At 42.3% G+C, this 144,179-nt stretch overlaps 1 protein-coding gene and 2 long non-coding RNA genes across 6 annotated transcripts; all 3 read right to left on the bottom strand.

The window, feature by feature from the left end:
* Window positions 1-29,426: 29,426 nt before the first annotated feature.
* On the bottom strand, window positions 29,427-39,210 carry LOC138847921 (zinc finger protein 717-like). Its single transcript, XM_070067673.1, has 3 exons — window positions 37,309-39,210; window positions 36,975-37,067; window positions 29,427-34,916 (listed from the first exon to the last, which is right to left on the bottom strand). The coding sequence occupies exons 1-3, from the start codon at window positions 37,460-37,462 to the stop codon at window positions 33,031-33,033; spliced, it is 2,133 nt and encodes a 710-aa protein (XP_069923774.1). The 5' UTR covers window positions 37,463-39,210; the 3' UTR covers window positions 29,427-33,030.
* A 20,981-nt stretch (window positions 39,211-60,191) lies between these two features.
* Window positions 60,192-82,234, bottom strand: LOC138847918 (uncharacterized). Its single transcript, XR_011385793.1, has 2 exons — window positions 72,929-82,234; window positions 60,192-68,458 (listed from the first exon to the last, which is right to left on the bottom strand). It is a non-coding gene; the product is annotated as an uncharacterized lncRNA (long non-coding RNA).
* A 3,177-nt stretch (window positions 82,235-85,411) lies between these two features.
* On the bottom strand, window positions 85,412-136,772 carry LOC127489400 (uncharacterized). Of its 4 annotated transcripts, XR_011385791.1 has the most exons (8): window positions 135,727-136,772; window positions 135,007-135,109; window positions 132,681-132,751; window positions 120,119-120,236; window positions 105,364-105,470; window positions 90,033-90,107; window positions 87,595-87,634; window positions 85,412-86,849 (listed from the first exon to the last, which is right to left on the bottom strand). It is a non-coding gene; the product is annotated as an uncharacterized lncRNA (long non-coding RNA). The 4 variants fall into 4 exon arrangements; XR_011385792.1 differs by lacking the exon at window positions 135,007-135,109; XR_011385790.1 differs by lacking the exons at window positions 105,364-105,470; window positions 120,119-120,236; window positions 132,681-132,751; window positions 135,007-135,109; window positions 135,727-136,772 and adding an exon at window positions 90,440-92,309 and having other exon boundaries at window positions 85,412-85,704; window positions 85,952-86,849.
* Window positions 136,773-144,179: the final 7,407 nt, after the last annotated feature.

Raw genomic sequence — 144,179 nt, 5'->3', positions numbered from 1 at the left:
ATTTGCCTTCAGTGAAGAGCATTTCTATGCTTGTCCCCATGCCACCACCTGCTATGGTGAGATTTACTTGCTGCTCCCAGATTGTGACTGCATCTCCCCAATTACTAATGGACTGATTACTGCTTACATATTGAATTACCTTTTATTTGGAGAATTTAGGCTACTTACATTCAAGGTTACCTTGATAAGTAATGACTTGATCATGCCATTTTCTGTAAATATTCCTATTGTTTGCTTTGAATTCCTTAGCACTTTTAGTAGGAGATTTTCTGTCTTCACATTTTTTTTTCATAATGATGACTATCTTTCTGTGTTTCTGTGGGTAGCACATCCCAATTCATCATTTGTAAGAGTGGATGAGTGGTAACAAATTCTCTCAATGTCTGTTATGAAGAGTTCTTATTTTACCTTCAATCATAAATGAGAGCTGTGCAGGGTACAGTATTCTGGGATGATTTTTTAAGACTTGGACTGTCCTTCCACTCTCTCCTAGTCTGCAGGGTTTCTGATGAGAAATCAGCCATGAGTCTAATTGAAGATCTTCTGAAGGTAATTGTATTTCTCTTTGTGCACATTTTAGAATCTTTTCTTTATGTCTTACTTTTGGAAGTTTGATTACAATGTATTATGGTGAATATCTTTTCTGATCATAGGAGTTTTATGTGCTCCCTATACTTGGATATCCTTTTTCTCTAAATTAGGAAAGTTTTCTGTTACTATTTCACTGTATAGGACTTCTAATCCATTCTCTTTCCACACCTTCAGAAAATCCTAAGACCCCCATGTTGGGTTGTTTGATAGCATCCCATAAGTCTCCAACACTGTTTTATTTTTGTAATTTCTTTTTTGTGTGATTTAGATATTTCCAAAGTATTGGTCTTCTAGCTCAGATGTTCTTTCATCTGCCTCCCTAAGACCATTGTTAAGGCATTCCACTGTATTTTTATTTGACATATTGAATTCTTCATTTCTAATATTTCAGATTCTTATTCAAAATCTGTACCTCATGGGAAAATTTTTCATTCATGTCATGTATGGATTTCTTTAACTCATGAATTTCATTGCCTGTGAGTAATTCCATTATCATTCTTTTGAATTCCTTTCTAGGAATTCACCAAACTTTCATCATCACATTCTAATATTGAACTGTGGTTGTGTTTCTTTCAGGAAGTCACACTGTCTTCCTTGTTCTTGCTTCTTGGATTTCTCATTTTTTAGGTATTCATAGAAACACTTGTTGGTTTTCTCCATTGTTGGGTTTTATCTTTTACCTATGCCCCTGTGGCTTAATACAGTGCTCCCTCAGTGAATACGTAGAAGCATATGCTGGGTGGGGCCAAGGAGCTCTGCTCAGTGCTCTAGTGTGTGAAAGTCCATGACACCCACGTTGGGCTTGGTAGATCTCCTCTATTGTCAGCAGCAGGGAGAATATGACCATGCTTCTTGGTGTAATCACACCCTCACCTTCTCTTCCAAGGTGATCAATGCCTGAGGTTAGCCCACAGTGTGCACAACCCTCACCTGCCCTGGTGCATGAACCACACAAAGAATCTGTGAATCTGCACAGATTCACTGTGATCACAGAATCCTCAGCAATGGCCCAGCCTAGGCAGAGGGCTCTGAGCCTCTGACATCAGACATGTGATTTCCCAGAGACCCAACTACACCCTATCATGCAGTCAGAATACCCACAAGCACAGTGTGCGAGGCCCTACAGTCACAGGGTGCATAGGATCCCCTATCCACCCCACAAGCCTGTCTTGTCCATGGAGAGAGCAGTCATCCAGATCCAGCTGCCTGTGGGTGCTACACCTTGGAAGTTTGGGCTCTGGAGCTTGTGATAGGTTGAGAAGGTGGGGACACCTCACAGTCCTAAGTGGGTTCCCAGGCCCCTGTCAGTCCTCCCAGCCAGACTCAAAGTCAGTGGGAAAGGTAGATTTCTCCTTCTGGTAAAATCTCCTGGTCATACATACTAGAGTGCCACAGCTTCTACTGTTGTCAAGATGGTGCCATCTCCCTGCCAGTTACCAGGCACCATTTTTTGGGTGATGGGGAGACATAAATGTGCCTTTCCTTCACTGGATTGGGTTGGTACCCTGCTGCCTAACTAGGTCTCCAGGCCAGACTCAAAGTCAGTGTAGTCCTCAAGGTTCTCACTCATGCAGTATCACCAATGGCATGGGCTGCCACAGTCTGCCCTCAGCTTGCACTCCAAAGCTAATGTCTCCCCCAGCCTCTGGCTACAGGAGTTTTGTGTGATGTTCCTGCTGTTTGAAAGCGTATGGCTTAGGTAAACCTATCTAATAATTACAAAAATGGAAATATGTCTTTTGTCTTTTGCATATGAGATATTGTTACCCGATAGATGAAGACCTAAAAATGTGGCCATGCCTCCAAGAGTTGATTACATTCTTGCAAGAGAGTTTAGATATTAAAATTCTTCCTTTTTTGTGGGGGGTGGCAGAGAGGACAGCCCAGCAGCTTCTGAGCTTTAAGCTGTCCTGTGCCAATTTTTTTTTTATTTTTAAAAAAATTCTTATTTATCAGAAAGGTAGAAGGAGTGGAGAAGATCTTCTACCTCCTGGTCCATTCCTCAAATGCTCACAACAGCTGGGGCTGGGGCTGGGCTGGACCAAAGGCAGGAGCCAGGAACTCAATCCAGGTCTCCTGTGTGGTGGTTAGGATCCCATCACCTTCTTTCTCTTTCCCAAAGTGCACACTGCCAGGAAGCTGATATTGGAAGCAGAGCCAGGACTTGAACTCAGGTACTCTGACATGGGTTGTGGGCATCCCAAGTGACATTTCAACTGCTGTGCCAAATATCCAGCCTTCCTCCCATTTCTTTAAGTGCATAGGATACAAGGCAGAAGAACCTTGGTTCCAGCAGCTAGGAGCCCTGTTCTGGAGTTGCAAGGCTCTATTCAAATCCTCCCCCCCGCCTCACTGGGTTCTTCAATTTCTTTGAGATCACCAGCAACCATATAGTGGTAATACTGCTGTATAGTAGACTTGCTTTCAGGATTAAATTATATAACACAAGTAAGCCATTTAGTACAGGGCTCCATTATCAAGTGCTAGGTAATTTCTAGCTATTTATTATCACCACTGTTATTATCCCAGCACTTGAGTCTCTGTTTTTAAATAAAAATGAATTCCTTGAGAGCAGCGATACCCTTTATCTACATTAAAAATATTTATTACAGCTTCATACACAGGATTAGAAATGCAGCAAATAATACAGTTGCTAAGTTAAAATGGAAGTGGGCTGATGAGTCATAAATTCTGGCCATGTACCTTGCAAAAGATCATATTCCACAGTTTTGATTTGTCAAATGTTAGTATGGCAAATATGTTCCATTTTAAATGAATTTGTGATTTTACATTTAATGCATATATCTGATAGAGTATATAATTCATCTTAATTTTTCTGTAGTGTCTAATTATTTGACTTTTCTTTCTTTTTTTTTTTTTTTGACAGGCAGAGTGGACAGTGAGAGAGAGAGACAGAGAGAAAGGTCTTCCTTTGCCGTTGGTTCACCCTCCAATGGCCGCTGCGGCCAGCGCGCTGCGGCCGGCGCACCACGCCTATCTGAAGGCAGGAGCCAGGTGCTTCTCCTGGTCTCCCATGGGGTGCAGGGCCCAAGCACTTGGGCCATCCTCCACTGCACTCCCTGGACATGGCAGAGAGCTGGCCTGGAAGAAGGGCAACTGGGATAGAATCCAGTGCCCCGACCGGGACTAGAACCCGGTGTGCGAGTGCCACAAGGCAGAGGATTAGCCTATTGAGCCGCAGCGCCAGCCATTATTTGACTTTTCATTGAGATTTTAGACCACTTCCTTTGAAAATTATTGTTTATGTAATTTAACTTATCTGTCATAATATTGCTTTCTTTTAATTCCGTATTTTGTTATACCATTCGGCTTTATTTTAGATGATTATTTTATTTATTTTCATTTATTTGAAAGACAGAGTTACAGAAACAGCCAGAACTCAGCTGATCTGAGTCCAGGAGCCAGGAACTTCTTCTGGGTCTCCCACACAGGTGCAGGAGCCCAAGTACTTGGGCTATCTTCTACTGCTTTCCCAGGCCATCAGCAGGGAGCTGGATCAGAAGTAGAGCAGCTGGGACTTGAACTGATGACCACATGAAATGCCAGTGCTGCAGGTTAGGGCTCTAACCCCCTGAGCCACACCACCAACCTCAATTACTATTTTATGATTTAGTTACATTTCTATTTTAGTAGGAATTATTAATTAAAATCCTTTGTTTTGATACCTTAGTAGCTGCTTTACCAATATTAATATAGATTTCAACTTATCATATTCTACCTGGAAGTAACACCATAGCACATTATATATAATAAAAATACAATATATTCTCCTTTTCCTGTTATACCCTTCCTGCCAGTGTAAGATTATAATTCATTAAATTTAGAAAAAAAATTGCTATTTTCCTTCAGATATTTGTCCTCTCCATTTTGGGGGCTTATATTAGTCACTTGAATTTTTATCATAAATAAGCACTGTCTCAAAGATGCACATATTTTTATGATGTGTAATTTATGTTAATTTCCATCTAGTATAGTGACAATCACTGGCACTGTGATTTATATATTTGCAACTGTAGGTTAGTTTTTTTTTTAAAAAATCATGCTTCCACTTACCTATTTCCAGACTTATTTTTTGATGAAGTTAAGTTCCTTATGAACAGGTTCATCATTTCCAGTCTTGTTTTGTGATTTTTTATGTGGATCACAACCCTGCTTAACCTATGAATAATTTCCTACTCCTAAGGCAAAAACTTTTATTATTGCTCTCTTCACTGTTTCATGATGAAGGAGTTTTCAATCTGGCTGGTAGGAATGGATGATTAAGTACAGCACTACATGGGCACCAGGCATAATTTCCTGTAATGTCCCACCCACAGTATTTGGGTGTTTTCTGATAGGCGTGCACAGTAAATGACTTGGATTAGAATTCAAAGATGGCCTTCCACAGTTCCTGGTTCTTTCTCATTCCTGCCTTTTCCTCCCCCATATTCTGCCATGTGATATGGGACTGCCTTTGTGTTCCCAGATGCCCGGCTTCATCACATCTGCTCAGGGAGTCAGGGAGACACTGCCCCAGTTCCTTCCCCTGTGATTTGGTCTAGAATCTCTCTCTAGAAGGAGATGTGGAATGTGTGAGGCCTACTTCATTTCTTTTCTGGCTTTCAGGTTTTGTCTTCATTTTTGAGGCCCATTATTATGAACATTGTGTATAATGCAGGTATTTTTGATTGTTTTATGTAGGAAGATAAACAGCCCTTACTTTATCTTGGCCACAAGCAAACTGTACTTGAGTTTCAGCATTGTTATAGATTGGCTAGAATAATCTTCTCCCTTTTCTTAACTGCTTTGTGCCTATCTACTTTTCAAGTCTACTTATCCTACCTTCAGGAAAATCTTCCCTGGGTCTGGTGTAGATGTGTAGATTGAATTATCTAATTAAATTTTAATTAATTCTCTAATTCTTATTCTAATTAATTCTCTCATTAAACTCTGTTATCTTAATAAACTACCTAAATTTAGAATTGTAATTTTTTTTTTATTTCTTCTCCACTAGACTCTAACCTGAATAAGAACAGGAATTTTGTCTATCTTCAGAGCCTAGAATAATATCATACACAGTGTGGATTCTCAATATATATTTGTACTCTTATTAATTATTGTACAGTTAATGGGAAAGTTACCATATCTTTATATAAAAGTGTTCATTTATGTTTCTCTTATCTTCATACTGAACAAATATCACCTGGGAATAGAGAATGAGTAAAGCAGCATGAGACAGTTCTGGAAAAGTATATGTGACTATTTCTATAAAACTTAAGAGAATTTTCATTGATTTCATGATGTCATGATGTCATGGAACCTACAAGAAGGATGATTTGAGGTTCTCTGGTAGATAGGCTAACAGGAGGATAAAATTGATATTCTCAAGTAAAAGAACATCTAAACAAAATAATAGTATGCATATGTTACCATGTAAGTTATACATTGATTACCGGAAGTAGCACAAAGCAATAGGTTAAAGAGCAAAAATATGGTGGTAAGCAGATGTGAGGTAATTTGGTGAACTAAAAGGTCTGTTACTTTAAATTTGAGAAAATAATACATTTAGGAAAACCAAGGAAAGTTTATGTCATTTATTATTAAAATCACAAATGAAATGCATAAGCATCTAAATCTATACTTTATAAAATATCAATAACCATAAAGTTACTTACAGTCCTCTAGACCACCAGAAAAGTTAAAGCCTATATCACCTCAAAAAGATAGATTTATTATATTGTTAAAAGGCAGTTCTCATGGGGAGTACATATGGAAGTGACCAAGAAACCTTAGCAAAACTTTTGGTTTGTTCATCCCACAATGAAAAAGCCAAGAAAGATGGACTAAGTTTGTAAGTGCTAGGATTGTCTTACCTAGGTTAATTATGATATATACTGCTGGTAGTAATACATTTAAATACAGAAAATATAATTTACATATTAGTTGCCAGAATTAGTACTGAGCAATATTATATGAGCAATCCTCTAATGACAATACCATGCTCATGCATCTGCTGAATAAGAATTTATTATGGTTGCATTAAAATGGATAATTAAAAACTTAATGAAGATAAACCAAGGAAAGACAATCCATTTATCAAAACATCATGAATGATTGATTATATATCCAGGTGGTAGCTGTAATTTCAGAGATGAACAAATATACAAAAGACATATAGTGCTCATAAATGATATTGCATATCCATAAATAGACTTTATTACTTGGCAGGAACAATGATAATATGAAAAAAAGATAAAAAAGGAGACTTGTTGAAAAATATTATATTACAACTAAAAAAAGAAAAAGCATATGTATTTTTTAAGATTTATTTTATTTATTTGAAAGAGTTAACAGAGAGAGGTAGTGCCAGAGAGAGAGGGAGGTCTTCCATCCACTGGTTCACTTCCCAAATGACCACAACAGCCAGAGCTGTGCTGATCTGAAGCCAGGCACTTCATCTGGGTCTCCCACATGAGTGCAAGGGCCCAAAGACATGGGCCATCTTCTACTGCTTTCCCAGGCCATAGCAGAGAGCTGCATTGGAAGTGGAGCAGCTGGAACTTGAATCAGCACCCAAATGGGATGCCAGTGCTGCAGGCTGGGGCTTTACCCCATTGCCCCATAGCACTGGTCCCATATGTATTTAAAATAAAGATCATGGCAATAATTAGGAAAATTTTCAAGGAAAAGCATTTATATCTAGAGATACTCTTTATTTTTCAAGATTTAGTTATTTATTTTGAAGGAGTTACAGAGGAAGAAAGAGAGAGAGAGAGGATTTATATCTGCTATTCACCCCCTAGATGAACACAATGGCCAGCACTGGCTGTAGCCAAAGCCAGGAGCTTCTTTCAAGTCTCTCACATGGGTGGCAGGGGCCCAGAGAACTGGGCCATCATCTGCTGCTTTCCCAGGCCAATTTCAGGGAACTATATCAGGAATGGAGCACTTGGGTGATGAAGTGGTGCCCCTCTTGTGCCCATGTTCCCCTCTCCTCATCTCTGAGACCTAAGTCAGCTGTACATTCAATCTTTCCAAATGTGTATATATGTACATCGCAACCGTGTGTCCTGTGGTTCCCTGTTCTTCCATTTTTTTAATAAATGGACCTATCGAAATAATGCTCCTTCCACTCCTCTACCTCAAGCTGAGCGAAAATGTATTATTGTAAAGTTTTTTTTTTAATAATGTTGTCTACAGTGGGAACAGATGGCTCCTGGCCCCTCCCCTCCCTCTGTGTGCCTGGCTGCTGTCAGTCTGGCTGGGGCTGGGGCTGGGGCCCCTGGTCCGCATTCATTTTTAATTAAGCAAAAGGCTCCAATAAATGTCCTTGACAGCAAAAAAAAAAGTGAATACAGCAGTTACAATTATATGCTAATTACTGTAAGTAGTACTAAGCAATGACATGGGAGCAATGGTAGAGTAAGAGCCAGTGAAAGCAATTTGTTAAGCAATGTTCCATTACAATTAAATAATAATTAGATAATTACAAAGGGCTAAAATAGTTAAATCACGTAAACATCAGAGCAGTTACCAGGATAATATCTGTGGTATTCTCTTGTGTTGATGGATGCTACCAAAAATCTCAATACCAGTGATAAATTTGGAGTTCTCTAAAACCACAAAATAGTTTAAAAATGTGTGATTCTCATAGCATGAACAAATACTTTGGTGATAAACCATTCAGAGATACTGTGTACATGAAGGAATCCAAGACAACTTACACATTTTTCAGAGGGCTAATAATCTTACAATGAGAAAGCCAATGAATCTGTCTATGGGCTCTTGATGCTAGATTAAGATACATTAAGAAAATGAAATTATAGAAATTAAATGTAGGTAATATCTTTGAATTCAAAGACAAAAATGGATGGGTGTAATTTTTATGATAAAATGGTGTTGTGATAACCATGAGTGCATAAATTATTTTGGCAGAAACAATGAATGCCAAAAAATATGATAAAAATCATATAAAAATTTGCAGGGACTAAAATCCAGAACAGGTCTTGCCCCTTCCAGAGTGATCTTAAAGGAACAACAAGAGCACTATTGAAAATTTCAACATCAATAGGAAGGTAATCCCATAAAAATCCATAAAGGGCAAAAACATCCTTGAAACAGTCAAAGAGTACTCTGGCCCTAGATGTCTCTGAGAAGTTTTGGAAGATAGAAATTGCTTGTTCCAGAATTTTGAATGAATTGACAGCACAATGAAAAAGCTAACAAACATGCTCAAGGTGCTAGCACTGGTATGCACTGTGATTTGATGATGTAATTGGGCAATATTCTTAAACTCAAATACAAAGTTAAGATTAAAAACTTTTTGCTTATTAGAGTATAAATTACATTGTGATTACTGAGGGTAGAATGTTATTTTGTAGGAGTAATAATAAAGTGATGAATACATAACAGAGGATTTGTTTAAAAATAGTTCATTCAATTACCTTTAACGTGGAAAATAGTGGGAAAAGTGAATGGAAATAAAGCAAAGATCTTTGAAATTACCATGAGTATCATAGAAAACAATATTCATATTTACAGCTACACTTTGAGCATTCAATATGGCAGTTTAATTTTTAATCCTTTAGAATTTCAGCCAAACTAAAATAATATATCCCCTGGAAACTAAGAAATATCAAATGGGTTAAGATGACTCTAAGAATCTGGGGACATGAAATAGTTGCAAAGACAATTTAGATTATTTCCATCAAGTCCATGTCACAAAGAGAAAGCCCCCAAGAAGGCCTGGGATTAATAAAGCAGGACTGATTCACAATCAGATATTAATGATAAAAATAGGTCACACAAGTGCATTAAAAACAATGATAAATAAAATAATTCATATTTAATAAGTGTTTTGATAATCAGAATTGCCTGATAATATAGATTAAATAATAGTATGATCAGCAGATATGAAGATATTTGTTGAGTCTCATAAATTATTTTACTCCCAGAAAATGTTTAAAATCACTTATTTTTGAAAATTTAAGTTTTCATGAAATTTATTAAACCACAATAAAAGTTTACCATGATTATCTATAGTTCTATGTACTAGGATTGGCTTACACTACACATCATTGATGTATACATATTATAGAAATAAAAATGACCTTTCTACATCTTACTTGCTAAACATTGTGGTAGTGGTGCATTACACTTGTAATTATACAGTAAACTGAAAGTATTTTATTGCAAAAGTTGAAGAAAAAAAGAAGGAAAAGAGAGCATTAAGGGAGGGAGGCTGAAGTATGGTGGTCTTCTTAGAACCATATCTATGAAATACATTAAATCTATTTTCCTTTTTTAAAGATTTATTTATTTATTTATTTGAAAGTCAGAGTTACACAGAGAAAGGCAAGGCAGAGAGTGAGAGGTCTCCCATCTGACGGTTCACTCCCCAGTTGGCCACAACTGCCAGAGCTGTGCCGATCTGAAGCCAGGAGCCAGGAGCTTCCTCCAGGTCTCCCACATGGGTGCAGGGGCCCAAGGACTTGGGCCATCTTCAACTGCTTTCCCAGGCTATAGCAGAGAGCCAGGTTGGAAGTGAAGCAGCTGGGTCTCGAACCAGAGCCCATATGGGATATCGGCGCTTCAGGCCAGGGAGTTAACCTGCTGCACCACAGCATTAGCCCCTGAAGTCTATTTTCTTATACTAATAAAAAATTAAAAAGGAATATGCATGTGAGTATAGAACCTATATTCTGATGACTGGAAATAGCAGTAAGCACCAGTGTAGGAGCAATAATAGCATGACAAACACAAGAGAATTGGGTGAAGCAATATGTATTAGATGTACACAAAACTTGAGAAATAACAGAAAAAAATCAACACTAAGTAAAGAAAACGCCATACCAGTTACCAAAAAAAAAAAAAAAAGAAGAAAACCTCTTAAATTAAAGATACTGTCATCTATAGCTGTACTTTGTGTTTTTTTTTCTATTTTTTTGACAGGCAGAGTGGACAGTGAGAGAGAGAGACAGAGAGAAAGGTCTTCCTTTTGCCATTGGTTCACCCTCCAATGGCCACCGCGGCTGGCGCGCTGCAGCTGGCGCACCGCACTGATCTGATGGCAGGAGCGAGGTGCTTCATCCTGGTCTCCCATGGGGTGCAGGGCCCAAGTACTTGGGCCATCCTCCACTGCACTCCCTGGCCAAAGCAGATAGCTGGCCTGGAAGAGGGGCAACCGGGACAGAATCTGGCGCCCCGACTGGGACTAGAACCCGGCGTGCCGGTGCTGCAAGGCGGAGGATTAGTCTAGTGAGCTGTGGCGCCGGCCTTATAGCTATACTTTGAAGATATCAACAGGGGCTGGCTCTGTGGCACAGTGATTTAAAGTCCCAGCCTGCAGTGCTAGCATACCATATGGGACTGGTTCAAGTCCTGGCTGCTCCACTTTCTCTCCAGCTCCCTGCTATTGAACTTGAGAAAGCAGCAGATGATGATCCAAGTCCTTGGGCTCCTGCACCCACGTGGGAGACCTGAAGGAGACTCCTGGTTCAGCTCTGGCCATTGTGACCATTTGTGAAGTGAACAGGATGTAAGACCCCTCTCTCTGTCTCTAAATCTCCTGGTAACTCTGTCTTTCAAATAAATAAAAACAAAATTTAAAAACAATCAATAATAAAAAGTTTATTTATACTCATATAAACCACCAGAACAAAAGTCAAAATTATATCACCACGAAAGGGAGAATGATAATATGTGCCCAAAACCCTTCTGATTAATTGTGTACAAAAAAGTGGAAAAAAAATTAACACAATTTTTAGTATGTTGGTAAAGTAGCCATATAAAGCCAAGAAACATGACAACAAGTGTAGTTCTAGGATTGGCTTTTGTTTGATTGCTAATTTTATATGTGTATGTGTGTGTATAAAATTTATTTATCAGAAAAGTATATTTCAGAGTTCCATTATAATACAATTCCTTATCATTACAGCAGTAGGGACTGAACCGCCACATTGTAGCACACACTCTTGTTTGTCCTCTCTGTTAACCTCTAAAATTAAATAAACTAGCAACTAAATATAATTCTGAGATCCAAATTCACATCACATCCTGACACTTGCCAATATAATTGTCAGCACATGTACCATTATCTAGTTCCGCATTAGATAATTTGAATAACCAAAAAAACTAGAATAATCAAGCAATAATTCAGAGCTCTTCAAAATCCAGAATCATATATATATGTATAAATAACTTTGTGTATAATATTTTACATATATATATATATATACACACACACATATATATGTATACACACACTTGTGGAGAATCATTACCCTTGACTAAGATGGCTCAGAGGCACTGTGAAACTGAAAGTATCCAGGACAGCTTACAGAATGTTGGAGCTGATGATGATCTCACAATGAAAATTTATGTCATCATGCCCACAGGTTCACAAGGCTGGAACTGGTCTAAACTAGAATATTTTGAAAAAAAGTGAGCTCAAGGATTTCGAAGACCAAACAAAATCCTACATTTCTACACTAAAATAGTATTTCAATATACATGAATATCCATAAGGTTAAAATACAATCTCCTGCTAATTAGAGATGAAATTGGCCATAGATTGTGCTCAGATATTTGATTGGACACCTACATGTTTAAATGAAAGTGGACAAGAGAAATTAGAGAACTGTAAGATAAGTGACCAAAGAATTAAAATGTGACAAAGATACACTAAGGTTCACAGAAATAGGCTGACAGTAGAATATTTATGATGTAAAACCTATTGGAAATAAATTCAAAATACAAAAGGCCACACTGTTAATACTAATTATATATTGTATACAGCAAGTAATACTCAGTTCATTGATGGAAACAATAAGAAGTGACAACTAGCTATAGTGACTATTTGGTGAAAAACTGTCCATTACATTCACATCAAAATAGAAGACAGGAAAAATACAAATGAGTGAATATAAGATAAAATTATGCTGAATACCCAACAAATCTTAAATGATGATATTTATAATTAAGGCTATATTATGAGTTTCAAAACAATAAGACAATTTATGTAATATTAAAACTAAAAAAACTAACAAATATAGCAACTGTAATATGAGAATAATTACACTGGATAAGATAGTTCTGAGAAACTGTCTATGAAATTGTCAAGAGAAGATATTGTCATTGAGTTAATAATATCATAATGAAAAAGATTACCAGGGTTAATATTGCTATGATTGGTTTTTGCTAGGACATTAATGATTTATACAGGTGATAGAATAAAAAGATATATCTGTAATAATATAGGCCGGTGCCGTGGCTCACTAGGCTAATCCTCTGCCTTGCGGCGCCAGCACACCGGTTCTAGTACCGGTCGGGGCACCAGATTCTGTCCTGGTTGCCTCTCTTCCAGGCCAGCTCTCTGCTATGGCCCGGGAGTGAAGTGGAGGATGGCCCAAGTGCTTGGGTCCTGCACCTGCATGGGAGACCAGGAAAATCACCTGGCTCCTGGCTTCAGATCAGTGCAATGCGCCGGCCATAGTGCGCCGGCCACGGCGGCCATTGGAGGGTGAACCAACGGCAAAAAGGAAGACCTTTCTCTCTGTCTTTCTCTCTCTCTCACTGTCCACTCTGCCTGTCAAAAAAAAAATATAAATCATATATACTAGTTACTAGAAGTAGTATGCAGAAATAATATAGGAGCAATAGCAGGGTAGAGACAGAAAATGGGAATTTGCTGAACAATACTCAGCAAATAATAATTAGATACAAAAATTAGATACTCAATTAAATAATAATTAAATACAAAATAATAATTAGATACAAAAAGGCAAAAGGAAAAATCAGGCCAATTATCAGGATAATATTAAAGATACGCACATCAAGATCTATAGCTATTAATTTCACAATTTTTAAGTTATACTCCCATGCATCTATGGAAAAAGTAAAGAGTACATCATTTTGAAAAAGAGAAGGGTTACATCCACTTAAGAGCATGTGTACAGGGTTTATGCGCTGATGCAGTGGGATAATCTGCTGTTTGCAATGCCTAGATCCCACATCAGTGTACCAATCTGAGTCCTGGGTACACTCCTTTGGATCCATATAATTTCTAATGTGCCTGGGCAGGGAGCACATGATAGTTAAAGTTGTCATATACCTGCCACCACCTATGTGAGAGGGCTGGTGGATTTCATGGCTCCTTGTTTGATCTGACCCAGCCTGGATGGTATAACCACTTGGGGGAGTGAAAGATTAGATGGGGGATTTTCATATTCTCTCTCTCTCTTTCTCTCTCTCTCTCCTTCTTTCTCTGTAACTCTGCAATTCGAATTAAATAAGTAAATAAATAAATAAACCTTTCAAATATTAAAGAACTCACATCTAGAAAAGATAATGCATTCAAAAATGGATACTTATATACATGATACTAAGTGTCTGGATATAGACCATGGGCATTTTCAAAGACAATGGTCAAAACGGTGTTCCATAAAAATCTTTAGATTATAAAAATATATGAGTTTCATAGGATTATTAATCACTACACTGGAACTAGAGACCTCTGATAAACTGGGCTTCTGAGAGATGCTAGAGCAAACCACAGTATTTTCAGTGAGCTCATTATCTCCCATAGGAAAAACCAACCAAATTTTCTACGTATTCAGTGCTAGGATTGGCACAAACTGTGAAACTCATGGCTTACACATGTGATAGTAAATAGGACAAGACAAAATTAAAAATGAAAATGATTTATATATTCATATAAAATATAGATTGTAATCACTGTCAGTAGAATTGAGTAATATGGTAGGAGCCATAATAGGATAACAAACTGGTATAAAGACATTTGATAAGAATGCTCAATTAAAATTACATATATGAATGAATATTTTAAAATTCCAGGAATTGAAATCAAGCAAACACCCCTCCTCAGGTTTAAGGAAAACCTTAAAGCAATGACAATAGTACCTGGAATGATACTGCAGGCTATTTCAGAATTAAAGTTAAATTGAGTTTCACCATAATGCACAAACAGTAAAAGAAAATCAACTTGGATGGGTGAAAGAATAGTCAAGACACAGTCAAGAAAAACTGCCTATGAATATGGCCAGGAAATTTTGGGCATGTAATAAAAAAAATAAACAACAACCCTACTACTTGCTTACATTAGGATACTGATTATACACACTGTTGACAGCAATAAAAATAAAACAAAATAAACAGTGATGTTTATATAACTGTATAAATAGTGACTACTTTGTGTAGAGCTTGCTGGCTTGGTAGGAGTAACTACAAAGTTCCAAGGAAATACATGGCAGTTCATCAAAGATAGGTTTTAAGGAATGTTTAGAAAACACTATATATTAGAGTAGCTTAAATCAAGAAAAGACAATGCCACTTTACAGAAGAATTTCAAGGAAAAGATTCCCTCTGTAGAATAATACTGTGAAAAATTCATCACCGGTGAATGCTTTTCAGTTCCCTAAAACCCCCAAAATTGAAAAAAAAAAAGTATGTGATTCTGGTAGCATAAAGTAGTACATTGGTATTAGACTGTTCAGAGATACACTGTACATGAAAAATTCCAAAAGAACTTTGAAAAATTTCAGGGGACTGATAATCTTACAATAAAAAAACAAGATCTCTATGGACTCATAATATTGGGACAATTATACAAAAAATTGAAATTTTATGTATTTTATAGCATTGAATTCAAAGGCACAAAAGAGTGTAAATATTATAAAAATGATATTGTGTAACTGAGTGACTATTTTGGTAGGAACAATGAGTGCCAAGAAAATATGAGCCAATGTAATGAATAATTACCTATTAGTATTCCATGTAAAAGTATACAAAAATTGTAGCAGCTGAAATCCAGAAAAGATCATGTCCTTCCTTTATGATCTTAAAGGAGCAACACCAACATCTACAACTATACTATTGAAAATTTCAACATCAATAGGAAACATAGTCCCATAAAAATCCATAAATGGTAAAATGTCTCCTTATAAGAATAAGAGGACCCTGGCCCTAGATGGCTGAGAAATTTTAAAGACTAAAATGGTGCAGGTTTCTTACAGAATTTTGAGTAAATTAACAACAAAATGAAAAAGTGAATGCCCCAGTGCTAGCACCGGGACACACTATGATTTGGTGACATAATCAGGTAATATTCACAAATTGAAATACAAAGTAAAGACTAAAATATTTCTCATATTAGGGTATAAATTCTGATTAATGTGATGAAAGCTGTTATTTTGTAGGAGCAATAATAAAATGGTATGCATATATAATGGAATGTGTTTTGTTTACATAGGGAACAATGTTTATAGTTGTGTGTACAGTGAGGGTCTACAACAAGTATATATTTTCAAACAACTTTTTTGATGATTTAACAGTTTTTGTAAATCATTTTCAGGCTTCTAAAGTAGATTTTCACTGTGAATCCCTTGCTTGCTCACGCATAAGTGTATTTGCAAATTTTTGCCTGTTAGTGAGTGTTTCACATGTGTAACATTTGGTTTGAGATGTTAAATGGCAGATGAGTACTGTGGATGTGAATGTGGGAAGTGAATTTAATCATGTGTAATTGGTCACAAGGCCTAATTTGCAGTCATTATTGCTGTTTTATTTAACAATGCCTTGTTTCTTTGTATGCACTAATGTTTGGGTGTAAAGGTTGTGTGTCTATCCAACAAGGAACCACTGTATTTAAATTTACCAACCTAATGTTACAACTAATTTGAGGTGGCCAAATGTAAACTAAAAGCCTTAACTAAAGTGGTGCAATTTTATATAACTTAGCATCAGTAGTTCAATAAATTTGGATTGCCATGAAACGGCTTGCATTATAAAAAAAATACTTAGCAGGGACTATTGGGGGTGCATCTGTAAAGGCAGACACATATATTCTCTAAACTATGTTAAGTTAAACAAGGTGTAGAAGAAACTATTTTCTAATAATTGCATCATTTAACAATCAAAAATCTTAGAAATATGACATTGAATTTTAACTTTAGTACTGCCAACATTGTATATGGATACACATGTACTTAAATACATATTACTCAAATAACTAAATGCAGTTCTACAGGACATTTAAAACTTCTCACACATATCACCAGTAAATTTCATTTTAAATGCAAAGAATTGCTTTTTTCAAGAAAGCAAGAGCATATTACTAATAGAGGTAACTAAATTACATTTTTCTAAGTTGAATTTTCTTAATCTTGTCTCTTCTATCTTATATTGTCTTGAAGTCCTTCTCCACACTTCTCACAAAGGCAATAAACTGAAAGTATGTCATTGTAAAATTTAAAAGAAAGGGTAAGGAAAGAAGGAGGAGGGAAAGTGGAAGTGAGATTAGGGTGAGAATTACTATATGTTCCTAAAACTCTCTACATGAAATACATGAAAATTTTTCACCTAATATAAATAAAACTATAAAATAAAATTTTTAAAGGCACAGTTTTCCACCAACTTCCATCAGATTATGTTTCTGTTCTTGTCTAGGTCAGGTTATTTAACATCAATCATAACCTGAGGGGAAAATGTTAGTACTTTTGAAGCAGTCCCCGTGTCAATAAGGGAATCTGCAGTTTTGAGAAATTAAAAGAAAGGTTATTTTGTGTTATTGAAGTAATAATCTGTCTTCTTACTCTTATTCCTCTGGGAACTCATCTTTTTTTTTTAATTTTTCCTCAAATGTAAGCCAAGATTAAAGTGGAACAGTATGATTTGCATCCAGGAAGGTGTAGCAATTAGAGGACACAGGCATGAAAGGGAAAACACTGAGTAGCCTTTCTATCTTCAACATCATATATCAATGAGTAAGCAGTATGCCTTTGCTGGCTCCATTATTTAGTTACAAAAACTCAAAATCCACCATATTTAGGGCTTCCTTTTAATTGCTTTCACATTCACCTACATTTATTTTCAAATCATCCAAGTCCAAAATTGGCTAATTTTTATTTAAATGTGTACACAGACAGAATTAGTCAATGCAACTAGGGGAATAAAATGATTTATTATACATTGTCCTCATGATTTTTTTCATGCAATGCACATTTCTTAGGGGGAGGTGTGGACTAATCATTTTTGTTGCAATACACACTTATTTGCACCATGTTAAACAATGGCTATACTCCACAAAAGAACACTGTTTGCAAACTACTTTATATTCTCCATGTAACCTGCTTGTTGCAATCAAAAGTGTTTTGTAAATGACATACGTCAAGAATAATCATGAATCTCTCTAAACCTTCAAAATATAATCTCAAGCTCATCTTTGTAGCAGTGAAACCCTTTAAGTAGCCATGTTTTGTAAATTTATTTCACATCTACATTAATTTTCTGGGATAATCCCTTAAGCAAGTTTTGACTTAATAACCCTAGAAGAGGATGTTTGCTAATCTTATGCTTGACAGCATTTATAAGCAACCCTTATAGCCAATTCCACAGTTTCATTTGCAAAAAAATGCATCTATGTCATTTTCAAAAAATCGCCCATTCATTTTGCAAGAGGTAGATTTAATCTCTGTATTATTTACACTCGTGCTTTCACTGAGACCTTCAATCAGAGATTTTTTTAAAAAGACATTTATTTGAAAGAAAAAGTTACAGAGAAGCAGAGGCACAGAAAGAGAGAAATTTTCCATCAGCTCGTTCATTCTCCAGATGACCACAATGGCTGGAGCTGTGCCAATCCGAAGCCAGGGGCCAGGAGCTTCTTCTGAATCTCCCATGTAGGTGCAGAGGCCCAAGGACTTGGGTCATCTTCTGCTTTTCCAGGTCATAGCAGGAAACTAGATAGGAAATGCAGCAGTCTGGTTTCCAACCAGAGCCCATACAGGGACTGCAGGCGGCGGTTTTACCCACTAAGACACAGCACCAGCCCCAGAGATTGAAAAGAATGACCCCTGAGCTAAAAGTTCACATCCACGTGGAGCCGTTTCCTGAGACCCCAGCCTTCATGGCCAGATCCCTTCCATTGTATTCATTGCTTCGCTGGGGCTTCCTCCCTCTCTCCTAACTTGAAAGGAAGGTGACCCGGCCCCTCCAGGGACCAGGCCTGGCTCGCAGAGGGCCCACCGGCGACCCTGAATACCTGGGCTAGTGGGATTTGGCTGGCACCTCGTTCAATGGGCTGGGCAAGACTGGAGTCTGAGGACACACACGTATTCTCTTGTCCAGGGGCCTGGACCAGTGTCAGGAGGTCCCTGAGCGCCGAGTATCTGAGCCCTGCCATGCGGACTGAAGACAGGTGTTCCTTGTAGACACTCAGGGGTCCAGGGTGGCCGAACATGGCCTTGTGCCATGTCTAGGTGGAAGGTGGCGCAGAGAGGCACACCTGGCAGGCACCCATGTACCTGTCATGGTCCCTGGGCAGGAGGAGGAAGCTAGGCAGGGAGGGGCACATGCACCCGCTGCCACCCCACAGCCCCTCTCACCAGCTGTGCAGAGATGTAGAATCTTCCAGGCCACCTCACCTGTCACCCAGCTGTGGGAATGCTCATGCACAGGCGCCCAGTAGCCTGGGCCATCCTGGGAGTCCTTGATTGAAGGCGTCTAGCAGAAGGATGAGGTAACACAAGTCACAGAAGGTGGATCTATTGCATGCCACGTTGGTGTGTTGCCTAGCAACAAGGAGGCCCAGCTTTGGAAGCTCTGCGGCTCTAGCAAGGATTCTGCTGTCTTCCACCCCTGGCCTCCCTAAACTCCCTTCACACAGGAGCTGCCAAACATGTGGATCACCTTGGGCCCTATGAGGGGGTGAAATCTACAAATAACACGCATTTTTACATTTTTTCAGACCTCTCACAGCCATAAATTCCAGTGTTTCACTATTCTCTTTATGAGGACAAGACCATATCTAGGAAGATGGTAGCAGAAGTAGAGACCCTGAGATTAAGCAAACACCCTGACAAGATGCTGAGGAGGACCAAGCTGTTGTTGCATTAGGTGCTCCAGGAGCACCAGCCTCACTCCTTAGTTTCTGAAGACTTCACAGTTAAAATCATGGTGAAAAACTCAGTTCTAAGTGATCTTCCTGAATTGAATGTGCTCGCTCCAAGTTAGGGGACATGAGATATATAGAGACTCGCCGCCCTGAGATGATTTCTGAACCACTTTCCTGGATAATCTTTGACAAATCTACAATTATTCACGTGCAAAATTGTGTCCCAAAACTAGTCCCAGTCATCAAAATCCCTTATAGAAGGTAAGTTCTTAGTTTGATGAATTTGATAAATGTACCATGAGATGATAGACAACTGAGAATGTAAACTCATTAAATCATCCACAATAAGAAATTTCATCTATTTAACCTTGGTAATTTTAGAGTATCCTAGCATTGAGAGTACTGAAAGGCACCTCAATATGAAACCTGTCTCCTGATAGACCTTGCACATGATATCTTTTAAAGAATCCAAGCTTTATTTCAGGTATCTCTATCTTTTAATACAATTCAATTTTCCTTCCTATTGTTTGTGGTAATAAAAATTATTCTCAATACTGTTAAGAAAAGATATTTACAGTGCACACCTGGTTTAGCTACATGCACAACCAGTTATTTTTTAAAATCCTAACATTTATTACATAGTTTTGAATTTGGTATACAAAAGCAGATTTTGCTGAGTAAACACCTGATTGAGAAGAAGAAATTAAATAATAAGTACAGCTTTCAAATCTATATAACTGATACCCTTGGAGGATCTGATGCATTATTTGCTAACTCCTTTGGAAATGAAGGGTGTCCTTTTCCAGTGTTACCTTATTTGTTTTATTTATGTCTTGCAAACATAATACTTTGTTACTAAACTATGAAGCATTATTCTAAACCTTTAGACCAAATTGACTTGATGCTACACAAATTGATATTCTCAATTTTGAAATGTGTGTCAGTTGAAATTAGTTAACATTATTGGAAATAGACTAAACTTCATTCTTTGTGCAACTGTATTCCTTTTTCATGAAATTTTTATGAATAGGTCTCATGACAGTAAAGATTACTCAGGTTTTAGCAGTGCAGAACACCATAAATATTCAAGTTCACCATTGTTTTTCTTTAAACAGTATTTATAATTATAATTTTGCAGATTATTTTCAATGTTATATTTTAACTTCAAAATTTTATAAGAAAATTGATCATTTTTCTAAACATGTTCATAGCTTCCTAAATTATGTTAATTCAATAACATAGCCTTACATCTAATATCATAGTTCTGAAAAAATAAGGATTTAATATTGCCAGACATGATAAATTTGTCTACAAGATTAAAAAAGAATAAGAAGGAGTTTTCCATATAGTTCAGTTACTTAAGATTGTTATCGTCTTCTTTTTTCATATCAAAAAGGTAAAATCTCTTAGTGGTAATACATATCTCTCAATGGGCAAGTCCTTTTTAACTTTTCATAAGTCATACATTTGGATGTAAATGTTATTTGCATTTATTCACTTGATATCTATGTTAAGCACCCACTATTTACTAAGTAGGTGTGGGGATTTGGGATCAGCAAATATAATCCTCATCCTTAATACTTGAAGGAAAAACAACAAAACCAACAACAAAGTCTTCATAAGAGAAAAACAACACTAAATTTACAAAGTAACTTCAACATGACAAGAAATGAAAGTTTTCTTTTCCTATCTTGTATTTGCATTTCATCATTTTTGTCTTCAGCAGTGTAGACTTTTCAGCATTACAAAGGGAAATATTCCAGTCTTTTTCTGAAGGCCTTTTTCTGTTCAGAATGTGTATGCCAATTTCCCACTTGCCTTAATGACAGTCTCTTGTTCCCAAAGCAACCATGTTTCCAGGGAAACTTGAATCCAGTCTGTCAAGGTACACTAATTAATTAGATAAGGCACCATTCCAATGGTTTGCTATACAAGATAAGTGGAACTATACACACCCCAGTGTTTCTTTTGAGAGTGCTAATATTCATATATTTAAAGTAGATCAAAAATAGATTTGGTCAAATGACTATGCAAGCATAAATCTATTTGAAATGTTAATCTGTATGTGAATTCACAATTACTTACAAAATAATGATAAATGTTAATGGCAAGTTTTTAAAATCCTGATGTCAATTGTTGTTTTTAATAGTGATTCTTTTGTTTTTAAGAAATTTTTGTTGCAATCTGTATGAAAATAAGCAATGCCTAAAGCTCTGAAATCAGAGAATAATATCCAAATTAAATTATTAAAGTATTTTCCTATAAAGAGTGATAGGAAAAATACAGAATTTGATTATTTCATAGCTAATTTTTCTTTTAATGGCCTTATTTGGGGTCTGGTGGAACCCATGACCAGAAACCAGTAACCCGTAGTGTTTTGTGTTCATCTCAGAAGACAGTGGATGCTTTCTGTGGTAATATACCCTATCATAAATCAGCAGCCATTTGGGGAGTGAACCAGCAGATGGAAGACCTCTCTCTCTCTCTGTAACTCTGCCTTTCAAATAAATAAATATTTAAAAAATAATCTTCAGAATACAGATCGGAGAGCTGGACAGGCCAATGGGTTAAGAGTTGAAGTTGTTGGCTGAGAGGTGGGTGTTCACTCATGTGCACAGACCTGATTGGTCAGTGGCGCTCATGACCTTCTTTTGATTGGTTGGCGATGCTGCACTATTCCAGGAGTTTTCATGATGGCTGTGTGGGATTCAGCCAGTCTGGGGGCTACACACAGGCTGTAGCTGCCTCCCATCCTAGGCCAGAATTCCCCAGAAGCAAGACCTGGTGAGGTGATTCTCATTACTTGAGAACTTTCCAAGGCCAATTGGTGAATTCCTTTGGATACATGGCTACTCAGCTAACACAACAGTGGGGCAGGGGCACCTTGAGCAAATGTGGGAGGCTTGGTCCTGGGGAGAGCTTACCTCTGCCTTAGGGACCTTCATGTGGGAGTCTGGTTTCAGCTCTGCTTCAGATTGAGGCTTCCTGCTGATGTGCACCTTAGGAGGCAGCAGTGAAGGCTCAAGGACTCAGGGCCCTGACATTTGTGTGGGACACCCACATGGAGTTCCAGGCTCCTGGCTTTGGCCTGGCTCAGTCCTGGCTCTTGAGGGCTTTGGAACAACAGATGGGAGATTCTCCCCCTTTCAAATAAAATGAAAATGAATAAAAACTGAATATAGGCAGGCTCTGGAGTCAGACTGATGTGGGCTTGGGTATGTCAATCTTTCTTCTGGCTCTTATCTCAGCCAAAGACAAGACTTGTGAATGCAGACACGTATAAGGTGCACAAAGTGATAATGAAATTTATGCAAAGGGTGAGAAAGTGAACACACACACATGAGTGTGAGTTGCCCCACACAGAGAAATACCTATTCCAAGTGGGCCAGAGGACTGCCCGAAGGGAGGAGAGGTGTAGGAGGGGATATGGGATCCCTTGCATAGCACGTGCAGCCATGGTCCACAGGGAGGAAGAGGAGGGGAAAGAGCTCGTGTTCCCCACCCTCAGCTGTTTGTTTCTTTTTTGAGGTAAGGGTGTTGCCTCTCCCTGCATGAAGCCACCTGGGAATTTTCAGATAGCTCCACCCTGTCCACATTTAGCCAATACCCATATTTCATGGTGTCTCCTTTGATCCTGGATGGCAGAGACCCAGTCACTGGAGCCACCAGCTGACTCCTGGGGTCTGCATTAGCAGGCAGCTGGAGTCAGGAGCAGGGCAGGGTGTTGACCCCAGCACCAGAGCTGCTTCATCCCAGTCCAGGCTGTGTCCACAGTGGGACTTTGGAGAGACCACCACACCTCTTGGACTTTCATCTCCATTTTCTCACTTGTGTAAGGGTACGTGGACAATGTGTGTGCAGTTTTGTGTGGACCCCTTGAAACAACATTGGAGAAGCAGTCATCATGTCCCAGCTCAGTGGCCAAGCCCAGCTGGAAGGGGCCTCCCCCTCTGTCCATGCGGTGTTGAGTCCTAGCCACTGCTCCCTCCACACTTTCTTGGACAGAGGGTCGTAGTGCTCAGGGCTCCCCCAGAAGAAGCATCTGGCTCCTTGGAAGAGGAATGATCCCACTGGTCTGGGGCCTGAGGCTGTAGGCACTGTGCAGGGCCCCTGAGCACAGCTGGCCTTGGCCACTTCCTGGGGAAGTTAGTGGAGACCTGGGGAGCAGAGGTGAGGCCTGGCTCACACTTGCTCCCTCTTGTGCTGCAGCCAAGCCAACATCCACAAGGATCAGACTTAGGACCAGAGGACTTGGCAGGCAGAGGAGACCTTTGCTGCCACACGCAATGGGCCAGCCAAGGACCCTTGGGCCCCTGCTGCCTGTTCTCCCATTTCTCTCTCAGCTATATTGCAACCCACCCTCCCTGGGACCCAGCAAAAGCTGTTCCTGGCCTGGGAGGAAGTGATCTGATGCAGGGCACTGTGGACCTCCTGGGATGAGAGGGCACCTCAGTCACCCTGAGCAGGAGGATGTGGGGGCCCTGGGGTGGGTGGACCAGGGGAAATCATCCCTGGCCTCAGCCATCATTATGCTGGCAGCTCCCAGCAGGACTGCAGGGATGAGGGCTCCTTCTCCAGCCATCAGCAACATGGACACTGTGATTTCTGCTCCCAGGGACACCGATGCCTTCCTGGCAGCCACGGTGACAGGGCAGGGCCCACGCGTCCTGGATGCAGAGGGTTCTTTGCAGAACAGAAAGGAGCATGGCACCATCCAAAGTCCTCAGAGCTGAGTTCCCAGGGCCCAGCATGGACATAAAGGTCAAGGGTGATGCTGCCCCTCAGGAGCATTTTGTGAGAATTTGACTGTGCAGCCTTGGCTGGGCACGAAGGAAATGTCCAGTGTGAACACAGGAGATCTCTGGAGAGTGAGGGTCTGGGGAACACCTGGGTTTCTGCACAGGTCCTGGACACTGTCCACATAAGCTGGGGACCTGCTGGCTTCCCTAGCACCACTGAATCTACATGAGGCCACATTCATACGTGGGCCCCAGAGGGGCTGCAGGGCATGACCCCTGGGGCCCAGGAGTTGGGGTCCTGGCTCAGTGACTCTCTTTCCTCTTCTTGGACAGCAGGGTGGTTCTGAACTGGAGCTGGTTTGAAGGTCTCTGTGACAAAGATGTCCTATGGGAGCTTGGTGGCACAGTGGGAACAGCCTGTGCTATGGGGCAGCTGTGGCTGGGCACTGTGGGAGTAGACTATACCGTGGGGTGGCTGTGGCTGGGCACAGTGGGAGCAGCCTGTGCCATGGAGTATCTGTGGCTGGGTGTGGTGGGAGCAGCCTGTGCCATGGGGTGGCTGTGGCTGGGCGCAGTGGGAGCAGCCTGTGCCATGGGGTGGCTGTGGCTGGGCGCAGTGGGAGCAGCCTGTGACATGGGGTGTCTGTGGCTGGGCGCAGTGGGAGCAGCCTGTACAATGGGGTGGCTGTGGCCAGGTGCAGCAGCTGAGAAATGTCACAGCAGGACGCCAACAACAAGAGGGCTGCAGGAGCTCCAGGAGGGCGCCCAGTGCCCATGTTCCTCTGGCCGCTCTGCAGTCCCTGTGATGTCCCCCATCCTGGAAAGCCACTCCCATCCCCTGAGAAGATGACCCCAGAGTCACTTATGATCTGAAAGTTATCTTATCTTTGACAAAGGAGCTAAAAAGTTTTCTTGAAAAAGAAAAAAAATCTCTTTAAAAAATGGTTCCAGGAAAATTGGATCTCTATGTGGAAAAGTATGAAGCTACTTTACAACTTACACAAAAATCCATTTAAAATGGATCAAAGACATCAATATACAACCCAATACCTCTAAGTCATTGGGGAATCTCTGTAAAATATTGGAAGAGGCAAACACTTCTTGAGAAAGACACCAAAAACACAGGCAATCAAAATCAAAGTTGACAAATGGAATTACATCAAGCTGAGATGCTTCTGATTGGCAAAAGAAACACTCAGCAAAGTGAAGAGGCAACAGATAGAATGGAAGAAAATATTTTCAAATTATGTAAGTGATAAAGGGTTAATATCTAGAATCTATAAATATATCAAGAAATTCAACAACAATACAAACAATCCAATTAAGAAATGGGCAATGGACTTGAATGGGCATTTTTGAAAAAAAAAATCAAATGTCCCACACACAGTTAAAAAATGTTCAGGACAGGATCACTAAACATTGTGGAAATGCCAATCAAATCCCTAAAGTTAGAATGGCTCACATACAGAAATCAACAAATATCAAATGCTGGCAAGGACACAGAGAAAAAGGTATCCTAATCCATTGTTGGTAGGAATGCAAAAGGTCCAGCCACTATGAAGACAAGAAGATACCTCAGAAATTGAATAAAAACCTAAAATAGGATCCAGCCAACTCACTCCTCAAAAATTAAAAGAAATCAGCATATGAGAGAGTTATGTGTATCCCCATGTTCACTGAAGCTCAATTAACAATAGATAAGATATGGAATCAACCCTGATGTCCATCAGTTGAAAACTGGATAAAGAAATTACGGTATATATACATTATGGAGCACTACCTAGTAGTAAAAAAAAAAATGAAATCCTGTATTTTGTAATAAGATGAATGCAACTGGAAACCATTATACTTAGTGAAATCAGGCAGTCCCAAAAAGACAGGTATCATACATCTTCCATGATCAGTGATAACTACAATAAAATGTATTTGAATAAAATGGACATTTTGAGATTTTTTGATTTGTTAGAGCTCTTGTCTGCTTTGTTAAATAGCAATGTATTTTTCTTCATACGATTTGCTGAGCTTTTATTTAGTGTAGGGTTAAACAATTTAGTATAACAACCTTTATGAGTGAGTATAAAGTAAACTGAAAAATGATCTTTGTAAAAATTAAGTGTGGGAATAGGTGAGGGAGGAGAAGAGTTGGAGCATGAGCAGGAGGGAGGGTAGGATGGAAGTGTCACTATTTTTCTTATTTCTATCTCTCTCTACATATATATGAAATACATGAAACCTGTATAAATTAAATAAAATTTAAAAAATTGTTTGGAAATTAAAAGGGTACAATCAAATGACCCAACTTATGGGTCTTAGGAGTTCCTGAAGGAGTGGAGAGAATGGTTTAGACAGCATTTCCATAAAATAATTACAGAAAAATGCTCCAATTTGGAGAAAGAAAAGAATGTCCTAGTATGGGAAGCACACAGAACTCCTAATAGTCATGAGCAGAAAAGATCTTCACTGCAGTGCATTGCAGTCAAACTTTCAACAATAAAACATAAAGAAAAGTTTCTAAGTTCTGCATGAGAGAAATGCCAGATTATTTTCAGAGACATTCCAACTAGACCCACAGCTGACTTCTCATCAGAATCTCTATTGGCTAAGGAAGAATGCAGATACATAGTCCAATTTTTAAGAGAAAAAAATGAAAACAGAGAATACCAGACTCTGCAAAGCTAACACTTATGAATGAAGGTGAAATAACGACCTTTCATAACAAACAGAAATTGAATTTGTCATCATTCATCCAGCCTTATGAAACATGCTTCAGGATATGCTACACACAGAAATACAGGAAGATACTCATCATTATGAAAAAATGGGAAGACAAAAAATCTCCCAGTAAAGTACAAAAGAAATCTGAAGTAAACAATAGGAGTATGTATGGAAAATCTCGGGGCCATGTCATTACTTATCAATAATAACCTTGAATGAAAGGGCCTCAGTTCTCCAGTTAAAAGATATAGACTGGTTGAAAAGATTAAAAACCAAGACTCACCAAGATGTAGCTTTCAAGAATCACACCTCACCAACAAAGACACACACAGAATGAAACTGAAAGAATGGAAAATGATATTTGATGCTAATGGAAAGCAAATAATAGCAGTTATAAAAATCCTAATATCAGACAAAATAGACTTTAAAAAAAACCTGTTAAGAGCAACTGAGAGGGACACTATATAATGATTAAGGGATCAACTCAACAGGAAACTGTGACTACAGTAAATGAATATAAGTCCAATTATAAGGTACCTGGTACCTTATAATACCTGGTACCTTATAATACCTTAAATACCTGGGTATTTAAAAGAAATATTAATGAGTTCAAAGAGAAGCAAAGACTACAATAGTAATGGAGGACTTTGACAAGCCACTTTCATCAATGGACAGATCTACTTACAGAAAATCAACAAAGAAATGACAGTTAATTGAACCAGGGACCAAATGGATCTAACTAAAATCTGCAAAATTTTTCATTCCATAGTTAAAGAATACTCATTCTTTTCATCAGCCCATGGGACTTTCTCTAGAATAGATCATATGCTAGGCAATAAAGCATATCTCAACAATATACCATGCATCATCTCATACCACAAAGGAATGGGGTTGGAAATCAAGAACTCAAGAAGCTCCAGAACATATGTGAATACATGGAGGATGAACAACATGCTCATGAATGAATAGTAGGTAACAGAAGAAATTTTAAAAATAAAAAAATCCAGTAACAAATGAAGATGATAATATATCAAAACTTATGAGATGTAACAAAAGCAGGGTTAAGAGAGAAATTTATAGCAATTGGTGCCTACATCAATGAATTGGAAACATACCAAATAAATAAGCTATCAATGCATCTCAAGGACCTAGTAAAGCAACAACAAAACAAACTCCAAATCATTAGGAGGAAATAATTAATATTAGGGAAAAATAAACACGATTGAAACCAAAAATACAAAAGATCAGCGAGATGAAATCAAAACAGCCTGGTATTGGTAAAAAGAGAGAGAGAGAGAGAGAGAGAGAGAGAGAGAGATGTAGACCAATGGAAGGAGTAGAAACTTCAGAAATCATCCATGCATCTGCAACTAACTGATCATTGACAAAGGAGCTAAAATAAATCCTTGAATCAAGGGCAGTCTCTTCAACAAATGATGCTGGGAAAACTGGATCTCCACATACAGAAGTATGAAACAAAACCCCTACTTTACACCTTACACAAAAATCCATCCAACATGGATCAAAGACCTAAATCTATGATATGACAAAATACCATCAAATTACTAGAGTATACATTGGAGGAAGTCTGCAACACATTGGCAGAGGAAGAATCTTATTGGAAAAGATCCCCAAAGCACAAGCAATCAAAGCCAAAATTGACAAATGGGATTACACCAAGTGGAGCAGCTTCTGCCCTGCAAAGAAAAAACTCAGCCAAATGAAGAGGCAACTGACAGAATGGGAGAAAACATTTGCAAACTAGTAATCAGAATACACAAAATGTCAAGAAATATAACAAGAAGAAAACAAATAATCTGATTAAAAAGGGGACAAAAGTCTTGAACAGCCTTTTTGTCAAGAGAGGAAATTCAAATGGCAACAAACACATAAAATAATGTTCAGGATCACTAGCCATTAGAGAAATGCAGATCAAACTACAATGATGTTTCACCTCACCACAGTTATAATAGCTCCAATATAGAAATCAGCAAACAACAAATTCTGGCCAGGATGAAGGAAAAAAATCCTTAACTATCCTAATCCATTGTTGATGGGAATGTAAACTGGTGCAGTTACATTAAAAAAAAATCATTATATGAAAAATTTATCTGTACCCCCATGTTCAATTCAACTCAATCTACAAGAGCTAAGATATGAGATCAACCCAGATGTCCATCAGTTGAAGACTAGAAAAAGAAAATGTGGTATATATAACCAAGGAATACTACACATGTTCAAAAAAAGTGATATCCTGTTGTCTGAAAAAAAAGGATGCAACTGGAAATCATTATACTTAGTGAAATAAGCCAGTCACCAAAAAAAAAAATCATATATTATTTCTGATCTGTGGTAAGTAAGAGTACCTAAAAAGTAATCTATAGGAAGGAAGTTGACGTTTTTAATTCAGTGATTTTTCTTAAAGAACTGTTTTATTTATTTGAAAGACAGATTTAGAGATAAGAGCCAGAGAGAGGTGTTCCATTCCACTGGTTCACTCCCAAAATGACTGCAATGGCCAGAACTGAGCTGATCCAAAGTCAGGAGCCAGGAGCCTCTTCCAGTTCTCCCACGCAGGTACAGTGGCCCAAGGACTAGGGCCATCTTCTACTGTTTTTCCAGGCCACCACCAGAGAGCTGGTGGAAAGCAAGACTCCAAGCCAGAAAATGTACAATCACTTGGCATAAGAAATAATGCCATCATCAGTCAACAAACTAACCAATGCCTCTTTCAATAGAACCCATAACTCATGTAGGAAATGAACTCCAAAACAAAAATTCAAGGAATTAGTGGATTTCTGACAATAACTGTTCTCTCCCTGTCCCTGAGGATTGTTTGTAAAGAAAATATATCACAATGAACTTTAGAAGAAAGAAATTTATTGAGGCATCAGTGATTAGAAACATTGGAAAAGCAAAAATGACATAAAACAAATAAACCAAAAGAATCATATTCCATCCATATTTAAGAAATGGCTTCCAGAGGCACATCACATTATTTATATTCCAACAATGATAATTATAAGAAAATAATTTTCATGTATTAATACTTAGATATGGATCAGGGAGCTAATTGATCCATCTGTTGTTGACCCTACTAGCAAGTTTCTGTCAAGTTTCCCAGATATGATCAGTTTTTTTACTTCTACCACCATTTTGTGCTCATGTTTCATGAAATTCCAGTCACCTCCAGGTTGGCAGCAAGAGAATCTGGTTACCTATTGTTACTGTCAAAAATGTTCCAAGCTTAATGACTTAAAAAAAAGGAAACTGTATACTGTTACTATTTGAAGGATAAAAGTGAAATCACTCTCTCTGGCTCAAACTGAAATGCAGGGAGTAAGGTCTGTGCTCCAGCCAGTATCTACAGAATAATCTTTTCATTGCCAACTCCAGCTTCTGGTAGCCTCTGTCTTTATGATTACATCACTTTCATCTTTGCCTTCATGATGACATTGATTTTCATTTTCTTTGAGTATAAACCTCCTTTTGCCTTTGGATTGTGAGCACACATGTGATTCCAGCCAGGACTACATGGAAAACCCCAGTTAACACAATCCAAAGGTCTTTAACACAATCACATATATAAAATATTTGGACATAATACTCCCACCTTCCATAAGAAATGCACCAACTTAGTTGGGGGCCTAGAAAAAGTCCTCAGCCATACAATATTACGGAAAATTAGTTCTGAGTAAGATGGAAGCCAACCCAGACAAAATAGCAGTCCAGCAAATTACTTGACCACACTGAAACTGCCAACAGCCACACCATTCACTTTCTTTTAAATTTCTGATTATACTAAGATTTGATTTGATGAAGACTTGAAAGAAGCTGAAGCACTTGAACAGGGACAATGAGCTTTGCCCAATGGGCAGAAATGGAGGTAGAAGGATGATATACAGGATTGTCCTCCAGATGGGAAATAAAAGAGACATTACAGTTAGATGATATCATAGCATTTGTAGCCCATCTACCATGGAATAGTCACGCAACTTGGGTAGACTGTCCATCCTAAGTGTATCCTGAGGTCTGAACTGAATGTAAATCTGATTAAAATCCAGAAAGGACTGTATAAATTGGGAAAGGAAGAAAACACACATTTTCAATAAAACTGAGGGTCACTTTTAGCAGTAGGGAGTAATACAACTCAAATCCTTGTCTCTGGGAAAGAAATTAAAGGAAGAAAAGAATAAAATAGGGGATCATAAATGAAATATTTCAAAATGGATTGCACACTCAGTAATACAGGAAAATTTAGGAGATAAAGTCTTGCAATTTATAGGATTTGAGATACTCCCATTATAGAATGAGGGTGATGTGTGCAAAAACTTCTACTTGAATATACAAACAGACCACAGGTAGTATAGTCTAATCCAGAAATGCACACATATAACTTGGAAGTTCACATGAGTATATAGGTGACCACATGCTCATTCCCTATACTGGATGAAACACTCATCACCCAGGGCTGGAGTACAGAATTATGGCTGGAACATGTGTCAGTTCATATGCCTATGGTCATATCACTTATTTGTACTACAATACTACAATGATGTGGAGAAAGAATCCTAGGCAGGCAATAACACTGCTATACAACAATAACTTTGCAATTGGTAAAGATATTCCAAGTAACTCTTACAATAACTGTTGAATCAACTGTTGCAACTGTTGAATATTTGTTAGCAAAATTTACACATGGAAGCATGGTTAGCCCATCTCAGTCACAATTCATCATGTGAATTGCCTAACACTTGATGAGGTGTGGTTGTATCTAAGAATTCTTCTAGACACATGACATTTTCAGAGACTTCTCCCTGTAATCTTGCTAAATTTTGCAGAAGCTTGCCTTACAGTTAAGGTTTTTCCAATTGCATTACAGTCAAAGGATTTTCCTTTTGGTGAGCTCTCAGTTAACTATTGAGAGATGACTTATGGTAATCTCATTTCTGAGTCACTTCTTGTGAACTGAAGACTGATTTTTTAAAGCATTCCTTATATTTTTTTTTTCTTTATGGATTCTTTGATATCTATTGATATCTAATTTCTGGCTGAAGGTTTTCTCATATTTACTGCATTTGAAGGTTCCTCTTTTATGAATTCTGTACCAATGTAAGCATGAATCCCAGGAAAATACTTTTCTACACTCATTACACTTGTAAGAAACCCCCTGTGTGAATTCTTTGATTATAACAATTGATTTCTGATGAATGGCTTTTTTCACACTAATAACATTCATTAGCTTTCTCCCTTACATGAGTCCCAATTGTATGGGGGCATGGTTTCTAACAAAAGGCTTTGTCACAAGATTACATTGCTTTTGGGAAAAAGCTCTTCCATGTTCAGTATATTCTTAAACTCTTTCCTTTGTTTGAATTCCATGATGTGTTGTGAGGCATTACTTCTGACAAAAGGATCTCTTACATTTATTACATTCAAAAGTTTCTGTGAATTCTCTGATGTTATAAGGTGTGATTTTGGCAAAGAGCTTTCCAACATTCATTACATTCATAAGGTTTTTCCCCATGTAATGTCTGATGTCTTAAGAGGTATGACTTCCAGATAAAGGCTTTTTCACATACATTACATTCAAGAGGGTTTTCTCCTATATGAATTTGATGATATGCAATTAGGGTTGAATTATAGTTAAAAAGTTTGAGTCATTACATTCATAAGTTTTCTCCCCTGTGTGAATTCTCTGGTGCATTGAGTTCTCACTTATTGCCAAAGGCTTTTCCACATTCATTACATTCATAAGGCTTCTCCCCTGCATGAATTGTCTGGTGTTCAAGGAGGTCTGATTTTTGGCCAAAAGCTTTTCCATTAGTCATTAGCTTAATAAGGTTTCTCACCTGTGTGAATTCTCTGGTGTGTAGGAGTTGTGCTTTTTCATAAAAGGCTTTTTCAGTCATTACACTCATGACAATTCTCTCCTTTGCTAATTCTCTGACACACTGAGTTGTGACATATTTCCAAAGGCTTTTCCTCAGTCATTACATTCATAAGGTTTCTCCCCTGTGTGAGTTTTATGATGTATTACTAGGCTTGCCCTCAGGAAAAAGTATTTTCCAGCCATTACATTAATAGGGTTACTCTCCTGTGAGACTTCTGATGTCTGCCAAGGTTCGGCTGATTGCCAAAGGCTTTTCCACAGTCACTACACTTATAGGGTTTTTCACCTGTGTGAGTTCTCTGATGCGTTATGAGGTTTGACTTCTGGCCAAAGGTTTTTCCACAGTCACTACATTCATAAGGTTTCTCACCTGTGTGAGTTCTCTGATGCATTCTGAGGCTTGACTTCTGGCCAAAGGCTTTGCCACAGTCATTACATTCATAAGGTTTCTCCCCTGTGTGAATTCTCTGATGCATTATTAGGCTTGTCTTCTGGCCAAAGGCTTTTCCACAGTTATTACATTCATAAGGTTTCTCCCCTGTGTGAATTCTCTGATGTCTAATGAGATCTGGCTGATTGCCAAAGGCTTTTCCACAGTCATTACATTCATAAGGTTTCTCTCCTGTGTGACTTCTCTGATGAATCATTAGGTTTGATTTGTGGCCAAAGGCTTTTCCACAGTCATTACATTCATAAGGTTTCTCTCCTGTGTGAATTCTCTGATGCATTATAAGACTTGATTTCTGGCCAAAAGCTTTTCTACAGACATTACATTCATAAGGTTTCTCTCCTGTGTGAATTCTCTGATGAATTATGAGGCTTGACTTCTGGCCAAAGACTTTTCCACAGTCATTACATTCATAAGGTTTCTCTCCTGTGTGAATTCTCTGATGAATTATGAGGCTTGACTTCTGGCCAAAGACTTTTCCACAGTCATTACATCCATAAGGTTTCTCCCCTGTATGAATTCTCTGATGCATTATGAGGTTTGACTTCTGGCCAAAGGCTTTTCCACAGTCAAAACATTTATAAGGTTTCTCCCCTGTGTGAATTCTCTGATGCATTGTGAGGTTTGACTTCTGACCAAAGGCTTTTCCACAGTCATTGCATTCATAAAGCTTCTGCCCTTTGTGAATTCTCTGTTGATTACTGAGGTCAGATTTGTTCAAAAAGTCTTTTCCATAGTCATTATATTCATGAAGTTTCTCCTCTGTGTGAATTCTCTGTTCTGTTATGAGGTATGGTTTTGGGAAAAAGGCTTTTCTACTATCAGTACACTCATGAGGTTTCATCTGTATGTGAATTTTCTGTTGTCTAATGTAATCTGACTCCTGGTGAGTGGTCTCTCCACATTCAATACACATATTGGGGTTTCCCTGTATGTGAGTACTGTGATGGATGCTATGGCAGGAATTACAACTGAATGATTTATTACAGGTTTTACCTGCATGGGGTTTTTTCTCTAAATGTGGTCTCTGATTTATGACAAGATGTGATTGGTAAGTCACAGGCTCCACATCCCTAATATATTCATAAAATTTCTCTCTTGTGTGGGTTTGTTGATGCGTACTGAGGTTAGAGCTTTTGTGGAAAGCATTTACTATTTGAGTTGCCTTTCCAACAGTGATAGTTGACTTATTACAGATTTCTCCCTTACAAACCCTCTCAGATTTATAGGACATCTTCCTTGTGAAGACTTTCCCTTTTCCAATATGCTCAGATGTCTGCTTCACAGTCTGAATCTTGTGACACTGACTAAGAGGCTCATAGAACTGGAGAGAGTTCCCAGGCACCTTAGTGGCATCAAATTTCTCTTCAGCTTGCAGTTGATCAGACCCACTTTGGGGATACACATTGTGACATATATTGCATTCTTTGGGTTTCATTCTTAAATAATTTCTCTTTCTGATAATTAGTTTGGGAATATGGCTTGAAATTAAATTAAATATTTTTCTTAATTCAACTATCTTTGGAGTTGATGTCTTGTTATTTTTCTTGACATTAAGATTCAGACTTTTGTCCTGACATTCCTGGCTGTTGCTAACCAGGTCATCCCTTTTCACAGCAACTGAAATGAGAAAAAAACAAACAACCACTTCACTGAATCACATATAACTTTCTCCTTGCTAACTTATGTAAATGGAAAGTTACTTTGTATTCAAATGGCATAAGATATTAACAAAATTAATACGAGAAACTTAGTTATGGTCATTATATGGTTTTTCTCCTTAATATATTAATATATTGAATTGCATCAATAGGTCTCCCAAAGTTCAATCACGATCTTGTTCACTACCTGAATTCTGTTCAGGTATGGCAGAATGGCTTTTGTGGTAAGATGTATTAACTCTGCTTGGGATGCCTGCACCCAAAAGCAGTGCCGGTTTGAGACCTGACTCCTCTGCCTCCAATACAGCTCTGCTTTGAATACAGCTCTCTGCTTATGTAACCTGGGAGGCTGCAGATGATGGTTCATGTGCTTGGGACCCTGTGATGCACCAGAGAAGACTAGATAGAATTCCAGACTATTGGCTAAAGACTAGTCAGACCTAACTGTTGCAGTCATTTCCGGAGTGAGTTAAAAGATTTCTCTCTCCTCTCATTGTCATTCTGCTTTTCACAGAGATGAAACAACTACACAAGATTTCAATGAGTGGACAAATATTTAGCAAAAATTTTCACCCATTGCCTAGCAACAATTTTTTTCCTTGTGCTTTTGCTACAGTTTATATTTTTAAAAATTGTGTATTTTGTGCTTCTCTAATATTTCAGGCAGAAATATGAGAAAGTTTTACTGGATCATTTACTTTAAGGTGAAGAAGAATGAAATGTGCTTGTATTCTAAACAGGACCACATTTAAGGAGCAGTATTTGAATGTATGATTGCCTCATGTTCAGTCTTCCCCAGGAAATAGCATTTGTAGGATTTTTCAAATGAAAAACTCTTTTGTTTGCACTTTCTGACAGCTTCCCCATATTCCTAAGTAAATCTGACATCTTCAGCGTCTCATATTTGCTACTGGTACAGAAAAGCCACAGTATACTATCTTGGGTATAAACTTCCTACCAATTTAAAGAATATGTTTCTACAACCCAGGGTGTGTTCACGTTTTTGAAGTCTTTGCTAACTCATTCTGAAAACACCAACTGTGGTTATCTCCTCTCAATTCTTTCTATAAACATTCCTCTGTGATAATTTGAGTTTCTGGAGGCTTTTGATTAATTGTCTCCTATTTCCACAGAAAACTTCATTTCCTATGCTGTTTTGTCATTTTCTTGTTTCTCAATAATGACAATGAAAAATAAGAATTCATAATTCAAACTCTTCTCCCAAACAAATCTGAGCCATTCAACATGAATCTATAATGTTAGTTGACCTTGGAATTGAGAAACTCATGAATTTCTTGGTGAGTCTAGGATCACTTATTTTCATGTTCCTATACAAGTTCATGCTTAGCTTTATGATTTTTGATGTCACAGTACAGAGGCTTACTCCTGATCATCTTTTAGCATTTACTCATTTATTTACTTCAAAGCCAAAGAGACAAAGATTGAGGCACAAAGAGAATAAAAGAGAGGGTTGCCAGCCACAGGCTCACTCCTCAAATGTTTCCAACAATCTATCATTTTCTTATTTATTTGAGAGGCCTAGAGAAAGAACAAAAGGAAAAAGAGACAAAGAAAGAGAGCTCACAATTATTGGTGCAGTTATAAGATGCTTAAAATAGCAAGGTCTGTGCCTGGCCAAAACCATGAGCAATAAGTAAGAAAAAAGTTTCTATAACTGTGCAATTAGCAACCACTGAAGGAATTAATAAATGCATGAAGGAAAAGATATGAAAGTGTGGAGAATGACAAGTTAGAATTTATAGAATGAATCTAACCTGGAAAAAAGCCTTAGTAACACCAGAAAAGCATTGGAATTTTTTTTTTTTAATACAAAGAACATCTTCACCAAGAAAAAAAGAGACAGACATTGGTATCCCTAGATATTCTAGAATACCAAATATACAAATCCGGCTTTCATCAGGAGAAAGATTTAAGAAAAATTCATGGAAAGAACACCAGTCAGCATCTGATGCACTGCTTCTACTTTGGCCTCCCTGCCCATTATGTGCAGACTGACCTGAAAGACTCTGATGTAGGCATTCTTCCCCCATCCAGGGCTCTGCTCCTTGCTCCAACTTCAAGATCAAGTCAGGTTTGGTCATGCAGTGCCCTATTAATGGAAACAATGTCAGATTTTGTGAACTCACAATCTTGGGTTATTTAAGACTACAGCTTGGTCCAGGTGCTCTGCAACAAAGGTACCAATTTGAACCCTTTCTTGATGTTAGAAATTCAGATTATTCATGTTCTCAAATTCTACACCTTCCAAACATTATACTTTATAAAGTGCTTATTTATTTGTCAAAGAGCAAAAAAATGTTACCATTGGGAATGTGATGGGTGTCACTCACCCAAGGAGAACAGGATGCTGTAGGTCTCCAGCATCACATCCCTGTACAAGATTTTTTGAGCATTATTCATGTTCTGCCATTCTTTCCAGGTGAAATACACAGCCAGGTCTTCAAATCCTATCATCACCTGCAATGGAACACTTCCAGTCAACATATGAACTCTGTCACAAAACAAACACTGAAAGTTTTATATCTTGTATACAGGTATGAAGGAAGAAGGAAGGATGTGGTTTCATTTTAGATTTGAGCATTTGGACAACCACATTAGAAGCATTAAACAGGGAGTCAAACTATTGTCTGAAAACTGTGAAAAATGCCCAAGCTAGAGGGAAAGAGGACTTTCAGATCAAAAGGGCTACATCTGTCAAGGGGATTACATAACAGGCTGAAAGGGGGATAATACTGACTTTTGAGTGAACAATGTTAAAGTGAAGAATTTAGAAGTATGTAGGGAAAAAGACAAGAGCCTATCAGTGAAGCTTTAATGAGAATGAACACAGAAGAATTTCCAGGAAAACATCATCCACAGTCACTTCAAATATGGCAGAGGAGAAATAATTCAAAGGGAGGGCAGGCATTTAGTTTAGTGTTTATGACGCCAGCTGAGAAACCCTACTTCAGAGTGCCCAGGTTGGATTTCCAGTGCCTGTTCTAGTTTCCAGCTCCCAGCTAATGCAGAACTGGGGAAACAGTAGTGATGCCATCAATGAGGCATGCCTAGACTCCATTCCTAACTCCTGGTTTCAATCCTGCCCACCTCTGCGTGGTATCATTATTTAGGGAGTGAATACATGCATGGGAGCTCTCTCTCTCTTTCTGTCCATTAACTTCTTCTGCTATCAAGTTCATAAATATTTTTAAATAAGAGAGAACATTCATTTAAGACAGACAATAGAAAATAGCTTTTGGCTTTGTCTATGACTATTCTACTGATGAACATCTGAGGAACTGAAATAACATTATGTCAAATTAAAGGAAAAGAATGGAATTATTTGCCCAAAAACAGTACTTGGGGAAGTCCACACTACAATCTGCATTTCTGACTAATTGAGAGAAATGCATAAAGATTTGTTTAAGAAACTGCAGTAGGCACCAGCAATGTGATGTAGCAGGTTAAACCTCCATCTGCAATTCTGTCATCCCTTGTGAGCTTACAATTTGAGTCCTGCCTCTCCATTCCAACCCAGCCCCATTGCTGATATACCTGAAAGAGTACTGAAAGACAGGCTGAGTATTTGGGCCCCATCCCCTAATATGGGTGACCAAGATGGAGTCCCAGGCTATTGGTTTAGCCTGACCCAGTCCCAGCCATTGTGGCCATTTGGAAAATGGAGCAGAAAGATGGAACATATCTTTTTTTCTCTCCCCCCAGTCTCTCCCAATCTATGTAACTTTGCCTTTCAAAAAAATAAATAAATAAATCTTAAAAATACAAAATAACCTGCACTAGACTCTTTTTCCCACATTTTGGATCCTATACCTGAATCAAGTTCATCTCTTCAAAACTATTAAAGACTGCATTACTCTAAAAATTCAGAAACGAACTTAACTGATCTGTGTTTTAGTACTAGGCAATTTTTACCTTTGTAGAATGCTAACTGTTTATTTTCAGAGTAGCACTAAAACACTGACCACTACATCATGTATGTGACAATAAAGACAGTTTTTGACATCATGATCCAAAAAATTTTGGATATTTTGCACTGAGGTTTAACTCAAACATGTAATATATATTTTGTCATGGCAACAGAAAGAAAAGAGACCAAATTGCCCTATCTTAGATGAATGCAATGTTTCATAATCATGCCACATTTGTCATTCATCTTATTTGTGGATATTCTCTGAGAATAAAATTATGTTTATTTTCCTTTTTAATTAATAAACAATTATAGATTTCCTAAAATAAAAACTGACTATAAGCTGAGGAATAATTAAGAAATCCGCTTCCAGGTGATGTATTTTCTTTGCTCTTGGAAATATGTGAAGGTGCCCAGAGTCACACCTGGAAGAGAAAGCACTGTAAACAAATTTTGTAAAATAATGAGATAATAGTAAAAAAAAAAAAACCTGTAAGGGCGACTACTCAAATAAAGGAGGTTATCAAAGAGATAAACATTATGTTGTCACTAAAATTTATTTTTTTAAGATTTTATTTATTTGATGAATGCAATTTTTACATAGATACAACTTTAGGAATACAGTGGTTCTTTCCCTCATGCCCCCTACCCTGCTCCCTTCCCACCTCCCATCGCCTTCATTATGGATAATTTTTAGTATGACTTTATATATAGAGGACCATCTCTATGTTAATCATAGAGTTCAACAATTTGCCCCCACACCCACACACAATATAGAGTACAGTTTGGGGAGAGAATCTGCAGTTGATTCTCATATTGCAATTCATTAGGGACAGATGTCCTACCTGGGGAGCAAGTGCACACTGACTACTATTGTTCCTTTAACAATTAACACTCTTTTTTTTATGATGTCAGTGATCACCCGAGGCTCTTGTTGTGAGCTGCCATGGATATGGAGGCCTTTCGTGACCATAGACCCTGTTGTTATTTGGACACAGCCATTAGCAAAGAGAATGTTCCCCTCTCCCTTCAGAGAAGAGTGTCTCCTTCTTTGATGACTCTTCCTTTCCTCTGTGGTCTCGCAGAGATCCTCCATGTAGGTTTTTTTTTTTTCTTTTTCCACAAAGTCTTGTCTTTCCATGCCTGAGATGCTCTTTCAGGCCTTTCAGCCTTTCACTAAAGTTTACACTAAAGAAGTTATTTTGAATTTACTCTTTTTCTATGATTTCAAAAGTACCATACAGGATTCCATATATGTGTGTACACTAGAAAACTTCTTGTATTTTTAGACCTGAAAGTCTATAGAAAGTATGTAACTTACACTTCATATTTTTGGCCAAAATTGCATTGGAACAACCATACATAATATATATTTAATGTAGTATACTTTTCCAGAAATGATTTCAAATAACATCATTCCCTGTATCCATCCCTTCACAAGACCTTGGATTTCACCATTTCACTTCCTTCACCTATGAGACATCAGGACATGCGAGAAGCACACATTGTAAAGCATTTGCCTTCTCAGGTTTTCCTTTTTGACACAGTTATCTTCTGGAAAACCCTGGGGCCTGCTTGTGGAAGAGGTAAGATCTAGCCAAGATTCACTACAAAGTACCATTTGAGTGACTGCTCCCTTTCCAACTTCCTGCAAAATCACATACTGAAAAACACCTCCCAGGAAGCAATGCCTCAAGTAGGTGAAGGCCTTTGAGCCATATCAGAAATTTGAATTGAGTTATTTTTAAACAAAATTACTTATTTGAAACACACACAGAGAGAGAGAGAGAGAGAGAGAGAGAGAGAGAGAATCTTCCTTATCCCACAAACTTCCAACCTAAATTCACCACAAATGTGCTCAGTTTCAGTAGACATGCTTACTGTGGACATGACATGTAGTGGAAGATGGGATCTATGTGTTCCCTTGACAAATACATAGCCTCCATCATTCAGATAGGACAGGGCACTACCTCTCAGCCACATTCACCCAGAACGTATTCTTGGCAACAGGTAACTGGAGTCAGAACAAATGACGATGCCTTGCCCTTCAGTTGGTGGCAGAGACGAGAGGGTTCCTGATGTTTCTATTTCATTGTGTCACAACAGGGGATAAGAAAGCAGACCAGGTTTCAAACAGCACCAAGTCTCTTTGCTCTTACTTTCTGTGGTATTTCTTTACTTCCCGTATGTCTTTGGGAGTTTACAAGAATAGCTTCTTATTTAGATTTTAAGTAATCCTCATCAATACTAAAAAATGTGTCCCCACTGCTACACACTATCATTTCCAAATTCTATGAATCATTCAATTTTAATGCTTATATGCTTAATTATTAATTATATTTGTAATTGCCACATACTAATGACAAATTAGCTTAAAAGAATTGAACTCAATAAAATGTAAGTCTCATAACTGATCCATGATATTATTTCTATGTTTTGGAGGCTTTGCAGAGGTTGATTACATGTGCCACTAAAATGCAAATTCATGTCTACTAAACTGGTGAAATCCAGTGCATGTTTTGAAAAACACACATAGTGATAAATTTGGAAAAGCTGTAAAGTACTACAAGTGGTTGTCAAAGAGCTGAAAACCCCACAATGACTCACTATGTCATTAATTTAGTATCTAGTGCTGAGAAAATCAGAAGTATTTGTGAAAATTTTGCTACAATGCATTACATTTATGATTTTCATGATCTACCTTTTCTATGTATAATGTAGTCCTGTGCTAGCTTTGAGTAACCAAAATTTAAAATGTGAAGGTTTTTCAATATTTTATAAAGATTTATTTTTTATTTGAGAAGCAGCTATGGACATAAAGAAGGAGAAGCAGAAAGAAGGGTCTTCTATCCACTGGTTCGCTCCCCAAATGGCCACAATGGCTGGAGCTGGGATGATCCAAAGCCAGGAGAGAGGAACATCCTCTAGGTCTGCCACATGGTTGCAGGGGCCCTAGAACTTGGGCCATCTTTCACTGCTTTCTTGGCCATTACCAAGAGCAGAACTGGAAGTGCAGCAGCTGGCACTTGAATTGGCACCCATATGGGATTCTGGTGCTGCAGTTGAAGACCTAACATACTATGCCACAGCATTAACCCAGTGAATGGTTTTGGGAAGACATTCTTCATGTAGCATAGTCTGTAATAATGAAAGGTAAGATTTAGGTTTTATTTTCCACACATCAGTATTTATCTTTTAGCAACTTTTAACTTTGAGGAAAAAAAGGAGAAACAAGAGAAATACCCGTATCCGATACAACCCATACCAGCATCCGATACAAGTCATACAGCAATTTAAGCATCTTGCACACCTGATGCCCAGAAGGGCTCCACCCCCGGGGTCAGCGCTCACACACGGCCAGGCCGTGAGAGAGGCCGAGGACCTCATGCTCACCCCAGAACGACCCGCAGGTGAGAGGAGACCAAAAATCCCCTCGGTGCTGGGACAGCCAGGAAGCGGTCAGTCTTCCTGGCGTCCGGACAGGCCACGCGCAGAGCGGACGCCAGGGGGCAGCAGAGGACGAGCGCGCGCGGCCCCGCGAGGCCGAGTCCCCCGCGGCCGCAGTCCCCGGGCTCTGCCTGCAGAGGACGAAGTTCTCGGGACTGGGACCCTGCCCAGGGCGCAGCGCCTGCGGGTCTGCATGGCGGTTCTGGGGGGCTGGCCGGGCTCAAGCCGTAGACCGAGGAATCCCATACGCTGCATCTGATGCGCGAGCCGAGGCCCACATGGAAGCTGACATCTGGCCCTGGTCCCCCGCGTCCCCGTGTGGGAGAAGAGCAGCGCGCAGCGGCTGCAGGGCGGGCGGGCCACCAACCTGCAGCCCCGCAGGTCGTGCCTGGCCGAGGGCGCGAAGAACACCTCGGCCGCGTCCACCTCGCGCTGCCGGTGCCGCCAGTCGCGCGCTCGCTCGGTGCAGGCTGCAAACTCTGGGATCTGCGCCGGGGCGCTCCTTAATCTGCAGAGGCAGGGGCTGGAGCCGCGGCGGCCGCTCAGGCCGGTGACCCTGGGCCTCGCCGCTCGGGCACAGGCTCGGCGTAGGTGGGTTTGCCGGCAGGAAGGCCGGCTTGGCGGAGCTGATGCTCGGGCAGGGAGGGCAGTAGAAGAGCCGCCGCAGTTCTCCTAGCGAGATGCCCATTCATCCTGGGGCCTGGCATCAGGGCGGCCTGGCGCCTGCCGCTGCAGGACAAGCAGGGCACAGGGCGAGGGGCAGGGGGCGGCCGGAGCGTGCGTGAAGGGCAGTGCAGCCCTCCCAGACTGCATCAGACGGAGGCGCCGTCCCCGATGGTCAGTGCTCTAACTCGGTGCTCTAGGGGCGGTCATTGTGGCCTTGCCGGGAAAGCCGTGGCCTATCACGCGGCAACCCATCGGGGCGCCCGTCTGTGTCCCAGCTGCTCCACTTCCGATTCAGCTCCCGGCTGATGTCCTGGGAAAAGCAGCGGACATGGTCCATGTGCATGGCCCCTGCCACCACGAAGGAGACCCGAATGAAGCTCCCGGCTCCTGGCTGCCTCCAGGCTGGGCCCTGGACATTGCGGCCATCTGGTGAGTGAACCGGTGGATGGAAGATTCTCTCTCTCTCTCTCTCTCTCTCTCTCTCTCTCTCTCTCTCTCTCGCCCCCTCCCACCCTTCGTCATTCTCTCCCTCCCTCCCTCCCTCCCTCCCTCCCTCCCTCCCACCACCCTTTCGCTCTACTTCTCCCTCCTTCCCTCCCTCCCTCATTGTAACTCAGTGTTTCAAATGAGTACTAAAATGTTTGCTTATTCCTCTGGGGATGGAGGCATACATAAGTCTCAACTAGTGTCCTGATTCCCAGTGCTGTCTCTGCCCGTGGCATCTGCTTTCTTTACTCTCATCTACCCAGACTAAGAGGGCTTGTCTGCCTCTGACCAGTGGTTTGCCCTTTGGCCAAACCATGGAGATAGAAAATTCACCATCTTTCGGTTCTCATGGGGTTTTCTCTGGATAACACAAATATTTTTCAACCTGAACACCTGCTTCCGTCACGTTTTTCAGCACGGCGCTGTGTGCGCTCGTCCTCTGCTGACCTCTGGCGTCCGCTCTGCGCGTGGCCTGTCTGGACTCCAGGAAGACTGACTGCTTCCTGGCTGTCCCAGCACCGAGAGGATTTCTGAAGTCTCTCACCTGCTGGTCGTTTGGGGGCGAAGCTGAGGTCATCGGCCTCTCTCTGAGCGCTGACCCCAAGAGTGGAGCCCTTCTGGGGCATCAGATTGTAAAATGCTTAGAATTGCTCTAATACTTGTATTGTTTTGAGAACTTTTATTTAATAGATACAAATTTCGGAAGTACAACTTCTGGATTATAGCGGTTTTTTCCTCCATAACCACCCTCCCGCCCACAAACCATCCCATCTCCTACTTCCTCTCCCATCCCATTCTTCGTTAAGATTCATTTTTAATTATCTTTATACACAGATCAACTTAGTATATATACTAAGTAAAGATTCCAACAGTTTATACCCACATAGACACACAAAGTGTAAAGTACTGGTTGAAGACATTTTTTATCGTTAATTCTCAAAGTACAACACATTAAGGACAGAGATCCTACATGGAGAGTAAGTGCAGAGTGACTCCCGTTGTTGATTGAACAATTGACACTCTTGTTTGTAATGGTTGTGGGTATGGGTTGGGAGTTTCTTTGTCTTGATTTCTCCTGTTTTCCCTCAAAGTTAAAAGCTTTAAAGCACAGTAAGCCTCGGATCGTGGTGCAACTGGACTGTAGTGATTGCTGGATTCCCTACTGTTGTTTTAATGGGTGCACAGGGGCTGGTAATGGAATAAAGAATGCATGGATCAGGAAAAACAAGAATAAAAAGCAGAATATTTGATGGAACACGATGAAAAAGCCAGAAATGGGAAAAACAGGAATTTCAAGTAAAACAATGGGGCATCTTAACATACCGTCAAATCACGAACTGTTTGTGGGACAAGTGAACATTCATTTTAGAAAGTTTATAAATATTACACCATGTTTCAAAATAATGCACGGATCGACTAAAAATCCAATTAAGGGAAATAATATAAAAACTAAAAGTAAAGAAAATGTAAAGGCTGGGCAAATGCAAGAGGCCTGAAGACATTGTTTCTGGACGGCCTGCTTTGATTTCTTAAGATTGACCTAGATGGAACATGTGCCAGTTTCTGAAATCACAGAGCACAACTTTGTCTTCGCATCTGTTACATTCCCACTGCAGCCACCCAGGACTCAGGGGGACGTGGCAGGAGCATAAACTGAGGAGCAGGAGATGTGGAGAGGGATTTAAGGGCGTCTACTCCTGACAAGGTCTTCAGCATCCTGAAACCCCACGCCCCTGAGTCCTGGTCACTGCAGCACGAGTGTTTTATTCCCACAATGACCTCAACACTCGGTCAAGTCCACCAACATCTACTACCTTCTGGAGGTGCGCTTGCGCACTTGTGTTTAAGGGCGTTCCTAGGTTACAGTTATTGTGAGCTGGGTGGCTGGAGGTGCCCTGAGATTCTCTGTTGGGACCTCGAGGGAAACCCGTGTTCATCACAGGACGGCCTTGGGCTTCCGAGGTGAGAGAAGTGGCTGCAAAAGCTTTTGGGAATATAATATATCTAGTGTTTTCATATATATTTATATATAGGTACATACCATTATAAATTTGTTTATTTATATATACATCCATATATATTTTAAATGTTTTGGAAAATATATATATATATCCTTAAAGTGTTTAAATAATATTAAATAGTTATTCATGGAGTAAAAATAGCTAAGTCTTTTTTTGAAAAAATTGAGTTTATTTATTTGAAAGAGTTACACAGAGGAAGACACAGAGACAGAGAGGTACTCCATCCACTAGCTCATTCCCCAGATGGCAACAAACTGACTGGGCCAAAGCCAGGAGCCAGGTTCCCCCATGGGTAGCAGGGGCCCAAGCACTTTGGCCGTTTTCTTCTGTGTTACCCAGGGCATTAGCTGGAAGTTGGGTCAGAAGTGGAGCCACTGGGACACAAACTGGCACCCATATGGAATATTAGGATCACTGGCAGCAGCTTTATCTGCCACACCATTAGTTATCACAAAAATTTGTTTTTTCACCCTAAAAAGGGCAATAGGAATAATTACATTTATCTAAATTTCTCCAACTGTTAATTAACCTAGTTATGAGTATCTTGTTTACCAAACTTAGCATTAAAATAACATGACAAGTTAAAAATACAATCTGTCTTCTGGATATAATGAAAGTGTAAGAATATGTTTTTTAATGAGTGAATATTTTTAAGGGTTTTTAAAGAAACATTCTAATATTCAAAGACAAATATTGATATAATACCTGCCTACCAAGGATTTCCTATTTTAGATTCACAAGCTTTTTGTCCATTTTTGTTCATAAAGTTTCAGGATAGAATGGAATGAAACTAGACTAATTTCATAACAATGATTAGAGTTATGCTGCTTATTTCAGACTTTCATTAGATCAGTGGCTGAGGCATAACTATTTTACGTAAGAGTAATAACAGCAACAACATGTGAAATCTACAAGTAGCTTAGTTCTGGATCTCCATTAAACCTCATGGTTCTCCAGGCAGTGTAGAGTCTTCTGTGGATGAACCTGCTCACCACTTTTCAGTTAGTGACTAAGCATCCTAGGATCCATTATTGCTTTCCCCTTCACCCTGTGCTGCTGTAACCCTCTAAGCCCAGGCCTGCTTAGAGGACAGCAGGAAAACCTACAATTGCTTACTTATTTTTTAAAAATTTATTTATTTTATTTGAAAGTCAGAGTGACACAGAGAGAAGGAGAGGCAGAGAGAGAGAGAGAAAGAGAGAGAGTTGGCTTTCCATCCCTTGGTTCAATCCCCAGATGGCTGCAACGGTCAGAGCTGAGCCACTCCGAAGCCAGGAGCCAGCATCCAGGAGCTTTTTCCGGGTCTCCCACGTGGGTGCAGGGGCCCAAGGACTTGGGACATCTCCTGCTGCTTTCCCAGGCCATAGAAGAGAGCTGGATTGGAAGTGGACAAGCCGGGTCTCGAACCAGCACCCATATGGGATGCCGGCACTGCAGGCGGCAGCTTTACCTTTACCCACTATGCCACAGTGCCAGATCTTAAAGTATTTTTATTTTTGACAGGCAGAGTTAGACAGTGAGAGCGAGATGCAGAGAGAAAGGTCTTCCTTCCATTGGTTCACCTCCCAAATGGCTGCTACGGCCAGTGCGCTGCAGCTGGCACACTGCGCTGTTCCAAAGCCAGGAGCCAGGTGCTTCCTCCTGGTCTCCCATGCAGGTGCAGGGCCCAAGCACTTGGGCCATCCTCCACTGCCTTCCTGGGCCACAGCAGAGTGCTGGACTGGAAGATGAGCAACCAGGACAGAATCCGGTGCCCCAACCAGGACTAGAACCCCAGGTGCCAGTGCCGCAGGTGGAGGATTAGCCTAGTGAGCCATGGCGCCGGCCCAAGTATTTCTTAAAGTTTTATTTGAAAAAGTTACAGGTGGTGTTGGGGGAAGGCAAGAAGATCTTCCATCTTCTGGTTTACTCCTCTGATGGCTGCAAAAGTCAGAGATGGGCCAAACCAAACCACTGGACCATTTTCTATTGCTTTTCTTAGGCCATTATCAGGGAGTTGGATTGAAGTGGAGCCTCTGGGATGCAAACCCTTGTCCATATGAGATACTGGTGTTGCAGGTGGCAGTTGTATTCACCACACCACAATTCTAGCTCCTGGTACCAACCACTTTTGATAAGGGATTTTCAAACTGTCATACAAGGTTTATAACTGATTTAGTCATTTGCCATTTTTGGCTTATACATTTGAAACAAGTGGACATTACAAATACAAATGAAACATGCCCAAATTTCCAGCAAAATCACCATACATTGTGTATGAGGTCTGTTACTATGAAGAAGTTGAATTTGTGGGGTCTTGAGTTTAAAGCAGTTTATCCAAATATATTGTCCAAAGACAGTTGATTCTATGTGGGAGATTAGGGTACTGGGTGATGAGTCTGTTTTCTTTCTAATAAAATGTTCATGCTGAATGGAGACTTGGACCCCATGATTCAGGATCACCCTTCTGACCAAACCCTCTCCCTGGTGTTCTACAGTAGAGGCAAAGGTGTCCTAGAATGGTAAAGGCCCTAACTTTTCATGGCCCAAGCAATTATTGATCCTGTGGTCCAGGGTGACCAAGATTGAGTGATGCTATCTCACCTCATCTGTAAGCTACCAAAGCCTGAGTGATAGTGCAAGTTTTATATAAACTTTGAGAAGGAAGGTGTGAGTAGTTGAGAAAGATAGGCACAGGCCTAAGAAATGATACTTACTGGAGTGATCTTGGAGATGTGACTTTCAGTGAAGGGCTAATTTGCCATATCTGAAATAGCACTCCCTTACACACTCCCATTACTTAATTCTGCCTTTGTTATTCCCAGAATTTGAACTGTTTGAAACCTATCCTCTCTGCATTTTGTATTTGGAGATAATGCTGAATCTCCCTGTATCCTGATAGTTTTTTCTGGTGGCTCAGGAATTGTCAGGATCTCTGTATCATATAAGAAAGATGAAACAAAATCTGCTCTAGGACATTGTCTGTTGACAAATGTCAAACGATTAACAGATGTCAGATACCATGGCATTTTAAGTAGAAGCATTTACTTTACAGAAATTGGAAACCAATGCTCATGATGTTCAAGTAGTTTAAGTGGAAGTGGTCTTGCTGACATCCTTGCTGACATAGTCGGCATGAATCATGCCCTTGGAAATATCTATGTGAAGTTCTCTTGATAGTATTTGGCATACAATTAAATTTTTCCATACTCATCAAAGTGTATCAGCATTTGATGTATTACAAATCAACAGAGGCTTTTTGTTGTAATTTTATTTGTAATTTTTTAAAGTATCTATTTGAAAGGCAGAGCATGAGAGAAGGGGAGAGAAAGATGTTCCCTCTGCTGGTTAATTCACTCGCCAAATGTCCCTAACAGCCAGGGCTATTCCAGGCTGAAGCCAGGAGGCAGGAATCCATCTGGGTCTCATATGAGGGTAGCAGGAATCCAAGTACGTATCCATCATCTCAGACGATGTATTTTAAGTATGTAATAGCAAGCAATAACAATCCAAGAATGTGCATATGGGATGTGGTTGTCCCAAGCAGTAGTCTAGCCTGTATTCGACCTTCTCAAGTCTGGTGGTTTGTGTGGGGAGCAACTCAGACTAGACTAAGTTACTGGAATTAAGACTTATTCTATGCATCTGCTCTCCCACAATATGGCACTGGGAGAGGAGGAAACAGCTTCTACACAGCTGCCTCTCACCAACTTGACAAGCTGCAGGACCTGCTCCTGATTGCAGGAGAGCAGCGTACTCGGCGTGTGGGTAACAGAGTTGGGATTGGTGGAAAAGGACTATAAAGGAGGAGAGAGACAACATGCACCAGGAACATCTATGAGGAACACCTGAGCAGCCCCTGAGAGAGCCGGCCGGCGGTGTGCCACTCCCCGGAGGAAGTGGGGAAAATGGCAGGGGGAACCGCCCTTCCACAGAGGTGGAAGGGACGGCAGCCAACCCGGGAAGAACCAGCAGCCAACCCGGGGAGGGCCGAGCAGACGAAAGAACAGCACAGGGTCCTGTGTCATTCCTCCTCGAAGAGAGGAGCGACATAATGGTGCCGTGACTCGGCTATGAAGCCTAGGCAGGGTTTAGTGTTGTTCCTCCACGAAGAGGGGGAGCGACATAATGGTGCCGTGACTCGGATCGGAAACCTAGGAGGGATAGGAAACCTAGGAGGGAAGAAACGGGAAGAAGTGGAAAATACCGGAGAGAGAGACTAGCAAAGAGCCTAGGGAAAAGCCGGATAGAAAAGGTGCCAGAAGAAGCTATCAAAAGCCTAGGCATAGACTCGGATACGGACTGTGGGAAAGAAGTTAGGATTTAAAGTGAAAGCAAGAAGAAACTTAGACTCAGATACGGACTGCAGGTTGAAAGTGAAAGTGAAACCTATAAGAAACTTAGACTTGGATACGGACTGTGGGGAGAGGCCAGGAGAAATATTGTTGGAAGAAAACTTAGGGAAACATACCGGTTAGAGAAAAATGTTAGGGAGGATGAAGCCGCGAGTGCAGGCTGAAGCGGAGACGTAAGCTATCTTGGGATTCTTCAAGTCAGCCCGGGGAACAAAAGGCGAAAATCTGGAACCAGAGGCAGAGACGTAGGCCGCCAGGTTGGAATCCGTCAGATTAGCCCGGGGAGCAAAAGACGGGAAGACAAACCGAAGGGCGTGGACATGAGCCAGGTTGAATTCACCAGGTTAGCCCAGGGAACTTGGATTGAATACCAGTGGTGGAAATGTAAGCTACGCTGTGTGAATCGTGGAAGCTGCCACGTGCACAGAGAGCAGGGGGCGTGAATAAATAGGGAACGCGGGGCTGGCGCGAAGGCCGTGGTGCGGGCGCGAAGGCCGTGGAGACTGTGGAGCACGCAAAGCTGAGCCACGCAGAGCCGGGAACCCGCCGCAGGGCGGGCGCCAGGAAGCCGTGCAGATGAGAGAAGTGCGGGCTGAAGCAGCGCAGAGCCGGGAAGCTGCCGCGGGGGAGGTGCCAAGAAGCAGCATCAGGGCAGGCGCCGGGAAGCCGCAGGGATAAGAGAAACAGAAGTTTATAAGTAAAATGAGAGAAATAGGAATGCTGGTAGATAGAAGTAAAATAGGAGAAATAGGAATGCCCGGAGATAGAGAAATAGAGAAAAATAAGGCCTCCCCACAACACGGCAATGAGAGAGCTTGGATTCGGTCTGCCTGATTAGGGAGGTGGTGAGCACCTGTGGGCGGCTGCAGGTCACTGAAGACAGGCACGTTATCAACACCAATAAGTCTCCCCACAATACGGCAATGAGAGGGCTTAGATTTGGTTTGCCTGATTGATAGGGCTTGTAAGCACCTGTGGGCAACTCTAGCAAGCAGAGCAGAGTGTGTGCCACAGGGCACCGAAGACAGGCACGTATCAATGCCAAAAAATAAAAAGAAAGGGGGATCTGTGTGGAGCAACTCGGACTAGACTGTTACTGGAATTAAGACTTATTCTATGCATCTGCTCTCCCACAATATGGCGCTGGGAGAGGAGAAACAGCTTCTACACAGCTGCCTCCAGTTCAACCAATAAGCTGTAGGACCTGCTCCTGATTGGAGGAGAGCAGCGTACTCGGCGTGTGGGTAGCAGAGTTGGGATTGGTGGAAGAGGACTATAAAGGAGGAGAGAGACAACATGCACCAGGAACATCTAAGGGGAACGTCTGAAGGAACACCTGTGCAGCCCCCGAGAGAGCCAGCCGGTGGTGTGCCGCTCCCCCGTGGAAGTGGGGAATGTGGCAGGGGGAACTGCCCTTCCACGGAGGTAGAAGGGACGGTAGCCAACCCGGGAAGAACCAGCAGCAAACCCGGGGAGGGCCAAGCAGAGGAAAGAACAGCGCAGGGTCCTGTGTCGTTCCTCCACGAAGACGGGGAGCGACAGTTTGTCATGATTTTTGCCTAGGCCTTGTATCTCCAACAGGCAAGTCCCAGATTTCTTCATAATATAACAATTTAATAAACTCCAGTAGGCAAATACTTTTCAAAGTGTGTTGGTATCATATATATTGATGTTTTCATTAACCTAAGGATAACTAGATTTAATCACTGTCAAATTCCCTGTAGTGTGATGGCTGGATCATATTGTAGATCCATTTTCAGATTTCTGACGAATCTCCATACTGTCTAGCATAATGGTTGTTCTACTTTACATTCCCATCCATAGTGTATTAGGGTACCTTTTCCCCCCATTCTCTCTAGCATTTGTCATTTTTGATTTTTGGATGATCGTCATTCTAACTGGGGTGAGATGCAACCTCATTGTTTTGATTCCATTTCCTTGATGGCTAGTCATCCTGAGCATCTTTTCCTGTGCCCATTGGCCATTTATATTTCATCTTTTGAAAAATGCCTGCTCATATCCTTAGCCCATTTTTTTACATATTTATTTGAAAGGCAAAATAACACAGTGAAAAGGAGACAGAGAGATCTTCCCTTTAGTGGTCCTCTCCCCAGATGGCTGCATTGCAGGGCTGGGCCAGGCTGAAGCCAGGAGCTTCTTCCAGTTCTGCTATGTTGTTGCAGGGGCCCAAGGAATCTCCCAGGCACATTAGCAGGGAGCTGGATCAGAAATGGAGCAGGTATGACTTGAACTGGTGCCCATAAAGGGATACTGGCCTTCAGGTAGTGGTTTACACACTGTGCCCACTTAGCCATTTCTTAACTGGGTTATTGGTTGTGTTGTGGAGTTATCTGACTGGTATCATAAACACTAGGTTAAATGTCTCTCCTCTTTTAAATTTTTTCTCAACAATTTTATTTGATCTACTGAGAATTCTTTTCTGTTTATGTCATGACCTCACTGATTGTTTCTCTTCCGTCTTGAATTCTTCGACTGTTTTCTCACCATCATCCATCCAAACATTATAGGTGCTTTCCCATTTACCCCATCCTGAAATTATTAATCTATCTGGCCCTCTGTGGTCTGATAGTCCTGTTTCCCATACTTACTTCTATCCAGCATTACTATGAGCTGGCTTTGGCCAAATCATCAAGATGGGGCTTTTTTCCAATCTTTTCTATGTTTGCCATGTCTAGCTTCACCTTGGTGTCAAATCCTGCTACTTCTGATTTTTTTTCTCTTAAAATTTTAAGCAAATATTTGAATGCAGTGTTTAAAAAGATGAGGAAAGGGGAAGTATTATATTTTTATTATACCTATAAAGATTTTAGTTTTTTTTAAAGATTTTATTTTTTGAAAGAGTTACAGAGAGAGTAGAGAGAGACAGAGAGAGAGAGAGGCCTTCAATCTGCTGGTTCACTCCCCAAGGGGCTGCAACAGCCAGAGTTGAGCTGATCTGAAGCCAGGAGCCAGGAGTTTCTTCAGGGTCTCCCTCATGGATGCAGGGGCCCAAGGACTTGGGCCATCTTCTACTGCTATCTCAGGCCATAGCAGAGAGCTGGATCAGAAGAGGAGCAGCCGGGACTAGAACCAGTACCCATATGGGATGCCAGAGCTTCAGGTCAGGGCTTTAACCCACTGCACCACAGCGTTGGCCCCAGGTGATAATCTCAATTCAATAAATCTATAGCAGGCTATTTTTTAAATTGATAATTTTGTATGGCCTACAAATAATGCTAAAATATCCAAATGGATTTTGGTAGGACACAGGTTCCCAACTTCTGCTAATGCATGTATTCATCTTATTTCATTTTACTTGAGCATGGAGAACTTCTTTAGCATTTTATAGCATCTGCTGGTGGTTATCTTCATATTTTGTTGTTCAAAAAATGTATTTTTTCCACTACACAGATTAATGTTCATTTTTTTGTTTACTTAAGAGACACAAAGGTCTTCTATCTGATAGTCCACTCCACAAATGCCTGCAAATGCTTGAGCAGGGGCCAGGCCAAAGCCAGGGACCTGGAACTCTATCTTATGTGGGTATCTGGGACCCAACTACTTGAGCTGTTATCTGCTGCCTTCCTGGGTGAGCATTAGCATGAAGCTAAATCAGAAGCAGGGGTAGCTATATTGATATATGAGCATACCAGGAAGCAGCTTATCCCAATGAGCCAAAATGTTCCCCTTATATTTTACAGTATTTACATTACATATAGAATCCGGGTTGGGAGAACATTTTCTCTGAGTACGCTGATGATTTCTTTCCATTGTTTCTGTGGAGAAGTCAGCCATCATTCATGGATGGCTATAACTCAGTATGCCATAGGCTGTTCTTTCATTACATTCAGGATCTTTTCTTTGTATTTGGATTCCTTCAGTTTGTTATTTGCCTAGAATAGTTTTATATCTGTGCTGATTAGGACACATTCTATATTTCACTCATTCTATTTTTACTGAAATTTCAGTTGCAGTTATGAAGGACTTTGAAATAGCAGACAAGGTTATTTTGATGCAAAAATGTTAGTAATCCATGCATACCAGTGGTCTGGAAGAAGTTTATTCAAAATCAATACTATAAACACTACAGCACAATTGTGCATTTAATTTTTCTTTAGCCAAAGTGAACTTGTTTTTTATTTCTCCTTTCTGCAAATCTTTTAATGTTAGATTGCTTTCTAAATCATTCCTGGGCTTCTGAAGCTCTTTTATGAATTAAAATCTTTTGGCTTATTTTCCATTTTAGTCTGTTTTTGTGTCTGATAAAAATGGTACACAATGGGTTATTTAGAAAGAAAAACAGTTTTCAAAATTACTTGCTTGAAAGAGCAACAGAAAGAGGGAGAGAGGGAGGGATTGAAATTGAGTTTATACACAGAATAACCAAATGGCTACAACAATCAGGGTGGGACAAGGCCAAAGCCAGGAGCCAGGAGTTCCATCTGAGTCACCCACATGGGTGGCAGGGACCTAAATGCTTGAACAATCATAGACTGCCTTCTTGGTACATTAGCAGGAAGCTGAATTGGAAGTTGAGCAACAGGACTCAAATCAGACTCTGCTGTGAGATCAAAGATTCACCAGTGGTGGAACAACCTTCTGTGCCACAAGACTAGCCTCAAGAAATCAAATTTATTTCTTAGAGTCTGAGGGTGGGCAGCCTAAAGTCAAGAGGCCCTATCTGGAAAGGTCCATCTCCCTGAATCATGATGTGGCAAGAGTGAAATCAAATGATGAGAAAAAATAAGAGGTAGAACAGAGAGCCTTTGGTCTTTTAAAATTGGAAGATGTTCCTTAGGATAGGGACTGTTACCTTGAGGATTAAGCTTCCAACACTTTATATGGATATATTAAAGTCCTACTATATATCATGCTCCATTGTGCTAATTCTTTCCCATTTCCATTTTCTGAATACAGTAGGCTTTTTTTGACAGGCAGAGTTAGACAGTGAGAGAGAGAGACTGAGAGAAAGGTCTTCCTTCCATTGGTTCACCCCCCAAATGGCCGTCACAGCCTCCATGCTGTGCCAATCCAAAGCCAGGAGCCAGGTGCTTCCTCCTGGTCTCCCATGCAGGTGCAGGGCCCAAGGACTTGGGCCACCCTCCACTGCCTTTCTGGGTCACAGCAGAGAGCTGGACTAGAAGAGGAGCAACTGGGACAGAATCCGGCACCCCAACAGGGACTAGGACCTGAGGTACTGGCGTTGCAGGCGGTGGGTTAGCCTAGTGAGCCATGGTGCCTGCCCACAAATACATTTTCATTATAGTAAATATTTAGTTTATCATTCTTTATCTAACTTTAAATGATTTGTAATACTGGAATATATTTGGAGATTATTAACTAACTTGCCTGCTACTTGCAGCATCTAACTTTTTTTTTTTTTTTTTTGGAGAGAAAGATTTATCTTTTGGTGAATTCTCCAAATGCTCACATGAGTAATTTAACAAGAATGATGTGAGTGTGGGTTATTTATCAGCCTTAAGATGATCACAACCTTTTAAATCAACAAATAAGATTAAAATATTGACTTAAAAATGAAAGCCTAATGGTTTCCAAGTTCACATTTTTTAAAATTTTTATTTAATAAATATTAAATTTCAAAAGTACAACTTTTGGATTTTAACAGTTTCCCCCTATAACCACCCTCCCACCTGCAAACCATCCCACCTCCTACAACCTCTCCCATCCCATTCTTCATTAAGATTCATTTTTAATTATCTTTATATACAGAAAATCAACTTAGTATATACTAAGTAAAGATTTCAACAGTTTGCACCCACACAGAAACACAAAGTATAAAGTACTGTCTGAAGACTAGTTTTGCTGTTAATTTTCATAGTACAACACATTAAGGACAGAGCATACATGGGGAGTAAATGCACAGTGACTCCTGTTGTTGATTTAACAATTGACACCTCTTATTTATGACATCAGTAATCACACAAAGCTATGGAAGCCTCTTGAGTTCACAAACTCCGACCTTATTTAGACAAAGTTCTCTCTTCCCTTCAGAGAAAGGTACCTCATTCTTTGATGGCCCATTCTTTCCACTGGGATCTCACTCACAGAGATTTTTCATTTAGGTCATTTTTTGCCACAGTGTCTGCTTTCCATGCCTGAGAAACTCATGGGCTTTTCAGCCAGATCAGAATGCCTTAGGGGCTGATTCTGAGGCCACAGTGCTGTTTAGGGCATTTGCCATTCTATGCGTCTGCTGTGTATCCCACTTCCCATGTTGGGTCATTCTCTACTTTTTAATTCTATCAATTACTATTAGCAGATACTGGTCTTATTTATGTGATCCCTTTGACACTAATGCTATCTTTATGATCAATTTTGAATTTAAACTGATCATTTTAACTAGTAAGATGGCATTGGTACCTGCCAACTTAATGGGATTTGGAGTTCCATGACACGTTTCTAGCTCTACCATTAAGGGGTAAGTCTGAGTGAGCATGCGCCAAACTGTACCTCTCCTCCATTTCTTATTCCCACTCTTATTTTTAACAGGGATCAATTTTCACTTAAATTTAAACATCTAAGAATAATTGTGTGTTAATTAAAAGAGTTCAACCAATGGTATTAAGTAGAAAAAATACTAAAAAGAATAAAATAGTAAGCTCTTTCTCGACAGTCAGGACAAGGGCTGATCAAGTCATTGTTTCTCATAGTGTCAGTTTCACTTCTACAGGTTTCCTTTTAGGTGCTCAGTTAGTTGTCACAGATAAGGGAGAACATATGATATTTGTCCCTTTGGGATTGGCTTATTTCACTCAGCACGATGTTTTCCAGACTCCCCTTTTTAATGCAAATGACTGAATTTCATTTTTTTACCACTGTGTAGTAATCTATAGAGTACATATCCCATAATATCTTTATCCAGTCTTCTGTTGATGGGCATTTAGGTTGATTCCATGTCTTAGCTATTCTGAATTGAGCTGCAATAAACATTGAGGCACAGACAGCACTTTTATTTGCAAATTGGGATTGCTGGGTCATGTGGTAGGGCTATATTCTGGTTTCTGAGGAATCCCCAAACTGTCTCCATAGTGTCTTTACCAGTTTGCAGTCTCACCAAGAGTAGATTAGTGTGCCTTTTCTGCCACATTCTCACCAGCATCTATTAGTTGATTTCTGTATGTAAGCCATTCTAACCATGGTGAGGTGAAACCTCATTGTGGTTTTGATTTGCATTTTCCTGATGGCTAGTGATCCTGAACATTTTTCATGTGTCTGTTGGCCATTTGGATTTCCTCTTTTGAAAAATGTCTTTTTAGGTTCTTGGCCCATCTCTTAAATACGTTGTTTGTTTTGTTGTTGTGAAATTTCTTCATCTCTTTGTTGATTCTGGTTATTAATCCTTTATCAGTTGTATAATTTGCGAGTAATTTCTCCCATTCTTTCAGTTGTCTCTTCAATTTCCTGACTCATTCTTTTGCAGTACAGAAACTTCTCAATTTGTTGTAATCCCATTTGTTAGTTTTGTCTTTGACTGGTGTTATATCCTTGATCAAATATAAGTTGGCTGTAGATGTTTGGATTGATTTCTGGATTTCTATTCTGTTCCATTGGTCTATCCATCTGTTTCTGTACCAGTACCATGCTGTTTTGATTATAACTGCCCTGTAGTATGTCTTGAAATCTGATATTGTGATGCCTTCGGCTTTGTTTTTGTTGTCCAAGATTGTTTTAGCTGTTTGAGGTCTCCTGTGTTCCATATGAATTTTAGCATCATTTTTTTCAAGATCTGAGAAAGAATGTGTTTGGTATTTTGATTGGTAACACATTGAATCTGTATATTGATTTGGAAGAATAGACATTTTGATGATATTGATTCTACCAATCCATGAGCATGGAAGAATTTTTTCATTTTTTGGTATCCTCTTTTTTCTTTAAAGTTTTGTAATCCTCATCATAGAGATCTTTGACATTCTTGGTTAAGTTTATTCCAAGGTATTTTTTATGGCTATTGTGAATGAGATTGATATTAGAAGTTCTGTCTCAGCTATGGCATTGTCTGTGTATACAAAGGCTGTTGATTTTTGTGCATTGATTTTATATCCTGCTACTTTGCTAAACTCTTCTATGAGTTCCAAAGTCTCTTAGTGGAGTTCTTTGGATCCCCTAAATAAAGAATCATATTGTCTACAAGGAGGGATAATTCGACTTCCTCCTTCCCAATTTGTATCCTTTTAATTTCTTTTTCTTGCCTAATGGCTCTGGCTAAAACTTCTAGTACTATGTTGAATATTCAATGGTGAGTGGGCTTCCCTGTCTGGTAGCAGCTCTCAGTGGGGATGCTTCCAACTTTTCCCCATTCAATATGATGCTGACTGTGGGTTTTTCATAAATTTCCTTGATTGTGTTGAGGAATGTTCCTTCTATCCCCAATTTGCTTAGAGTTTTCATCATGAAAGGGTGTTGTATTTTACCAAGAGCTTTCTCTGCATCTATTGAGATAATCATATGGTTTTTCTTCTGCAGTTTGTTAATATGGTGTATCACATTGATTTGGGAAAGCTGAACCATCCCTGCATAACAAGAATAAATCCCACTTAGTCTGGGTGGATGATCTTTCTGATGTGATGTTGAATTCTATTGGCCAGAATTTTATTGAGCATTTTTGTGTCAATGTTCATCAGAGAAACTGGTCTGTAAGTTTCTTTTTCTGCTGCATCTATTTCAGGTTTAGGAATTAAGGTGACACTGGCTTTGTAGAAAGAATTTGGGAGAATTCCCTCTCTTTCAATTGTTTTGAATAGTTTGAGAAGAATTGGAGTTAGTTCTTTAAATGTCTGGTAGAATTTAGAAGTGAATCCATCCGGTCCTGGGCTTTTTTTCTTGGGAGGGCCTTTATTACTGATTAAATTACTGACTTGGTTATGGGTCTGTTTAGGGTTTTTATGTTTTCATGGTTCAATTTAGGTAGGTTGTATGCGTCCAGGAATCTATGCATTTCTGCTGGATTTCCCAGTTTGTTAGCATACAACTCTTAGTAGTAATTTGTTTTAAAGATTTATTTATTTATTTGAAAGTCAGAGTTACACAGAGTGAAAGAGAGAGAGAGAGAGGTCTTCCATCCACTAGTTCACTCCCCAATTGGCTGCAATGGCCAGAGCTGTGCTGATTTGAAGCCAAGAGACAGGAGCTTCCTCCAGGTCTCCCATGCAGGTGCAGGGGTCCAAGGACTTGGGCCATCTTCTACTGCTTTCCCAGGTCATAGCAGAGAGCTGGATCAGAAGTGGAGCAGCCAGGTCGTCCATATAGGATGCCAGCACTGCAGGCGGTGGCTTTACCTGCTACACCACCATGCCAGCCCCTAGTAGTAATTTCTGATGACTCTTTATTTCTGTGGTGTCTGTTGTTACATTACTTTTTTCATCTTTAATTTTATCGATTTGGGTCTTCTCTCACTTTTTGGTTATTTGGGCCAATTGGTGTGTCATTTTTGTTTTTGTTTTTTCTTTTTAAAATCAACTATTCATTTTGCTGATCTTTTGTAATGTTCTTTTGGGTTCAGTTTTGTTGATTTCTTTTCCAATTTTAATTATTTCTCTTCTCCTACTAGCTTTGGGATTGGTTTTCTGTATTTTTCCTAGATATTTGGGATGCATTGATAGCTCATTTGTTTGGTGCCTTTTCAATTTCTTGATGTAGGCATCTATTGCTATAAACTTTCCTCTTAACACTGCTGTTATTGTGTCCCATAAGTTTTGATGTGTTGTTATCTTCAGTTGCTTCCAGAATGTTTTTTATTTCTCTTTCATGTATGACCCATTGTTCATTCAGGTGCATCTTGTTCAGTATCCATGTGTTTACATATGTTCTAAGGTTTCCTGAGTTCCTAATTTCCAGCTTCATTCCACTGGGGTCTGAGAAGATGCATGGTATGATTTTGATTCTTTTGAATTTGCTGCGACTTGCCTAGTATGTGGTCAATCCTAGAGAAAGTTCCATGCACTGCTGAGAAGAATGTGTATTCTTCAAGTATAGGATGAAAAGTTCTATAGATATGTTAGATGCACTTGGTCTATAGTGTCTATTAAACCTGCTGCTTCCTTGTTAATTTTCTGTCTGGTTGATCTGTCTATTGCTGAAAGTGAGTATTGAAGTCCCCCAATACTACTCTATTGGAGCATAAGTCTCCTTTAAGTCCCTTAACATATCTTTTAAATAGTCTGGTGCCCTGTAATTAGGTGCATATATGTTTATAATAGGTAGATCTTCCTGTTGAATTGATCCCATAATCATTATATAGTGCCCTGCCATTTTCCCAAAAATGTTTCTAATATATAGTTTGAACTTTCTGTGTTCTTTTACTGAGAGATTTTTTTCCTTTACTTTCTTTCATATTGATGACCATGTTTCTGTGTATAACACATCTTTAAGCATCTTTTGCAGGGCTGGATGAATGGTGACAAATTCTTTCAATTTCTGTTTGCTATGAAAGGTCTTTATTTCACCTTCATTCACAAATGAGAGCTTTTCAGGATATAATATTCTGGGATGGCAGTTTTTTTTCTCTTAGTATTTGGACTATGTTTCGCCATTCTCTCCTAGCCTGTAGGGTTTATGATGAGAAGTCTGCTGTGAGTCTAATTGGAGATCCTCTGAGAGTAATCTGGCATTTTTCTCTTGCACATTTTAGAATCTTTTCCTGAAGCTTCATTGTGGGGAGTTTAATTACAATGTGTGGTGGCTCATATCTTTTCTGGTCATGCCTATTGGGAGTTCTGTGTGCTTCCTGTATGTGGACGTCTTTCTCCAAACCCTGGAAGTTTTCTGCAAGTATCTCACTAAAAAGGCCTTCTAATTCTTTTTCTCTCTCCATGCCTTCAGGAATTCCCAGAACCCAAATATTGTTTTTTAATAGTATCCTGTAAATTCCCAACAATATTTTTTAGATGTCTAATTTCTTCTTCTTGTCTTCAGTTTGACTCTACACTTTCCTGTTCTCTTTCAAGTCTGATATTCTCTCTTCTGCCTCACTGATTCTGTTTTTAAGGCCTTCAACTGCATTTTTTATTTTTTCTATTGAATTCTTCATTTAATTTTGTTTTTTCTTCAGTATCTCAATTTCATGTTCTATTGAATTCTTCATTTCATTTTGATTTCTCCTTAAGATTTAGTTTTCATGAGAGAGATTTTTTTTCATATCCTGCATGGATTTCAGTACTCTGTGTGCTTGGTTTTGATTACCTCTAAGTGTTCTTATCATCAATGTATTGAGTTCCATTTCTTGCATTTCTTCTATTTCATTGTCTTCATAATCTTGTATTGAAGTGTCACGTTCTTTTGGGAGCATCATGTTGTCTTCCTTATTCTTGTTTCTTGGATTGTTGCATTTGTTGTTCAGCACTTGTGGAAATTCTCATTGGTTTCTTCTTCTTCTTTTGCTTTTATTTCTGCCATGGTGGCGTTTTTCATTGTACTATGACTCTGTAGATAAGTGGACTATCTGCTCTCAGTGAATCTCTAGAGGCTTGTGGTGGATGTGGCCAGAGAACTCTGTTCAATTCTTCATGCTTAAGGGCGTGCCTAAGGTGACACACCCAGGTTTGATGTGGTAAATCTCTCTCTCTCTCTCTCTCTCTCTCTCTCTCTCTTCTCTCTCTCTCTCTCTCTCTTTTTAATCAGAAGGTAAGTATTTCCACTCAGCTAAGCTCTTCACTTTGATGGTGATCAGTGCCTGAGCGGCAGCCCCAGTGGGTTTATTTGTCTGCCCTGTCACAAGGACCACACAATGGATCTGTGCAGTCTTCAGTGTAAGTTCAGATTCCCCTGCAATGTCTCCCACCATCTAGCCAGGTCCGCCTGAGCTTGTGGTGTCTCCTACCAAGACTACTCAAAGTCTCAGCCACACCGTGACTTCTCCCACACACTCATTTTTTTTTTTTCACAATCCCAGTTCAGAAGTTCCACACAGTCACTAGGTCTTAGCCTCCTGCTATTACTCCCCATCAGAGTCAGGTTTCTCTGCTCGGCTGATTGCTGGTTGCAAACACAAGCTGCCGCTGCTGTTATGTATGTCCAAAATGGAGCCAGCTCTATCGGCTTGTATGCATTTGTAAGGTGATCAGAGAGAAATGTGTCTCTATGGCCCCTTTTATTTTTTCTCTCATCTAGTTAGGTTGGTGTACTTTCCCCCATGGGGCTTCAAGCCTTGTTCCCTCTAGGCTTTTCCTGCTGCTTTTTGCCAGTGTCTCCAGCTACTGCAGTCTCATCTCACTTACTTTCCAATGCTGGAGCTTAGCCTCTCAGATGCTGGCATCTTGAGCTGTGGGTGACCACGCCCTTCAAGTAGGTCCACTGTGTCCTTCTAATTTTGGAAGAGTTTCCTCTGCCATTTTTTTCTCTAACTCTTTCCTGAGACTACACTATCTCCACTTTTTTTTACTACCTTCTCCTGGACTAGATCAATAAGCATTCTCCCTATTCCACGATCTTCTCTATGCTTCTTTATGGAAAACCCTTGTTTTAATCATTACAAAATGTCCATATTTGACCCTATGGCCTTATACTAAGAACTGATTACATTAAGAAATGAAAGCTATTTCTGCTTCTAATGTCAATTCAGTCCTTGGTGGAGTACCCTACAATATTCCTGCTGAATTTCCCAGTTGAAATTGGTTCTAGATTTCTTCATAAGGCATTTCCAAGGAAACAATTCAAGGTCATTGTTTGAAGTCTATATAAATACCAAAGGAAATAAAGGATGCTGTGGTGAGGTTCAGAGAATAGGATGCAGGTCTCCACTTCTCTGCTGCAGGAGGACAGTACATGCCTCAGCAGAAATAAATTTCAGGTATAGGCCAGATACAGAGAGGATTCCAGGTCTGATCTTTTGGGGCCTGAACAGGGAACAAGATTTTGTAAGTTGCCATATAATTATTGTCCACACAGAAAGAGGAAAACTAGAGGGGCCACCACATCTCAGGGCCATCACAGCTAAAGCACACTGCAGTAATAGGAGAGGTGGGGAGGGGCATAGGCTCCAGCATAGTACACGCTCAGCGCAATGATAGGGTCCATGCACCCTTGCTGCTTCTTTGTATGATCCAAAGACTTCTGTGGCTTAGCAGCACTGGAAATTCTTAGAGTTCCCAGGGCCAAAGTCCATCTGTGTTTTCCCATTCTTGTGTACAGGAAGCCTAGCCTGGGCTGGTTGGTCATCTGCAGACATTGCCATCCCACAGCCTGGCTCTTGGCTGTCCTCCTAGGGTCTCATAGGCAAATGAGGAATATATCCCTGGTCTGGGATCTAGCATAGGGCTGGAAAGGTCTACTCCTCACTGTGCACACCCTGTTGGATCACACACCAGGCCGATTACCAGCCCGGGCTCTGAATCAAGTCAGGAACAATCAGCACGAGCTCCTGAAGAAAGTACTCTTCCTGCACAATTAGTTCCAGCTACTCACAGAATGTTCTCTCTCTCAGCCTGGGACAGGTCCATTCTCCAGCTCATCCATCTACGAGCATGCACATCAGAGCTGGGATTTGGGGTTTTCAGATGCAGGCTGGAGGCAGCCTCATTCATTGTTTTAGGAAAAGTGAGATGTTGAGAGGTAGTGTTTTCAGCTCCACTCTTTCACTGGAAGGCTTGAAGCTGTGGTCAATGTCTGTCTGAAGGTCCACAGAGCCAAGGAAGGGTCTGAGAGCACAGAGGAGGGAGCAGGGTCATGTTGGGCAATCCAAGATGGGATCAGGCTGAGGGGAGGAATAGGCGAGACTCTCTGTGAACACATGTTGTCTGTGTTTGTGTCTCTCAAGATTGGGTCTTGCAGAGCATTTCCAAGTCCAACAGTGAGGATGAAGCCCCTCAGGTATGAGCAATACCCACAAAGACTGGAGAGTCAAATTAGGGGAAGGCTTGGATTATCTGCTGCTTTGGACTTTGGAGAGGACACATTAACTCAGGAGGAAAAAAATATATTGCATGTAGACGTCTGTTTTATTCTTTTTTACATTAATTATAGAGTAGGAAGAGGTTATATACCCATGGGATTGGAGCAAACTGAATTTTTACTGATCATTTCTTGCTTTAGTATTTAAAACTTTACATTTTCTCTGCTGTTGACCATCCCTGGCTTTGCCATTGTAAAGATCAAGTCCACTGCATTGTGATAGGATAGCACTGCCTGCATATTCAGGACAAGAGATGTTTGAGTTTTCTGTTGATCATTATCTTAGTCCACTTTTCACTGCAACATAATACCTGAGACTCTGTAATTAATAAGGAAGAGAAATTTCTTTCTTCTCACGGTTGGCAGGTCAAAGATCAAGATGGTGCCATTGTGTCTGAGGAAGGGCTCTTTGTTGCATCCTCGATTCACTTGGCAGAAGGCAGAAGGGCATGGGATACAGTGGGACACCGTCTCTCACACACACTGGCTGGAACCCACACAGTCCTGTAGCAAGTGCCAGGTGACAGTGAGTAGTGGACCCTGCCCCTCTGCACAGCCAGTACATGTACCAGTGCTTTTGTGCTCTATCTTCACTGTCTACTCCCAGCTTACAACACAAACTTCTCACCCCCAGGTTTGGCCAAGTTAAAGAATACTTCCTCTGAGCTGACAGGGGAGGCCCCAACATCCTAGAATTGTGATGGCCAAGCATTACTTTGAGTTCCTCTTGGCATCCCCATCTCACCCAAGTCTGGAATAGGCTTTGTGACAGGCTGTTATCCAGTTGCTACTGGAGATACTGCATAGCTGCACAGGCTTCCCAGAGGATCTGTGTTAGGGCATTCTGGGCTGGAAACACACACTGGCCCTCACGGTCCTGCTGACCTCATCCCTTGGAACGTACTGGGCTCAGTGGAGTGCCTCTGGGCAGCAAGGCTGTGTGTCGCTGTTCCCCTCAGATGTACATCTCCAAACACACAGTACTGAACTGTTCCCTCCTCTAGGCAGACCCAGAAGATTCCCTGTCCTCAGGCCTGCCTGGTGTCCTTCTTCCCAGTCTTTTCACTGCTCTCTGAAAACTCTAGCAAGTCCCATTTATCATATGGCCAAAAATAAACCTGCTGTGGACTCCCTGTTGCCTCCTTGGCACACTACCAGAATTTGAACAAATTAAATTTCCTCTCCTTTTTGGGGCATCTTTTCAAATGGGTCAGGAAACCTGGGATTGCTATGATGATTAAATATTTCCAAACTCCACAAGGTTAACCCAGATATACGGATGTGGTCCTTGTTATCTTCTTACCTTCTCAGGCCCCAACAGGAGACCAGGACATTTGCTCCCCACATTTAGAATTGATCTCCAGATATATTGCTGTGCATGAAAATATATTTTAAAAGATTTATATACTTATTTGAAAGGCAAAGTTATGACTTGGAGCAAAAAAAATAAAAAATAAAAAGAGATCTTCCATCCAATGTTTCAGTCTCTACATAACCTCAATGACAAGGTTGGGCCAGGCCGAACCAGGATCCTAAAACTCCATCTGTCTCCCAAATGTCTGGCAGGGACCCAAGCATGAGCCATCTTACACTGCTTTCCAAGGCACATTAACAGGGAACTGGATCAGAAGGGGTGAACCAGGGACACCAATCAGTGATCCTATGGGGTGGTCGCCACACAGGGCGCTTTCATCTGCTGCACCACAATGCCAGCTCCAGGTGGCAGTATAGCATTATCTTGGGCTCCAATGCTCCCATAGCAGACAATAATATGATTGGTGGAGGTCGACAAGGACAAAGGAAATGGACAATATTTATGAGTCAAAATAGAGGCAGGGACACATGAGGGATGAAAAACAATGTGTTGCACACATCGACAAATGGACAGTGGCTACACAAGGAGGAACAAGGTGACATTCCTAGTGAGTATTATGGGATACTGAGGGCTCAAGGAAGAGGTCAAAGTTCAGAGATCCTCTAACTCATTACAAAGGTGAAGCCATCCAATCCCAGGAACAGGGGTATAGAGATGGAACCCCAAGAGGGGCCCAAGGTTGGCCTACATCATCCAACCAGCAGCAGGGGTCCGAGTCCTCACCTCAAGTCTAACTCTTCCCTTTTCTTTTCTCTGGCAACCTCATCACTCCCTGCTCCTGTGCACATGGAAGGCTACGTGGTAGTCTCTGAACTTTCCATTGGAAGTGGTGATCTGGGGTTAAGTGTTTCCTTTTTCATATCTTTCTGATTCTCTGGCTTTTTGTTCAGAAGCTCCTATTCCTTTGTCTCCCTCATTCCCTCCTCACCAGAGTTGATGATTCTCATTGTGAAGAACCTGGTATGATCTAGGCACTTGATATACGTGCACTATGGATGCTGATACAATCTATCTACAGCCCTCCTTTCTCAGTTGATCAAACTTGCCTTCACTCCTGACCCCCAGACTACACTATGAAATGGTGCTGAGCAATCTGGCTGGCCTACAAGGGAACTGGCCTGGGGACAGGCAAGCTGGGTCCCAATCTCGGTGGAAGGGAGGACTCCAGAGAAGTCTGAATCTGTCCTTATTGTCCACCAAGACAGGTCAGACAGGTCTTCTCCTGCAATGCCTGCCTCAAGAAACTCATTCTGGTCTCCTTCCAGCTGTTCACATGTTCCCTTGATGTGAATTACACTCAAAGCATTCAGGACATTGAGGATCTTGACCAAGAAGAACAGGAAATGTGAGTTTGCAGCAGGTAGATGGGGGTCAGGGAAATAAGTCACATGGACTCCATTGCTCCACATTCTTTGTGACACCTCAGGGATCCAACTAAATGTAGACCAGAAGTGGAGAGGCTGCCAATGAGCCTGACCTTGAGAGTGGAGATGAATGGATGTTCAGGATCCACACAGGTGAGTGAAGGATGTGCCCTGAGGTGGTCCCATGGAGCACATCCCCATTCCATGGAAGCTCCTAGAGCTGCTAGGAGGAATTTTGCTTTCATCTGAAGGGAAGGCTGTAGGTGCTAGCAGGATTGGCAGGCAAATGACTCTGGAGAGGGCTGTTAGTTGTGTTGTGTCTAGGGAGAGCCACCACAGCTGTTGAATATCTCCCTCTACAAGGTGAGTCCCTGCCAACCCAACCTGAAGTCAACAGGGAGCCTTACAGGTGTGGGGAGACACTGGGGGTTGTCCCTGACCACCTCCAACTCAGGAAGATTAGGAAGAGGGTGAGACAGAGAGAGGCACCTTTGGGTGCCTTTTCACACCAGGAAGACAGCCCACTGTACACATCTTTATATCCTTGTAGCTACCCATCCCAACCTGACATCACATAAGAGCCAGCACAGAACACAAGAGCTGTGGGGATTTACCCAGGCCTTTTGGGGCCCTCAGCCTCCATTCTCAGAGGTTGATAGATGCGTTTTCACATGTTGATTGTTTATTTTTGTGCATATAAACTTTTCTATGTGCCTGTTAAACTTAATTGTCAGCAATTAAGGCAAAACTCACTTTGAAGAGTGACTGGAGCAGGGTGTCAAGAACATAGTGTTCTCATTTGTGCACTAATTTTATACTTCAATCACAAATACACACTGGCTGCATGGCCCTCTCAAAAGAAATGTCTTCCATCACATTTTCCATGCTCAAATATAGTAAAGCAATAATGGTTGGGTTAATGTCACAGAATAATTCTTGCCAATAAAATCCCTGAAATGACTTCTACATGGAGGATAGAAAGAACTTCTACATGATTAGGGAAGGAAACCAAAGAGCTCTGTGCAGTTGTCCATAATTAACATGCAGGTCACAGGCCCCAGGCCTGTGGGGTAAGGACTGAGTAGGCAGCTTCAGGACTCCCATTATGTGTCATCAAACCTCCTTCTCATAAGACCCAGGGGAGTGGGCCTTGGATTTTTTTTTTACAGGCAGAGTGGACAGTGAGAGAGAGAGAGAGACAGAGAGAAAGGTCTTCCTTTGCTGTTGGTTCGCCCTCCAATGGCCACCATGGCTGGCGCACTGCGCTGAACTGAAGCCAGGAGCCAGGTGCTTATCCTGGTCTCCCATGGGGTGCAGGGCCCAAGCACTTGGGCCATCCTCCACTGCACTCCCAGGCCATAGCAGAGAGCTGGCCTGGAAGAGAGGCAACCGGGACAGAATCCGGCGTCCCGACCAGGATTAGAACCCAGTGGAATAGGTGGAGGATTAGTCTATTGAGCTGCAGCGCCAGCCTGGCCTTGGATTTTTAAACCCAGGGGCCAAGAGATCTCCCCTTTCCTGTACATCAGGTTCAATGCCATGTGAAATGTCCCCTGAAGGCTGCTCAAGTGAATGCCTAATGGAATTCACAATTGTAGGACGTCCATGCCCCACACAAATGGGCCTCAGTGACCCATGGCCCTGATTTCTGTGGAGGTCAGGACTTAGGGTTACCCTCCAGAGCACAGGAGCCTTCTGAGTGCTGCACACCCATCCCATGGTCCCTACCCCTACAGCATCCTTGTCCTGCCCCACTGATCCCTGTACCTGTTTCATCTTTGCAGAAACTTTTAGCAACTTAGGAGACTGCAGTGTGGAGTCCTGGGATGCAGAGGAGCTGGAGTTTCCCAAGCCATCAGAAACTTGAACCATACAGGAGGAGACACAACTTCAGCCACATGCGCCTCATCAGTCTTCTGGTAGCTTTGACATTACATTCTTGTCACCCAGTACTAGTTGATTTTCACATGCTTTTCTGTCAAAGAAAATACATGGAAAGAAAACACCTTTAGCAAATGTAGGACTTAAAATGATCAGAGAGCAGTCACCCTAGTGAGTACCACCACCATTCTCTCCCTCAAGAGGAATCTCGTTTGGTCTTCACTTGAAGAAAGTCACTGCCAAGTTGGCTCCTTCAATCTGTCCTTACAGGAATGACTTTCTAGGGATTTTGTCTCACGTCTGTTCCTTCCTCTGGAAGGGATCATGGGGTCCATCTCACCCAAGATCTTTCTCAAAGACTTGGATGCCATTGCATTTTTTAACTAATGTCAGCTTGCACAGCAAGCAGTTCCTGGCTTAACCTTTTCTTCTTGAGCATCTTAAATATATTCTTTTCCCTCCTAACCCAGATAAGCTGGATCCTTTTCCTTCCCTTCTATGTTACTCATCCGTGTATTCTAGATGCCTGAGTACTTTTTATTTAATTCCCAGATTTTACTAGAATAGAAATGACTTCAATCACTCTAAGTACGACCAAGTTTTCTGTGAAGATGGACTTTGAGAGCATATTGCCATTTTCTGAAATAGTTTGAATTAAAATTATTAGCTTTAGATCATTGCATTGGTATTCCTCTTCCAGGAATCTCATTCATACATATGCTTGTATTCAACTTCTAGTATTTCTCTCTCATTTTCTGAAATCTTTGGTCAAGCACCTATTCTTTATATTTCCCCTTTCACCTTCTGTTTCTTGAAAGGCACCATCTGTCTCTGTGTTACTTCTGGTTTGCATTTCATGAGTGATGTTATTTTTCCCGTTTTCCTTTTTTCCTGAGTTCTGTACATTCATTTCTGAGTTTCCCTGATTCTTAGTATTGATGTCCTTTCATGCTTGGTATCATTGTCTGAGCTATTTTCCCTCATCCTGTAAACTACCCTGCTGAGAACACAAATTACACAAAGATGGAAGTATTTTCATGTATCAGAGAGTCCTTTCTGTCTTTTCATTACTGATTTCTCCCTTTAGTACTTTTGTATGTAGTTGTGCATAATGTCACCAAGATTTTGGTTTTGTTCCTTTTAATAGAAAATTTGGCTTTGGGAATTGTCAATGAATATAGGATTCAGAAATATTTGTCTCAATTGTATTTGCAATGCTGAAAAAAATGACACCTAATTTCTTGGCTCTGTATTTTATCCTTATTTCATGTGAGTTTCCCCTCTGAAAACCCCTCTTTCCACTTAACCTTATTATCAATACTATTTAGGAAGGCCACTTATATAAGAAAACAATAGGCCCCAATTTTGCAAACCTGTATTTATTTTCCTTTATATTGGGGGTATCAGAATCTTGAGATTATGGAGTTACTTTCTATTATGTCTACAAAATTATTTTCTCTGAGTGACTGATTAGCCTGTTTTTATTGGTCACCATTTTATTCATAGGATTATTAAGTTTTCAAATATTTTGGTTTTGAGTCACAAAATCTGGAGCTTTTTTTTCTTATTTACATTTGTGTCATTTAAGTTTAGAACTAAAAATTTTCATTTACTTTAACATCAATCTTATTTCAGAAAAATTTGATTTTAGATACCAAAAATTTTTAAGTTATTTAGTGATTGCTATGCATTTTTAATCCCTTAGATTATCAAAGAGGTACAGAAAAGGTCAGGTCCACCTAGGCCCATAACTCCAGCGGAAATGAGTTTTGCCAAGTTCAAGCATATACATCAGGCTTACCATGGTCTCTTTTGTTGACACAGAGTGGCCAAGGATCATCCTTACTGATTCACCATTGTTGTCCTTACATGCACTATCTTGGAAATATATGGTTAAAGCAAAAATATTCTTTGACATTTCTTTGCTGACATAAAAAACTTAATATGAAAGAAGAAAAAACTCTCATCCATAAAATGTCATGAATCCCATTCCTGAGCAATTAAAGAATTACACACATATACACACTACAGCCTGGAAAATAAAATGATGATCTTACACTCACATACCAGGAGTTCATGAATGAACATCTTTCTGGCTTCTGGTATCCTGGGATGTTCTACTGCTCACTATCCATGGATTCCCATTGGTGGAATGGCTGAACCGCCCCTCCCCCAAGCTGCTTCTTTCTTTTTCAAGATTTAGTTAGTTATTTGAAAGGCAGAGTTAGAGAGAGAAGGAGACACATACATGCATACATACATACACACACACCCACACACACACAGAGAAAGAGAGAGAGAGACAGACAGAGAGAGAGAGAAAGAGAGAGAGAGAATTCCATCCACTGGCGGTTTACTCTCCAAATGTCACAACATCTAGGGCTGAGCCAGGCCAAAGGCTGAAGCCAGTAGCTTCATCCAGATCTCCCGAATGGGTGCAGGGGCCCAGGCACTTGGGCCATCTCCCACTGCTTTCCCAGGTGCATTGGCAAGGTACTGGATCAGAGGTGGAGCAGCCTGGTCATAAACTGGGACCACCATGCTGGCCTTCAGAGCTGTATCACAACTCCACCCCACACACATACACACTCATGGCATCAATTGTGAACAAAAGACAAGATTCATATCATACAAGCTCTTCAAGCCTCTGATACCCTGCAAGCATGTATAGGTGATCTGTCTCCAAACAGTCCAGGCATTCATTGGCAGGATTCATGGATGGCACGGTGCGTGCCTGTGACTTCAGAAACATGTGCATGGCATGCAGTGGATGCATTGGTCTGGCCTCCTGATGCAGTTGTGTATGATGTGGATAGTTCAGAGGCAGTAGGTCCAGAAGTGATGATAACAGTGGATGGCGGGCCAGTGCTGTTGTACAGTGGGTTAAAGCCCAGGCATGAAACCCCAGCATCCCATTTGGGTGCTGGGTCTAGTCCCAGCTGCTCCTCTTCTGATCCAGCTCTCTGCTATGGCCTGGGGGAGCAGTAGAATATGGCCCAAGTCCTTGGCCCCTTGCACCCATGTGGGAGGCCCAGAAGAAGCTCTTGGCTCCTGGCTTTGGATCAGCACAGCTTCTGCTATTGCAGCCATCTGGAAAGTGAGCTAGCAGATGGAAGACCTCTCTCTATGCCTCTCCTTCTGTATCTTTGTAACTCTGACTTTAAGTAAATAAATATTTTAAAAAGTAGATGGAACATGAGCTACAGCCTTAGACACAGTGAGCAGGAGGGCCAGAGAAGTAACTTCCTTGGAAATACCTGGAAACCACTCATGTTAAGCCTCACATATTCTTGGAGGGGCATTATAGACCTGTGGCTTGTTTACTGGCTATTCAAATGGGACATGTGGGAGACAACAAATCCCCACATCAGGGCTGAGAATAAAGCATGAAAAACCACATAGAAGCACAAGAATGAGTCCAATAAAGGACCTTCTGTTGGTGAGTGGGTTATCTCCCTTGTTGGAGGGCACAGGAATGTGAACTGTCTATGCATAATCTAAGATCAGAAGAGAGAGACAGATTGAGCATCTAGATCAGCCATGAGCCCCTGGACCTCATGCTAACTAGATTCCTGGACAACTACCAGTTCATCAATGGGAATTTGAGTGCTGCAAGGGATAGGTATCAAAAGTTATCCTCTTGGGACACATTCTCCCCTTGATGTATTTAAGAAAATGTGTGAAAATGCTGAATGAATGTTTAAAGACACACATATATAACTTTGCAAATACCTTAAATACCTCTATACTTTGAAAAATAATGTTGAGGGACTGTACTGTGGTGTGGTGGGTAAAGTTGTCGCCTGTAGTGCCGGCATCCTATATGGATGCTGGATCAAGTATCCGCTGCTCCAGTTTTTTTTTTTAAGACTTATTTATTCATTTGAAAGGCAGGGTTACAGAGAGGCAGAAGGAGAAGGAGAAGGAGAAGGAGAAGGAGAAGGAGAAGGAGAAGGAAAAGGAGAGGCACAGAGAGAGAGAGAGAGAGAGAGAGAGAGAGAGAGAGAGATTTCCATCTGCCGGTTCACTCCCAAATGGCTACAATGGAGCTGTGCCAATCCAAAGCCAGGAGCCAGGAGCTTCTTCTGGGTCTGCCATGCGGGTGCAGGGTCCCAAGGACTTGGGCCATCTCCCACTACTTTCCCAGGTCATAGCAGGGATCTGGATCAGAAGTGAAGCAGCCAGGTCTTGAATGGGAGCGCATATGGGATGGAGGAACTGCTGGTGGTAGCTGTAACTGCTTTGCCACAGCATTGGTGACTGCTCCACTTCTGATGCATCTCCTGGCTAATGTGCTTGGGAAAGCAGCAGAAGATGGCCCTAGTGCTTGGGCTCCTGCACCCTCATGGGAGACCTGGATGAGACCCCTTGCTCCTGGCTTCTACGTGGCCCTGGCTGTTATGGTCACCTGGGGATTGAAACAGTGGATGAAGATCTCTCTCTCCCCTCCTCCCTCTCTCCCTCTCTCTTCTCTCTCTCTGCCTCTCCCTCTCTGTAGCACTGCCTTTTAAAAAATTATGAAATCTTTTGTAAAAAAAGAAAAAAAGAAAATGTCATTTCTTACTTGTGAAGCTGTATCCTTCCTTCCAGGATGTTTCCCTCTCAAAGGAAGTAGGAAGTCAGGACTACCTTTAATTGACAAATGTGCACACCACAAAACCATGAAAACATATGTATCCTAGAAATAAATACAGATAGAAACCAATCCATAACACCCATGGACATGACATTCACAACACATTGGGCTTACAAAAGTAATATACACAGCCCCCAAAGAGCTCACACAAAATTGGACATACACACTCAAGCTCTTTACATAGGGGCGAATGAGTCCTCCTCTTCTGTGCTGGAAAGCATGGGGGTCAGAAACACCTAGAGAGACCTTTTGCTGATATTTCCATTGACCATGGGATGACACCAATCACCATGGACATGTAAGCGCATCAGCCTTGACACCAGGGACCTCAACATCAGTGGGTTGTTGGCCATTCTTTCCTAAGAAAGAAAACCATGGCCACTCTTTTTCAGAAAGAAAACCCACATTTTGAAATACTCATGGTACTCAAAGACTTAGGGGTTGACAAGGGTAGGTGAAGCCTGGCCTCTCCCCCAAATCTATTCAGAAACTCAGTGTTTTGGGGGAGGTTATTTTGTAGGTACTAAACCTGGGTACCAGGTCATATGGCATGAGGCTGGAGGGATGGTCTTGCCACAACCAAAATGGGGATGTGTGCAGACTCCTCAGGCCCAGAAATTGGAACAGGCCTGAAGGTTACACACTCTGGGGAAGCCAGCTCTGGCCAAAACAGCATGTCCTAGAAAGACCGCCCAGGGGAACTGCAGGGCCAGCTCACTGACTCTCTTGGAAACAACTGGGGTCCACATGCTGTTCACCCTCCCCCCACTTTGGAGAGGCAGACAGGACCCATGGCTGGTTACCACCCCTTTCTGACAACATCCCATGTGAAAGCTATTCTTCACCAGGTAGAGGCTGGATGTCTGGTCTGAAAGCCCAGGAGGATGCATAAGAAGAGTGCTAACTTAGGGACCATCAGTTCTAGGCCAAGACACTTGGCAAAACTGTTGGAGGTGTGTGCATGTGTAAATTGCCCATGCACAGAGCCAGGAGTCAGGACCAAGGCCATGGGTCAGCCCCAGACCCCTGTCCATCAGTCTTTCCAGGAGTCCCCTGCTTCAACATTGACAGATGGAGACTCATATGATGGCCACAACAAAAGTTAAAACTCTTAGACAAATACACATTACACACATCTGTAAATGTATATATGTATTAAACAAACCTCTGAGGAAGTGTATATATTGTATATATACTCGTATTGGTCTACAAAACACAGGTAATGGTTCCTTTAACTGTGGAGCTGTATGCGATAATCTGACATTGCAGAAGGGAGGAATTTACTTCTGCCATTTTTTCTAGAGCTTACACACTCAAAAATACATGCAAACATATATCTCTTCAAAGTGAGTAGCAGAGAAATAATTCCATTAGTATTAAATCCATGTTTCTGAAACAAGACAATGTACATATACAAATAACTACACACAAAATACCAGGGAACACACACATAGACACACATGTAGTGTATCTAGACTATTTGTCCAGGAGGCATGGGGCTCTCCACACCTCACTGGCAAGCTTAGAGCATAACACACCTGGAGGTCCTTCACTGTCCATTCCAGGGGCCCTTAGTGCACACCAATAATCAGGGCCTTTTCACTAAAACAGCCCTGATAACAGGAATCTGAATCTTGGTGGGAATATGGCCACTCTGTCCACCAAAATAAAATACATCCTTTGAATCAGCTATGAGCCTGAGCGACTCAGATGTCAAACGAACTGAAGTTGTGCCTCTTTGTGGAGAATTTTCCCATGAAGAGAGCTATGTTCTAAGGCTGACTTGGAGGTAGTCTATGTAGGCCTGAGTTCTGATGACATAAGGCTGGTGGTACAGGTCTGCCACGTGAGAGTGCCCTGATGATAACTTGGAACTTCCAAGGCTCTCTTTGGTTGTTTATGGCCCCCATGATTTCCAGGACAGGAAGGACAATGGTCAGCCAAAGGCTCATATGACTTCAGTCCAGACAGCATTCCACACTTCTCCTGGCCCATGATTGGCAGGCTCTGCTCTGTATGCTATTCATAGCTATAATAATGCTCTTGGGGAAATCCTGGCAAAAATACACCTTAAAATGTACATAAACATTGAACAAACTCCTAAAGATACATGCTTCACTATCTGACTACTTGTACCACTCTATAAACATAGCAAAAATGGTTCCTTTGCCTGTTGAGTTGTATTCCTGCATCCAGGATGCTTCAACTCCTTAGCAGAAAAGAATACATTAATGCCATCATTTCTACAAATGTATACAAACACAAATGCATACAACATGTATACCACAGGAACAAGTAAAATAGAAAGATATCTTATCCCACATGTATAAGAAATTATACATATACAAATAAGACACACAGCACATTAAAACACACAGTCTGACACACACACACACACACACACATTTACTTCCTTTGTCTACTGTCCATTTGGCCCTTCCCTCCAGTATTGGCAATATTGAGGGTACACACCCAAGGAATCCCTTCACTGCAATGGCCATGGATTCATGGCCACACCAATCACCAGGGACATGTCACTGAACTACCTATTGCAGCAGGTAGCTCATTAGGGAGCTGACCATTCTTTCCAAAGGTGTTCAGTAGAAGGAAAACCACCTTTTGGCTAAGTCAAAGAGCTTAGAATCTCTAGTGCCAATAGGTCTGGCAGGAACTGGACCTCTACTCTAAGAACATTCTCTCACATTGTGTTCTCACTTCACCATGGAGACAGTACACATAGGTATGGTATAGCATGGCACCAGACTAGATGGACAACCCTCCAGGATGAGACTTCAAGGAGGATGTTTCAGACTTACAAAAGCCAGGGAAAGCCCCAGACCCTGAACACTATGTCCTATTACAAAGCTGGCTCTGCCTAATACTCCCTTGCCTAGAGAGGCCAATGTAGCTACATGGAGGACTGGCTCACTGACTGAGAAACAACTAGAAACCATGTGTCTTAGGCCACCCACATTGAAACCCTAGCACTCCCAGCAAGAACAAATCCTGGCATTACAGACTGAAGAGGGGCTTTCAGGCATAAAACAAAGCCCAGAGGACAAAAAAGATAATGATGGATGAACATGACCACATGAAATTTAAACATAACAAACAAGCAACATGAAAACAGCCAATGCTATGAGATCATCTCTGTGAGTGAGTGTGTGCAAAGGATGCTGCCAGCCCATTACACAGTGCCCTAGAAACACATACAATTTCTGTGTTTATTTAAAGAAAGGTTTAAAGGATTCTAGTTTAGTATTATCCATTATAATAAGGAATTCCGAGCAGTGGAGATTTCAGGCATTCTGTGAGAGAAGGTACCTTACATACATTCCAATATGTCCATGCCCACAATACTCTGGATCTGTAGTTCATTTGTGTTTTAATGGGGAAATCACAGGTGATGAAATATTAAATGGAAAAAGCAAGTTACATAACTTCCCCAGTTTAAAAATGGTATGCACATTTTTTAAAATAAAATCAAATGTGGACAAGCAAAGACACTAACTGAAACAATTTCAAACAATGGGAATTAAGTGCCTTCCATGTCAACACTTTTCTGTTAACCAATTAAGCCCATGTAGTATTGTCAGGATAGACACGTTGGTCAATGAAGAACAGACACCCAACCAAATACGACTACACATTTCCACCTATAATCTGCTCACATAACCACAAACCTGTACTGAGGATGGCATATCCCCAAAGTCACACATGATGTACAAGCCCACCAAAATCCAAAATCACTTTCAAAGAACATGGACATGTGGCAAAATACACCTTATTCCACTAGAAAGCACATGAGAATATAAACACTGTATGCCATCTAAGTCATGGCTTCATATTTGACTCAATCAAATACGCCCACACTGTCCAAATTTACAATGTCCAGAGCCCCAGATTTAACATTTCCTCAAGTAAACAATCTGCTTTGTATTATTACTCCCATATTTTCATCACTACTTGTTTTCTCTATAGTAGAAGCTGATATGGGAACAGGATAGACAGTTTAGCCACCTGCAGCCAATAATCTAGCACATATAGGAGCTTTGGTAAATTTACTATCTTTGCACTTCACCTGGCAGGTGTCTCAACAAATTTTAGAGCCACTAATTTCATCACAATAGTTAATATTAAATCACTTACTATATTCAAATACCCAGCACCACCATTTGTATAATAATTATTATTTATAGTTACAATTCTCCTGGGACTGGCATTGTGGCACAGCAGCTTAAAGCCCTGGCTTGCAGCACCGGAATCCCATGTGGGAGCCAGTTTGAGTCCCATATGCTCCACTTCTGATCCAGCTCCCTGCTAATGCACCTGAGAAGGCAGAAGAGGATGGCCCAAATCCTTGGGCCCCTGTACTCAGAAGAAACTCCTGAGTCCTGGATTTGGATCATCTCAGCTTTGGCCACTTCAGCCAATTGTCAATTGAACCAGAGGATAGAAAACCTATCACCCTCTCAGTCACTACTTCTCTCTGTAACTCTGCCTTTCAGATAAATAAAATAAATATTAAAAAAAATAGAGGGAGCCGGCACTGTGGCTCACTTGGTTAATCCTCCACTTGCAGCGCTGGCATCCCATATGGGCACCGGGCTCTAGTCCCAGGTGCTCTTCTTCCAGTCCAGCTCTCTGCTGTGGATAGGAAGGCAGTGGAAAAATGGCTCAAGTGCTTGCACCCCTGCAACCACATGGGAGTCCAGGAGGAAGCGCCGGGCTCCTGGCTTCATATTGGTATAGCTCCGGCCATAGTGGCCATTTGGGGGGTGAACCAATGGAAGGAAGTCCTTTCTCTCTGTCTCCTTCTCTCACTGTCTAACTCTATCTGTAAAATTAAAAAAAAATACATAGGGGCAAGCATTGTGTTGAGCCAGTAAAGCTGCCACCTGCAGTGCCAGCATCCCATATGGGTGCCGATTTGAGTCCCAGCTGCTCCAAATCTGATTCAAGTCACTGCTATGGCCTGGGATGGCAGTGGAAGTTGGCTGAAGTCTTGGATCCTTTCACCTGCACTGGAGACCCAGAAGAGGCTCATGACAAGTGGCTTCGGTCTGGTGCAGCTCCAACTGCTGTGGCCATTTGGGGAGTGAATCAGAGGATGGAAGATGTTTTTCTCTGTCTCTCCCTCTCTCTGTCCATAACTCTGCCTCTCAAATAAATAAAATCTTGTAAAAAATATTTTTTAAAAAGGAATGAATCGAATCCCTTAAAACTCTTCCTTGATAAAAATATAAGTAAAAATATTACATAACTTTGTCAAGGTTAATTTAGTTTAACATTTTTCATATCCTTACGGCATATCTGTGTCAACTAGCATTCCAAGATGCTACATCATCCATTATAGAAAAACTACTATACTTTCATGACTACACCCTAATCTTATTTTTAACTTGCTATTGAATTCTTTACATTATTTCACCTATGCTAACAACCAAATTAACCCATAAAAAGAACTGCAGATCCCCAAGAAACACTATTTATTGTCTTTTATCATTTATTTATTATTACTCAAATCTTATTTGCACATTCATATTTACAAATTATATACATAGGAAAGATGAAATTAACTACCCTTCTTAACCATAAAAGATACATGACACCAAAAATATTGAAGCTCTGAATGCACAGAAATTGGGACTTAAACTTTGGCTCTTATATACTCCCTTAGAAGATTTAAAACCAGAAGGATTATTACTGTACACAGTAGATAATAGATTCCTCATACCTACAGAAATACCAATCCATATATTACTTTTATCTGAAGATGTCTTACACTCACAACCAGATCCACCATTTCATCTAAAAACAAATCCGGGGGCCAGGGCTGTGGCACAGCAGGGAAAGCTGCTACCCACAGTGCCAGCCCCCCATGTAGGCAGCACTGCTGAGTCCCAGCTGCTCCACTTCCAATCCAGCTCTCTGCTATTACCTGGGAAAGCAATAGAAGATGTCCCAAGTACTTGGGCTCCTGCTTCAGTGTGGAAAGACCCAGAAGAAGCTCCTGGATCCTGGCTTTGGATTGGCACATCTCTGGCCATTGCAGTCAATTGGGGAGTGAACCAGTGGATGGAGGACGTCTCTTTCTCTCTGCCTCTCCTTCTCTCTCTGTGGAACTCTGACTTTCAAATAAAAATAATAAATCTTCAAAAAAAATTCCCATCCAAGGATGCTTTCATGAGGCAACCTTCACGTCTACCCTACTTGGTCTATACTATGAAAATGCTCTGACATGTATGGGTCCAACCATATCTCCATGTCTTCAAATCAGTACCACTAAAACACTTTGAAAACTGACAGATATCTGTGTTACATCATTATGAATCTAATACTTCAATATTGAAAGCAAAAATATTTCAGTAATGAAATGCCACAATTAGACACACAAATGTAATTAATTAATATGATCTCAATAAAATTAGCAACATTTATTTCTTCAACTAAAATTTTCTAAATATATTTAACCCTTAAACACACATCAAAATATAGTGGATCACCAATGATGAAATTCCATGAGAAACTGAATGAAAGTGCAGTCACCTTTCTTGTTGCCCTTACAGTAACAGGATTCCACATCGTAATTATCATCTTATCCCTTAACATTTTATTCCCATCTCCCAGCTGCCCAGCCAACAATCAATTCATCTACCTTTAACAGTGATGGGTGCAACTCATTCCTAAATAGTGAATGACAGCACTGAAGTATGAACCAGGTCTCTAACACTAACCTCACTCATATTCTGTGATTCTACAAATGAACTAGGACAGTTACCTTGTACATGCTCACAAACAACCCAAATATCAGTTGTCACAACTAGCTATCATTCTTTGAGCAGAAGCAGTAATTACTGACCTCTGCCATAAAACCAAAGCATTTCATCCACTTCCTCCCTTAAGATGCACCTTTCTCATTTATTCCTTTGACAGTAGTTATTGAAACTACTAGCCTATCTATTAATCCACACCTCTAGCCATCCAATTAACAGCTAGCATTATAGCTCTTCACTTACATTGTATTGGTAGGGCCTCTAATCTTGACATGCATCAGTTCTGCAACTGCTATAATCACATTTATTCTAATTCTAGATGTTCTTGAACTCACTGAAACCCCAATCCAAGCATCCATATTTCCACTCTCATGGTTAATGACCCATCAAACTCATGCCTATCATATAATTAACACCAGCTCCAATCACAAAAGAGGGCATTGCCAGGTCTGTTGCTTTTTTTTTAAAGATTTTATTTATTTATTAATTTGAGAGGTAGAATTACCAATTGGGAGAGACAGAGAAAGTTCTTCCATCTGCTGGTTCACTCCCCAAATGGCAATGGCCAGAGCTGGGCTGAACCAAAGTCAGGAGCCAGGAGCTTCTTCTGGATCTCCCACATGGGTGTAGAAAACAAAGGATTTGGCCCTCCTTCCATTGCTTCCCCATTTCAGAATCAGAGAGCAGGATTGGAAGCAGAGCAGCCAGGACATGAACTGGCACCCGTATGGGATGCCAGCCAGCACTGCAGGTAGAGGATTAGCCCTGCTGCATGACAAAACCAGCCCCTTGTTAGCTCTGTTTCTATCATACAGCTTCATGATAGGTTTCCATTTTAATTCTTCTATTCTACCATTCCTAGCCTAGGAACTAAAATAATAACAATATACCAAGGATGATGATATATAGTCTGAGAGCAACACAATTAAGGGCCATCATAATCCCATTTTCAAAAAAGGATTAAGATATGAAATTTTTCATTCTATCAGCAGTTTTTTGCCCTTACAAGATTATTCTGAGCCTTCTATCCATTATGCCTAGTCCTAAAGCTACAACCTACCAACAAGCATCTGTGCCCTAATCTACTAGAATTATCTTTACTAAACACACTAACCTCAGGAGTACCAATTACCCGAGCTCACTAAAGTTTCATAGAAGAAAACAAAAATAACATACAAACTACACTAACTATAATCAAACTTGGAGCTGATGTTACATCTACAAAATACAGAATATTTCTTTTTTTAAAGATTTATTTATTTATTTGAAAGTCAGAGTTACAGAGAAAGAGAAGAAGAGGCAGAGAGAGAAAGGCCTTCCAAAGGTGGTTCACTCCGCAGTTGGCCGCAATGGCCAGAGATGTGCCAATCAGAAGCCAAGAGAGAGGAGCTTCTTCTGGGACTCCCACGTGGGCACAGGGGCCCAAGAACTTGGGCCATCTTCTACTGATTTCCCAGGCCATAGAAGAGAGCTAGATCAGAAGTGGAGCAGCCAGGATTCAAACTGGTGACCATATGAGATGCCGTCATTGCAGGTGGCAGCTTTACCCACTACACCGCAACACCAGCCCCAAAATATTTCAATATATCTTTTACCATCTCTGAGGTTGTGTATGGATCAACATTCTTTACAACCACAGGATTCCATGGCCTATTTGTAATTTAGATCTTACTTTCTCATAACAATTAAAATTTCATTTTATATGAAACCATCATTTTGACATTGAAACTGATGCCTGATACACTTTGTGGACACAGTCTGATTATTCTTACACATCTCTCTTTACTTATGAGGATCATAAGTATGTTATGTATGTTATTCTTTTAATGTTAACTACTGCTACTGGCTTCCAATGTATTAGCTTCAGTTTTAACCTGAAAAAGAATAATGAAACTTACTCTCTCCCTGACAATCCATATATCTGTAGTGCTATTTCTTGGAACCACCATAATCTGGTCGTAGCAATTAAATATTTACATAAAAATAAAGTCCATACAATATTTAGATTTGATCCTATAGCCTCTGCCCAACTGCCATTATCCATAAAATTCTCTTTTAGGCATTACAGTCTTTCTATTCAGCCTAGATACTACCATCTTACTTCCCCTGCCATGGGTACTACAGAAAAACCTAACACTTGCTCTTACCATAGAACTAATTATAGTTTCCATTTTAGCCCTAGGTCTAGCCTATGAATGAATTCAAAAAAGACTAGAATGAGTGTAATCATTAAAATTAATTATTTCAACACATTAGGTTAAGGTATTCTATTATCACCAATATGCCTTCAAACCTATAGGAATATTATTTTAGCGTATGTTGCATCCTTACAAATACTATTATCAGTATACTGATATATCATCACTTTTGTCTTTTTTTGAAATTTTACTATTATTGGATTCTTTTTTTAAAAAAAACTTTTATTTAATGAATATAAATTTCCAAAGTACGACTTATGGATTACAATGACTTCCCCCCCATACCGTCCCTCCCACCCGCAACCCTCCCCTTTCCCACTCCCTCTCCCCTTCCATTCACATCAAGATTCATTTTTGATTATCTTAATATACAGAAGATCAGCTTAGTATACATTAAGTAAGGATTTCAACAGTTTGCTCCCACACAGAAACATAAAGTGAAAAATAATAGATGATTTTTTTAAATGATGATGAAATCAGAGCAGACCTATTGTCATGTTTAATCCCATTGAGAGTCAAGTTGGGAATTGATAATTTCTTTTTTTTTTTAACAGAAGATCAGTTTAGTATGCATTAAGTAAAGGTTTCAATCGTTTGCACCCCCATAGAAACGCAAAGTGAAATATACTGTTTGAGTACTCGTTATAGCATTAAATCTCAATGTACAGCACATTAAGGATAGAGATCCTACATGAGGGGTAAGTGCACAGTGACTCCTGTTGTTGACTTTACAAATTGACACTCCTGTCTATGGCATCAGTAATCTCCCTATGCTCCAGTCATGAGTTTCCAAGGCTATGGAAGCCCCTTGAGTTCTCCGACTCTTATCTTGATTAGACAAGGTCATAGTCAAAGTGGAGGTTCTCTCCTCCCTTCAGAGAAAGGTACCTCCTTCTTTGAAGACCTGTTCTTTCCACTGGGATCTCACTCACAGAGATCTTTTTGCCAGAGTGTCTTGGCTTTCCATGCCTGAAATACTCTCATGGGCTTTTCAGCCAGATCCGAATGGCTTTAGGGCTGATTCTGAGGCCAGAGTGCTATTTAGGACATCTGCCATTCTATGAGTCTGCTGAGTATCTCGCTTCCCATGTTGGATCACTCTCCCCTTTATTTATTCTATCAGTTAGTGTTAGCAGGTACTAGACTTGTTTATGTGCTCCCTTTGACTCTTAGTCCTTTCATTATGATCAATTGTAAACTGAAATTGATCACTTGGAATAGTGAGATGGCATTGGTACATGCCACCTTGATGGGATTGAATTGGAATCCCCTGGTATGTTTCTAACTCTACCATTTGGGGCAAGTCAGCTTGAGCATGTCCCAAATTATACATCTCTTCCCTCTCTTATTCCCACTCTTATGTTTAACAGGGATCACATTTCAATTAATTTTCAACACTTAAGGATAACTGTGTGATAATTACAGAATTAAACCAGTCATATTAAGTAGAAGAGACAAAAAAAACTACTAAGAGGGATAATGTATTAAGTTGTTCATTAACAGATCACTTTTGTCTTTATAAGGTACAATATTATATGCATTCATTTTAGGAACCCTTGTAATCCTAAATGCTCATTTTATCATATCATGTATAATATACATTGCCTACTAGTATTTGTAGCCTATGAAGCCACTGTGGGCTAAACACAATTAATAATGGCATCCAACACTTATGGTCTAGATAATGTATAAACTTAACCCTTCTCCTAAGATAAAAATTATGTAACTTACTGTGGGGAGCAACTCGGACTAGACTAAGTTACTGGAATTAAGACTTATTCTATGCATCTGCTCTCCCACAATATGGCGCTGGGAGAGGAGTAAACAGCTTCTACGCAGCTGCCTCCAGTTCGACCAATAACCTACAGGAGCTGATCCTGCTCCTGATCGGAGGAGAGCAGCGTACTCGGCGTGTGGGTAGCAGAGTTGGAATTGGTGGAAGAGGACTATAAAGGAGGAGAGAGACAACATGCAACAGGAACATCTGAGCAGCCCCCGAGAGAGCCGGCCGGTGGTGTGCCACTCCCCCGCGGAAGTGGGGACAGTGGCAGGGGGAACCGCCCTTCCACGGAGGTGGAAGGGTTGGCAGCCAACCCTGGAAGAACCAGCAGCAAACCCGGGAAGGGCCGAGCAGACAAAAGAACAGCACAGGGTCCTGTGTCGTTCCTCCACGAAGAGGGGCAGTGACAACTTACAATTACACTTATTCCCATAACAATGTACTCAATACCACAATACTCTGAATCAACATAAACACACACAGCTTATAGACTACTTCATAATCCTATTTATTATAAATAAACCAATTATAAAATAAGCTGTTTCTCATCCACCTTCCTCTCTGATCCTTCCTGATACCACCTCACAATTTCCCTTAAAAATCAGAGTGAGTATCCCCTTTCTAAAGGACAACTTCCGTGAAAGTGATAAAATACTAATCTTTCTATAGATATTCTTAATTATGACATTCACAGGCACAGAAGTAATTATATTCTATATACTTTTTAGTCAACAGTAATTTCAACCCAAGTAATTATTGCCCAATGAGGAAACTAAATAGCATTTAAATGGAAATCCATGCATAATAACATTGATAGTAAGAAGCAAAAATGTCCCTATATGATCTTCAACTATGATTACCAGAATCCCATGGTCTCTATTGCCAGGTCAATATTCCTTGCAGTCATACTGTTAAAACTAGGAGGCCATGGTATAACATGAGTCACTACAATCTTAAATCTCTTAAACAGAATATAGAGCCTATTTACTTCTTAGAGGATCCCTATGAGGAAAATCATAACAAGCTCCATTTCTCTCTGCCAAACACATCTAAATCACTGAGCACTTTTACATTAGTCCCTCTACTGATGTCATATCTATAAAATACTCTTTACAGCTGTCCTAATGTTTGCATGAACAAAAACATTCTTAAATCCCAAAGCATTAAAATTACTTGGACAGAGGCTGCATGTTGGGCCTGCTGACCCAGGTAGATGCACAAGCAGGGAGGCTAATTTAGGTCCCAGCACTTGAGGGTTAAGAGTGTCAGTGCAGCTAAAGGAGGTGGTTGGGGACTGCACTGCCCATGTACAAGGCCAGGACAGGTTACGAACCAGAGCCTTGTTCAGTCCAGCTCCTTTCTGAGGTTTCCAGATGTCTCCTGGATCATCAATAACAGGTCACAACCTGTATGGTGGGGCCAGTGTTGTGATGCAGTGGGCTGAGCTGCCGCCTGCAATGCCCGCATATCATATGGGTGCTGGTTTGAGTCCCAGCTGTTCCACTTCCAATCCAGTTCCCTGCTAATGTGCCTGGGAAAGTAGAAGATGGCCCAAGAATATGGTCCCTGCATCCATGTGGGAGACCCAGATGAAGCTCCTGGCTCCTTGCCCTGGCTGCTGGAGCAATGTCGGGACTGTACCAGCAGATGGTCTCTCTCTCTCTTTCTCTCACTGCCTTTCCATTTTTCTCTGTCTTTTTTTTTCTCTCTCACTCTCACTGCCTTGCAAATAAAATAAGTAAATGTTTAGAAAAAAAACTTTATGTTGCCCCTAGTGAAAACAACCCTCTTGTGGTAATAGTGTGTGTGTTTGTGTAAATGGGCAGAAAAATTGAAAGAACCTCTAAGGTACACACATAACTGCATAAATACTCATATGAGTCTAGAGATAGAGAAAGTTGTCCCTTTACTTGCATGGATATATCCTTGGGTCCAGGATGCTTCAACATCCTAAGAGGAAGGAATTTATTACTACCATAGTTTCTAGAAATGTATACACACAAACTATGTACACACATTATATAATAATATAGCTAGAAATAAACCTACAATTCCTAAATATATGAGTTTATAACAAGAAACTATACACATATACTAAATACACATGAAATGCAAGGAACACACACAATCTCACACTCATCGCACATATACACACACAGTAATCTTTATGTCAGGCAACACTGGGCCCACCACTCACCTGATAGAGATCATGGGGGCATAAACACCCAGAGAGTCCCTCTGCTCCCAGACACAAGGGACCCTGGCAGACACCAATCACCAGGTCCACATCACTGAGACAACTGACACCAGGTTTGTCACTCTCAGTGTGGAACTGGCTACTCTTCCCAAAACTGTCCACTGGAAGGAATGAATCCTCTCAGTAACCTATCAGGTGTTCAGGTTCTCAGGTGCCACAGGGGTGGCTGCAGCTGGGTCCCTCCCTGGAGAACATTCCCTCATTCTGTGTTCTGAGGTGACCATGGCAGCAGTGCATGTAGGCATGAGCTCAGATGTCTAAAGGACAACTCAGCCCAGCTGCCAGTGGAGAGTGGGTGTTTGGGGACTTCACAGAGCCAGGGAAAGGCCCCACTCACTGAAGGCTACACAGGGTGAAAGGCCCTTGGAGTCTGTCAGGATTTTTCCCTGAAACAGTCCTGATTCCATAACAACTTCATAGCCTGACCTGATGTCCACCCATTATACCCTTCATCGATACTTTTGTCAAGTAAATTTGGCTAAAATATGAAGTGAGACAGTGAAGAATCACCCGCCTGAGAACATCCTGGAAAACGAGAGCTTCTCTGCTGCTATTTCCCTCCTCAGGCATCAGCGCCCAGTCAGGAGCCTCAGGTTGCAAGGAAAGGAACCAAGGGTGTGCTCTTCAGGAGGGACGCACGTGCGGCAGGAACAGCACAGCCAAGGGGCTTTTGGGCACCACCTCCAGGCCGCTTGCCCACGGTGCAGGACGCTCACAATTGTTGACTTTTTGCCTGCTGCCCCCTGCTGGACGCCAGATGAATCGCTGCTCATCAGTAGTCACAGATTTCAGGTCCTGACTTCCCAATTACCCAAGGAGTTGGGGAGCAGTGAGTAACCTGTGCATGCATCATTGCAGATGGAGACCAAAAGAAGCAAAAACACTGTTAGTGTGCCAGTGCCTCCTGATGTGCTTTACACCTGCAGAGAACAACTGGAATTTAAATGTTACCAAATGCCATTTACTGGACCACACAAAAACAGTCACAGGTCTAGCAAAATATGTACAAAAGTTATCTCCAAAAAGCTACAAAATACAAGGTAGCTTTTATGATCTGTAAACTGAGTTTGAAAATATCTCTGCTTTTCTCCTCAACCTGATCTGTAGAGCATCCCCAGATTTCTCCAGGACTGTCTGATACTGACACACTTATATACACCTAGAATTCCAGACCTTCTGGGGCCAAGACAGACCAATGTCACTGGGTTAGAGGTCAAGGGTTGGGTCTTCCCAAATGGATGCATGAGGTGTGACTAATGTGAGCTCTTCCACTGTTGGATTGAGGTATGTCCCAACCACTGGAGGAAACTATGGACACAAACTACCCATGCACAAGGCCAAGAGCCAGTTTTACATCTATGGCTGCAGTCAGCCAAAAGTCCCTACAACCTCAGTAGGGCCGTGGTTCACCAATGGGAGGTTAAAGCTTGTATTATGTCCATAGCAAAAATGACAATCTTAGACAAATACTTACCTATATCCACACAGGGAAATGTAAGAAAATATTGAGTGAATCCTTAAAGACATATATTTAACTGCATAAATACTCAGATGTCTATAAAATATAAATAAATTTCCTTTACCTATATAGCTGTAATTTCACATCTGGGAGACTTCGACATTCTAAGAGGGAAGAAATGTTACTGTCATTATTTGCAGAAATGTCTACTTACACACAACATGTATCAATATATTTACTTATATATACAAAGACATATCAAAAATAATACAAACAGAAATAAGCCTATGACTGCCAAATACACAAGTTTATAAGTGTACAAATACAAATGAATTAATAATATACACAACACAGAGATACTTAATCACTGTCTACTGGGCCTTCCCATACCCTACTGGCTAGCATGGCGTCATAAGCATCAAGGCTTCCTTTGGGAAGTGGCATTATGTTCTTAAACTGTGTGTATGAAATACACAAAATTTGTTCCATTTATATAAATTTTTAAAATTTAAAAATACTTTAAAAACATGTACACTGCCAGTTCCATGGCTCACTAGGATATTCCTCCGCCTGTGGCGCCAGAACAATGGGTTCTAGTTCCGGTCGGGGCACCGGATTCTGTCCCAGTTGCTCCTCTTCCAGTCCAGCTCTCTGCTGTGGCCCAGGAGTGCAGTGGAGGATGGCTCAGGTGCTTGGGCCCTGCACCCCATGGGAGACCAGGAGAAGCACCTGACTCCTGGCTTCAGATTGGCGAAGCGCGCCAGCCGCAATGCACCAGCCGTAGCAGCCACTTTGGGGGTGAACCAACGGAAAAAGGAAGACCTTTCTCTCTGTCTCTCTCTCACTGTCTAACTCTGCCTGTCAAAAAAAAAAAAAAACATGTAATCTAACACACACATATTTAATATGTTTGTTCTTGGGCTACTGGATCCTCTGCTCTCCTACTAGCAAGCTTGGGGCATAGACACCCAAGCAACTCTTAGCTAACACCAATCACTAAGACCTTGTCACTGAACCTGCCCTGCCTGACTACAGGAACCTAACTCTTAATGAGGAGCTGGCCACTGGCCATTGATTCCAAAGATGTTCACCAGAGGGAAAATAATTTGAATTACCCTTGGGGCTCAGAGACTTGGGTGCCAATGCGGGTGGCTGGAGCTGGCTGACTTCACTCTGGGTTCTGAAGTTACCCTGGAGGCAGTACACATATGCACCAGGTAAGATGGCAGCCCTGTGGGGCTGGACAGCAAGGTGGGAATCTGGAGACTTCCCAGGGACATGGAAAAGCCCCAGACCTGGAATGTTATATCCTAAATCTTCTAGGTGGGCTCATTGTTTTTCCTTGTCTCTGCCTTTTATGTCAGTAGGAATAAGTAGGAGAATGCTAGTATAAAATTCTTCTTTTGTCTTACGCCTGGAAACTGATACATTTCTAAGATGCCCTTAATGTATTTATAATCTTGGAGAAAGAAAAAAGCAGTTCAGCTAACAGATTGGGGACAGAACAAAAACAGCAAAAAACTACTTGCTATTCCTAAACATGTGTTGAAACTCTTCACTCTGCACCCCAAGAGCATGGGCATCATGCTCATTCCATTCTTCTTCTCTCCTTGCACCCTTTTTAAAGACTTACTAATTTCAAAGGCACAGTTACAGAGCTGGAGAGGGAGACATACAAAGAAAGAGATCTTCTGTGTGCTGGTTCACACAGGGCCAGCACTGTAGCACAGTCGGTTAATCTGAACCCTGGGTTTCCATATGGGCTCTGGTTCAAGTCCCAATTGTTCCACTTCTGATCCAGCTCCTTTCTAAGGCACCTGGGAAAGCAGTGGATGATGGTCCAAGTCTTTGGGTCCCTGCACCCACATGGGAGATCCAGAAGAAGCTCCTGGCACCTAGCTACAGATTGGCCCAGCTCTGGCCATTGCAGCCATTTGGGGAAACAACCAGCAGATGGAGGACCTTTCTCTCTGTGTCTCCCTCTCTCTGTAACTTTGACCCTCAAATAAATAAATAAGTAAATCTTTTTTTTTTTTAACAGGCGGAGTGGACAGTGAGAGAGAGACAGAGAGAAAGGTCTTCCTTTCCATTGGTTCACCCTCCAATGGCAGCTGCGGCCCGCGCGCTGCAGCCAGCGCATCATACTAATCTGAAGCCAGGAGCCAGGTGCTTCTCCTGGTCTCCCATGTGGGTGCAGGGCCCAAGCACCTGGCCATCCTCCACTGCACCCCTGGGCCATAGCAGAGAGCTGGCCTGGAAGAGGGGCAACCAGGACAGAATCCAGTGCCCTGACCGGGACTAGAACCCAGTGTGCTGGCGCCGCAGGTGGAAGATTAGCCTATTGAGCTGCGGCGCTGGCCATAAATAAGTAAATCTTTTTTTAAAAAAATTACCAAGTATCAATAAACACCTTGCCTTCTGCTTCCTTCATGCTTCTGAGTCCATCCTTTGGGAGGGCTCAGGTGGGCTTGTTTCTCATCCAGTGCAATACACACTCACTGGTTACTATCAAACACTTAGAGCTAAATGGTGTTTGTGGTAGAAGGAATGACTTAAGCTTACCTGTTCGATGAGGGCTACAGGTTTTGAACAATACAGTCAACTCTCCATAGCTGCAGGTTCTGCCTCTGTAGGTTTCTAATATTTATAATATTAGAAAAATAATTTCTAATATTCTGATATAAATACTAACATTTATGCATTGTATATTTGTTACTTATATTTAATATATCTTCGTATATGTGATTACATACATTAGTATCTGTATATTAATCACTATAACTTCTAAGTAAAGAAAATGAATTACAGTAAGCATTATTTTACAAAAGCAAGCCACACACTATCATCCATCCAACCGCTAACTGCGACCATGTACCCGGTTAATCAGCCCCAACTGTAACCTTCTGAGCGTTCGTTGGTCCCCCACTCTCCACCCCCACCTCCCCCTCCAGACCCGCCGCTTGGCTAACCTCATTAGACGATATAAAAGTGGACGATGGGGGGCGCTTGACAATTGGCGCTAACGCACATGGGACAGAGCTGACCAACTGACAGGAGTTCAAAGGTGCACGGACCTGGACCACCTCCACCTTGCTCAACAAGTAGGGGACATCCCGCGAGGCCCTGGTCATCTGCCTTGGAACTCTCTCCAGCGCAACTGCCCCCAACTGCACGAGGGCCGGCTCCCTGAGGGGGCACCTCCCTCGTGACCTCGGCCACGCGGGCCAGTCCCCGGGTCTGAGCTGGATCTCACCAGAGCAGCTTGTCAGGGGCGCCTAGAGCCGCGTAGCCTCATGGACCAGAAAGTCCTGTGGGCGGGCGGCCTGGGCTGTGGAACTGAGCCCTAGAGAGACTCGCACAACTGATGTGATCCTTTCAGAAGGTATTTCGGGCTTTAGCTCAGAAGAGAGGAGATGACTGATAACCTTGACTACACAAAGTTTAAACAAAATCCACAAGCAAGATAAAAAGACAGCAAAATTGATAGGAGAAACATTCCTTCCAATGACTTGGCATTAAGGATTTTGTTTGCCTATTACATACTGCTTTATAAACATGTACAATTTGCATGTGGTTTTTATTTTTTCTTTTAAAAATTTATTCACTTGAAAGCCAGAATTACAAAGCAGTACAGTGAGATCGAGTTTCTATCTGCCAGTTCACTCCCAAAATGGCTGCTACAAGTCAAGCCTGGGCCAGTGCAAAGCCAGGAGTTTAATCCAGTGTCCCAAGTGAGTGGCAGGGGCCCAAGCATTTGGGCCATCTTCCTATGCTTTTCTTAGGCCATTAGCAGAAATCTGGATTGGGAGTGGAGCAGCAAGGATGTTAACCAGCACCAATATGGGATGCCGGCATTGCAGCTGGCGGTTTGACCCACCATGCCATATATTTATAGGAAAGTATATTGATTTCAGCATTATATATTATAATAACCAAAAACTGAGGCAAAGGAAAAACAGGCATTCTGTAGGAACAGCCAGATTAAATAAATTCTAATGCATCTGTACAGCTTATTACTATGACTTTGCAGCTTATTTTTAGTGAGGTAAATATTGTGAATGCAATGTTGAATAAAAGTACAAATTACAGGGGCTGGAGCAGTGGCATTGTAGACTAAGCCTGTGCCTATGGTGCCAGTTCATGGCCCCACTGATCCTCTTCCAATCCAGTTCCCTGTTTAAGGGCTGGGAAAGCAGTGGAAAACAACCGAAGTGCTTAGGTTCCTGCAGCTGCACTGGAGACCAGAAGAAGCTCTTGGCTCCTGGCTGTGGGTAGGCCTAGTTCTGGCCATTTTGGGTATTTGGTGAGTGAACCAATGGATAAGATCTTTCTCTCTGTCTCTTCTCTCTCTAACACTGCCTGTCAAATAAACAAAATCTTTAAAAAATGAAATTATACATTTATCTCTTCAGAAAACAAAGGAATAAAATTACAAAAACAACAGAAATTTTATAAACATAAAAATTAAATTGCAAACTACTGAACACTAGCCAATTGAAAAAATAAAACAGGGGCCGGCGCCGTGGCTCAATAGGCTAATCCTCCACCTTGCGGCGCCGGCACACCGGGTTCTAGTCCCGGTTGGGGCGCCGGATTCTGTCCCGGTTGCCCCTCTTCCAGGCCAGCTCTCTGCTATGGCCAGGGAGTGCAGTGGAGGATGGCCAGGTGCTTGGGCCCTGCACCCCATGGGAGACCAGGAAAAGCACCTGGATCCTGGCTCCTGCCATCGGATCAGCGTGGTGCGCCGGGTGTGGCGGCCATTGGAGGGTGAACCAACGGCAAAGGAAGACCTTTCTCTCTCTGTCTCTCTCTCTCACTGTCCACTCTGCCTGTCAAAAAAAAAAAAGAAAAGAAAAAAGAAAACAGGATATCAGGAAGTGTCTTGAAAGAAACGAGAATGCAAATATAACATATCAAAATCTGTGGAATATAGAAAAAGCAGTGTTAAGAACACAGTTTATGGCAATAGAGCTTATACCAGAAAAACAAAAGAATGTCAAATTAACAATGTAATGATGGAAGTCAAGGGCTTAGAAAACAATGACAAACCAAACCCGAAATTACCAGGAGGCAAGAAATGACATCGGAGCAGAAATTAATGAAACTGTAACAAAAATAAAAGAGCAACAAAATGAAAAGGTTTTTTTAAAAGAAACAAAATAGGCAAACCTTTAGACAAACTAACAAAAAGAAAAACTAAAATAATAAGAGATAAAAGATGTTACAACTGACACTACACAAATACAGAGGATCATAAGCAACCACTATGAACAGCTAAATGCTAACAACCTTGAAGAAATGGATAAATCCCTAGATATATATGACCTACCAAGATTGTAGTAAGGAGATATAAAAAATCTGAACAGACATATGGCAAGCAATGAGCTGAAGGAGGAATGTAAGAACTTACATGAGTGAAAGTTTCAAGATCTGAAGGTTTTAATATTGAATTCTCCAAAATATTTAAAGAGGGACCAATACAATATATAATATATTTACAATACAATACAATATACAAAATATTTAAAGAGGGACCAATACAATATTATTCCAAAAATACTGAAAAGAAAGGCATTCTGTCAAACCCCTTATATGAGGCCAATATTATTCTGATACCAGATCTAAACAAAGACACAACATAAAAAGCAAACTACAGATCAATAGTCTTGATGAACATAGATGCAATAAATTCCAACACCATATTAGCAAACTAAATCCAGCACTACATATAAAAGATGATCCATGGGGCTGGCACTGTGGCATAGCAAGTAAAGCTGCTGACTACAGTGCCAGAATCCCATATGGGTGCCAGTTTGAGTCCCAGCTTCTCTAATTTCAATCCAGCTCTGTGCTATGGCCTGGAAAAGCAGTAGAAGATGGCTCAGTCCTTGGGCACCTGAACCTGAGTGGGAGACCCAGGGTAAGCTCCTGGCTCCTGGCTTCGGATCAGTGCAGCTCCAGCCATTGTGACGAATTGGGGAGTGGACCAGCACATGGAAGACCTCTCTCTTTCTCTGCCTCTCTCTTTCTCTGTGTAATTCTGATTTTCAAATAAATAAATCTTTTTTAAAAAAAAGATCATACATCATATTCAAGAGAGATTATCCAAGAGATCAAAGAGTGGTTCAACATTTGGAAATCAATAAGCATCCTAAGTCAGACCAACAGAATGAAGAACAAAAACCATGCACAATCCACTGAAAGAGATGCAGAGAAAGTATTTAATAAGATTCAATGCCCCTTCATAATAAGAATTCTTAACAAACTAGGTATACAAGAGACATCCCTGAAAATGATAAAGGCAACAGATTACAGTTTAACAGCAAATTTCATATTAAATGTGGAAAACCTGAACTCATTTCTCTAAAATACGGAACAAGACAAGGCCATTCATTTTCACCACTCTTACTCAATATAAAAAAATAAAGGCCATAAAAACCAGAAAAGAGGAATCAAAATATCCATGTTTGTGGATGACATGGTATTGTACATAGAAAATTCCAAAAATCAGTTACAACTGGAGAAGCAATATCGTAAAGTCACAGGCTACAAAGTCAACATATAAAAAGAGAATTTTTATACACCAATAATGATCTTGCTGAAAGAAAAATCAAGGAAAGAATCCCTTTCATAAAATGTACAAAAATTTATTTAGGATGAAATTCAATGAGAGCTCTTTCCAATGAAAAGTATAAAAGTATATGATGAAAAAAATGGTGACAGAATCAAAAAAATTAAGATATTCTTTGCTCAGAGATTGAAGCATTAATGGCATTAAAATGTACACACACCTGAATGAATCTATAGGCTCAGTGTAAACCATATGAGCATATCAATGGCATTTTATACAGAATTAGAAAAATGTATCCTACACTATGGAACCACAGAATGCAAACAAGTCAGGAAGTCCAGATTCCCCCCAAGATCAAGCTGGAATCTCAATACTTGATTTCAAAGCACACTGCAAAGGCATAGTAACTAAGACAGCATTGTACTGGCATCAAAACTGACTCATAGATCAACAGAACAGAATAGAGAATCAAGAAATTCATCCATGTACATACAGTCAACTGATTTTTGACAAAATTGCCAAGAACATACATTAGTGAAAGGTTGTTTCTTCCAATAAATGGTGCTGGGTAAACTGGACATGAAAATTAGATCCCTACCTCTCATGATATACAAAATAAACTCAAGATAGATCAAGCACCTAAGTGGAAGATGTCGAACTATAAAATGGATACAAGAAACCCTAGAGGGAGTACTTCAGGACATTGATATAGACGATGATTTTTCAGACAAGACCTCAAAATCACAGGCAACAGAAGCAAAACTAGACAAATCGTATTGTATCAAACTCGGGAGCTTCTGCACAGTAAGACAACAATCATTAGTGTGAATGTACACCCATCAGAATGAGAGAAAATATCTAAGTTCCTTACCTGACAAAGGACTAACATGCAGAATGATGGATGGTCCTTGATGCATTGTGATTTGGCTTATGCATTTGCAACTTGATGGTTTCTGACAGTGTAACCACACAACCAAGCTGATTTTCATTTCAGTCTAGTTTTCAATAAATTACATGAACTGGTCAGCATGTCTGGACTAACCAAATTTAGGTTAAGGTGATTTTGCCCAGATAGGATAATGGGAGAGTTCTGCAGATGTTTAAGGCAAGCTAGAAGAAGCTCCAGTTGTTGCTGGGTTAGACATATTAAATATATTCATTTTCAGCTTTGATGTGCTCATTGGAACATCACTCCATTGTAAGTTGAGGGGCATCTCTATATTGAAAGTGGCCTAGTGCTGTTCTAAAGCTGGCCATGTTCATGCTGCTTGTCCAGGCAGTGGGGCTTCTGGGCCAGCCAGCTGGGTCCTGCATGCTTGGCTGGGAAACTTCTGTGAGCACATGGCTGGAGCTCGGCACAGCACTGGGGAGGAACAGCAAACTTTGTGGACTAGGTTTATTTTCAAAGATTTCTTTATTTATATGGAAGGCAGGGTTACAGAGAGGCAGAGGCAGAGAGAGATAGGTCTTCTATCAGCTGGTTCACTCCCCAGATGGCTGCAACATCTGAAGCTGTGCTGATCTGAAGTCAGGAGCCAGGAGCTTCCTGCAGGTCTCCCACGTGGGTACAGGGGTCCAAGGGTTTGGGCTATTTTCTACTTTCCCAGGGCATAGCAAAGAGTGGGATTAGAAGTGGAACAGCCAGGAATTGAACCGGTGCCCATATAGGATGCCCACACTGCAGGCAACAGCTTTACCCACTATGCCACAGGGCAGGCCTCATGGACTAGATCTTAATCAGCAGCCCAGATGAACTTTAATAAACCAGCCTGACATTTGTAGCCTCTCAAGATCCATACACACGAATCCTTTAATCAACACCAATTTGTGTCCTGACTTTTTATGGTTTGTGAAGTCTGAGCAAAGCTCTGGTTATGGAAATACAAAGGACTTAATTATTTGCCCCAATTATTTTGTCAACTGAAAAGTGAACCAGGCATAGCACAGTCATGGGAAGAAATTCAAGTTTATGGAAGATCCTCCTATATGAACGCCCAGTCTGCACAATCTGGAAGCAAGAAGCTGAAGGCACCATTTATCGTCTTGCCAGTATTTCATTTGTAGATCAGACTGATAGTTTCTGCATTACATTTTCCCCTTTGAGTTCTTGGATTCTCTGCGTGGTATTCACGGAGACCCACAGAGGAAGGCATTTTTTCAGGTAATCCTAATGGCAGAAACTGACTGTCGATATGTGTCTTGGAGAACAAGGAAATTATATTTGCTCTTTGCTCAGCATCATTACGACTCCTACCCATTTTCAGTTTTAATTGGCAATGACACAGCGGAAGTAGAAGATGGCCCAAGGTCCTGAGTCCCTGCACCTATGTGGCAGACCTGAAAGAAGCTCCTGGCTCCTGGCTCCTGGCTCCTGGCTTTGGATCAGCTCAGCTCTGGCCATTGCAATCATTTGAGGAGTGAACCAATGGAATGGAAGACCTCTCTCTCTCTGGCTCTGCCTTTCTCTGCAACTCTTTCAAATAAATACAATAAATCTTAAAAAAAGACTCTTGTCATCATTCCCCAAGTAAATCACAAAATACAGAAAACTGAGGTAATAGTTTTATAAATCAAGTTCAGAGGCAAGATGCTACTGCCAGATGTTTTATGCATCTCACATCCAGTATTGCAAATAAATTATACAAATGTTAAATTATACACATGTTAAAGAAAAGAAAAAAGAAAGGAATCTATGCTCATGGCTGATTTAAACATGTTTATTGGTGTCTCTCCTCCCTGTGAACCAGAGCTGCTCCTGGGTTTGCTCATCACTGTCACATGGTGTGGAAGGCACTCTGTGGGACTTCCAGAGTTCTGTCTGGAAATGCCATGAGCCTCTGTCAGGTCACTGGTGCCACTCATCTGTGGAGCCCTTGACCAGCAGATCAGCACTTTGCATGCCCCAGGGCTCCCCTGATGTAGGAAACTTAGGTCTCTTGGGAAGTTTCATGTAGCCCTCAGCCTGAATCCAAGCTCCACTGCTTGTCTTGAGTGATGCCATCTCCAGACAACTCCAACTCCCCACTGTGGATTCAGTCCCACACACTGACTCTTCCCTCAGACCTCAGACATCAACAAGCAGATGTGGGCCATCATCACCATGTGACCTATGAATTTCTCTCCCTTTTGGCCATGAGAAAAATAACATGATGATTACATTTATTTTATTTATATATATTTATACATTATATATGCTTATACTTATATAAGCACATGTATAATTTTATGTATTATATTTATATTAAATTATATATAATTTATTATATTTATTGTATTTTTTTAAATCTTTTATTTAATGAATATAAATTTCCAAAGTACGACTCATGGGTTACAATGGCTTCCCCCCCCATACCGTCCCTCCCACCCACAACCCTCCCCTTTCCCACTCCCTCTCCCCTTCCATTCACATCAAGATTCATTTTTGATTATCTTAATATACAGAAGATCAGCTTAGTATACATTAAGTAAGGATTTCAACAGTTTGCTCCCACACAGAAACATAAAGTGAAAAATAATAGATGATTTTTTTTAAATGATGATGAAATCAGATCAGACCTATTGTCATGTTTAATCCCAGTGAGAGTCAAGTTGGGAATTGATAATTTCTTTTTTTTTTTTTTACAGAAGATCAGTTTAGTGTACATTAAGTAAAGATTTCAATCGTTTGCACCCCCATAGAAACGCAAAGTGAAATATATTGTTTGAGTACTCGTTATAGCATTAAGCCTCAGTGTACAGCACATTAAGGACAGAGATCCTACATGAGGAGTAAGTGCACAGTGACTCCTGTTGTTGACTTTACAAATTGACACTCCTGTCTATGGCATCAGTAATCTCCCTATGCACCAGTCATGAGTTTCCAAGGCTATGGAAGCCCCTTGAGTTCTCCGACTAATTTATTATATTTATTGTATTTAATCTTATCAAATTTTGTTTGAAAGAAAATTCCATGTTAACAACAAGAGAAACAACATGGGTGTAGTAGAGGTAAAAGGTACAAAACATGGACGAGAAATCTGCCTTTCCTTCCTTCTCTCTGTCACAACCTGCGAGGCCTGGCTTCTGGAAGAAGCTTCTGTAACACTGCTGCATAACCTTCAATATCGAGTCATCCAAAACCAGGCAGCACTGACACTGTGGTGGGCTTCATTCTAGGGCTTGGCCTGCATTTACCCCATCTCCGTCCATGTATGCACCGTGTGATGAACAAATCAGATCCTTCAACATTGTCTTTAAACATTTGAAACAATCTGAGATGAATCCTTAAAACTGCCAATATTTGCTGACTATGGTATGATAGATCAATATATGTGGACAACAGGTACTCATCGAATCAAGGTAAAATTTTCTTCTCTGAAGAGGAAACCTTTGGTCTCTGCTTTTCTATTTGCTCACAAAATGAAGATTATTGTGAACTGCAGCAAACTACACCATGCTGAGCACACAAGAAATTATTCCTTCTACTCAGTCACTGCCTCTTTCTCTATCTCTCTTTATCTCTGTCTACACTTGCCCTATGCCTCCCACCTTCACACAAAACTTTTCTCTCAAGCTGCAGACCCCTACAAGTCTCCATTTTGAACAATAGAATACCGCCTCTTCCTTCCCTCCCCTGTCCACCCACCTGCTCTGCTGAGTAACCTCTGAAGAAAAAGCAGTGCCATCTGTGGTAATGCAGGTTTTTGCACATCAGTATTTCCCATTTATGAATTCTAGAAAGCTAGGTGGAACAGTGCTATGTGTGATATAGTCTGAGTGTGTTGCAAAAATGCTTCTGTGTTGGAAGCTTGGTCCCCAGTGCAGCTATTTTAGGAGGAACAGGAAATTTTAAGAGGCAGAGACCAGTGTGAAGTAATTAGGTCACTGTGGGCTGTCATTGAAGGGGATTAATGTAGCTCTCATGGGACCTAGGAAGTTTTCACAAGAAACCTGTCTTAAAGAGAATTGACCTTCATCCTCTCAGGGCTCCTGACTCTATGGTTGGCCACATCACATGTGCTCCCCAATCTGAACATGGCCTTTTAGGCTGCGGTGTGTGTGGGGGGGGGAGGGGAGAGAGAGAGAGAGAGAGAGAGAGAGGGAGGGAGGGAAAGAGAGAGAGACTGTATGTGTGTGTATGTACTAAGTAAGCATCTTAAAATTATTATAGAGGTAGAGTGACAGAGAGATGGAGAAGGGAGAAGGGGAGGGGGACAGATGCAGAGGGTGACAGAGAGGAGGTAGGGAGGAATGGACAGAGACAGCACTCCCACTGATTCACTACAAAATGCCCACAACAGCTTGCACACAGGCCAAAGCTGGGAGCCAGGAACACAATTCAGATCTCTCAGGAGGGTGGCAGTAATATTATTTTTCAGCCATCCCAGTGGACTCCCAAGGCCTGCTCTAGGAGGGTTCTTCAGTCGTGAGACACATGCAGGTAGCAAATGCAGGAACCTCCAATAAGGGACATGGGCATCTCAACCAGCCTCTGAATTCCTTGGCCAAACTTATGCCATGAGCCTCTTTTACATACACTTTTTGAAGTTGTAAAATAGTTGCCCTATTTGTTTGAATGGCCTAGAGACAAGGAGACACAGTCCATCAGACAAGATATAGACAACAATCAAATCATTAGATGTCAGTTTAGCTGGATATACACAGTGTTTTGTTTTGTTTTGTTTTGTTTTTGTACTCTATATATTAACTACAACCAATCAGAGAAAGCACATGTCTTCAGGGGTCTGGCTTCTTTCATTAGCATAATGGTCTCCAGTTGCACCCATTTTGTTGCAAAAGATAGAATTTCATTCTTTTTTATAGATGAGTATGTATATATGTACCATATTTTCTTTAATGAGTCACCAGTTGATGGAAATCTGGGTTGATTCCCTACCTTGGCTATTGTGAATTGAGCTGTTATAAACAGGGGACTACAGATAATTCTTTCATAGGCTTATTACATTTCCTTTGGGCATTTTCCCAGAAATTGGATGGGTGGATCATATGATAGATCTATTTTCTGAGGAATCTCTAGACTGGCTTCCACAATGGTTATATTAGCTTACATTCCCACCAGAAGTGTATTTAGGGTACCTTTTTCTCCACATTAGCAGGGTCTAGAGATGGATTTTTATTATCAGAAAATGAAAGTATGGACCTGGCACTGTGGTGTAGCAGATAAAGCTGTTGCCTGAAGTGCTGGCATTCTATATGGGTACTGGTTGGAGTCCCTACTGCTCCACTTCTGATCTAGCTCTCTGCTATATCCTAGGAAAGCAGTGGAAGATGGCCCAAGTGCTCGGGACCCTGCACCCACATGGGAGAGCAGGAAGAAGCTCAAGTCTCCTGGCTTTGGTTCAGTTCAACTCAGGCTACTGTGGCCAGATGGGGAGTAAAGCAGCAAATGGAAGACCTCTCTCTCTCTCTGTGTCTCTCCATCTCTGTCTCTGTCTCTCTCTCCCTGCCTCCTTTCTTCCCTCTCTGTAATTCTGACTTTCAAATAAGTAAATAAAACTTTTTTTTAAAAAAAGCCATAAAAGTATAAGAAAAGCTGCTTCTGCATGTGGTAAGAAAATGATAATGGTATTGTAAAAAAGATGAGAGAAAACTCTGAAAATACAGAATAGCAAAGAAAAATAAGTATTTCAAAATGAAATTTAGACTAAATAATCTAAGATTTGAATTACTTGATAGAAAAAATGATAATCAGCTTTAACACTTTTTTAGAGGTTTATTTATTTAAAAGGCATAGTTACAGAGAGAGAGACACAGAGAAAGAAATCTTCAGTCTGCTGGTTCACTCCCCAAATGGCTGCAACACCCAGGGCTGAGCTAGGCTGAAGCCAGGAGCTTCAACCAAGTCTCTCATGGTACTTGGATCCAGGGATCCTAGGTACTTGGGCCATCTTCCACTGCTTTCTCAGATGCATTGGCAGGCAGCTGGATTGGAAACAGTGCAGCCAGGATTAGAACTAGCAACCCTAGGGATTCTTGCATTGCAGGCCATGGCTCAACCCACTATACCATGTAGCCCCCAAAGGCAACTGATCAATACTTAAAATAACTAAGTTTCTCTCTCAAATATGTGAAGTAACTTGATTTAAACAAATTTACATAGTACTAAATACTAGAAAGTTAAAACGCCCAAACCAATAACATTTCTCTACACCAAATGATGAACTTTCTTAAACAAACAAAAGAATTTAGACCAACTGCACTTAGCAATTACCATAAGAAAATAAATAAATAAATAATAGGTAAGTAAATAATTAGGGATAAATTTAACCAAGGAAGTGAAAGACTTATACCCCCAAAATTATAAACATTAATAAAAGCAACTGAAGAGAGCACAGATAGATGAAAAGATATCCCATGTTCATGGATTACAAGAATATTGCTGAAGTAATATTACTTGAACTAATCTGTTAAACAATATCCATCAAATTTCCAACATCAACTTCCTTTTTGTAAATAATTTTTATTTATATAAGGTGAACAAATTTCATGTGTTGCCTACATATGGATTTAGGAGCACAGTGATATTTTTTACCCTCCCTCTGACCCACACTCCCACCCTCATCATTTTTCATATATAGAAAAAATCCTAAAATTAATATGGAACAAGAAAAACAAATAGTCCAGTGAAATGAATCATAAGCAAAAAGAACAAAGCTAGGACATCGCATTACCTTATTTCAAACTATACTACATGCAATAGTAATTAAAATAACATGGTACTGGCATAAAATTAGACATACTGGTCAGTGCAATAGAACCGAAGGTCAAGAAAAGAACCCATGCAACTATACCAATGGAATTTCGATAAATGTGACAAGAATATACAATGTGAATGGACAGTCTCTTCAATATGTGATGCTAGGAAAACTGTATATTCAATTAAACAACAATGAACTGGGACATTATCTTGCACTAAATATAAAAATTGACTCAAAGTGGATTAAATTAAATGAAATGGTGCAACTACTAAAGCAAATACAGAGGAAAAGCTATGCAGTGTTGGTCTAGGCAGTATTTTTTTTTAGATTTGACAAAATGCAGACAATAGAAACGAAGGCAATGAGATTACATCAAAACTAAAAGCTTCTGTATAGCAAAGAAAGCAATTAACAGAGCAAAGAGATAACCTACAGATTGGGAGGAAATACTGACAATCCACATATGTGATAGGGTTTAATATATAAAATATATAAGTATTCAAACAACTCAAAAATGGGTCTGAATGAATGGTTCTCAAAAGAAGGATTTGAATAGATGTTTTTCAAAAGAAGACAAACTAAAGGCTAACCTTAAAAGGTTCAACATCACTAATCTTTAGGGATATGCAAATTAAAACATCACACCTGTTAGAGTGCCTCTTCTCAGACAGACAAAGGATAGTCCAGTGTTAGCAAGGATGTGGAGAAAAAGATAAGCACCATACACCTTTGGTGGAAACATAAATTAGTACAGCCACCATAAAGTTGAGATAAAATACTAAAACTAAAACCACTATATGATTCATCAATACTGCTTCAAAGTGTCTTACTGGAAAGATTTTAACATAGTATATGGAATAAATGTCTGCCTGCCTATATTCATTTCAACATTTTTCATAATAGCTAAGATATGAAATCAGCCTAAGTGTCCATTAACAGATAAAAAAAAGTGTGTGAAGTGTGTGTGTGTGTGTGTGTGTGTGTGTATAAAGAAATAACATTTAGCCTTTTTTGTTTTAACATTTAGCCTTTTAAAAAAGGAAGAGATTCTATCATTGAGGGCAACATGGATGAACTGGAAAACATTATACCAAAACAAACCATACACAAAAAGACCAATGATCAAGTTCTCACTAATATGTGGAAGCTAAAATAATGGAAGTCATAGAAGTAGATGGTAGAATGGTAGTTATCAGAGGTTGGGGAATAGGGGAAAGCAGGGAGATGATAATCTGTGGGTACAAAGCTCAGAAAGGCTTTTTTAATTTTTGAGGTTTAATATACAGCATGGTGATAGAGGTAATCATTGAGTACTATTTATTTCAACTTCACTAAGAGAATAATTCTCAGATGTTCTCACCACAAGAAATGTCAAATATTTGAGATGATGAATAGGTTAATTAGTTTGATTTAATCTATCTATATGGTAGTCACAAACCACATAACTTTATAACCTATAAATATACATGATTACAATTTATAATTATAATAAAAAGTAGAAAAATACATGATTAAAATATATTGATCAAGTCACTGTTTCTCATAGTGTACAATGTAATACTTTATCCATTTTTGTATTTTTTTGTTCTAGTACTATTGGTTGAACTCTGTAACTAACACACAATTATTCTTAGGTGTTTAAATTTTAACTGAAAAGTGATCCCTGTTAGGAATTTGGAAAACATTATGCTGAGGGAAATAAGCCAGTCCCAAAGGGACAAATATCATATGTTCTCCCTGATCGGTGACAACTAACTGAGCACCAAAAAGGAAACCTGTTGAAGTGAAATGAACATTGTGAGAAATGGTGTCTTGATCAGCCCTTGCCCTGACTGTCGATGAACAACTTAATACGTTATCCCTCTTAGTATTTTTTTGTTTGTTCTACTTAATACCTTTGGTTGAATACTGTAATCAATACACAGTTATTATTAAGTGTTGAAACTTAACTGAAAAGTGATCGCTGTTAAATATAAGAGTGGGAATAAGAGAGGGAAGAGATGTGCAATTTGGGACATGCTCAAGCTGACTTGCCCCAAACGGTAGAGTTAGAAACATACCAGGGGATTCCAATTCAATCCCATCAAGGTGGCATGCACCAATGCTATCTCACTAGTCCAAGTGATCAATTTCTGCTCACAATTGATCATAATGATAGGACTAAGAGCCAAAGGGATCACATAAACAAGACTAGTGTCTGCTAATACTAACTGATAGAATAAAAAAGGGAGAGAACGATCCAACCTGGGAAGCAAGATACACAGCAGACTCATAGAATGGCAGATGTCCTAAACAGCACTCTGGACTCAGAATCAGCCCTTAAGGCATGTGGATCTGGCTGAAAAGCCCATGAGAGTATTTCAGGCATGGAAAGCCAAGACACTCTTGCAAAAAAAAAAAAAAATGACCTAAATGAAAGATCTCCACGAGTGAGATCCCAGTGGAAAGAACAGGTCATCAAAGAAGGTGGTACCTTTCTGTGAAGGGAGGAGAGAACTTCCACTCTGACTACGAGCTTGCCTAAATATGATCAGAGTCGGTGAACTCAAAAGGCTTCCATAGCCTTGGCAACTCATGACAAGAGCCTAGGGTGATTCCTGATGCCATAAACAAGAGTGTCAATTTGTTAAGTGAACAACAGGAGTCACTGTGCACTTACTCCTCATGTAGGATCTCTGTCCTTAATGTGCTGTACATTGTGATTTAATGCTTGAAAAGAAAAATCTGTTTTAATTTATTTAATAAAACATTAAAATAAATCTGGATTTGCATTTATTTTTTGCAAATGAGTATTAAAAGTTAAACAACAGGGAACTGGGTGTTATACAAATATTTGTATACAAATAGTCTAGCAGCAGGTTTCCTGCCTTTACTGCCTGCATACAATAGAAGAAAAATGCATTTGAATTATTGAATCTAAATTACTAAATCTAAAACTGTCTCAGCATTTCATTCTGTCTTTACTTGCACAGACACAGTATGCTCAATTTATACAGATAATCCTAAAAACTTTCAGTAGAAGTCATTTTAGAAACCAGTCTAAATCCCAATTAATTCATTTTTGGAGAACAAAAGGGGGTACTATTTCAAAGCACTTAAAACATGGCTGCTGATTATCATTACCAGTTTTGATAACCAAAGCTTCTTCCCTTCCAAAGACACTAGCCCAATTTCCTTCTATTTCTCCTTGTTGTCTTGACTTTGTGATTTTAAGCAAAAGAATTGTAAAAAATTCTTCCGATCCTCTATTTATGAAAGGAAAAGAGAGGATGACTAGATGATGGCACTTGATGCAGTAAGAACCTGAAAGCTAATTGCCCCCTCCCTTTCCTGCCCAGCTCAAGAGTTTCTGCAAACATTTTTGGAGAACGTCAAAGTGTTGCTCTGATGTTTGCACCATCCAAAGAAGAAAAGATGGTTATTTTATCATCACCAGTTACTCAGGACTAAGGTGGCTCATCTCATTAGTAAATGTCCTGTGAAAGATAAACATGAATGGCCAAATGACTAGGAGCGAAGTCTCTCAGAAAATTCAGTGATCCCCTTCATGGGTAATCTTCCAGGGCATCAGGTCATGTGTTGATCTATTGCAATCACAAACTGTAAATAAATATTTTCTTCTTACCTTCCAGCAAATGCTGCGGAACCTGCTGCTTCTCAGCTGCCCATGAATCCCCTTCTGCCCTTGTTGCCAAGTAATTGTTGTTTACAAGTTGTTCTTCCCATTCTTTCCTACAGGAAAGAAACCAAAGCACGGGAATCCCTTTGTTAGAATTCTTCTGCTTAGAAAGGAACGCTATAGGAAATTAATTTTAAACAAGCCTAAGAAACAAAACTTTTAAATCATGTATATTTAATTGTGTACTGTTTCTGAATGCATGGCTGTCTTTTGGGAGACAGTTCTTCTGTACATTTAATGAATATGTAGATAGCTATAATTATGCCAGTGACTGAAATTCATAAAGTTTAAGGAGGCTATTCTATCTCCACTAAAATGCTGGTAGTGCAGTTCAGTGAATAAACAAAAAAATGAATATTAATATAAACACTTGACTCCAATACATACTTGACTGCCAAAGACATATTTCAAAAAATACACACAGAAAGGTGAATTGTTTATTACACTGATTTATCACATGAGATATTCGTGTAGATAAACCTGTTTCTCTTTAATGTTAGGCTGGGCAGTTAAGTATAGTGAGACTACTTACTTTAGCTGTTATTGCTATTCACTATTGAAATCTGCAATTTCTCTCTACATGATCAGTTCTAAAATTTTAACAGGTATGGGTAAATTTGAAAAAAAAATTAAAAATTAAAAACCCTCACTGTAAAAACTGCTAAAGGCAAGCCTGAATACCTCGCAGTACCTATGGCTGAGTAGATAAACAACTGAAGTACGCCTCCCAGGCATGCAGGCACCAGGGGCCTAACACCCGTGCCTCATTAATATACAAATAAATCTGCTCTTGGGAAACAACTGGAAATTCATTGTCCCAACTCATTTACTGAGTTTGAATAAAGGAATTAGACCCATATTCCCTGCATTTTGTACCAAACCAAACACTAACAATCATTTTTCGGGGCCAGCGCTGTGGTTCAGCGTGTTAACACCCTTGCCTGAAGTGCCAGCATCCCATATGGGAGCCAGTTCAAGACCCAGCTGCTCCACTTCTAATCCAGCCCTCTGCTATGGCCTGGGAAAACAGTAGAAGATGGCCCAAGTCTTTGGGCACCTGCACCCACATGGGAGACCAGGAAGAATCACCTGGCTCCTGGTTTCAGATCAGCACAGCTCCAGCCACTGGGGCCAATTAGGGAGTGAACCACTGGGTGGAAGACCTTTCTCTCTCTCTGCCTCTCCTCTCTCTCTTTGTAACTCTGACTTCCAAATAAATGAATAAATCTTTAAAAAAAAATCATTTGTCAACAGTGGAGGCAAGTAAGATTGGCTTTATGAATTTTTCTCAAATTTCATAATGTCACAAATAAACCTATAATTTAAAATTTATCATCAATGCTGAAACCCTGGTAACAATATCTTGAGAGGCTTGCTGAAAAGAAAGCCACTGGAACCTCTAGTCATCCTATCCACATGTGCTTACAGTCATTACCCACCACACCCTATCATCTGAGGAGAAGACAATCTCACATACTAGGCTAACAGCCATGAATATGACTGACTGAACGCCTGAAGCTCAAAAATCTGACCACAGGAAAGACGCATCTTCCCCAAAGACCTCCAGAAGTGCAACTGAAGTAAAAAGAAATTGCTAAATTTTGTCTTATATAAAAACGTATATATAAGAGTACATCAAAAAGTTCATGGAAAAAAAAGTTCAGTGCAAACATTTCAAAATTCATGTATGGTTCTATCTTGAGACACATTTTTTTTTCATGAATACTCACAATAGAGGTATGTGGAGAGAAGGAGTGTGTGGGTAGGAGGGAGGGAAGAAGAGAGAGAGAGAGAGCACAAATAAATAGCAAAACTCTAACAATGATGTCATCAAAATGTCAAAAATTCTATTTATGAACAAATATTTTACATAAATCTCCTCTAACCTCTGCAATAACCCTCTGGAGAGAGTGTTTTTATCTTCCTTTCCAAATGAGGAAACTAAGGTTCAGAAAAAAACTAAATAATTGGTGGAGAGAAAAAAGGAATTAGAATTAGAAAACACACCTCCCTGGAATAAGATGGAAGACAAGAGACACTAGAAGGACACATGATACTCCAGATATTATGGGCAAAATTGCTTCTAGCAACAAGGCAAGGTTGAAATCCGTGATTTCTTCCCCAAATGTTTCATTTTTGAGTACCACAATTAAGGACATAGAGATGAGTTTTCACCAGTTGCACTCAGAAGGTAGGTTAACAACAGCTGTTGTGAGGGTTCATAACCTGGGTCATTTAGGTGTACAAAAGCCTTGAATGGAATAGTTTAGAGGCATGGGCATTGAAGGGTTCCTTTTAAAGGCTGGAGTGCCATCTAGTGGTGACTATTCTACCTTGCAGGCACTGGGTCCCTGAAAACAATCAGCACCAAGTTGGGAGAGGCACCCTATGTAGGTTTCATCTCTACACTGATGTTAATGGACCAGAGGCTGTCATGGAACTACTGTGTTGAGGACTCTGAACCTATCCCTCAGAAAGGAACACTGTGCCTGACTAAAAACAACGGCCATCAGTGTCATCATCATTTCTCAGGAAATCAAACTTTCACAGCAGCAACTGATGCCCTCCCCCTTAAGAATTCCTGCTTAGATAGCGCCTCATCCCGAAATAGTTTTCTCTGACATGGAAATGCACTAGACTATGCAATGAACCCTTATAAATAGTAAGTACATGTAGCTGATGATTACATAGGAATATCTATTTCTAATTATATTAAGTAATATTTTCCAAAGATATGAACATAAATTTGTATGAGACTAGAATTTTTTTTTTCTGTCACAAAGGCGTTTAGTTTATTCTATCACGGATACTCCGGGGTTCACATTTCCAGACGCCGCTCCTCCTTTACAGAAGTTCAGGGAAGGGACAGCAGCTGGCCGCCTTCGGGGGGGGGGTGCTCCTGGGCTAAGGCTCCCTGTCTGGCTCTCCTGGTGGGAAGTTCCCTCCCCCTGCACCCCCCCGGCCTGCCCCCCCAGGCCCGGAAGCCAGGGGCCACCTCCTGGGGTCCCTGAAGACCACTGGGCTCTGCCACTTGGCCCTGGCACTGCAGAGTGCCCCCACCGCAGGAAAAGGTGGGGAGGGAGGAGAACCCCAGTTCCAGGGAGCCGGTGTGCCTACTCAGGCCTTGGAGGCCTGGACACACCTGGGCACGCCCACTGTTCTCTGAGGGTCTGGCTGGAGTCCCCCGCCCACCCTCGGCCCCAGCTGCTTGCCAAGAGACCAGGATATTGTGCTTTGGGGTCAGCGCTGGGGCGGGGATGGGGTGGGGACTAAGGAGCTTGTGTTTTAGCAGGGGGTGCCGACCCCCCCATACACACTCGAGGTGGCTGGGGGCTAAGGCACGGGCCAGGCTGAGACTCCCCACCAAAGCAGGCTGGTGGTGACGCTGTTGGAAGGGTATAGTGTGGGGCGACCCCCTTTGGTCCTCCCCACCCCACACCGGAACCTCCCCTAAAATGCTCCACCTGGAAAGCGAGATCTTCGGGCACAAGGTGTACACAGAAGTCAGAGCCAGGGGGCAGAAAGGTTGGTAATGGGGGGGAGAAGGCGAGAGGTGTGGGGGTGGGGAAGAAGCCTCCGTGTGCACATGTGCGCACACACTTATGCACACACACTCGTGTACACACACACTTGCCCTAGGTGAGAACGAGAGGAATGGTGAGAAAAACTGCCAGCGGCCCAAGCAGACCCTGCTCTGCCCCTGGGGGAACCAGGCCCACCCAACCAGCCAAGGCCAGGGACCTCCCTTGAAATACAGCAGTGGGGGGGGGGCAGAGAATTTGAGGGAGGGAGGGAAGCAGGTCAGACCCATGGGTCCCGTGTCAGGAACACGCAGCCACACTCCACACACACGCACGCGCACTCCGCTTGCCTGCCCAGCACACGTCCCCCCCATATCCTGCCTTCCACAGTGCGCCCCCACCCCCACTGGGGACCTGCAGGTGGGCTGGTGGGGTCAGACCCAGTCCAGGTGGTTTGAAAAATAAAAGGAAATCTTATACTAAAATATTTCAGTAGCTAAAAAAATGTTCTGTACACGGGTAGGGGCTGGGTCCTGTCCCGGGTGGGTGGGGGCGGCAGGGCAGGGGCGGGGGTGGGAAGCGGAGGAGAGGACAGCAGCCCCACCCCTCCCAGCCTGCTCCCCGCCCCCCATTCCAACCCGGGTCCACTCTGCCTTTTACCTTCATTCAAGTTGCACGTGCGCATGCACACACACACACACACACACACACACAAGAGGCTCCTTGGCTGAGGATCTCCCTCCCTGGGGCTCCAGGGGACACGGGCAGGATGGAGGGGTGAGAGCAGGTGCTGGGCTGCCACCCCAGCCACCTTAGGCTGCTTGTGGCATTGCTCTGAGCCTGTTGGCTCGGCTGTACCACGGGCAGTGCCCACGGCCTCGCCTGCCCCGGCCCCCAGGCGCAGGGACTGAGGAGGAGGCAGGAAGGCGCTTTGGAGGCCTGGAAGCACTGGGGGATGGGTGGGGGTGCGGAGGGGTCCTGAGCGCCCCCCTCCAGTCTTAGTGGAGGCTGAGGAAGGACTTCCACCAGGCAGGCCCCTGCCCGGTGCCCGGACTGGTGTGTGTGTGTGGGGGGGGCACAAAGCTTGGGGTGAGGGAAGGGGGGAGCCATGTGTGGAAGAAGGAAACCCGGGCCTGCCCCCCGCCCCTGCCTGCCCGCCCTTGCCGGCCCTGCCCACCCCGGCCAGCAGCTCACACTGGGGAAGGGGCTGGGATGGAGGAGGGGACCCAGGAATATGCAGCGACCCCCGCGGGGCCTGGGGAGGGACAGACAGTAGCTCCTGATCAAGGTGTGTGTGAGGACATGGGGGTGGGGGAGTGTGACGGTCCCCCCAGGTGGGGTAGGGGAGTGTGACGGACCCCCCGCGTAGGGTGGGGGGAGTGTGATGGCCCCCCTGGGTGGGGTGGGGGGAGTGTGATGGCCCCCCCCTGGATGGGGTGGGGGAGTGTGATGGCCCCCCTGGGTGGGGTGGGGGAGTGTGACGCCCCCCCGGGGTGGGGTGAGGGGAGTGTGATGGCCCCCCTGGGTGGGGTGGGGGGGAGTGTGATGGCCCCCCCCTGGATGGGGTGGGGGAGTGTGATGGCCCCCCTGGGTGGGGTGGGGGAGTGTGACGCCCCCCCCGGGTGGGGTGGGGAGTGTGACGGCCCCCCCGGGTGGAGTGGGGGAGTGTGACGGCCCTCCCGGGTGCGGTGTGGGGGCGCGGTTACTGCAGGGCCTCGGCCGGCCGAGGGGCCGCCTCGCCCCATAGCTGGCCCGCTGGAAGCTGTACTCCCCGCCCATCACCTCGGGCTCCATCTTGCCGGAGTCGCTGATGCAGGCGGTGTAGGGTCGCCCTTGGGTGAGCAGCTTCAGCTTGGGCATCCAGCTCTGGCGCAGGACCTGGCGCGCATTGGGGCACACGCCGGCCGCGATGGCGTTCCTCTCACTCTCTTTTAAGTTCCTGCAGTGGTTCTTGAGGGCGTGGAGGGTGCGGCTGTCCAGTGGTTTGCCGGTGCCACAGCTGGGGGCCAGTGCGTTCTGGTCAAAGGAGGAGGCGAGGAGCGGCAGCGGCAAGACCTGGTGCCGGGTTCCTGAGCTGCGCCCTCGTGTTGCACACCTTGGCACCTGTCACCAGCTCCGGCTTCTCGGAGGGGCAGCCCTGGGCGCGCCCCCTGCGCCGGGGCCTCGGCCTCCACCTCCATGGCCTCCATGGCCTCTGCCTTAACAGCAGCGGCAGAGGCATGGCCACTCACTGTTAAATTTAATTGTTTTAAAAAATGATGTACAGCCGGCGCCGCGGCTCAGTGGGCTAATCCTCCGCCTGCGGTGCCAGCATCCCAGGTTCTAGTCTGCTACACGGGTCTGGGCGCTGGATTCTGTCCCGGTTGCTCCTCTTCCAGTCCGGCTCTCTGCTGTGGCCTGGGAGTGCTTTTTTCCCTCCATAATGAAACATCAGGGCACATCACTGACACATTTTAAATACATATAAAAACAGAATGCACAATTATCATCAGCCTAATACGAACATCTTCATATGTCTAGATGAAACATGTTCCCATATGAGGAGGCCCCACTGAAACAAAAGCAAAGAACACCTCCCTGCATGAGGACTGACTGCTAGAGTTACGATGATTTTTAGGTTAAGGTTTGAACTGAGAAATCCTGAGATTCCACCTCAATATCCACAAGGACATAAAGAACTGAATTTAAAAAAACCTTATGGACTGTCAGATATAATACCTGATTTTGTACAAAAACATATATTTTTCCTTCAAAACTAAAATTTAGCAGTCTCTAAAGTCACATTAAAGTAGGGAAATTCAATTATTCTTTCATAAAAGCAATCAAGAAGGCCGGCGCCGTGCCTCAATAGGCTAATCCTCCACCTTGCGGCGCCGGCACACTGGGTTCTAGTCCCGGTCGGGGCGCCGGATTCTGTCCCGGTTGCCCCTCTTCCAGGCCAGCTCTCTGCTATGGCCAGGGAGTGCAGTGGAGGATGGCCCAGGTGCTTGGGCCCTGCACCCCATGGGAGACCAGGAAAAGCACCTGGATCCTGGCTCCTGCCATCGGATCAGCGCGGTGCGCCGGCTGCAGCGGCGGCCATTGGAGGGTGAACCAACGGCAAAGGAAGACCTTTCTCTCTCTGTCTCTCTCTCTCACTGTCCACTCTGCCTGTAAAAAGAAAAAAAAAAGAAAATGTGCATAATTTTAACTTTATGGAATGTTTTTACCTCATTTTTAATTTCATAAAACTATAATATATAATAGGTAATTCTGTTTTTTTTTTAAAACAGGATCAACATTTAGGAATGAGGTGAGGAAAGGACACTGTACCAGGAAATCTCTGTGAAATTATCTGAAGTGAATAAATTTTCTATTCTGTGGTCTACTGTGATTTCTTTTGATTTTTTTCTTGATTTACTTGAGAGACAGAGAGATATAGAGTGAAACAGAGATAGAAAAAGAGATGTCCCATCCACTGGTCCATTCCCCAAATGGCTGCACAGCCAGGCCTGGACCAGCCCAAAGCTGGTAGCCAGGAATTCAATCCACAGCTCCAATATGGGTGGTAGGGACTCAAGTACTTTGGGCATCACCACTGTCTTCCAGGGTCCACCTTGGCTAGAAGCTGAAATCAGGAACTGGAGCTAGGGATCAAATTTAGGTACTCCAATGTGGGATGTAGGCATCTTAACTGATAGGCCAAATACTTGCCCCTAAAGGCATTTCTGATATCATCAATACATAAGGAAAAATTCCCTTCTTTGAGACGTTTCTCTGCATATCTCCCCCACTCTCTTCTTACTGCCATCCTACCTCATTTACGTTGGTATGTAGGATAACTGACATAAGCTTGATGTCTAGCTTTCTATAACAAGGTAAAGAATTGGCCACACAGTTTGTAATGTAAGCAGTACTGAAAAGGAAATACTTATACAGTCAAGAACAAATTTTTTTCCAACAATTTAAAAATAGGCATTTATTTAGCAAAATCCCAAGTCCTAATTAAAAGGTCATTTTACCTCTTTTTTAAAAAAATGGATTTATTTATTTGAAAGGTAGAGTCACAGACAGAGAGGGAGATAGAGAGAGATCCTCTTTCCACCAGCTCACCTCCAAAATGGCCCCAATACCCAGGGCTGAGCAAGGCCAAAGCCAGGAGCTTGGAAATCCATCCATTCTCCCACATGAGTGGCAGGGGCCCAAGTGCTTGGGCCATCCTCCACTGCTTTTTCTTCAGGCATTAGCAGGGAGCTGGATCAGAAGCAGAGCGTCTGGGACTGAAACCTGCCCTCGTACAGGGTGCTGCTGTCAAAGGTGGTGGCTTAACCCATTGCACAATGATGCTGGTCTCCATCTTATCTCTTAAAGCATGTTTTCCAACACTAGATGGACTCATGGAATATTATAAAAATAGAAATAGATGTTTCTGTTAAATATTTTCTTTTTAAAGATGAAAATAAGTTACAATTTAAGTGAATCCATCATTCACTGTACAAGTTCTATACCACCACTATCCAACAAAATTTTCTGAGAACACAGAAATATTCCATAACTAACTGTCCAAAATGGTAACCACTCATCACACATAGTAACTGAGAAGTTGAAATATGGCTAATGCAGTTGAAGAATTACATATTTTATTTTAATTAATTTAAGTCAAAATTTATATGGCTAATGGTTCCCATATTGACAGTGAAGCTCAAAATATTTTAACAATGATAACACACACACACACACAGGTTTTAAAGCAAAACTGTAAAATTTCAAGGAATATAAAGATAAATCTACACATGATACATAATCATTTGTAGTACAACTGGAGAAAGAAAACAAACATTAAAAGTAAAAAGGTTCAGACATTTGACCTGGTGGTTAAAAAGCCAGTTAACATGCCCACATCCCATATCAGTGTCTGATCTGAATCTCAGTTCTACCCCCCATTTCTAGCTTCCTGCTAATGTACATTCTGGGAGGCAGCAGGTGATAGCTCAAGTACTTGGGTCTCTGCCACCCAGGAGGGGACCTGAATTGGTTCTCAGCTCCAGTGTTTGCATGGCCTAACTGCCATTGTGGCATTTGGAGAGCCAACTAGGGGATCTAAGCTTTCTCTCTCTCTCTCTCTCTCTCTCTCTCTAGCTCTCCAACTAGGGGATCTAAGCTTTCTCTCTCTCTTCTCTCTCTCTCTCTCCTCTTTCCTCTCACTGAGAGTGTGTGTATTTGTGCATTTCTGTGTAACTAAATACAATTCAATTTAAAAAAAAAACTTTAAGTTAACTAATACATGTGGTCAAATAAATCAAAATAATTCCTTAAAAGAGGCTTTTATACAGTATGTCATAATTCTAAATGCATAGTGGCACTAGTCAGAACTATCAGGTAAGCATGTAAGAGTTTCTTTTTCTTTCCTATCCCTCTCATTGCCTTTTCCCATGGTATTTCTGTCACCACCACCACCCTCAGCCACTGTCTCCTCTCACCAAACTCTTGTCACATACACATGTGAAAGTGAGGAAAGTCCATCTTCAGTGGCAACAGTGTTAGCTCTATTAGGTACCAATGGTGGTACCAGATATGGATATAACCAGACTCAGCAACAGATTGTCTAAAAGAACTAAGAAAGGACAGGTTAAAAAGAAAGTAAATGGGTCATGTGATCAACTTTAGTTGAAGGTCAAATATGAACTTCAAATTTGTTGGGATTAATGTACTTGAATAAACAATTCACAGAGGCTTATGGAGATGTACATCACCACCTAAGCCTCCTAAAAAAACTCACTAAAAATCATTACAAGGTGAACATCCTTATCCAAAATGGTTAGGATTCAGAAGTGCTTCAGATTTTTAAGATTTTGGAAGATCTGCATAGACTTTACTGGCTGCACATCCTTTATCCACCTGCAGCGCTAGGCAGAGTATCAATACATTCCAAAACTTTAAAGTTGTTTTCGCCCATATGTGGTGTACAGTTCAAAAATACATGGCTATGTGTCCCTACATTAAATAATGGTTTTGTCTGTAGACCTCTCCTTTCTATTTTAGAGGCATTTCTCATATGCCCATCAGGGCTATCTGTTACCAGTCCATTTAATGCTCATACAGTAGTCCTCACTTATGTGCAGTTTCGCTTTCTATGGCTTGTTATGCCTGGTCAATGAGGGTCCAAAAATATTAAATGGAAAATTCCAGAAGTAAACAATTTCAGAGTTGTAAACTATACGTGGTAATGAGTGGCGTGATGAAATCTCATGCCATTGTGCTCTGTCTTGCCCAGTGTATCCATGTTGTGCACACTACTACCCATTAGCCACTTGGGAGCCATTTCAAGTCATCAGAGTGGCTGTTAGGGAGTCACAATGCTTATGCTCAAGGAAGCTTTATTCTGTTTAATAATGATTTCAAAGCACAAGAATAGTGATGTGGTAATTCAGGTATCTCACAGAAAAGCAAACTAAAAAGGTAACACAGTTTGACTTATTAAAGAAAAAATATATACCCTGACGTTGACCTACATTAGGGATGAAACTTTTATCAATGATCTTGTGAGGGGAGAAAAAGAATGTCAGGCTACTTTAGCCTTGTACCTAAAATTACAGAAGTTTCAGCCATAGTGTGTGATAGTAAGGACTTAGTTTGGAGGGCCAAGGCGTGAATTTTCTGTGGTTTCATGCATCTACGGATGTATACAACACTCCTGAGGTCTTAGAATGTACTAGGGAATAAGAGGAGACTACTGGACATTAGCTTTTAGAAATCTCAAATCTATACACCTTTGTCATTTGCTCAGACTTTACACTTATTGCATATTTCAGTCTATTTTGACATCATAAACTATCATCTTCTTAAATTTTAAATAAAGGGAGAAATGAGAAATAAGACTAAATGGAAGAAAATAGGATTGATTGGTAAAGCCTTCCTGTGATGAAATATACTTTAATCAGCAGACCTTTCAGCCATTCAATTATTCTCCTCTATTTCTAAGTTTCTGATTATATTCTGGTTGGTTAGAGTATGCTGGTTCACTCTCCAAGTGACTACATCGGCTGGGGCTGGTCACTGCTAAAGCCAGGATCCAGGAACTTCATCTGGGTCTCCAACATGGGTGCAAGGGCCTGAGCACTTGAGCCATCTTCTACTGCACCATCTTTCCCAGAAACATTAGCTGGAAGCTGGATCAGAGTTGGAGCAGCCGGGATTTGAACTGGTGCCAATATGGGATGCCGGCGCTATAGGCAGCAGTTTAACCAGCTGCACCACAGTGCTGGCTCCAGGAGTAGTATTTTTCTTACTAATTTTTCAAAAACAGTTTCTCCAAATCACAATGAAAGATTAACCATTTTCTTTTTATTTCCTTTTCCAAATTAAATTTTCATCAAAACTCTGTTAGCTATAAGTGACCCTATTACAAAAATTTTAAACTATTTTAAAGTTCAAATACTTTAACAGAACCTAAATCTGGTCCTGATTTTCCCTTTGGTATATTAAATTTGCTATTGTGTTATCTATATTCCTAATAATTTGAATATTCCCCCAATAAATGCCATAAAAATTTAATTATATGGCCACAGATATCTTTACTTTTTTATTTTATTTTTTGACAGGCAGAGTGGACAGTGAGAGAGAGAGAGAGACAGAGAGAAAGGTCTTCCTTTTGCCATTGGTTCACCCTCCAATGGCCGCTGCGGCCAGCACACTGCAGCCGGTGCACCACGCTGATTCAAAGCCAGGAGCCAGGTGCTTCTCCTGGTCTCCCATGTGGGTGCAGGGCCCAAACACTTGGGCCATCCTCCACTGCACTCCCAGGCCAAAGCAGAGAGCTGGCCTGGAAGAAGGGCAACTGGGACAGAATCTGGTTCCCCAGCAGGGACTAAAACCCGGGGTAATGGCGCCACAGGTGGAGGATTAGCCAAGTGAGCTGCGGTGCCGGCCCTACAGATATCTTTTTATGAACCAAATAGATGTTTCCAGAAATATTACTGTAAAACTGAGGTTTAACACCCCCAAAAATCTCATTTTTCTATACAGCCTTTATAGTAGTCCCATTAGGTGGTGATGGCAAAGTGACTTGGTCCGTACACACATGCAAGAGACCTAAATTGAGTTAATAGCTCCTGGCTTTGGTTCCAGCCATGACAGTCATTTAGAGAGTGAACCAGTAGATGGGAATTCTCTTTCTGTGTTTGCCTCTGTTTCTTTCTATCTCTGCATCTGAGTTGAATACATAAAATACTATGATTAGAAATGGCATCTAGTGATATAGAAGCAGGAAAATGGTTGTTCCTTCTTTAGAATCTATCAGCAGCTCTGATGGCATAGGAGAAAGGGGGCAGTAGTAAAATCACTAAACAAATCACTTTGGCTTTATTCATTTCTCTTATGCCCTTCCACCCTCACTCAAATCTCTCATATGGGGGAAAAAGTCTGACTTACAAAGTACAAAGGAGATAAGTAGGTTCTAGGTGTGGCAACACAGAGAAAGGATGGAGCAAAACAGTAGCTACCTTGGAGAGTGTGAACTTATTACTGTGCTCTAAAGAAAATCCAGAGAACAGTAAGTCTAAGTCTAGTTCTATGATAGCAGAATTGTGCTGTTCAAGATAACTTTAAGACCTAAAAGGACATTTTAAAAAGAGGTGAGAGTTCAGAGTGTGCAACTATCCTGTTTTGCTTCTAAAGGGCATGCACCTGAATTAGTTTCCTAATCTGAACAGGTTGATTAGAATAAAGTTTTTGGAGCTGTTTGAGAATATGTCAACCAGACTAAACCACTTCTCTATCTCTGAATACTGTACATATAACCCTAGAATGTAAACTGTATCCCTATACACAGATGATACTGGGGCATATTTTAACTTTCAACATTTTTCTCAGTAACAAGCTATTTTTAATATCATAGCTATCTTACTGATGTTCCTTATATTTCTAGGCACATAATACCCATTATCAAATATTTCAAATAGTGTGTGATCTCATTTTCAACTCTCAGTTAAATATTTTGATAAGATTCAAATATAACTAAATTTAAAACTTTAATCAAAATAGCAGTTCATGCAAAGTAACACTGTCACCACATGAAATAGATACTCAGCTATGTGACTACCCATATTGTGGGTCACATTAGCTATCTTTATCAGTAAGGCACAATTCTGTCATTGACTAAAGTAAAACCAAATCTAACCCACTCTCAAACTGCAGAAGAAACCAAAAGGATACATTCCTAAGGAGCAGAAAATGAAGATTGTGTTCCTATCACTCATCTCCCTGCAAACTCCTGCCCCTCTAGAGTGCTGAGCAAACAGATCTTCCTCCTAAGTACCATTTAATTTTAATTACCCCATTTGGTCTTTTCCAGATCCTTGATAAAAGCTTCCACTGTAACCCCAGTTATCAGCTGTGTTAGTTATTTCCAAGTTTCTCTCTCTAACTAAAGCACAAGTTCTCCAAGAGGAGGAGCTTGTGTTTGGATTCCTTTGGGTCTATTAGTTTTTCTTTTTTAAAAGATTTATTTATTTGAAAGTCAGAGTTACACAGAAAGAGAAGAGGGAGAGAGAGAGAGAGAGAGAGAGAGAGAGAGAGAGAGAGAATCTTCCATCCAATGGTTCACTCCTCAGATGGCCGCAAAGGCCGAAGCTGTGCCAATCTGTAGCCAGGAGCCAGGAGCTTCTTCCTGGTCTCCCATGTGGGTGTGTGGGTGCAGGGGCTCAAGGACTTGGGCCATCTTCTACTGCTTTCCCAGGCCATAGCAGAGAGCTGGACAGGATGTGAGCAGCTGGGTCTCAAACCAGCACCCATATGGGATGCGGGCACTTCAGGCCAGGGCATTAACCCACTGGACCACAGCGCTGGCCCCTGAGTCTATTAGTTTTAACACATAGGCTTGTCTACAAAGGAAGTACAAGAAAGATACGCAAAATGACTGAAGATGTATTCTCTTGAGTAGGGAGAGAAAGAGCTCTGAAAAGTACTTGAAAGCCCTGGATTAACAATAAAATGAGAAAACTAACTGCTACAGCAGTCGGCATTGTGGCACAGCAGGTTAAAACCCTAGCCTGTAGTGCCAGCATCCCATATGGGCGCCAGTTTCTGTCCCAGCTGCTCCATTTCCAATGCAGCTCTCTGTTATGGTATGGGAAAGCAGTGGAAGATGGCCCAAGTCCTTGGGCCACTGCACCCATGTGGGAGACCTGGAAGAAGCTCCTGGCTCCTGGCTTCGGATCAGTTCAGCTCTGGCCATTGCAGTTATCTGGGGAAGTGAACCAAAGGATGGAAGATCCCCCCACTCTGGCTCTACCTCTCTCTGTAACTCTGTCTTTCAAATAAATAAAATAAATTTTAAAAAAATTAACTGCTGCCACTGTGTCCCACTGACACTGTGCTGGCAATGTGTCTATAAAATAGACAAATCTTAAATCTCCATTTCTAATAAAATTTATTTGAAAATTTCTCCCTTAAACCATATTGTTGAGTATAACAGCCTGCTGTGAAGTCAAATATCTGATAATGAAAATTAGAGTTCAATATATTACTACTAAGCAAGTTAGTAAGTAAACAAATAAGAAGTTGTTGTAAATTTTTAAAAAGGTTTCCACTTTTGAATGTTTATGCAATATTTCCTCAAATAACTTCAGTATTATTGACCAAATATGTAGGTTATGTTACGTATTTTTACCACCATACCTACAAAGCACAACACACTAATATATATTACCAACAGTGACCCATGGCACTGACGCGGAGGCATTTCAACCTGGAATACAGTGCCAACAACAACAACAAAAAGAAGTCTGTGTAGGGGAAGGGACTGATTCAGAGCAGCTTACCCTATGTTTCAAACGAATGCCTATCTACTCGAAGATAAACACTGACATGCCTTGGATGATGGGGCTTATGGCTGACTATGTAAATAAGCAAACTTAAACAACCCTCCCACACACACACACACACAACACATACACCCTGGTGGAAGATAATCAAAATGGCTTGAAGTGGTTTCCAAAGGAAAGGAGCTCACACTGTAACAGTAGGGTCAAACCAGCTTGGTTACTTAATTCAAGACTATAAATGCAAAAATAATTTAATGTAAGGCTACAGACACAAAAATCAGCTAACCTTTTTAATGGAAGGTAGTAATTTCAGAGCCTTAAGTAATCAATTAGTTCAGAGAAATTATACTCATACAATATATAAAAAGAGATACTGACCAGTTCTACTATCATTTGTCAAGAAGACATTTTCATCAATCAAAAATATTTCTTTCTCCTCTCAAAAGTGTCTCCACTGTGGAGATTACAACAAAAGGTCATGTTTTGTCTTTGGTTTCTGAAAAAAAAAAACAAGGTTGCACATATTGTGCTCCCTGAAATCATAACTATAAAGGTTGTGGTGCTTCTGGAACAAATACGGAAACTAGAAATAAGAACATCTGATAATGAGATTGTTAGACTAAATATAATGAGATTGTTAGACTAAATATAAGAACAGGTTACATAAAGATTCACACTATATAAGCTACAAGTAATTGTAGATAAATCAGATTCTTAAAATACTCATTTATTACCAATTTAGAACTATAAGTGATTTTTTAAAAAAACTTTCTGAGATAAGGGCCAAATTTGTCAGGTGAAACAGTTGATTGAAAGTTAAAGGAAACTTTAGAAAAGAGAGGGAAAGGACATGTGAAGAAAGAAAACTTGTTACCTACTAACTATATGTTATGTAATGGGGCCAGGGGTTCCACACAATTTATAGGTAACTACAACTGTATGACATAGGTGCTATTGAAAATGATTTTACAGATGAGGTAATTAGCAATCAGAGAGGTAGTTACCTTGCCTCAAGTTATACGTTTAGTAAGTGGTAGAGCTAAGATGTCAACTTTGTCTTATTTCTTTGTGCTTTTTCCATTTTGCTTCCCTAAATCATGTATTTATTCTTAAGAACATACAAAGTTTGTATCATATAATTATAAATTCACAACAAAAATCAGGCAACAAAATGAAGTCAGGAAAACAATGCTATCAGAAAAGGAAGCTTAATTCTAGTCCTTCCTTCCTCCTCTGCTACCTACTAAGGTATGAAACTGTGGAAAAATAATTAAAATATCTAGGCCTTAGAAATTTAAGATGGTGGCATGGAGGGGAAAGGATTCAGGTTGATCCCCCTTATCTGTAGTATAACTGCCAGATTAATTGATTCCAATCAGCTCATATCATTAAATAAAATAAAATTTTATTGTATGAGTGTGACTAGAACTCAAATTTCTGAATTTTAAATCTTGTTGTCCAAAGAAGGATTGTGTCCCACTATCACTCTCTCCTTTAATACTTTGAACTGCTGTCTATTATTTAAATGAGATGTATGACAATCTTACCTATGAATGCAAAAGGTACTAAACCAAAAAATGTGAATGATGGGAAGGTATTTCCTGCATCCTTTCAAGTTGCTGATTACTTATAAAGATACATAAAAATCTTTACTATCAAGACTTCAAATCATTTTTAAAATACACTCAGCAGTTCAAGAGAGTATAAATTGATGTGTGGCTTTTTTCTTGTTCAAGAAATAATTTAACTTCTAGATTCAAAAAGCTAAACTAACTAACTTTCAAAACTTCTCCCTGGGAAGGACCAAATGGCTGCTGAGTAAGATATTCAGGTGAACTTCTCTCAACACAGATATTAATTTGAATAGCTGTTCACAAACTAATTCACCTTCACAAAAGCCAAAGCAAGGTGACCACAGTGCCTGTGGTGCTGGCATCCCATATGGATGCTGGTTCTAGTCCCGGTTGCTCCTCTTCCAGTTCAGCTCTCTGCTGTGGCCCGGGAGGGCAGTGGAGGATGGCCCAGGTGCTTGGGCCCCTGCACCTGCATGGGAGACCAGGAAGAAGCACCTGGCTCCTGGCTTCAGATCGGCACAGCGCCGGCCATAGCAGCCTTGGGGAGTGAACCAATGGAAGGAAGACCTTTCTCTCTGTCTCTCTCTCTCACTGTCTGTAACTCTACCTGTCAAATAAAAAAAATGTATAAAAAATAAAAAAAAAATAACAAGGTAGTGAAGAAGGCAACAAGGGGCACTGTGGCACAGTGAATTAAATCACAGCTGATTTGGGAGCTTAGGTTCCTGTCTCAAGTGACTCTGCTTCCCAATCCAGTCCCTGCTAATGCAATTGGAACATCACCAGATGATGGTCCAAATGCTTGGGCCCCTGGCACCTCTGTGAGATACTGAGGGAGTTTCTGACTCCTGGCTTTGATCTAGCCCAGATCTAGCCATTGAGGCCATCAAAGGTGTGAACCAGTGGATCAAAGATCTCTCTCTCTGTCTCTGATGCTAATCCTTTCAAATCAATCAATCATTTTTCTTGTTTTTTAAGGGTAAGAAGGAAATTTTTACTACATCACCCTTCCCCAAGCTCCGAGCAGCCCAGTCTAGAGAGAAACAATTACTGCCTGGGGAAGAGGGAAGTCCAGACCTTAGACTTGAAACTCAAGACCAGGCTTGCGACTGTGAAATCCAGACTCAGAGAGGACGCCATGGTCTCTGCCTCCTGGACAGGACTCACAGACTAAGACTTTGGATCCTCCTCAGCCATGTACTCCTGCCTCAAACTCCAGCACACAGCAGGGCAAACTCCAGTCCCTGGGCAGCAGGGCAGTAAAGTGAGTTAGGACCTAGCCTTAAAGCTGCTTACCTTCAAGCAGACAGCAAAGAAGACCAACCACAAAGGAGTAGGGCAGGAAATTGAGATCAGTAGCAGTCCCACTACAGTGGCACCAGACAGACAGCAAGGCTCCTATAACTGGACCTGCATGTGCAGACAGAGACAAACCTGCCCTAACACCAGATGAAGAACTACACCCATGTAGGAACAGACAACTCTTTCTGCCTGCATCACCTTCAACCTCCTAAGGGCTTGGCACACAACTACAAGATAATGCCAACTTACTCTCAAAATGGACAGCCAAGAGATCTCCCCCATCCCTGTTCCCCGACCACAGGCAAGCGAGGAACAAGGTCCAGCCATGAGGGAGTAGGGCAATAAAGTGAGCACAGAACTGCATCACAGATCTGGAAAAACCATCGCTTGGCAGGTATTAATAGTCCCACGGTCAGTGCTTGTAGACAGAGGACCAGCCCTTGTCACAGGTGGAGACCACAGCCCCAGTGAATTAGACTTATATCCAGGCCGACATCACATGTGGTTGATTGCAGTGGTCTCAGGTAGCAAGTCCATGTCAGCAGTTGGCAGGTCATGACAAATTTGCGCTTGACCATACCCGAGTCTGCAGGCCTTTTTTTTTTTTTTTTTTTTTTTTTGCAGGCTGAAGGACTTAGGTTTGATCTAGCATTGTATCATAGGTGGCCACAAGACTGCTCATTCCAATCCTCCCTCAACCCTCAACTCCAGGCAGTACAACACAGAGAGAGTAACTGCGGTAAAAAAAAAAAAAGGCAGATGGGTATTCAGGCATTGTATGGAAGCATGGGGCTGGCACTCCAGGAACTCCTGAATCCTTGCTGGACTTAGTGCCTCTGTGACAGCAAACACATCCCTGCCAACGCGAGCACCTGAGCAACCACGTCAGACCTCAGGGCAGCATTCCTGCACCTCAGGCACAGTGGACTGAGGGTGGTACCCTTGTGGCCCTGGACTCTGCCATATGAGCTGCTACCAAGAACCATGCATTCCTCTAGGACTGAGGAGAGAACCCCATGTCCCAAATGCCACTGTCATCCTTTGCTATGAAAGAAGACATTGGGAGAGTTCACAGCATCCAAATTAAAATAAAGCCAAAATTCTTACCAGATACCCAAATACACATTTTTAGGAAAAAGTCTTTTACACAAAATCAACTGATTAAAAGTGAAAGAAGGGTCCAGTGCTGTGGCTTAGTAGGCTAAGCCTCCACCTGCAGTGCCGGCATCCCAGATGGGTGCTGGTTTGTGTCCTAGCTGCTCCTCTTTCGATCCAGCTCTCTGGTATGGCCTGGAAAAGCAGCAGAAGATGGCCCAAGTACTTGGGCCCCTGCTCCTGCATGGGGAGACCTGGAAGAAGCTCCTGGTTCCTGGCTCTGGATCAGCCCATCTCTAGTCACTGTGGCCATTTAGGGGAGTGACCACTGGATGGAAGATCTTTCTTTCTGTCTCTTCCCCTTTCTCTGTAACTTTGCCTCAAATAAACAAATCAATCTTGTGAAAGAAACAGCTATTCTGCCAGATGACAAATATCCATGTAGGAACACTGAAGTATGAAAAGGCAAGGCAGTATAACACCTCCAAAGGAACAAAGTAATGCTTGAGTAACAAATTCCAAGGAAAAGAGACTTAAAAATACCTGATATTCAAAGTAATGATTACTAGGATGCTCAAAGAGATACAAGAGAAAACACACTCTGAGATGAACAACAGCCAGAAAACAATTCATGGCTTTAATGAGAAATTCAGCAAAGATACAGAGATCTTGAAAAAGAGTCAAACAGAAATCTTGAAAATGGAGAATTCAGTGTTGAATAAAAAGTAGAGCTGAAAGCCTCAATAACAGACTAGACCAAGCTAAGAAAAAAATATTATCTGAAATTCAAGACATCTGTTGGAATAAACCAGACCCCTCTCCCCTCCAAAAAAAAAAAAAAGGATATAAAATGGAGATAGACTTTGAACTGTACAGGCCAATATTAAGAGAAATATACAAATTCTGGGGATTCCTAAGAATGAATATAAAATAGTAAGTCCCTACATTAAAAAAATGATCAGTGCCTGGTGTTGTGTCACACAGGGTTAAGCTGCCACTCATGACATGGATGTTCCATATCTGAGCACCTGTTTGAGTTCTGCCTGTTCTGCTTATGATCCGGCTCCCTGCTAGTGTGCCTATGAAAGCAGCAGGAGACGGCCCAAGTATTTAGGTCCCTGCAACTCACGTGGGAGACCTACATGCAGTCCCAGACTCCAGGCTTCAGCCTGGCCAAGCCAAGGCAGTTGCATTCATTTGGGGAATGAACCAGCAGATGGAACATCTCTTTTTCTCTCTGTCCCTCTTTTTCTGTCATTCTGCCTTTCAATAAAAAAAAGGAAGAGCAAGAAAAAAAAAGAAGTTATAAAACATACAACCTAACAATGTATATCAAGGACCTAGAAAAACAAGAATAAACCAAACCAAATGTTAGTGCAATGGAAGAATTGATAAAGATCTGAGGATGGTATTGTGATCCAGTTGGCTAAGCTACAGCTTGGGAAGCCTGCACCGCATATTGGACTGCAAGTTCCAGTCTCAGCTATTCCATTTTTTTAAAGATTTATTTATTTATTTGAGAGGTAGAGTTACAGAGCGGGGGAGATGGAGAGAAAGTTCTTTCATCTGCTGGTTCACTCCCCAAATGGCCACAATGGCCAATGGTAGGCTGTTCTGAAGCCAGGAGCCAGGAGTTTCTTCTGGGTCTCCCACACACATACATGGGCCCAAGCACTTAGGCCATCTTCCACTGCTTTTTCTGGCCATAGCAGAAAGCTGGATTGGAAGAGGAATAGCCTGGATACAAACGAGCAACCATATGAGATGGCAGTGCCACAGGCAGAGGCTTAGCCTACTATGCTACAGCACTAGCCCCAGTTATTCCACATTTAATCTAGCTCCACACTAATGCACCTTGGAAGAAGCAGATGATGACTCAAGTACTTGAGCCTCTGCCACCCATGTGTAAAACCAGGATGGAGTTCTTGGCTCCTGGCTTTGGCCTGACCCAGACCTGGATGTGGCCATTTGTGAAACCACCAGGTGAAAGCTCTCTTTCCCTCCCTCCTCCCCTCCCTCCTGTCACTCTGCCTTTCAAATAAATCAATCACTTTTTAATTGTTTTTTTTTATTTGTGTTATTTATTTGGACAGCAGAGTTGTACACAGAGGAGGAAGAGACAGAGATATCTTTCATCTGCTGGTTCACTCTGGAACCGAACATAAAGGACTAGGGTTGGGCCAGACCGAAGTCAGGATCCAGGATCTTCTGGGTCTTCCACATGGATTCTGGGGTCCAAGCACTTTGGACTCCTTCCACTGCTCTCCCAGGTGCATTAGGGAGCTAGATTGGAAGCGGGACAGCCAGAAATTGAACTGGTGCCTATACAGGATGCCGGCATTGCAGGTAGTCATTTTACCAGCTATGCCACAACACCAGCCTCTCAAATAAAAAAAAAAGAAAAAAAAAGAAAAAATTTTTTCAATTTGCTTTGGCTCTGATCTTTTTTTCTTTTCTTTTTTTTTCAAAAGATGTCTGCATTTTTTTTCATTTTTTATTTTTTTAATTTTTTTGACAGGCAGAGTGGACAGTGAGAGAGAGAGAGACAGACAGAAAGGTCTTCCTTTGCCGTTGGTTCACCCTCCAATGGCCGCCACGGCTGGCGCACTGCGGCGGGCGCACAGTGCTGATCCGATGGCAGGAGCCAGGTGCTTCTCCTGGTCTCCCATGGGGTGCAGGGCCCAAGCACTTGGGCCATCCTCCACTGCACTCCCTGGCCACAGCAGAGAGCTGGCCTGGAAGAGGGGCAACCGGGACAGAATCCAGTTCCCCGACTGGGACTAGAACCCGGTGTGCTGGCGCCGCAAGGAGGAGGATTAGCCTAGTGAGCCCCGGCGCCGGCCTCTGATCTTTTTTTCTAAGATCTTCCATCTGCGGCGCTGGCACCCCGGGTTCAAGACCCAGTCGGGGCACCAGATTCTGTCCTGGTTGCTCCTCTTCCAGTCCAGCTCTTTGCTGTGGCCCGGGAAGGCAGTGGAGGATGGCCCAAGTACTTGGGCCCTGCACCCACATGGGAGACCAGGAGGAAGCACCTGGCTCCTGGCTTTGGATCGGCATGGCGCGCCAGCCATGGTGGCCATTTTGGGGGGTGAACCAACGGAAGGAAGAGCTTTCTCTCTGTCTCTCTCTCTCACTGTCTAACTGCCTGTCCAAAAAAAAAAAAAAAAAAAAGAAAGAAAGAAAGAAAGGAAGGAAGAAGTTGAAAGAAGTTGAAGTATCCCTATTTGCAGATGATGTAACTCTTTATACAGAGTAATGTAGACTCCACCAAGAAACTATCAGAACTGATTAATTAATTCAGTAAAGCTGCAGGAAACAAAATTGAGACCTAAAAATAAGCAGTATTTTTATCATCAATAATGGGCTCACTAAGAGAGAAATTAAGAGCAATCCTATTAGCAATAGTTATAGAAAAATGAAATATCTTGAAATAAGCTTTAATTTTTAAAAATTTATTTGAGAGAGAGACACAGACAGAGACAGGCAGCTCCCATTTGCTGGTTCAATCTCTAAATGCCACAACAGAAAGGGTTAGGTCAGGCCTAAAATCCAAGAACTCAACCCAGGTCCCAGAAATGGAAGGCAAATTACTTGAGTCATTACCATTGCCTCTGAGGGTCTGGATTAGCAGGAAGCTGGAGTAAGTAGTGAAATCGGGTATTGAACACAGGCACTCCAAATGGGACACGAGTGTCTTAACAGTTTAACTGTGAGGCCAAGATCTGCCCTCCCATCACCCAGAATAAAATTTAACCAAGGACGTGAAAGACATTTACAATAAAAATTGCAAAGCACTGATGAAAGAATGTGAAGAAGACAAAAAAAAACCCACAAAGTTCTCTGTATGCAGATTAGAAAAATTAATACTAGTAGAAGTCCATGATACCTGAAGCAATTCACAGCTTCAATGTAATTACAACCAAAATGATAGACATCATTCACAGAACTAGAAAAAACAATCCTAAAATTCATATAGAAGGACTTTAAAAGAACTCAAATAGATAAAGATATCTTGAACAACAAAGTTGGAGGCATCACAACATCAGATTTCAAGACATATTATAGAGTTACTGTAATCAAAAGAGTATGGTATCAGCATAAAAACAGACATACAGACTATTGGAACAAAATAGAGATCTCAAAAATTAATCTACATACCTACAGCCAATTGCTCTTTGATAAATCTGATAAAACTCATACCAGAGAAAGGACAGTCTCTTACATAAGTGGTACTGGGAAACCTAAACCTAAATATCCATACCCACGGGGCCGCACTGTGGCTTAGCAGTGCCACCACCTGCAATGCTGGCATCCCATATGGGCACTGGTTCCAGTCCTGGCTGCTGTACTTCTGATCCAGCTCTCTCCTGTGGCCTGGAAAAGCAGTAGAAGATGGCCCAAGTTCTTGGGCCCCTACACCCATGTGGGAGACCTGGAAGAAGCTCCTGGCTCCTGGCTTTGGATCGGTGCGGCTCTGGCCATTGTGGCCATCTGGGGAGTGAACCAGCAGATGAAAGACCTCTCTCTCCCTCTGCCTCTGCCTCTCTATAACTCTGCATTTCAAGTAAAAATAAATAAATCTTTAAAATAAAATATCCATACCCAGAATCCAAAATGTCATCCCATGCCTCTCACCATAATCTAAAATCAACTCATAATGGAAGAGACATAAATGTAAGACCTGAAATTATGAAACACCTGGGGGAAAACATTGGCAAACATTATTTTTTTTAAAAAAAGACCCCAAGAGCACAGAGAGGAAAGGAGAAACAGACAAATGTGATCATCCCAAGCTAAGAAGCTTCTGTACAGCAAAAGGAACAAATCACAGCTGACAGAAAACAGTTACAAGCTGTGCATCTAACAAAGGACTATGACTCAGAACATGTACAGAACCCCAAACACCACAAAAACGGAACAATCCAGTTAACAAACAGACAAAGAATCTGAATAGATATTTCTCTGGAGAGGAAACACAAAAGAAAACAAAAGCATGAAGAAATGTTCAATATCACTAGCCTTCAGGGACATGTAAATCAAAACCACAATGAGGTTGGGAAGGGTATGGCGAGAGAGAATGGAAGGAGACTGGGTAACAGGCACCAAACACAGACAGAAGGCACTAGTTCCAGTGTTCACAGCACAGTGCTCCTGTTCCACTATAGCTCACAATAATGTATTATACACTGCACAAAGAACCGGGAGAGAGAAACTAGTAGCTACCAGAACACAGATAAGCTGAGGACATAGAAAAGCTATTTCCTGGTTTCAGGTATGCTTTGTATATGTAGTGAAATACTGTACCATAAAAGTATTGTGTGGGGAGCAACTGAGACTAGACTAAATTACTGGAACTAGGACTAATTCTATGCATCTGCTCTCCCACAATATGGCACTGGGGAGGAGCAAACAACTACGCAGCTGCCTCATCGGTTTGACTGATAAGCTGCAGGAGCTGATCCTGCTCCTGATTGGAGGAGGAGAGCAGCGTGCTCGGCGTGTGGGTAGCAGAGTTGGGATTGGTGGAAGAGGACTATAAAGGAGGAGAGAGACAACATGCACCAGGAACATCTGAGGGAACACCTGAGGAACATCTGAGCAGCCCCCGAGAGGGCCGGCGGTGTGCCGCTCCTCCGCGGAAGCGGGGAAAGCGGCGGGGGGGTGCCGCCCCTCCACGGAGGTGGAGGGGCCGGCAGCTAACCCGGGACGGCGTCGTTCCTCCGCGAGTGGGGGACTGGCAGCAAACCCGGGAAGGGCCAAGCAGACAAAAGAACAGCACAGAGTCCAGTGTCGTTCCTCCGCGAATGGGGGAGCGACAGTATTGCATGCTAATCAAAAATATTTTAATAGAATAATAATAAAAAACATTTTACCAAGGTAGTCTCTGACTCAGTGATATAGAGAGCATAACATGTTGAGAAAGGGAAGTGATTTTGGAAGCTCTCTTCAATATAAGAAATTAGACCACCACTATTTGAAGCCAAGTAACTTTTACTGTCTTTCCTTAAAAAATATCTATTATATATATAAAATATATATATAGAAACATTCCTTTTATTCTTCAATTAAAATTCTTTTGGAATATGAAATTAGTATTTCTTCAGAGTAAAACACCTGTCAGAAAGTATGAATACATTAAAAAAAAACAGGAGTCACAAACATCATGTCTTAAGAATTAAGTCTCCAGTCACCCTACTATATCAATGGTAGGATTTATTATCTAAAGACACAAAGAAGTATTTTGTGATTTTCTGGCATTCAGAAACTTTTTTATTTTCTTAGATTCAGCATCAGGGTCCCTAGCTAAATTATTATAATAGAACACTGGCTAAGACTTATAATTGATTATCATTAGTTTTTATTATTTTGTGTGTCTCTTAAAGTCAACATCACATTTAAAGATTATTACTTCAAAATTATCCCTTTGTCAAAAATCAGAGGATAATACATTTTTTCCTAACAGCACAGCTTGGGAAAATATACTCATCAATGATGCCAAGTTAAATTAAATTAAAAAATAGAGTAAACTTGGTGATAAACTACCATATATATGAATCTAGAGAAGAGGTAAATATGATTTAAAATTTATTTTAAAGCAAGATACAATAATTTGCATTCTATACTATGCCATTTCTGCAATGCCAAGATAAAGGAGTATTTTGAGTTTCTCAGAGAATGCCAAATAATTGGTCTGAGTTCAATCTAACTTAATTGTCTAATAAGGTAAGTTTACTATGGCTTTTCAACTATATAAACAGACTAAAATCTATCAATAAATGAGACAAAAATTAAATTAAATTAAATTAAAATGCAGTATGACATTATACTTTAAAGACCTTAAAAAAATTACATGAATCAAAAACCAAACAGACTTCCTAGGAACTTTTGTAGAAAGTTATAATCTAATCAAAAAGATTTGGGGAAACATAGGGTAATAAAAGAGAAGTTAACAATGTTCACCTTCAATTAATTTCATAGGTCACTGTTATACCATCTAATAAGATAACTAAAAACATGCAAGCAGCTGGTACTGCAGCTAGACAGATTAATGTAATAGTCTGTAGTCATCTGGGCTGGCAAGGGCTCGCCTCTTTTGGCAAGGAGGTCAGTTGCCCTTGGGAAGGGGGTGGAGGATGGAGAAACAACATTCCTTCCACCATGTGGCCATGTGTGCTCCATTCCCTAAGTTAAACATCCACTGCAGCACACACAGGAAACTCTCTCTTCTTTCACATCTGGCAGTTTTCTCTCACATGTAACTTGACAAAAAACATATAACATTGGTCTATAAAACCTGTAAGATGTAATGCATAAAACTAGTAATATATTCTCATAACACATCACTGCAAATTAGTTGGAAGCCAAATACTTAAATTTAAACCAACACTTCCAAAACAAGATGTGGCCTAAAACCATTCAGGCATCATATAACCCCATACAAGTGTCTCAGGAGTTAAATCCATTTGTTTTCTACCTCTCTGAATCAATGAAGAAAACCACTAAGAAATACAAATCATTGTAAAACCTCATAGGCCATAAAAATAAATCTGTGAGTATTAGACATATGAAGCTGTAGTTAGTGTCCATAGATTTAAGTTCCATAATTTATTTGTTATAGTTCCAGATATCACTTCTTTTTTTTTTTTTTTTTTTTGACAGGCAGAGTTAGGGTCTTCCTTCCATTGGTTCACCCCCGAAATGGCTGCTAAGGCCAGCGCACTGCGCCAGTCCAAAGCCAGGAGCCAGGTGCTCCCTCCTGGTCTCCTATGTGGGTGCAGAGCCCAACCACTTGGGCCATCCTCCACTGCCTTCCTGGGCCACAGCAGAGAGCTGGAAGAGGAATAACTGGGACAGAATTGGCGCCCCAACAGGGACTAGAACCCGGGGTGCCAGCGCCACAGGCGGAGGATTAGCCTAGTGAGCCACGGAACAGGCCCTGCATTTAGATTTTCAAGAGGCTTTGTTTTACATGTTTTACCCCATATTTAAAAGTTGTGGGAAGGAAGCAGATCAGACAATATAATGCACTTTTTACAGATGAGAAACTAGCTCGTTACCCTGGACATAAGCTCTAGTATGTCAGTGGTAGGCTTAAGGCCTGAGCTGTCTGATTATGAAGAAAGGTTAGGATTTCTGAGGCAGTCTAAATAGTTGTTACACAAAAGGACTTCTGAACACTGGAAAATTTATATATTTCTTAATAACCTGTTACTAGCTAGTTTAAAAGAGCTATAATGGCAACAGAAAAATAATTTTCATCTTCTGAAGCAAATTTTACTAATAATTCTGTGGCTATTTTAATGTGACACTGCTACATTTTTCTAGGTTTTGTCTATTAATATTAATAAGAAAATATACACCAGCACTGTGCTTCTATGAATGCTACATTTAACCCAAGTGCCAAATTCACAATTAAGCTTATTACATTATAAGAGCTACTGCCTACTGGGTAGAAAAATATTAATTTCACACTTTAAATACTATAAAACTATTTGACAGCAGTGTTGGCCTGCCAACTGAATCCTTTCCTGTTTGAGCTGTAACAGCCCTATTGGCTGAAGAGCCCTAAAAGGGCATTAACAAACAGCTCTTAATTCAATCACATTTGCATTTTAACCTTTCGTAGGTACTCCGAAAGAAGTCTTTAGTACTGTAAAAGATATATGGGAAAAACAAAAAAAAACAAATTATAATAAAGGTTAATACTACATGTACATTTGTTCTAATTAGTGTGCTGTAGGATAGGAGGGCAACAGATATCTGATGTAAGCTCATTTACAAGAATTTGGGTTATTACATTTTCTGATACTCATTATTTCTGCAGATAATCACATATCACAGTAATATTATCACATTTTAAAAGCACAAGTCCTAGTTCCTTGCTATTTATTCTAAGATTAGAATCCTCTAAGATATTGGATCTTATACATTATCCTGTAATATTGTATATCTCTGTATTTACTACCTACCTTCAAGAATTAAAAGTCTCTTCAGAGTCCAAAGCAGAACTTGGTTCTTCTTCCATTTTTATTAGAATCTCCTGGAAAAAAAATTAAAAACACACTAAAATAATGGAGATTGCAAAGCAATGTTTCAGTTGAATAGCTGTGTAACAGTTCTATGCAGTATATTAGCCAAAAATAAAATGTCCCCTTGCCCCTTCCCTAAATTATCTTTTGTTCTTCTTTTAGGAAAAATACTCATCTTGCAGCCACAAGCACCCCAATTTGCATAATAATGCCATCAATGTAATTACTAAGAAGAATAAATGAAGTATAATACAGGTTTTTTCCTTAAAAATTTATACATTTACAAAAATTTATACTTTTTATAAATTATATATATAAATTTATACATTTATAGAAATTGAGGCAGAGGTGAACAGAAAGCAGATTTGGTAGAATAAAAATACTTTTACTAAAGAAACTTAAAATGCTAATCAATGCCAATATAATATATAATATATAATATATATTAAGTATAAATATAAGTTCTCAAAATGCATATTTCAAAGTTTAGTTATGAAACAATAGTTTCCCATGATTAAACAGATCATTCGTTCTTCAAAAAAATTATAAAACTGACAGAAAATCCTAAAATGCATAAACCACTTAGTTACATGCTAGCATTTTCATAAAAGGGAGTTTTCTGTTGGTGACCAAGTCTCCATGCTAACAGCTGGGACAGCCAAAGAAAAAACTCAGGAGAGAACAGACCCGGAAGGTTTTCCAGCTCCCATTTCTCCACCTGCTAGAAATTGAGGAGGCAGAGATGAACAGAAAGCAGATTTGGTAGGCGGTGGCCAGAAACAGATTTTAGGGCGGCAGGGGCGGCGTGAGGGCCGCGTCCACAAGTCAAGGGCAGCTGAGGGGCCGGGCGGGCCGAGCGCAGAGCCGCCCGCTCCCGCGCCCGCGCCCGCGCCTCCTGTCTGTCCTCTGGCAGCTTCCTGAGCCGCCGAGGCCGGCATCCTGCGCTGGGCTGGCGCCCTTCAGGTACAGGATCCCGCAGTCCTCGGCCACCAGGACTCCAGGCTGCCGACGACGGAGCTGTGCGGGGCAGCGGGTCGGGGTCAGGGCGGCGCGCCCAGCCCGGCCCGGGCCTCCCCCGCGGGCCTCGGGGATCCGGGGGTCCCCGCTCGGGCGAGGCGCGGGGCTCGGAGGAGGGGGCGGGCGCTGGGGAGGGGCGGGGGCGCTGGGGAGGGGGCCGCGGGCGCTGGGGAGGGGCGGGGGCTCTGGGGAGGGGGCCGCGGGCGCTGGGGAGGGGTTGGGGGGTCTCTGAGGAGGGGGCCACGGGCTCTGGGGAGGGGGCGCGGGCGCTAGGGAGGGGCGGGGGCTCTGGGGAGGGGGTTGTGGGGCTCTGAGGAGGGGGCCACGAGCTCTGGGGAGGGGGCCGGGGACTCTGAGGAGGGGGCGCGGGGCGCTGGGGAGGGGCCGCGGGCGCTGGGGAGGGGCGGGGGACTCCGAGGAGGGGGCCGCGTGCCCTGGTGAGGGGCGGGGGCTTCGGGGAGGGGGCCGCGGGCGCTGGGGAGGGGCTGGGGGGCTCTGGGGAGGGGGCCGGGGACTCTGAGGAGGGGCCGCGGGCTGTGGGGAGGGGGCGCGGGGCGCTGGGGAGGGGGCGCGGGGCTCTGAGGAGGGGGCGCGGGGCGCTGGGGAGGGGCCGCGGGCTGTGGGGAGGGCGGGGGGCTCTGGGGAGGGGGCGCGGGGCTCAAGGCGGGGTCGTGGACTCTGGAGGGGGCGCTGGGGAGGGGCGGGGGGGCTCTGGGGAGGGGGCGCGGGGCGCTGGGGAGGGGCGGGGGCTCTGGAGGGGGCGCAGGGCTCTGAGAGGGGGCCGGGGGCGCTGGGGAGAGGCCGCGGGCGCTGGGGAGGGGCCGCGGGCTGTGGGGAGGGGCGGGGGCCGTGTTGCAGCCCCTCGGGCCCCCACAGGACCGGTCTGGCGATGGCTATGGTGACGGTGATGGTGTTCACGGTATTGGTGGTGATGATGATGATGGTGTTGATGGTGTTGGTGATGGACGTGTGTGGTGTGGCGGCTGCGGAGCCCCGGCGCCCAGGGAAGGCCCAGAGTGGGCCAGCAGGGGGAGCCTGGGCGAGCGATGGTCCCCGCCCGCCCCGCCTCCCGCCCGGCTTCCCGCCCGCCCCGCCTCCCGCCCACCCTCCCCGCCCCGCCTCCTGCCCGCCCTGCCCGTCCTGGCCCCTCCCCGCCCCCCGCCTGCCCTGCCTCCAGCCCGCCCTGCCCTCCTGGCCCCTCCCCGCCTCCAGCCCGCCCTGCCCTCCTGGCCCCTCCCCGCCCGCTCACAGGAAGAGGTTCTCCAGGACATAGTGGTAGTCCGGGCAGCTGCTGTCCTGGAGGAAGCTGGCGGCATAGACGATGATGGCGTTGAGGCCCTCGCTGTAGTAGCCTGTGAGGGCAGCCATCGCTGGGCTCTGAGCCACACAGGGGCACGGAGGGTCTTCCGGGTCTAACCTCCAGGATGACCACGGGTGCCCGAGGGGGTCTCACCTCCGTGGGTGATCACGGGTACCCAGGGAGGGGGGTCTCACCTCCGTGGGTGACCACAGGTAACCGGAGGGGTCTCACCTCCATGGGTGACCACGGATACGGGGGGGGGGTCTGACCTCTGTGGGTACGGGGGGATCTCCCCTCCGTGGGTGACCACGTGGTAACTGGGGGGCCTCCCCTCCATGGGTGACCACAGGTAACAGGGGGGTGCCAAACCTCCGTGGGTGACCACGGATACCCGGGGGGGTCTGACCTCTGTGGGTAAGCACTGGTATGGGGGGGCTCTCCCCTCCGTGGGTGACCACGTGGTAACTGGGGGGCCTCCCCTCCATGGGTGACCACAGGTAACCAGGGGGGCCTCACCTCCGTGGGTGACCACGGGTACCCGGGGGGGGTCTGAACTCTGTGGGCAACCACGGGTACTAGGGTAGGGTCTCACCTCCGTAGGTGAGCACTGGTACGGGGGGGGGGGATCTCCCCTCCGTGCGTGACCACGTGGTAACGGGGGGGCCTCACCTCTGTGGGTGACCACCTTCATGTGCGGCCGGATCATGTGCAGGTCGATGCTGTGCTCCTGCTCCCTGATGATGACCGTGGGCCACAGGCCCCGTTGGCCGCACCGCTGTCCTCTGCCGCGGTGTCCCCAAACAGATCTGCGCTGTCCCCAGGCATGTTCTTGGCGGTGGCTACCGGGGTGTCACCTGGAAGAAGCACCCCTGGGGCTGGACGCGTCGGCCTCTCACAGCTGCCTTCATTCTCCCGACCTGGCTGCCTGTCCCTTTACAGGACCTGGCTCAAGTGCCACCTCCTCCAGAAAGCCGTCTGTGATTGCACCTCCCGTACACTTGACTCCTAACACTTCCTGGGTCTCTTCCCCTTTAACTGAAGCGAACAGCCAGAGGCCCAGGGGGTCACGGTGGGCTGCTCCATGTCCCCCACCCCTCAGCAGAGCGGGCAGCAGGGTGGGAACTGGGGTCCACAGCTGTGCCATGGAAGACACAGTGCTGGGGGCGGAAGTCAGACCCAGCTCCCTTCCGGGTCACTCTCCAGGCCTGCAGTGCTGGGGCGGCAGCGCCATCCGGGTCTCTCCGTGCTGGGCCAGAGCGCCCAAGCCACCCCTGCAGCCGGAGTCCGGAGCAGAGCTGGGGATGGAACCCAGGATCTGATGGGGGGAGCGGGCGTCCTCCCGGCCTGCCCTGGGGTCCCGCACACAGCGCTCCCCTCTCGGGCTCCCCGCTGAGCTCCGACCTGAGCGCTGGGTGCCGCGTCCTGTGGGGACCTCTGGGCCCGTGTTTGGTGTGGGGATGGAGACCAGGGCATCCCGGGTCAGACTGCGCCCCGACCAGAGACCCAGGGCTTCTCCCGCCTGCTGGACGCGGGTCTGAGAGCGCGTGACCCGCCGTGCAGTCCGCACCCGCTCTCTAGGGCTGCCCGGGTGCTGAGGGCCGGGCCCCTGACCACCGGTGTCCGGGTGAGCCCGCAGAACCCTGCAGTCTTGGGGGCGGGAATCTCCACGTTTCCAGAAACGCACACGGGGACGTGGGTGCCGACGGTGATCCCGACTGGCCCGCGCCCCGCGCTGCACTGTCCCCCAAGTCCCCTCCACCCGAGACCTCAGCGTTTTCCAGAAGGCCACGCAGGTGGAGGCGGACACTGGAGCCACTGGGGCGCACCAGGAACAGCGGGCGCCGTGTAAGGACGGACAAGTGTACGTGGCCCTCAGTGACATCTGGAATGCTCCCTGGCTTCAGGGCTCGGCGAGATCGTGAAACACCCGACAGTCAGAACCAAAATGTCATTGTGGTTGTCACTGTAGCCGTGAGCTTCGGTGAGGCTTTGCCCCTGTGCTTCGCCGGGTTTGCAGGGTCGAGAAGGGGAGGGGAGAATCGTCATGAATTGATGAAGACGCTGACACTGGACGAAACAGACACGGACTCGGCTTCGCCTTCCTCCTTGTCCTCACCGGCACTGGGCAAGCAGGCACTCAGAAACAGGCTGTGCCAAGGGAATCCTGCTTCCTGTAAGGAGCCCTGGGATTCTCCATGTTTGAGAACACCGAGTATTAATCTGCAGGCACAGGGACCCATTCCTGGGGAGGCCTTGGTGCCCGCGTTGGCGACCCTGCTGGGCGGCCGGGGTCCCTGTCAGAGGCCGGCCCCGCCTTCTGCTGCTGTGGATCTGGGGGCTCGGGGGTCGACGCCTGGCTGCGCCTGAGCCCCCGCAGCGGTGGGGAGCGGTGGGGAGTGAACGACAGCCAGCGCTCCCGCCTTCTGCCTCTCAGATCCGCCCCTCCGGGCGCCCACCGCCATCCTGCCCTCAGTTCCTCCACCGCTGGGTCCCGAGCGCTCCCGGGCCTCGCTCAGCTGCTCTGCAGCAGGCACAGGGTTTGCCGGGCCATGCGTCGCCGGTTGGAATAGCGGACAGCAGGCTGACCCGTCCATTCCGACACCTGTCACTGGCCACACAGCGGCCCAGGCAGGCGGCGGGACTCCGGCGACAGGAGCATCACGTGTGACAGAAGACATCACGTGACGCAAAGTAAAAGAAGCCCTGAGTATTTTCCTTCTACTCGGAATCCCTGCCTGGTTGACCCTGCCGCACTCCCAGGAAGACCCTTGGGCCGTCCCTGAATGTGCTCACCTGACCTGTCAGGACACGGCCATGCGGGGTGGCCGCTGCGGCCTCCGTCTCCACAGGAAACACAGCCCACACCACCGGGCCTTCCCCACGCCCACTCCCCTTCCTCACAGCCCCGCGCCTTCCCCATGCCCCCTCCCCTTCCCCCATGCCCTCTCCCCTTCCCGTGGCCCCCTCCCTTCCCCACATCCCCTCCCCTTCCCCATGGCCCCTTCGCCTCCCCCACAGCCCCCAATTTCCACAGCCCCCTCCCCTTCCCCCTCGCCCTCCTCACTTTCCCCTGCCCCTTCACCTTCCCCACAGCCTTGGGGCAGGGGTTCTTTTCCTACAAGTCCCTTGTCTTGTAGACTGAACCCACTTTTTACACTAAAATCTCTTCATTTTCTTGCAAACACTCAAGCAGCAGAACTGCAAGGGCATGGGTAAGGTTTCCCACCAGCAGGCCCCCCCCAGCCCTGAGGAACCAGGAGCAGGATTTTGGATGTTGAGTGTACAGGGCCTGGTATACGAGAGAGATCCAAAGACGGGGCTTGTTGCCAGCCTTGATCCTGTCTGCACTTGCTGTCTTCATAACCTGTGGGTGCGAGTTAACTCACTAAAGATTTCTTTATAACACCTATGAATTATAGTTTTGGAGGTGTAACCAAATGTGTACATACTAACTGAATTAATTTATGGGAAACAGTTAAAACAATTACAGATACAGTCAGTCAAAGAGGGGGCAGTGGTTCAGTCGCTGCCTGTGACCCTCATCTACATGGGCACCGTTCAGGGTCCTGGCTGCTCCACTTCTGATTCCACTCTCTGCTGCTACACCTGGGGAAGGCAGCGGAGGGTGGCCCAGTGCCTGGGCCCCTGCCGCCCCTGTGGGAGCCACGGATGGAGTCCTGTCTCCTGGCTCCAGCCTGACACAACCCTGGCTGCTGAAGCCACTTGGATGGAAGACCTCTCTCTCCCATTCATATTCACTCATTCTTTCTCTCCCTCTCTCCCTCCCCCTCTCTCTTTCCTTCCCTCCCTCCCTCTCCCCCTCCCTCTCCCAGTTGTAACTCTGCCTTTCAAATAAATATTAAAAAGTAAAAACGAAATATTGAGCTGGTTATATAGAGTGCACGAACACTGTCCTCACCCAGAATGAGAATTAGGTGAACCACAGAGAAAGCTGAAGCAGTCCCCAAGCCCATAAAACTGAGTCTGCTGCTTCATAAATGACTTCTAGGCCAAGTCCATCCTTTCTGGCTTCCAGACCAGAGCTGTACAAATTCCCAAGCACACAACTGCCTGGCTTCCCAGGACAGAAGTCGCCAGAAGCATCCTCAGGCTCAGGGATTCACCTGGAGGGTCGACAGGACCCAGCTCAGCAGCTCAGTTTTATCAGGGCCACCATGAATGGACACAGATTGGGATTAGCAGAGGGGTGAGCAGTGAGGGGCAGGCTTCCATGGGGAGTGGGCTCACGCAGGAAGCACGCCTGTGACAGCCACGTGTGTTACCGACCTCAGCTGCTCTGGCTCCAGGACCTTGAGGTCAAACCATAGGGCGCTCTCTGTGGCCCGGGAGATCGAGTGGGCAGCTAGGATGGCCCGCATGCTCGGTGTGGCTCTGCTGATAGCTGGCCCCTGAGCAGCGATTTCTTTGGAAAATGCCAGATTTAAGCAGCAAGAGCCTGGTGAGGGACACCCTGCCACTGACCACACTTGCGAGCAACTTCCAATCCCAGAGCAAAGGCAGCTTCCTGGATGGCTCCCCAAATCCCTGGAAGCCCGAGGCCCCTCTGGCATGCGATTTCCGAGGTGGCTGACCCATGGAAATATCAGCAGACCCAGCGAGTTCAGCTTCCACTGTGCTGCGGCCAGTATGCATGGCCACAGCCAATATGTCCCCTTTTCTTGTGAATGAGTAGGTAATTTTAGTGGGAAAATTGTTTAACATTTAAATACTTTTTTTTGTCTTTGTGCTTCTCTGCTTTCAAATAAAAAATTTTAATTCACATAACAAATTCTAAAACACACAAAATGTCCTTAGAATGTGTTTAAAAAAAATGAAGTTATACAACTGACTTAACAATCCTGAATTGTATTGAGATAATTTAAAATGTCCTTTTTCAGTACACAAAAGAAAAACAATTCAAGCATACAGAATCTACAAAAATATTGATATTTTCCTAAGAAATATGAATGGAACCTTGTGTTTGCCAAAAAATGTAGATTTCTACAGACATGAGAGTTTACTGTTTAAAGATTGCATGCAGCTGTGAATCAGAGAAAACTCCTACCGTCTGCCTCCTATATCTACAAGGCACCTGCTTCTCATATGGAATTGTCCAGAAAGGACTAGTACAGGGGAAGTTCAGCCGGGAACAAGTTTTCATGTTTTCTGGTGCCATGCCTGTAAGTCAGGCACCCGGGGCCTCCAGACACCACACGGGAACAAGATCCTCACCACACAAGAGGCAGCTTCACTCACTGTACAGTGTCCACCTCAAAAAAGAAAAGAGTTTCAAATTTAAGATTTATTTACACGGGCTGGTGGGGGGGAGAGAGAGAATGAATCTTGCTGCTGTCGGGTCACTCCCCAAATGCTGGGCTATCTCAGCATCACAATCCAATGTACTCTACACTCAGCAGTAGGCTCAAGGCTCAGCACTTAATTAATTCATAGCAGTTTGCAAAGAGCACAGGGAGATTCCCCCAAGAAAAGGGAAAAGCTTGCAGGAAAGATTCTGACAAATAAGATTAAGGAGGGCCTCTGCCTGCCCAGATGGCATGTTGGGCTGCTTCCTTCTGCTGCAAAATCAGCGTCCCACTGGGCAAGCGTAACTGCACATTTAAGACCTCCCCCTCACACGCTATCATTCAGACTTCTGAACAAAATATTTTTAAGGAAAAATGGGCTGGCACTGGGGCACAGCGGGTAAAGCCACCCCCTGCAGTGCTGGCATCCCATATGAGTGCCTGTTCTAGTCTCAGCTGCTCCACTTCTGATCCAGCTCTCCAATATGGCCTGGTAAAGCAGTAGAATGCTGCCCAAGTCTCTGGGCCCCTGCACCCACATGGGAGATCTGGAGGGAGTTTCTGGCTCCTGGCTTCAGATCAGCTCAGATCGGGCCATTGTGGCCAACTAGGGAGTGAACCAGCAGATGAAGACCTCTTTCTCTCTCTCTCTCCCTCTCTAACTCTTTCAAAATAAATGAATAAATAAACCACTGAAAATAACCTGGGGTTATTCAACCTGATATGTGAATGAAAAATTTTTATTTTGTTAGGGTCCAAAAAAGCCCACCACCCAAGGAACGACTCCAAGAGACTTTTTCTCTCATGCAGCCAGCAAAGGGTTAAATTTATTGATCCAACATGTTGGGGCCCTCTGACAAGGACAGAGGAGCAGTGAGGAACTACAGCATAGGGTTTATAAAGGCAAAAACCGCAAAATCAGGAGGAGGGAGAGCATACACGGTTGCTAAGCGGTTGCTAAAATCTTACAATCAGCAATTATGATCTTAAGACATAGACAAATCACATCTTCATTATTAGCCCAGGTAACCCAGGTGCAACCTTTCTACTTTTAAGCTTGAGCAATCATGCTAGGGGGTTTTTGTGCGTTGCCAAGGGTGATGTAGTGCACTGCTATTGTCCGACTATTTGAGATCATAGTTTCAGACCAGAGTCTCACGGTGGGGGGGTGCATTCCCAGAATGGAGTCTCAAGTGCTCCAAAATGGAGTCCCCACTGTCAAGGTGCTACTTTACTCTGTCTTATTTTTACAGCTGCACCAGGAAGGTTTAAACCTGTAAGCTTAAGCTTAACTTTTGACACCCGCACATATACAATTTTAACTCTTCAATTTAAAAGCAGAGAAGCACTGAAGAATTAAAATTGCAGGCCTAAACATCCTTCCCCAAAGCTTAAATCTCTACTTAGTATATACTAAATTGATCTTCTGTATAAAAAGATAATTGAAAATGAAGCTTAATGAAGAATGGGATAGTTGCAGGTTGGAGGTTGGTTATGGGGGTGGGGAGCTGCTATAATCTAAAAGTTGTACTTTGGAAATTTATATTTATTAAATAAAAGTTAAAAAAAAGACCCAGGGGGCTTGGCTTAGCAGGTAAAACACTGCCTGCAGTGCCAGCATCCCATATGAGCCCCGGTTTAACTCCTGGCTGCTTCATTTCCAATCCAACTCTCTGCTGTGGCCTGGGAAAGCAGAAGATGGACAACTCCTTGGGCCCCTGCACCCATGTGGGAGACCTGGAAGAATCTCCTGGCTCCTGGCTTTGGATCAGCCCAGTTCTGGTGATTGCAGCCATCTGGGGAGTGAATCAGCAGATGGAAGACTCTTCTCTCTCTCTCTGCCTCTCTGTAACTCTGCTTTTCAAATAAATAATAAATATTTTTTTAAAAAAAAGAAGAAAATGACTGGTGAAAAAAATGTCTCTTTGTACATTAAGTAGGTGTAATGTAGTTTCCTGATGCTTGACTAATTGAGGTGTTAATTCTGACTTGAAAATCTTTTTCATAAATGATTTTAAAGGAAAATTTGGATTTTAAAAGTATTAAACTATTTTTGCATGATAAAAAATTATAAAATCCCTAATACAGTGAATGACTTTAAGAAATTATGAGAAAAGTATATTCTGATGCTGACACAGTAAAGGCAAACACTCAGCAACATCCATAAACACACAAGTAGTGAAAAGAGGGACGTCAACCGTAAACCTTAGTAGGCTAATTATTTATGCTAAAATTCCAGCAGTACCCATTAGATGTTAAGAATCAATGCTAAGCAGGATATGAAATTTGTGAATTTTGTAATTTCCCATTGTGTGTATATTAGTTTATCTGCATTCTAATGTTTTAATGTTCGTAATTAGTTGTCTAACATTTTAAATTTTTCTCTTTTAGATGAAGAAAGGTCAGATATAAAACAGAAATACAGCAAACTCTTTTAAATAAAAAACACTTTTGGGTGGGTCATTTTAATTTTAGAAGACATCTTGTAATTCCTCTTAAATAATAAACAGAATTAGTTTTTTGAAAAAGACAGCAGACTGACATCAGCAAAAAGGCAGAGTATGAAACTCCTCGCATAGAAACACTAGGTTCTCTGAATGGGGCTCTGTAAATTGGATTAAGAAAAGATCTAGAGAAAAAGAAAAAAAACAACAGAAGTCTATTAACTTGAGCATCACCCATATAACCCATGGGAGTGCAGAGATGAGTAACTCAAAAGTTAAGTTAGTAGGGCTGGCGCTGTGGCACAGCATGTTAAGCCACAGCCTGCAGCACCAGCAACCCATATGGGTGCCAGTTCAAGTCCCAGCAACTCCACTACCAATCCAGCTCCCTGCAAATGTGCCTGGGAAAGCAGTGGAAGATGGACCAAGTTCCTGGGCCCATGCATCCATATGGGAGACCCAGAAGAAGCTCTTGGCTCTTGGCTTTGGCCTGGCACAGCCCTGGCCATTGCAGCTATTTGGGGAATGAGCTAGCAGATAGAAGATCAATCGATCTCTCTCTCTCTCTCCCTCTCTCTCTCTCTCTCTCTCCCCCCTTTCTCTGTAACTCCACATTTCAAATAAATAAATAAATAAATAAATAAATCTTTTTTTAAAGGTTTAATTAGCATCTGGACTTATAAACATTTTAAAAGATGTGACAAGACAAAAGAAAAATACCTTGAGTCTTTAGGGGCAGCATTTTGTGGGACTGCAAATATATAGGAAACCAAAGGAAGATCAAGGCCAGCCAATGGAACAGGCATTTGGCACAGTGGTTAAAATGCTTGCTGGGATAACCACAAGCCAAACTGGAGTACTAGGGTTTGAGTCCCGACTTTGCTCCCAATTCCAGCTTTCTGCTAATGGGCATCATGGGAGGCAGATGATGGCTCAAGTAGTTGGGTCCCTGCCAAACATGGGGGAGGTCTAGATTGAGTTCCAGCTTCTGGCTTCTTTGCGGGAGTAAGCCAATATATGGGAATTCTGTCTGCCACTCAAACAAAACATTTTTAAAAAACAAAAAGACCAACTGGTAAAGTTAGGTAGATTCTTCAATTTCTCTGGTGCTGCCTCCAGGCTAAGGGTTGAAAGTTGTGTCAGGAGATTAACTTTTGTCTTTCCTGATACAAAGAGGAGACAGAAGGCCAGCGCCATGGCTCAATAGGCTAATCCTCTGCCTTGCAGTACCGGCACACCGGGTTCTAGTCCTGGTTGGGGTGCCGGATTCTGTCCCGGTTGCCCCTCTTCCAGGCCAGCTCTCTGCTATGGCCTGAGAGGGCAGTGGAGGATGGCCCAAGTGCTTGGGCCCTGCACCCGCATGGGAGACCAGGAG

The sequence above is a fragment of the Oryctolagus cuniculus genome (assembly GCF_964237555.1).
Source record: "Oryctolagus cuniculus chromosome 17 unlocalized genomic scaffold, mOryCun1.1 SUPER_17_unloc_3, whole genome shotgun sequence".
In the NCBI taxonomy this organism is placed as follows: Eukaryota; Metazoa; Chordata; class Mammalia; order Lagomorpha; family Leporidae; genus Oryctolagus; species Oryctolagus cuniculus.
Note: the sequence above shows the minus strand (reverse complement) of the source record. Positions and strands in the feature narration are given on the sequence as shown.

What these genes read in the sequence shown, in the direction of transcription:
- LOC138847921 (XM_070067673.1), bottom strand. Translation starts at nt 37,462, where the DNA reads ATGTTGACTGGAAGTGTTCCATTGCAGGTGATGATAGGATTTGAAGAC. An exon ending in CAGCATCCTGTTCTCCTTGG is followed by an intron (nt 37,068 to 37,308) that starts GTGAGTGACACC and finishes TTCCATTAATAG; the next exon opens with GGCACTGCATGACCAAACCT. An exon ending in CCTACATCAGAGTCTTTCAG is followed by an intron (nt 34,917 to 36,974) that starts GTCAGTCTGCAC and finishes TTCTCATTTCAG; the next exon opens with TTGCTGTGAAAAGGGATGAC.